We start from the raw sequence: 128,306 nt of genomic DNA, 5'->3' as shown, positions 1-128,306 counted from the left end.
GTCCTGCACTCTGGGAGGATCCAGAAGAGATCCTGGCCCTCCTCCATGTGACAACCTTTTAAGTCCCTCCTTACAATTTCCCCCCAGGAGTTCCCTGACTTTAAGGGTCATGAAGTTGTGGGCCTTCCGTTCACACAGGATGTTCATTACAGAATCCGGGCATTTCAGCACTTCTACCACAGAGTTGTTTGCACGTTCAGTCTCTTCAGTGTGTGCTTGGAACATGCTCATGAGTGAGTGCATATGCCACAGATAGATGTCACTGAAGTCATCCTCAAAGAACTTCTTGAGCATAGCAGGTGGTTTGCTTTGAGAGAGAAAGAAGGACTTCAAGGCCAGACACATCTGCAGTAACCTTGTTATTCCAGGGAATGAGGACAGCCACCATGTCTTGCTGTGGGAAAGCACCTTTCTGTATTCAATGTCCACAAACTCACAGTACTCCTTCAGACTCTTAGTTCTCACAGTGTAGATGCTGAAGTATTGGTATATTTTAAAAATAATAGTCTCCACATCCACATCAAGTGTGTCTGCCCCTGTGATGTACACACAATTGTTCAAAATGTGTGCTTGGCAATCCACACCAATCCAAGTAGTCTTCTTCAACAGCCTTTTCAAGCTGGCAAAGACATTGCTCCCTTCCTCATCATGCTGTGGTCCACCAAACATGATATTGCAGTTGTCACCTGTGAAGGCAATGCACTTCTCCAACAAGTCATTCTTCCCCAGAGTGTCCTCCACATAGTGGGCAATTGTATCCGCTGTCTCATTGCATGTGTTCCTCACTTTGATGAGCTTGGACTGCAAACCACCATTCTTCCAGTCAAAATATTGGACTACAAATGGAAATATTTTCACTGCACCACAGTTGCTTCCAACAGTTGAGACTCCGCAGTATGGTATGTTGTGTAGTTTTATTCTTTGCAGGGCACTTTCCACAGACTGCAGTGCAAACACAGAGTTCACAATTGCTTCTGTCTTGGTGCGAGCACTTGAGAACTTCCGCACTACTTCCAAGTCAGGGAATAGCGTCTTGAACAAGACAGAGGTACAATCCATTGTTCTAAAGGCACTGTGATGCATCACAGTGTGGAAGGCCAGCATACCCTGTGGCACAGAGACCGCATCCTCAGTTTGCTTCATGGTCTCACAAAGAAATCAGTCACTTTGGCGGAAGAGCTCTTACCTCGAACAGCCTTCTTGTGGTTCTCTGGCTGAACATGGTTCTGCAAACCCAAAGCACCTTTATGTGCAACAGACAAAATGTTCCAGGCTTGCATATGGTGCACTCAGCCTCTCTCTCATCTCGACCATTCTTGAAGCAGGGAAATTTGGTCTTTAACTCAGGCGTAAATTTACACTTTCTTTTTGGTATTCTGAATGTACATCTGCAACGTTTTTATTGAATTATAGAACAGAACAGAATCTATAAAAATGTAATAAATAAATAAATAAAAGACAACTAAGTAATATATCATTGAGCGTCTGTAAACCAACTTACTGTTGAGAAATGCAGTCAGAGTTTGGAAAAGGGGGAAAAGAAACGGCAGGACTATGACATCACCACTTTCCATGTTTATTTTAAAAGCACATCTCTTAAAAATAAAAGTGGGTTACATCACCATCAAAGAAATCTAATACTGAGATTTCAGCAGGCATTCTGACACACTTCCAATTACATCTTTGCAGCCATAAAGGCTAGAATCCTTTTTTTAAAAGAAAAGCTCAGATACTCAGTTGGCTGAACTCTGGGTCCAGCAGTATCTTATTCTGCACTTCTGGCTATTATAGAAACAGGTCAGCTCACCAGTCCAATTGTAGTCCGCACCACAGCAGACACATGGAAGCAAATTCACAGGCAGGTTCCTTTCCTTATTTCAGATTTATTGTGATTTTAATCACCCAGTTCTTTACCATTAATCTAAGGGAAGAACAATTATATTGAAAAGGCGAACAACAAGACTGCCCGGACCATATTTATTTTTTTATTTATTTATTTATTACATTTTTATACCGCCCAATAGCCGAAGCTCTCTGGGCGGTTCACAAAAATTAAAACCACAGTAAAACATAGTACTGCATAGTACTGCATTAGTATAGGGATTTTAAGCATGATTGTTTCAGAAGCAGATTAGATTCAAGACACAAGACATCTTACGTGACAACTGTATCACATGCAATTAAAATGACACAACGTTATTCTCTTGTCTGAAAAGCTGAGTAGCTTTAAAGTAGGGTGATCATATGAAAAAGAGGACAGGGCTCTTGTATATTTAACAGTTGTATAGAAAAAGGAATTTCAGCAGGTATCATTTGTATACATGCGGCACCTGTTGAAATTCCCTCATTATTATTATTATTATTATTATTATTATTATTATTATTAATATAGCACCATCAGTGTACATGGTGCTGTACAGAGTAAAACAATAAAATAGCAAAACCCTGCCGCATAGGCTTACATTCTAATAAATGTATCACAACAGTTAAAGCTGCAGGAGCCCTGCCCTTTTTTGTCAAGTGACCAGATATCCCTGCGTATAAACAAATGGCAAATGGGGAATTCTGTAGGGATTATTCAAGAGAAAGAACCTTAGTTGTTCTGTACAGTTCATGGACTCTTTATGTGCAGCCTATTCCATGCCCTTCTAAGGAACAGAGTTGCCTACCTATGTATATTCCCCTTACATTCAATTAAGCCATATTATGACACGCCAGTTTTCTCATTAAGCTGTGACTGCTTTACAGTGAAAGGACAACTAGTTTAGTCAAGATATATTCCTTTTGCCCATGCCATTCATTCTCTGAAAGTCAAAGTTGCCTGTGCTTCAACATGAAATTTTAACTGTTAAAATATTTTAACATTTCTAGTGAAGGGAACTAAGGAGATAAAGTTAATCTACATGCAGACACATGTAATAAACTTCCTGACTGTTAGAGCAGTATGACAATGGAATCAGTTACCTAGGGCTCTCTCACACTAGAGACCTTCAAGAGGCAGCTGGACAACCATCTGTCAGGGATGCTTTAGGGTGGATTCCTGCATTGAGCAGGGGGTTGGACTCGATGGCCTTGTAGGCCCCTTCCAACTCTGCTATTCTATGATTCTATGATCATGCCTCCAGGAAATGTCTATGGCTTTTAATAATTTTACTTTGGGCTTTTTGCAGTCTCAATTATTTATTTATTTATTTATTTATTACATTTATATACCACCCCATGGCCAAAGCTTATGGGCAGTTCACAAAGGTTTAAAACAGTGAACTTTAAAAACAAATATGCAAAGTTTTAAACCATAAAAAAAATAAAATACAAAACAAAAACAAAAAACAGACAATATCCATTTAAAACAACTATTCTGGGGTCAGTTAAAAAAACTCAGCATATGCTGTTAAATACCTGGGAGAAGAATTTTTTTTTTGACCTGGTGCCAAAATACTAACAATGTTGGTGCCAGGTGAGCCTCATCGGGGAGATCATTCCATAATTGGGGGGCCACCCAATTCTCAAGTCTTCAGAAGTTTCAAGTCTTCAGAAACTGCAGGCGGACAATATGAAATAACTACCAATTGTAGGAGAAGTGAACAACCTTTCTCTTCCCTCACCCCACCATGCCCATCAGCATAAGAGCTAGTAGCTAGATCCAAAAGATCTGTGAATTTATCAGAAAACCTTAGGAGAATTGAAAGCAGTTCTGTGATTTGGATCACAGCTTCAGTATGCTGAACTATCCTTGTCATTTTATGAGGAAGGAAGGAAGGAAGGAAGCTCTCGTGCAAGCACTTGAGTCATTGCTGACTCTTAGAGGGACGCCTGCTTTTGTTGATGTTTTCTTGGCAGACTTTGTAGCGGGGTGGTTTGCCATTGCCTTCCCCAGTCACGGTTACCTTTCCCCCAGCTAGCTGGGTACTCATTTTACCGACCTCGGAAGGATGGAAGGCTGAGTCGACCTGAGCCAGCTGCCTGAGAACCAGCTTCTGCTGGGATCGAACTCAGGCCGTGGGGAGAGTTTCGGCTGCAGTAACTGTCGCTTACCACTCTGCACCACACGAGGCTACATTTTATGAGAGAGATATGAATTAATGCTATAGATCCTTCAAGATTCCATAAGGTGTGCCATTCTATGCTTTACAGCTGCTTAAACTAACTGACAACTGTGGCAAGCATCTTCAGCCCAGATCTGCCCCACCCCCTGCATTCTCCTGCCAGACACTTCCCCATTATCTGCTCCTTTCTGTGGGCCCCTGAACTTTGCTACAAGATCCTGCTGTACTCCACAACTGGTAATGTAGCCAAGGGGTCCCCTCATCCCCCACTTCTTTAACAGTTTAAAGCTCCTTGAAGCAGCTAGAAAGAGTGGGACCTGCTGCACAAGATGAAAAACCTCTCTCATTGTTTTCTAGGTAATTGTATTGTAGTGGGGGAAGCCATTTCCCCTCCCATGTACATATGGAGGCAGCAAGGCCGGTGCTTCCATAGAGGCCACTCAGGCGGCCGCCTAGAGCACCAAGGTAAGGGCGGAGCTGAACGCCGCACCCAGAAACCGCTCTCCCACAGTGGCTCTGAGAGGGTGGCTTCCGGGGGCGCCGTTCCGAAGCCGTCCACCCACCCCAGCGTCCTAGCTTCACTTCGGCTGGGCACCCACCCTGCCGAAGCGAAGCCCCCCCCCGCCCCCCACTCCAGCATCCTGGCTTCGCTTCGGCTGGATGGGCGCCAAAGCGAAGCCAGAATGCTGGGGTAGGGGGGCGGGCAGGCAGCTTTGGAATGGCTCGCCCGGAAGTCGCTCTCCCAGAGCAGATTCCGGCTGGGCGCACCATTCCGAAGCCGCCCGCCTGCTGCCCCCCCCCCCCCCAGCATCCTGGCTTCGCTTTGGCTGGGCGGGCAAGATGGCGCCCCATGCCCAGGTATGCTGGGTTGGGGGTGGGTGGGTGAAAGCAGCTCACCTGCTTAGGGTGCAAAATAGTCTGGCACCGGCCCTGGGAGGCAGCCATACATTATTATTATTATTATTTATTTATATAACACCATCAATGTACATGGTGCTGTACAGAGTAAAACAGTAAATAGCAAGGCCCTGCCGCATAGGCTTACAATCTAATAAAATCATAGTAAAACAATAAGGAGGGGAAGAGAATGCCAACAGGCACAGGGTAGGGTAAGCAGGCACAGGGTAGGGTAAAACTAACAGTATAAAGTCCGCACAACATCAAGTTTTAAAAGCTTTAGGAAAAAGAAAAGTTTTTAGTTGAGATTTAAAAGCTTGTAGTTCTCAAATCTTCTGGAAGAGCGTTCCAGGCGTAAGGGGCAGCAGAAGAAAATGGACGAAGCCGAGCAAGGGAAGTAGAGGCCCTTGGGCAGGCGAGAAACATGGCATCAGAGGAGCGAAGAGCACGAGCGGGGCAATAGTGTGAGATGAGAGAGGAGAGATAGGAAGGAGCTAGACCGTGAAAAGCTTTGAAGGTTAACAGGAGAAGTTTATATTGGATTCTGAAGTGAATTGGAAGCCAATGAAGAGATTTCAAAAGCAGAGTAACATGGTCAGAGCGGCGAGCCAAGAAGATGATCTTTGCGGCAGAGTGGTGAACAGAAACCAACGGACTGATGTGAGAAGAAGGAAGGCCAGAGAGAAGAAGGTTGCAGTAGTCCAACCGTGAAATAACCAGCGCATGAACAATCGTCTTGGCAGAAGAGACAGACAAAAATGATCGAATCCTGGCAATATTATACAGGAAAAAACGACAAGATTTAGCTACTGCCTCAATATGAGGAATAAAGGAGAGCGAGGAGTCAAATATAAAGCCAAGGCTACGAGCTTCCTTGACCGGAGTAAGCGTAACATCATTGACAGTAAGAGAGAATGAGAGATGAGGAGAAGGTTTAGGAGGAAAAACAAGCAATTCAGTCTTTGCCATATTAAGTTTCAAACGACGATGAAGCAGCCAAGCTGAGATATCTGAAAGACATGCCGAGATACGATCGTGAACATCAGGAGAAAGTTCCGGAGATGACAGATATAGTTGTGTATCATCGGCGTACAGATGATATTGGAGGCCATGAGATTGAATAAGCTTGCCTAAGGGCAACATGTATAAGGAAAACAACAACGGGCCAAGCACTGAGCCTTGCGGAACCCCTACTGAAAGGGGAAAGGAGGAAGACGAGCTGCCATTAGCCAACACGCTGAAAGAGCGACCCGCTAGATAGGAGGCAAACCAGTTATAGACAGAGCCACAAAATCCAATGTCATGAAGGGAATCTAAGAGAAGATCATGATCAACCGTGTCAAAGGCTGCAGTTAGATCAAGGAGAATAAGAACGGAATAATGGCCTTTAGACTTGGCAGTAAGGAGATCATTGGTGATCTTAGTAAGGGCTGTTTCGGTGGAATGCAGAGGACGGAATCCAGATTGAAAAGGATCCAAAGCAGAGTTACTAGAAAGAAAGTCAAGACAGCGAGAGTAGACCGCACGCTCCAGGATCTTTGAAACAAACGGCAACAAAGAGACAGGTCGGTAGTTAGACAGAGATAGCCTATCAAGAGTAGGTTTCTTGAGAATGGGAGAGACTGTAGCATGTTTAAAAGCAGAAGGAAATGAACCAGAGGACAGAGAAAGATTAATAATATGAAGCAAGGAAGGGAGGATAGCAGGAATAAGATTAATAAAGACGCAAGAAGGAATCGGATCACGAGAACAAGTGGAAGGCTTCGAAGAGCGCAGTATTGTAGACAGTTCATCCGCTGAGACCGAAGGAAACGCAGAGAAATTTGCAGGAGGAACTGACAGATGAGGAACAGGAACTGGAAGAGGAGCAGAGCTGGCCAGATCAGAGCGGATAGTTTGGATTTTAGCATTGAAAAAAGAGGCAAAGTTATTAGCAGACAGAGAGGCGGGGAGAGATGGCGGATTAGGCTTCAGAAGAGAATTGAAGGACACAAAGAGCCGCTGAGGATGCGTAGCATTTGACTGGATCAGCGTTGAGTAGTACTGCTGTTTAGCCAATGAAATGGCAGAAGAGAAAGAGGAGAGTACAAATTTGTAATGGACAAAGTCCGCCCAGTCCCTGGTCTTACGCCAAAGGCGTTCAGCTGCCCGGGAACAAGAGCGAAGGTAGCGGAGGGAAGAGGTGAGCCACGGTTGGGGTTGAGAAGGGCGAACTATCCGAGTTGTAGATGGAGCAAGATTATCAAGAGTTGAAGATAAGGAGGAATTAAAGAAGGAGACAGCTGAGTCCAAGGAGACAGCCGAAAAGACAGAAGGAAGGGAGGAGGCTAGAGACTGAGAAAAAGCCTCATAATTGATAGATTGCAAGTCACGACAAGAGCGAGAAGCGGACGTGAAGGAGGAGGATTATGAGTAATATTGAAAGAAACTAGGTGATGATCTGACAACGGAAAGTGAGCAGTAGAAAAGTCCAAAACAGAGCAATTCCGAGTGAGAACACGATCCAGACAGTGTCCAAGGGAATGTGTGGGTGCATCAGACCAAAGCTTAAGATCATAAGAGGAAGATAATGAGCGAAATCGTAGAGCTCATTATCTTCCATTATACAGCTCATTATACAGTGAGGGAGAGAGCTTTATAGCAGCATACAGTGCAATCCTATACATGCCTAGTATCAAGTAAAACCCAGTGAATTCAATGGGACTTACTCTCAGGAAAGCGTATACAGGATTGTAGCCTCAGTAACTATGCATGCACTGTATCAATTTACCCTGCAAAGTAACAAAGAAAAGGGAGCTTAAACAGGAGATTGATCCCTCATCCCCCATTTCCTTTTGATCAGCTGGCAACCTTCCCATGTCCCATGCCCAGCACATAATTACAGGTGACAAAGGCTGTGAGCTTCTCCAAGCAGCCCCTGCCAGTTATGTGGACTGGTAAACACAGTTGTAGCTTCAAGGCCCCAAGGCACTATGGTGAACTCAATGGACGCACTCTCAGACCCCAAAAAGTGGATTCCAGAGTTACTGGTACCTTCTATAGGTTTTCCATGCCTGACAAGTTAATTTAGTGCTCTGCTCCCCCACATCCACCTGCCCTTCCTCTCCTTTTTAAAATTTATTTTTATTTTAAATTATTTTTAGACTGCTTTTAAGGATAGAACCCTTTGGAATTGTTGAGCAATTAAATTTATGCGTGCATAGGGCCCAAATAGAATTAAACATAAGCAGTGCCCTGATGCTGGATCAGACCAAGGGTCCATCTAATCCAGCACTCTGTTCTCACAGTGGCCAACCACCCAGCGGCCAGGGAGGAACAAGCAGGACATGGTGCAACAGCACCCTCCCCACCCACGTTCCCCAGAAACTGGTGCACCCAGGCTTACTGCCTCAAATACTGGAGATAGCACACAACCATCAGGGCTATTAGCCATTGATAGCCACACAACTTCAGAGGCTCAGGAGCCTTGCTGGAACAACAAGGTTAGCCCCCACCACACCCCCAGAAGCATGCTTTGCCCATCTCTGATGCTGTTCAGTAAAAGCTTTCATCTTGTTTGTTAGTGGGATTTAGCAGATTAGGGACCCCTTTCTTCTACCCCTGAGATTCGTGCTCTCATCCACTGTCCTCAGGTGTGGGGGACGTTGGCAGGGGCAAGAGACTCAGGTTTTCCTTACTGCCAGGATATGGACTTTCTCTACAATCTAGCCCCTTGAGCTCCAGAAAGGTTAAAGGGACAGAATTCTTAGACTACACGATCCCCTTGCTTACTGCTAATGTAGGGTGACCATATGACCGGATTTGTCCAGGTTTTTGATGACAAATTCAGGAGGGGGAGGGGAAATCCGGACTTTTTTCCCCAGAGAGCAGCTCTGATGGGAATTAACAAAAGTGCTTATAACTGTCATTTTTTAAGATAAAGACATGAAACTTGGCACAATGGTAGCTCTTAGGAAGGGCTTTAGTCATACCAAATTCGAAACAGATCCATTCATCCATTGATTTTTTAAGAATTTTTTAAAAATTGAGGTTTTAAAATTATTTTTAAAATCATCATTTTTAAAGATAAAGAGATGAAACATCGCCCCATGATAGGATTTAGGTAGAGCTTTAGCCACACAAAATTTGAAACAGCTCCGTTCATCCATTGATTTTTTAGGAATTTTTTTAAAATTTAGGTTTTAAAATTATTATTTTTAAAACCATCATTTTTAAAGATAAAGAACTGAAAGTTGGCACCATGATAGCTTTTAGTTAGACCTTTAGCCATACCAAATTTGAAACAGATACGTTCATCCATTGATTTTTGGGAATTTCTTAAAATTTGAGGATTTAATTTTTTAAAAAAATATGTTATTTTTAAAGATAAAGAGATGAAACTTGGCACCATGATTGCTCTTAACAAGGACTTTAGCTATGCCAAGTTTGAAACAGATCTATCCATCCATTGAGTTTTAGGGTTTTTTTTTTAAGTTTGAGGTTTTAAAATTATTATTTTTAAATGACATTTTTAAAGATAAAGGGCTGAAAGTTGGCACCATGATAGCTCTTAAGGAGGGATTTATCCATGCCAAGTTTGAATCAGATCTGTTCATCCATTGTTTTTTTAGGATTTTTTTAAAAGTTCAAAGTTTTTAAATTATTGTGTTTTAAAACTACTGGAGTCATATCCTTCAAACTCAGGTTGTCAAACCTCCTCTTTTGGTGAAGACAGAGGCAGCTGATGGTGGAGTTTTTTTTAAAAAAACAAGAGTCACCAGATGCAACCAAGTCATAAGCTATTGTCCTACCCCCAGCCACAGGGTACAAGTGCACAGCCTGGCTGGACTACATCTCCTTCGGCAACCATTTCAGTTCTTAGCGGTTGGGCCTGTGGGCTGGCACTTACAAAGTGACTCAGGCAAGTCATCTTTCCAATGGCTTGGGCCTTTCAGATTCATTTGTCATACAGTAATATCCATTCTTTTCTTTTGTGAACAATGACCCTTCTGTTCAGTACTGTCAAGCCAGTCTCAGTTGATGTAATTATGTATAATTGCAAATTTTCCTGAAAATGTATCCCTTGTTTTTTTAACCACACTATTACTATCCTTTAGAACAGTGGTTCCCAATTAGCTATGTACTGCGGACCCCTTGTTTTTCAAATGCCAAGCCATGGACCCCCTACTTTTGAAAAATTTGTTATCTCTATGGTAGTTACTTGTGCGAAGCAAATTTTTGGAGAAAATAAGGGGTAGCCCCTAATAAGCAAAGGATTTTAGGTATACTAAAAAACAGACCATAAAATTTGTGATATTACCACACAAAAATGACAATGATTTAGTTAGGAATATAAAGATGAATTCAATTTTACTAATGTCTAGTTTACAATTGAACAAATTATGACATGTCTAGCAGCTACTAAACCTAAATGTGATGGGAGAAATCATGCCTCTTTTTGTCCCGAACAATCCCTTCAACATCCGGTTCCATATTTCCTACTTTTAATCTCAAATCTGGATCAACATTGAGCCGATTTCTATGCTTGTTCTTCACATAACAAAATGTCGAAAACATTTGTTCACAAAGATATGTGGAACAAAAGGGAACTAGATGTTTCAAAGCTTTTTCACCTAACTTCTTCATCCAGAATTGGTCCAGTCTATATTCTTTGAAAAATGATTTCAATGAACCATCACAAGTCACGTCAACAAGTGCATCTTGCTCTTCTACAGAGAGAGTTGTTAGTTGTACATCACCACAATCAAAAGGGTTCCTTCTCCATGAGTTTTCAGGATTAGGTGCAGGGAAGTAATCTCTGAAGCTAGTCGCTAAATCACGCAGGTGCTCAGTGATGGTATATTTTACTTCTGGTAGGAATTCATCGTCAGTTGACCCCAGAACTGAATGGTGAATATGTGAATGGTGCCACGGACCCCCTGGGTGGCTTACATGGAACCCCCTGGGGTCCACGGAACACCAATTGGTAACCACTGCTTTAGAATACTGTGACGTCTCTATTTTGATGCATGTTTAAGTCAGCAATGTTGGAAAATATCTAAAAAATAATAATTTAAAATATAATATTTTGTGCTATTAGCATGAATAAATTTTCTTTCACATGCACCATTTTTTATTTCCCCCCTTTGTTATGAGGCCTCTTTTATGGTTGCTTTCGCAATTAATATTTATATACATATAGCTTTTTCTTGCAGATTATCAACAGCAGGGCTGGACAGTGAAGTGTGGACAGCAGGGGTGGGTAACAACAGCAGAGCCAGTGCGCTGTAGTGATTAGAGTGTTAGAATGGGAGTCGAGAGATCCGGGTTCTAGTCCCCACTCGGCCATGGAAACCCACTGGGTGACTTTGAGCAAGTCAGACTCTCAGCCCAATCTACCTCACAGGGTTGTTGTTGTGAGGATAAAAGGGAGAGGAGAAGGATTACATATGTCGCCTTGAGTTCCTTAAGGAGGAAAAAAGTAGGGATATATACATAATAGATCCTAGGCTCAAAAGGAACATAGGTGGAATAATCCACATGATGTTCAACCAATCCCAACCCATAGGTGGCATAACCTAGTGTTTGTTTCACATGTGGGTTTTAGATTAGAACTACATTCATTGACTGCTATAGCATCCAACCAGAACAAGCCCAGAAACACAGAACTCTATAGAACGAATTCCTCAAGAATGCACATTTTCATCCATATTATATTACTTGGAGCATCTCTAAACATCTATCAGTAAAAGATACATTAAGGGCGCAATCCTATCAATTGTACCCTCACTGCTCCAAAGTCTCCGAACTTCAGAGTTTCCTATGCCCTGCTGGACTGAAGGCGGAAGAAGCAGTGGAGGTGATATTTGCCTCCTTGCCCTGTCGTTGGTAATTTTCTAGACAGGCTGAAAAGCCTGTCTAGCAAGGGCATTTGGAGGGGGAGGGTAGGAGGCTGGGGGAGGCTCAGGATATCTCATATCCTGGCTTCTCCACTGTCCTCCCCTCCTACGACCTCAGAAGGCAGGTAAGGGGGTGGGATCTCTGACTCCCCCTTCCGAGGTTGAATTGCTGCCTCCAACTTTGGAAGAATTTTTCCAAGCAATCCTATAGCCCCAGGGATCATAGAATTGCTCTGTAGATCAATAATTTTAATAAGGAATGGGAGAAATAACTAAGTTGGGAATCTTACAGAGAAGATGGAAAAAATACCCCCCCCCTTCAACATGGCTTCATCAATTCCAGAAATTTTACATCTTTAGTCTATCCAAGGCTGGAGTTAAAAGCGCGGGAAGAAACATTAACAATCACAGATATGCAGATGGCTGAAAGCAAGGAGCTGAGGAGCCTTATGACGAAGGTGAAAGAAGAAAGTGCAAAAGCTGGGTAGCAGTTAAACCTCAAAAAAACCAAGATTATGGCAACCAGCCTGATTGATAACTGGCAAATAGAGGGAGAAAATGTGGAGGCAGTGACAGACTTTGTATTTCTGGGCGCAAAGATTACTGCAGATGCTGACTGCAGCCAGGAAATCAGAAGACGTTTACTTCTTGGGAGGAGAGCAATGACAAATCTTGATAAAATAGTTAAGAGCAGAGACACCACACTGACAACAAAGGTCCGCATAGTTAAAGCAATGCTATTCCCCGTAGTAACCTACGGCTGCGAGAGCTGGACCATAAGGAAGGCTGAGCGAAGGAACAAAGATGCTTTTGAACTGTGGTGTTGGAGGAAAATTCTGAGAGTGCCTTGGACTGCAAGAAGAGCAAACCAGTCCACACTCCAGGAAATAAAGCCAGACTGCTCACTTGAGGGAATGGTATTAAAGGCAAAACTGAAGTACTTTGGCCACATAATGAGAAGACAGGACACCCTGGAAAAGAGGCTGATGCTAGGGAAAGTGGAAGGCAAAAGGAAGAGGGGCCGACCAAGGGCAAGATGGATGGATGATATTCTGGAGGTTACGGACTTGACCTTGGGGGAGCTGGGGGTGGCGACGGCTGACAGAAAACTCTGGCGTGGGCTGGTCCATGAAGTCACGAAGTGTCAGAAGCGACTGAACGAATAAACAACAAAAAAAGGCTGGATATCAATATATAAACACCTTGTCTGAAACATTTTGTTCATCTTCCTAAAACACTCCATAATCCAAAGCAGCCCAATTTTTCTGGGACTTCACGTCTCTAATCCAAACTATACCTTGTGGATAATATCATTTTGGATAACTTGTAATTGATATGTGTGTTCAATCCAGATACTTGAAACAAATACCAACTCACCAGGGACTATACGAAAGTGGTAAAAGCTGTTTATTAAAATCCAGTTAGTGTTTCAGAAATGTACGTTATGCTAGCACAGTAGGTTCAACCTACAAAAACATTTTTGAGAAGATACTCCATGAAGTATAGAGTTTCGAAGATTTTATTTTGTTTGAGAATACATATGCCATCTCCCTTCTATTCCACCAGAGCTGTTTAGAGCTCACATAGGTCGACAGAAAAAAGTTAAAAATAATATCTCTGAAGGCAAACCCACAAAAAATATATATAGGAATATATACAGGAAACACTTTCGCGTGAAATTTTACATTGTAAAGGCATGTCAGAACAGCCTTTGGCAAAATGAATCAAACTGTACAGCTGTTCTATGGTTAGCTACGAAGAGTAGCTAACCGTGACTGCATAGCTTCAATATCTTCCTCTTCATCATCATCAACAGCTGCTGCCGTAGCCCCTTCGGGCTCATGTTCTGGAAGGGCATCTGTGACTTTACTAGGTGCTTTACCCAAGGCTCCTGCAAAAGGAAGCAGAGCGACAATTGAAAAGAAGCAGTGAACTTGACAAAAATTAACCTAGAGCTCGTCCAGTATTGTGCAAACTTTTAACTTAGTAGAGTACTGTCAAAATTCTATGGAGGAAAAGATCAGCAGCATCCTGTTCTTACGGGCCATTTTAACCTGTTCAATATGGAAACCACCCCCCCCCCCATTTTTATGAACCAGGAGTACCGCCCTCCACTACAGAAGGTACACTGGGAGAGATACCAACAACCAGAAGAGAGTATGTCCCCTTGCCTGTTTATGCAAAGAAAGCCACCTGAGAAACCTTGGGGGCAGTACTAGCTGAAGTCACATAGACAAAGTATATAAAAATCAGCCTGAGCCTGGTGTAATAGGCCCCTTCCAACTCTACTATTCTATGTAAGATTCTAATAGCTGATGAAACAAGCAGTTATAGTTACCTCTCCACCGTGCCTGGGTCCAGCTCCAGCTGAGAGCCCCCTCCCTCCTGCTACCAACTGTCTCTGCAGAGGCCACCAGTGAGGGAGGAAGCAGCAGCCAGGCACCTCTCCACCGTGCCTGGGTCCAGCTCCAGCTGAGAGCCCCCTCCCTCCTGCTACCAACTGTCCCTGCAGAGGCCACCAGTGAGGGAGGAAGCAGCAGCCAGGCACCTCTCCACCGTGCCTGGGTCCAGCTCCAGCTGAGAGCCCCCTCCCTCCTGCTACCAACTGTCCCTGCAGAGGCCACCAGTGAGGGAGGAAGCAGCAGCCAGGCACCTCTCCACCGTGCCTGGGTCCAGCTCCAGCTGAGAGCCCCCTCCCTCCTGCTACCAACTGTCTCTGCAGAGGCCACCAGTGAGGGAGGAAGCAGCAGCCAGGCACCTCTCCACCGTGCCTGGGTCCAGCTCCAGCTGAGAGCCCCCTCCCTCCTGCTACCAACTGTCTCTGCAGAGGCCACCAGTGAGGGAGGAAGCAGCAGCCAGGCACCTCTCCACCGTGCCTGGGTCCAGCTCCAGCTGAGAGCCCCCTCCCTCCTGCTACCAACTGTCTCTGCAGAGGCCACCAATGAGGGAGGAAGCAGCAGCCAGGCACCTCTCCACCGTGCCTGGGTCCAGCTCCAGCTGAGAGCCCCCTCCCTCCTGCTACCAACTGTCCCTGCAGAGGCCACCAGTGAGGGAGGAAGCAGCAGCCAGGCACCTCTCCACCGTGCCTGGGTCCAGCTCCAGCTGAGAGCCCCCTCCCTCCTGCTACCAACTGTCCCTGCAGAGGCCACCAGTGAGGGAGGAAGCAGCAGCCAGGCACCTCTCCACCGTGCCTGGGTCCAGTTCCAGCTGAGAGCCCCCTCCCTCCTGCTACCAACTGTCCCTGCAGAGGCCACCAGTGAGGGAGGAAGCAGCAGCCAGGCACCTCTCCACCGTGCCTGGGTCCAGCTCCAGCTGAGAGCCCCCTCCCTCCTGCTACCAACTGTCTCTGCAGAGGCCACCAGTGAGGGAGGAAGCAGCAGCCAGGCACCTCTCCACCGTGCCTGGGTCCAGCTCCAGCTGAGAGCCCCCTCCCTCCTGCTACCAACTGTCCCTGCAGAGGCCACCAGTGAGGGAGGAAGCAGCAGCCAGGCACCTCTCCACCGTGCCTGGGTCCAGCTCCAGCTGAGAGCCCCCTCCCTCCTGCTACCAACTGTCTCTGCAGAGGCCACCAATGAGGGAGGAAGCAGCAGCCAGGCACCTCTCCACCGTGCCTGGGTCCAGCTCCAGCTGAGAGCCCCCTCCCTCCTGCTACCAACTGTCCCTGCAGAGGCCACCAGTGAGGGAGGAAGCAGCAGCCAGGCACCTCTCCACCGTGCCTGGGTCCAGCTCCAGCTGAGAGCCCCCTCCCTCCTGCTACCAACTGTCCCTGCAGAGGCCACCAATGAGGGAGGAAGCAGCAGCCAGGCACCTCTCCACCGTGCCTGGGTCCAGTTCCAGCTGAGAGCCCCCTCCCTCCTGCTACCAACTGTCCCTGCAGAGGCCACCAGTGAGGGAGGAAGCAGCAGCCAGGCACCTCTCCACCGTGCCTGGGTCCAGCTCCAGCTGAGAGCCCCCTCCCTCCTGCTACCAACTGTCCCTGCAGAGGCCACCAGTGAGGGAGGAAGCAGCAGCCAGGCACCTCTCCACCGTGCCTGGGTCCAGTTCCAGCTGAGAGCCCCCTCCCTCCTGCTACCAACTGTCCCTGCAGAGGCCACCAGTGAGGGAGGAAGCAGCAGCCAGGCACCTCTCCACCGTGCCTGGGTCCAGCTCCAGCTGAGAGCCCCCTCCCTCCTGCTACCAACTGTCTCTGCAGAGGCCACCAGTGAGGGAGGAAGCAGCAGCCAGGCACCTCTCCACCGTGCCTGGGTCCAGCTCCAGCTGAGAGCCCCCTCCCTCCTGCTACCAACTGTCTCTGCAGAGGCCACCAGTGAGGGAGGAAGCAGCAGCCAGGCACCTCTCCACCGTGCCTGGGTCCAGCTCCAGCTGAGAGCCCCCTCCCTCCTGCTACCAACTGTCTCTGCAGAGGCCACCAATGAGGGAGGAAGCAGCAGCCAGGCACCTCTCCACCGTGCCTGGGTCCAGCTCCAGCTGAGAGCCCCCTCCCTCCTGCTACCAACTGTCCCTGCAGAGGCCACCAGTGAGGGAGGAAGCAGCAGCCAGGCACCTCTCCACCGTGCCTGGGTCCAGCTCCAGCTGAGAGGCCCCTCCCTCCTGCTACCAACTGTCTCTGCAGAGGCCACCAATGAGGGAGGAAGCAGCAGCCAGGCGCCTCTCCACCGTGCCTGGGTCCGGCTCCAGCTGAGAGCCCCCTCCCTCCTGCTACCAACTGTCCCTGCAGAGGCCACCAGTGAGGGAGGAAGCAGCAGCCAGGCACATCTCCACCGTGCCTGGGTCCGGCTCCAGCTGAGAGGCCCCTCCCTCCTGCTACCAACTGTCTCTGCAGAGGCCACCAGTGAGGGAGGAAGCAGCAGCCAGGCACCTCTCCACCGTGCCTGGGTCCAGCTCCAGCTGAGAGCCCCCTCCCTCCTGCTACCAACTGTCTCTGCAGAGGCCACCAGTGAGGGAGGAAGCAGCAGCCAGGCACCTCTCCACCGTGCCTGGGTCCAGCTCCAGCTGAGAGCCCCCTCCCTCCTGCTACCAACTGTCTCTGCAGAGGCCACCAATGAGGGAGGAAGCAGCAGCCAGGCACCTCTCCACCGTGCCTGGGTCCAGCTCCAGCTGAGAGCCCCCTCCCTCCTGCTACCAACTGTCTCTGCAGAGGCCACCAATGAGGGAGGAAGCAGCAGCCAGGCACCTCTCCACCGTGCCTGGGTCCAGCTCCAGCTGAGAGCCCCCTCCCTCCTGCTACCAACTGTCCCTGCAGAGGCCACCAGTGAGGGAGGAAGCAGCAGCCAGGCACCTCTCCACCGTGCCTGGGTCCAGCTCCAGCTGAGAGCCCCCTCCCTCCTGCTACCAACTGTCCCTGCAGAGGCCACCAGTGAGGGAGGAAGCAGCAGCCAGGCACCTCTCCACCGTGCCTGGGTCCAGCTCCAGCTGAGAGCCCCCTCCCTCCTGCTACCAACTGTCCCTGCAGAGGCCACCAGTGAGGGAGGAAGCAGCAGCCAGGCACCTCTCCACCGTGCCTGGGTCCAGCTCCAGCTGAGAGCCCCCTCCCTCCTGCTACCAACTGTCTCTGCAGAGGCCACCAATGAGGGAGGAAGCAGCAGCCAGGCACCTCTCCACCGTGCCTGGGTCCAGCTCCAGCTGAGAGCCCCCTCCCTCCTGCTTCCAACTGTCCCTGCAGAGGCCACCAGTGAGGGAGGAAGCAGCAGCCAGGCACCTCTCCACCGTGCCTGGGTCCAGCTCCAGCTGAGAGCCCCCTCCCTCCTGCTACCAACTGTCCCTGCAGAGGCCACCAGTGAGGGAGGAAGCAGCAGCCAGGCACCTCTCCACCGTGCCTGGGTCCAGTTCCAGCTGAGAGGCCCCTCCCTCCTGCTACCAACTGTCCCTGCAGAGGCCACCAGTGAGGGAGGAAGCAGCAGCCAGGCACCTCTCCACCGTGCCTGGGTCCAGCTCCAGCTGAGAGGCCCCTCCCTCCTGCTACCAACTGTCTCTGCAGAGGCCACCAATGAGGGAGGAAGCAGCAGCCAGGCACCTCTCCACCGTGCCTGGGTCCGGCTCCAGCTGAGAGCCCCCTCCCTCCTGCTACCAACTGTCCCTGCAGAGGCCACCAGTGAGGGAGGAAGCAGCAGCCAGGCACCTCTCCACCGTGCCTGGGTCCAGCTCCAGCTGAGAGCCCCCTCCCTCCTGCTACCAACTGTCTCTGCAGAGGCCACCAATGAGGGAGGAAGCAGCAGCCAGGCACCTCTCCACCATGCCTGGGTCCAGCTCCAGCTGAGAGGCCCCTCCCTCCTGCTACCAACTGTCTCTGCAGAGGCCACCAGTGAGGGAGGAAGCAGCAGCCAGGCACCTCTCCACCGTGCCTGGGTCCAGCTCCAGCTGAGAGCCCCCTCCCTCCTGCTACCAACTGTCCCTGCAGAGGCCACCAGTGAGGGAGGAAGCAGCAGCCAGGCACATCTCCACCATGCCTGGGTCCAGTTCCAGCTGAGAGCCCCCTCCCTCCTGCTACCAACTGTCTCTGCAGAGGCCACCAGTGAGGGAGGAAGCAGCAGCCAGGCACCTCTCCACCATGCCTGGGTCCAGCTCCAGCTGAGAGCCCCCTCCCTCCTGCTACCAACTGTCTCTGCAGAGGCCACCAGTGAGGGAGGAAGCAGCAGCCAGGCACCTCTCCACCGTGCCTAGGTCCAGCTCCAGCTGAGAGCCCCCTCCCTCCTGCTACCAACTGTCCCTGCAGAGGCCACCAGTGAGGGAGGAAGCAGCAGCCAGGCACATCTCCACCGTGCCTGGGTCCAGCTCCAGCTGAGAGCCCCCTCCCTCCTGCTACCAACTGTCTCTGCAGAGGCCACCAGTGAGGGAGGAAGCAGCAGCCAGGCACCTCTCCACCGTGCCTGGGTCCAGCTCCAGCTGAGAGCCCCCTCCCTCCTGCTACCAACTGTCCCTGCAGAGGCCACCAGTGAGGGAGGAAGCAGCAGCCAGGCACCTCTCCACCGTGCCTGGGTCCAGCTCCAGCTGAGAGCCCCCTCCCTCCTGCTGTCAACTGTCCCTGCTGAACTTTGCAACTAAGATTGTAGTGCCTGAATTTGCTTTCCTTTCCCCCCCTCCTCCTCCTCCCTCCCAATCCCCTTTCCTTTTGTGTCATGTCTTTTAGATTGTAAGCCTGTGGGCAGGGACTGTCAAGAAATACTTTTGTAAGCTGCCGTGAGAGCCTTTTTTGGTTGAATGGCAGCATAAAAATCCTTAAATAAAATAAAATAAATAAATAGTGAAAAACTTCAATTCTTCCTTTTATTATACTAAAAGGGTTAGTGTCTAATATTAACTGAATTAGCTTTTGGGAGCAATCCAAGGTGCTGTTTATCTCTACCTATAAAGCAGAAGGGGTGTGTGTGCAATATATGTCTGAAATATGCCTGCAACTCCCAGCATGCCTTGGGCGGGAGGCCAGACTTACTGGCCTTTGGCAGCCATTGTGAGCGCATAGGCAGGTTGCTGCTGCTGTGTGTCTTTCACAACCCAGACTCCTAAGGTTGGTCTCCAGCAATCAACCCAATTCCACATAAGAAGAAACAACCCACATAAATGGGCTTCATCCATTGGCGGTGCCTCTTCCCGCCTGCTGTGTGGTTTTAAAATCATAACTAGATGCAACAGTGTGACTGAGGAGCTGAACATGCTCAAAGGCACTCCGTCCTGATAGCGCTGTTTTCTCAGAATCTGGGGGAAGCAAATGCACAGCCTTTGCCTGAGGGAGGCACTCTGCGCATGCCCAGAAACAGACCCGACAAAGGTGGGGGGAGTGCCTGGCCCATCCCTGGCCCTTCAGTACAGGCTTCTGATGAAGCACTTGGCGGGTGAGAAGTGCAGGCCGAGGCAGTCACGGCAGGATTGCCTGTAGCTGGGCGCGTCCACTGACACCCGTTTATCTCCCCTCCTTGGCGATGCTACTCCTCGACGCTCTATCAAGGAGCAGCAACGGCAACAAGATGTCTCAGAGGACGCAGGCATCTGCGGGCTGCCAAAGGCATGCTGGGAGGTGTAGTACTGGCATGTAGAGTGGTTGGTTTTTAATAAAGTGTGGGTTAGTGAACCAGGTCACTATCGCTCAATCCTAACTCAGTTCCCACTTTCCTGGCCTCTCGCTAACTGTCTTTGTTTTCCTTCTCCCTGACTTTCTCCAACTGCCACTAACCCCGCCCACCATTCCATTCTAGCCTCATCTGTCAGTCATTCCTCCATTCACTCTTCTGTTTCGATGGTATAGTCAAGCTTTTAATAAAAACCATAAACTTTATCCAGTAATTCCTGCATCTGTTCTTGGAATGTTGTGGTTTAGTTATGACCGGGGGGGGGGGGGGGGGAGCGCAGCATAAAAAAATCTCATCAAGTTAAAAGGCCAACACTTGGCACTGGAAAGCCATTAATGCAGTCACTAGGCCAGCCTGCCTGGGAAAAAGGAATCCATAAGCAGGGTGCCATAACTAAGAAGGCCGGCTCCCTTGTTATCTATAAAGCTGAAGCCTATCTTAGTGAGCATCTCTCTCCCTGAGACACACCATACTTGTCACTGAGATCAGCTAGTGAGTCTTGAATGGTGTCACCTGAGGTGGGCCTTTCTTGTACTAAGTCCAGTGTTATGGAATTCCCTCCCCAGGGCATCCCATAGATACCCACCATTCTGAATACCAGTGCCTGGGTCCCTCACTGTCCCCAAACCCCACATTGTTCAGTATCAGCAGAATCCCCACACACACGTGAGAAATAAAAGGGTGCAAGCAAACATAAAAAGCACAGCACAACACATCCACTACGATGGGACAAGGGAGAGGGCTTCCTCTGTGGTGGCACCCCGACTGTGGAATGCCCTCCCCTGGGAGGCCCGACTAGCGCCAACGCTGATTTTATTCCGGTGCCAAGTGAAAACATGGCTTTCTAACAAAGCTTTTAATGGCTGAATTTACTAAGCTGGCACATTGTTTTAACTGTTTTAATAGTTTCACTGCTTTTAAATTATATATTAGAACCATCTCACCCCCAGCTGCAACATCTTTTTGGGACCGGGAGCTTAAGAGGCCGGCTCCTGCTACCTGGGATTGTGTCCATCTGATCCAGCCAGAAGAGGAAGCCTACAAAGCAAGGGGCCAGGCAGCGGCTGCTGTTGTCCTGCCTTGGGGGTTTGTCTAGTCTGCGGAACCTCCTAGCAGACTCTGCCTCCTAGCAGACTCAGGGTACCAGCACAGAACCATCTCACACACACCCAGCTGCAACAACTTTTTGGGACTGGGAGCTTAAGAGGCAGGCTCCTTTGGGGGTGTTGTGTATTTAAAACCTTTTTTTTTTTTTTTACATTTCTTTTCCTATGTTTTAAAATGTGTGTTTTAAACTTTGTAATACCGCCTTGAGGCCCAGTATTGGGCAAAAGGCGGAATACAAATAAATATAATAATAACAACAACAATAATAATAATATTGTTTTAACTTGGTTTATGGTTTAATTTGTTTTTAGCTGTGTATATTTACTGTTTTATACTGTATGCTTTTATCTGCACGCCGCCCTGAGATCTTATTGATATAGGGCGGGATATAAATGTTTTAAATAAATAAATAAAATAAATAAAAGACTAAGAGAATAATGTGATATAAACTGTGTAGAATCTAGCGTTTTATTTGCTCAGCAACACCTGTAAGACTGAAACTTGAACTTCTAAATTAACAGGAGAACTGGCATTGTAAAGAAAGAAGATCCAGGTAACCATTAATTAAAAATAGTAGAAAGCACAAGCAGACACACACACTTCCACTTACCAGCTGTAATTTCAAACAAAATTTTATCAATTTCCAGCTCTGCTTCCTCTTCCATCTCCTCTTGGTCTTCCATACTTTCAAAAGTGTCCTCCAGCATATCTTCTATGATACCTGCCTATAAAATATGTAGAAGATCATGTTATTCATACATACAGAATAAGATAATACAGCTGCATTCCTAGAAATAAGGCTTCATAGCTCAAACTGCTCCAACAAGCAACAGCATGAAGCTAATTTTACAAACTTTCAAGATGGGAAAGTAGTTTGTTTCTTTGTTCATACTATTTGTATACCGCTCCACATTTAGACAGATTCCAGAGAGGTGAACAACAAGAGATAAAAGGAACAGAAGGTAAAAAGAATAAAACATGATATTGAAATTATTCCTTAGAAAAACAGAGTGTGAGGCTGATCAATCAAGACAGGCTTTCTGGAAAAGAGCTGTTTTCAGGAGGCGCCAAAAACACCACAGTGTCACCTGCCTGACCTCCAGAGGCAAGGAGTTCCATAAGAAGGGAGCCACCACACTGAAGGCTCTTCTCCTGGTTGACTCCAATCAGACCATAGGTCCGTGTGGAACCACCAGGAGCGTACCCTCTGATGACCGCAGAGATTGGGCAGGTAGGTAACGGACAAGGCACTCTCTCAGATATCCTGGTCCCAGGTTGTTTAGGGCTTTGTATCAAAACCTTAAACCTGGGCCAGTAGCAAATAAGCAACTGGCGCAGTTCCCTCAGCAAAACAGTTGAATGCTGAAAAGGGGCGGCTCCCAATATCAGCTGAGCTGCTGCATTCTGCACTAACTCCAGCTTCCAGAGCAGTCTAAAGGGCAGCCCCACATAGAGTGCATTGCAGTAATCCAGCCTTGAGGTTACTAGCACTTGTATTACTGCAACCAAGCTATCCCTGCCCAGGAGAGGCCGTAGCTGGCGACTCAGTCAAAGCTGGTGAAAGGCACTTGGGCCTCCAGCAACAGTGATGCATCTAGGAGTATCCCAAGACTACAGACCTGATCTTCCAGAGTGCAACCCTGTCCGGAACGAGGCAATGAGCCTATCCTCCTGGACTCAGGAACCACTCGCCCACAGGGCTTCCAGGATTTAGCTTCAGTTTATTGGCCCTCATACTCTCCTTTACTGAGTTTAGATAGTGATCCAGAACTTGCACAGCCTCACCTGATTCAGATGTCACAGGGAGATAGAGCTGTTTGACATCAGCATACTGATGTATGGCAATCAGTTTGATTTTAACAGATTTTAAAGTGGCCTTATCTGGCAAAGAGAAGGACCGATGGAGCCAGGAGATCAGCAGGCATAAGAACAGCCCTGCTGGATCAGAACAAGGGTATATCTAGTCCAGCACTGTGTCCACACAGTGGCCAACCAGCTGTCGACCAGGGACCAACAAAGCAGGACACAGTGCAACAGCACCCTCCCACCCATGTTCCCAGAAACTGGTGCACACAGGCTTACTGCCTCGTATACTGGAAGTTGCACGTAGCCATCTGGACTAGTAGCCATTGAGAGCCTTCTCCTCCAGGAATTTATCCAACTCCCTTTTAAAGATATCCAAATTGGTGGCCATCATCGTGTCTTGTGGTAGTGAATTCCATAGTTTAACTATGCACGGTGTGAAGAAGTACTTTCTTTTATCTGTCCTGAATCTCCCACCAATCAGCTTCATGGGATGACCCTGGGTTCTAGTGTTTTGAGAGCGAGAGAAAATTGTCTCCCTATCTACATTCTCCACACCATGCATAATTCTGTACACCTCTATCATGTCTCCCCTTAGCCTCCTTTTTTCAAAACTAGTTCCCCTTTTATGTACCTTTTCCAGCTTTACAACAGCATTTTTAATTATGGCTACCAGAACTGTACACTAGGGATGTGCTCCGCTTCTAACCGGACCGGCGAATTAGAAGCGGAGCGGGGTGCTTCGCCTCCCCTTAAGGCGGAGGCGAAGAGGATTGGGGGGCCGGCGGAGCGTGGCGAAGAGGATCGAGGTGAAGGCGGATCCTTCGCCTCGATCCGGAGCTCCGCCGGAAAGGTAAGTGGGGTTTACCGGGCCCTGCCACTGTCACTGTCGCCCATGCGGCGACAGCGGCAGGGCCCGGTAACCCCCCCTCCTCTCCCTTACCTGCCTCCATCCGCGGTCCCTCGGCTTCTTCAATTGAGCCCGCGGTTCAACCAGGAAGTCTAGGCCGCACTTGCGGCCCAGACTTCCTGGCTGAACCGCGGGCTCAACTGAAGAAGCCGACGGACCACGGACGGAGGCAGGTAAGGCCCCCCTCCCCCTTGGTCCCTTACCGGGCTCTGACGCCATCGCCGCACGGGCGGCGACGGTGGCAGGGCCCAGTAACCCCCCGCTCTCCTCTCCCTTACTTGCCTCTGTCCGCTGCGGCCCAGACTTCCTGGTTGAACCACGGGCTCAATTGAAGAAGCCGACAGACTGCGGACGGAGGCAGGTAAGGCCCCCCTCCCCCTTGGTCCCTTACCGGGCTCTACCGCCGTCGCCGCACGGGCGGCAACAGAGCCCAGTAACCCCCCCCGCCCTCCTCTCCCAGCCTTACCTGGCACAACTCCCCTCCACTGCGGAGCTCCGATTTGGAGTCGGAGCTCCACCGCGAAGAGGAGCGGAGTATGGGCGGAGCGGCACGGAGCGGGCCGATCTGAAATTTTCGGATCAGCCCGCGGGGCGGAGCGGGTGGTCCGTGCACACCCCTACTGTACACAATATTCTAAGTATGATCACACCATAGATTTGTATAAAGGCAGTTAGCCAGTTTTAGTCTCAATTCCTTTCTAATTATGCCTAACATGGAGTTTGCCTTTTTTTACAGCAGTCACGCACTGGGCTGGCATATTCATCGAGCTGTCTACCACAACCCCAAGATCTCTTTCTTGGTTAGTCACTGCTATCTCAGATCCCATTAGGTTATATTTGAAGTTAGGATTATTTGCCAAAATGTGGATCTCTTTACACTTGCTTACATTGAACTGCATCTGCCATTTGGATGCCCACTCTCCCAGCTTGGAGAGATCCTTCTGGAATGCCTCACAATCCCCTTTTGTTTTAACCACCCTAAATTATTTGGTGTCATCTGCAAACTTGGCCACTTCACTGCTCACTCATAATTCCAGATCATTTATGAAGACGTTGAAAAGAACTGGTCCCAATACCGATCCCTGTGGGACCCCACTATTTACTTCCCTCCATTGGGAGAATTGACCATTAATTCCTACTCTCTGCTTTCTGTTCTCTAACCAGTTACTAATCCATAAGAGGACCTCTCCTCTTATTCCATGACTAGTAAGTTTGTACAGGAGTCTTTGGTGGGGGCCTTTATCAAAAGCCTTTTGGAAGTCAAAGTAAACAATGTTCACTGGATCACCCCTGTCTACATGTTTGTTGACACTCTCAAACAATTCTAGTGTATTAGTGAGACAGGACTTGCCTTTGCAGAAGCCATGTTGATTCTTCTTCAGCAGGACCTGCCCTTCTATATGCTTACTCGTTTTGTCTTTAATAATGCTTTCAATCAATTTTCCTGGAACCAATGTCAAACTAACTGGCCTGTAATTTCCTGGATCCACCCCCCGGGATCCCTTTTTGAAAGTTGGTGTTACATTGGCCATCTTCCAGTCCACTGGTACAGAGGCTGAGCTTAGGGACATGCTGTATATTTTGGTTAGAAGATCAGCAATTTCATATTTGAATTCTTTGAGAATTCTAGGATGGATACCATCTGGGTCCATTGATTTATTTGCTTTGAATTTACCGATAACGTTAAGACTTCATCTTTTGCCACCACTATTTGCTTCAGTTCCTCAGGTTCCCTTCCTAAAAACATTGCAGTTCAGGCACAGGTAATTTGTCCTATATCTTCTACTGTGAAGACCAACAAGAAGAATTTATTCAGTTTCTCCTTGTCCTCCTTTAAACTCCATTGTTATCCAATGGTCCAAATGCCTCCCTAGCTGGTTTTCTGCTTCTGATATATTTAAAGAATTCTTTATTGCTGACCTTGATATTGTTAGCAATATGCTCTTCAAAATACATTTTTGCTTCATTATGATTATTATTATTAATTTAATTTTAGAATGTTTTTAGGATGTTTTAATCATGTATACTATGTTTTTAATCAGTTTTTATGTGTTTTATATTCACTGTTGTTCCCCGCCTCAATCCAATAAATAAATAAATAATAATCTGCTTGCATCACCTTTGTGCAAGCTTGTGCTCCCTTTTGTTTTCCTCACTTGGGTAAGACATCCATTTTCTGAAGGCGGCACTTGTTTCTCAAATAGCTGCCTTGACACTACTTGTGAACCATGCCAGTGACCTCTTGGATTTGGTGCTATCTTTCCTAACCTGGGTTACATATTTTAGCTGAGCTTCTATTACTGTGGTTTTGAGTAACCTCCAAGCATTTTGAAGGAATCTAACCCTCTTAGACTCCCGCTTGGAGACCCCACAACCTCCATAAGTAACTGGTTCCATTGTTGTACTGCTCTAACAGTCAGGAAGTTTTTCCTGATGTCCAGCTGGAATCTGGCTTCCTTTAACTTGAGCCCGTTACTCCGTGTCCTGCACTCTGGAAGGATCGAGAAGAGATCCTGGTCCTCCTCTGTGTGACTACCTTTTAAGTGTTTGAAGAGTGCTCTCATGTCTCCCCTCAATCTTCTCTTCTCCAGGCTAAACATGCCCAGTTCTTTCAGTCTCTCTTCATAGGGCTTTGTTTCCAGACCCCTGATCATCCTGGTCGCCCTCCTCTGAACACGCTCCAGCTTGTCTGCATCCTTCTTGAATTGTGGAGCCCAGAACTGGATGCAATACTCTAGATGAGGCCTAACCAGGGCCGAATAGAGAGGAACCAGGACCTCACGTGATTTGGAAGCTATACTATTAATGCAGCCCAAAATAGCATTGGCCTTTCTTGCAGCCATATCACACTGTTGGCTCATATTCAGCTTGCGATCTACAACAATTCCAAGATCCTTCTTGTTTGTAGTATTGCTGAGCCAAGTATCCCCCATCTTGTAACTGTGCATTTGGTTTCTATTTCCTAAATGTAGAACTTGGCATTTATCCCTATTAAACTTCATCCTGTTGTTTTCAGCCCAGCACTCCAGCCTATCAAGATCACCTTGAAGTTTGTTTCTGTCTTCCAGGGTATTAGCTATCCCACCCAATTTTGTGTCATCTGCAAATTTGATAAGCATTCCCTGCACCTCCTTGTCCAAATCATTAATAAAAATGTTGAAGAGCACTGGGCCCAGGACTGAGTCCTGCGATACCCCACTCGTTGCCTCTCCCCAGTTTGAGAAGGTTCCATTGAAAAAATCCAACATGCATCCTACTTAGAGTAGAGCCATTGATGGGAAATTAGTCATAAATAATTTAAGTTCATTCATTCCAATGGATATACCTGAAGTAGGACTTGTGTTGCATTTTACCCAAGATCTGTTACAATTTATATGTCTAGATAACACCCCCTTCAAACACACAAAACAAGGCTTTGTTAATCTTACCTTCATCATTTCTTTAGACAGCTCTCTCATGGTAGCTTGAATTTCAGGGATTTTAACTAAGTTCTGCATGGCTTTCATGACTTCTGTGCTCTTCTGCAATGAGCCAGCTACCCTCAGGACAGCTGCCAAAAGAAAGCACAGAAGGCTTTTAGATCAAGTTCAGACCCGTAGAACATAATCTTTAGCAGTGAGAGTCCACCAGTTCACGCTTCCTATTCAATTCATAGTAATCAGGGTAATAAAGCATTCATTTTGTTCCTCGTTTGTAAGCTTATAAAGCCAACAGGAAAGGGTAAATAAAGAACACGGATACCAAGTGTTATCTAGTCTGCAATCCTGTTCCCAACAATATTTATTATAATTTTTTGTATCCCACTTTTAAATGTAGAAATCATTGCAAGGTGGCTTAAATAAACACAATAATTAAATCAACAAGATGACAATATCAAAATGTAACAATTCATCAGGATCCTTCCCATATGGTAGTTGATCTGAGGTCTTCTTTGCCTGCCTGCTTCTCTTTCCAATTCCTTCTTATTGGGCACCTGACTGTACATGGCTGTGTGTGAATGTGTGCGCAGAGCCCAGCTGAAGCAGGATTTGCTCTTCTTTGCATGGCTCCCTTGTTCTCCAGTTCCCTCCCCAGTGGTCATCTAGATATAGAGCCAGCCCACCCATGAGGCAGGGTGGATTGGAAGGGGCAGCAGATCTCATACTCTCTCACCGTGAGGCCTTTGCCGCCATCTCACAAGGCACCAGGGGGTGTGAGTGTTCTGGAGAGCCACGCCATCCAATCACCTGCAGCGGCAAATGTTTCAGCAGAAGAAGCAGCCAGTGCATTGGGCAGGTGGGCACTGGACACAATACTTCAGTTAATGCCGCCAAGGTTGTATTAGCTTTCTTAGCTGCTGCATCACCCTGTTGGCTCATGCTCAGCTTGTGATCCACTAAGACATCTAGGTCCTTTTCACATATACTGGACTCAAGCCACATCTACCCATCCTATACTTCTTCACACAGTGCATAGTTAAACTATGGGCACGGTAATGGACTGGATGAGGGCTAACAAACTGAGACTCAATCCAGACAAGACAGAGGTACTGTTAGCGGGTGGTTCATCTGTCCGGCGAGGTGATGTTTGCCCTGTCCTAGACGGGGTTGCACTCTCCCTAAAGGATCGGGTCCTAGTTTGGGGGTGCTCTTGGATCCAGAACTGTCACTTGAGGCACAGGTGAACTCAGTGGCAAAGAGCACCTTTTATCAGCTTAGGTTGATATACCAACTACGCCCTTATCTGGACAGAGATAGCCTAGCTACACTTATCCATGCTCTGATAACCTCTCGCTTGGATTACTGCAATGCGTTATACGTGGGGCTGCCTTTGAAAACGGTCCGGAAGCTTCAGCTGGTACAAAATAGGGCAGCAAGGTTATTAACAGGGACTGGCTGGCGAGATCACATCACGCCAGTCCTTTTCCAGCTTCATTGGCTGCCAGTCCAGGTCCGGGCCCGATTCAAAGTGCTGGTATTGACATTTAAAGCCCTAAACGGTTTGGGGCCAGGTTATCTGAAGGAACGCCTCCTCCCATATGTACCTACCCGGACCTTAAGATCATCTACAGGGGCCCTTCTCCGTGAGCCCCTGCCAAAGGAAGTGAGGCAGGTGGCTACTAGGAGGAGGGCTTTCTCCGCTGTGGCACCCCGGTTGTGGAACGAGCTCCCCAGAGAGGTCCGCCTGGCGCCTACACTGTACTGCTTTCGTCGCCAGCTGAAGACCTTTTTATTCACTCAGTATTTTAACACTTAATTTTAACTTAAATTACATTTTACTGTTTTAACTCTGTATTTTAATCTTATATCAACTTTGCTGTGTGGTTTTATCCTGGTTGCGCTTTTCATACTGTATTTCGTAATTGTGTTTTAACCTGTTGGGTGTTTTACTGTGGTTTTAATTTTTGTGAACCGCCCAGAGAGCTTTGGCTATTGGGCGGTATAAAAATGAAATAAATAAATAAATAAATAAAATAAATAAACTATGGAATTCACTACCGCAAGTTGTAGTGAAGGTCACCGATTTGGATGGCTTTAGAAGGGGGTTAGATAAATTCCTGGAGAAGGCTATCAATGGCTACTAGTCCTGATGACTACCTCCAGTATCAGAGGCAGTAAGCCTAGATACACCAGTTGCTGGGGAACATGGGTAGGAGGGTACTGTTGCACCGTGTCCTGTTTATGGGTCCTGGTTTCCAGCTGGTTGGCTACTGTGTGAACAGAGTGCTCAACCAGATGACCCTTGGTCTTATCCAACCTGGCTCTTCTTATATTCTTTGTTTTTTGTACCCAAATGCAAAACTTTACATTTCATAGAATCATAGAATAGCAGAGTTGGAAGGGACCCACAAGGCCATCGAGTCCAACCCCCTGCTCAATGCAGGAATCCACCCTAAAGCATCCCTGACAGATGGTTGTCCAGCTGCCTCTTGAATGACTCTAGTGTGGGAGAGCCCACAACCTCCCTAGGTAACTGGTTCCCTTGTCGTACTGCTCTAACAGTCAGGAAGTTTTTCCTGATGTCCAGCTGGAATCTGGCTTCCTTTATTCCGTGTCCTGCACTCTTCCTTTATTCCGTGTCCTGCACTCTGGGAGGATCGAGAAGAGATCCCTCTTCTGTGTGACAACCTTTTAAGTATTTGAAGAGTGCTCTGTTGAATCTCATCTTGCTAGATTCGGCCCAGTATTCCAGCCTGTCTAGATCCTTTTTTATCTTGATTCTGTTTTCTGTGGTGTCAACTCTCTCTCCCAGCTTCACGTCATCTGCAAATTTGATAAGCAACCCCTCTACACCTTCATCCAAGTCATTTATAAAAATGTTGATACACAGAGAGCCAAGGGCAGAGCCCTGCGGCACTCCACGCAAGGCCTCCCTCCAGGAGGGTGCAAAGCCTTTTACCAGCATCCTCTGAGTACAACCAGCTGTGGAACCACCTAACTGTAGTACCGCCCAATCTTCTCAATGAGGGTATCACGGGAAACCTCGTCAAATGCATGGCTGAAATGAAGAGAAACTACGTTCACATGGATGTGGGCAGGGCCTGTTGCATGGATGTGTCCCAAGGTCCCATGCAACTGCTGCCCTCCTTTGTGGTAGCATTATTTATCGGGAGTGGAGTGAGAACATTCATGAATAATTCTGTTAAGTCCCAGCATGAAAGGCCTGTTGCTGATTCTCATCCTTACCCAGTTGATTCTTCATGCCCATCAGCACTGAATTCATGTGGGCTTTGGAGGCATACAGTTTGCTCACAGCCTTCCGCGAACGGATCATCTCCTTTGCCAGGATGACACAGACATCTTTTTGGCCTTTTTTGGCAGCATCTTTGATTGATCTTTTTACTTTTTCTTCTTCTCGCTGAATATCTAAGTTTGGGAGAAAATGCAAGCAGTGGATGCAAGCAATGCAAGCAATGGTTTCAGTTCAGGGTTTTTAAGATACATGTGAATGGCGGTGCCCTTACAAGCAGTGATTTTCCTTGGGGCATCATATTACACAGGGAGGAATGAGAGGAACTCTACTCTGATTTGCCTGTCACCAACGAAACATCTACAGTCCAGTAGCAAGATCTGTAGCATGACCAATGAGCACCCTTTCTCTTATGGGCACTCTTTCCACTCCCTTATCCTCAGTCCTTCATAGAATCATAGAATAGCAGAGTTGGAAGAGGCCTACAAGGCCATCGAATCCAACCCCCTGCTCAATGCAGGAATCCACCCTAAAGCATCCCTGACAGGTAGTTGTCCAGCTGCCTCTTGAAGGCCTCTAGTCTGGGAGAGCCCACAACCTCACCAGGCAACTGATTCCATTGTCGTACTGCTCTAACAGTCAGGAAGTTTTTCCTGATGTCCAGCTGGAATCTGGTTTCCTTTAACTTGAGCCCGTTATTCCGTGTCCTGCACTCTGGGAGGATCAAGAAGAGATCCTGGCCCTCCTCTGTGTGACAACCTTTTAAGTATCTGAAGAGTGCTCTCATGTCTCCCCTCAATCTTCTCTTCTCCAGGCTAAACAGGCCCAGTTCTTTCAATCTCTCTTCGTAGGGCTTTGTTTCCAGACCCCTGATCATCCTGGTTGCCCTCCTCTGAACTAAGCATCTAATTGAAGGAGGAGCCAGAATAAGAAGGCAGCTGAAGGATGACTGTAAGACTGAAGGAAGAATTATCATCTCCAAAACTTGGCATGATTTGTCTCTGAGTTTGGCAGCCAATCAGCTATGAGATCCAATCCTAATGTAGCATTTTCTGGGGGCTGGAGGGGTTGCCATGAGGAAGAGGTGGTGGGGAAGTCCACTTCTGTCAGCACAGTTGATCCAGCATAAATCAGGATCCAACCCATAGTTCAGACAATTCAACGGTTCCCCTGTGGTAAATGCCATTCAGCAACGTTGTGACTTTCTGTAGTGTATATATATTTTAAATACTTATATCCTGCTCTCTTTTTGGATCTGCTTACAATAGCTCAAAGCAGGAGTGGGGAACCTGTGGTTCTCAGATGTTGTTGGACTACAAATTCCATCATCCCTGACCACTAGCCATGCTGACTGGGTTGATGGACCACAGTTCCCCCATCCCAGTTTAAGGAACTATAAAAGTCCAACAGAAGTTAGTCAAATTAGAACTTCGGCTATTGGGTGGTATAGAAATGCAATAAATAAATAAACAGCAAAAATAAATAGTAATAAAACAGAAATGGGTGCAGCAGACGAAACAAATCTAAAAAGCAGGACAGCCACCAAACAATTCTCAATAAAGTAGGTCAAATGTCAGAAAAGCCTTAGCCAGGCAGTGAAAAATAAGGAGAGGGGGCCAGAAGGGCCTCCTTAGATAGGGAGTTCTAAACAATAGGCACAGAGAAGGCCCTTTCCCAAGTCCCAACCAACTGTGCCTCAGACCTCGGCTGTTGAGCTACAAAGAAGAGCATCCCCAGTAGATCTTAGGAGTGGTTGTGCTGGTATGACAGGTGGTGGTCTCTTAGGTATCCTGGTCCCAAGTCATTTTGGGCTTTAAAGGCAATTACCATGACTTGAATTATGACTGGAAACAAATTGACAACCAGCACATCTGTTGTACAATTGATGCAATATGCTCCAAATTGACTTCATTAATCTCAATCCATAAAGCTATTAGGTTACGACATTTTCCCACCACCCCCAGCTTCCCTCTTATTGAATTTAGTTTAAGGAGTATTCTGAGCAGCCTGATCCTATGTATGTTCACTGGTAAGTATGCCCTATAGAGTTGAATGGTGCTTGTTCCCCAATTTCAGAGGGGTAGCTGTGGTAGTCTGTTACAGCAAAAACAGCAGCCTTGAGAACTAGCTAAACAGAAATGAGATACTTTGCTGCAGAAAGCCCAGTTTCTCATATAGTAACCTAGAGAGGTTCAGACGGTCCCTCTTTCCAGTATCATGACTGGACTGATATGTTAGCATATATTTTAACCTCTTTCAGAAGAACTTAATTTTCAATGGTCACTGCTATCTACGTGCTTTGCACAAGCCATCATGGGGTAGAGTCATGGCTGGCTGATAACAGTTTGGATGTTGCTCTTGCGCAGTTGGGTCCCAGGATGCATTGGAATTCGGGAACCATGTGAGAAAAGCAATGCTGGTGTGAGAAATAATCGTGCCCAGCAGAGTTCCCAAATTGAAATCTTATCAGTTTGCTGTGGGACCCAATGTTGTGGAAGCAGCACAAGTAACCTGTGAGTTGTCAACTAGAGCAACCTTCCCAACCTGGCACCGCTCAGATGTTTTGGACTACAACTCCCAGCATTTCTGACCATTAGCCATGCTGGCTGGGGCTGATGGGAGTTGAAGTCCAAAATGCCTGGAGGGCACCAGGTTGGAGAAGGTTGTACCAGATTATGCCAAAGCAGTATCTGGGCATGAGGCTATCCATACTTTAATCGCATTCTGTACATTAAAGTTTTAAATTAAAATCTTATTATTGTTTAAGTATCTGAAAGAGAAACTTGGGAGAATACAGACCTCTGATTTGTCTATCGATCACCCTCATTTCTTTTCGTATCTTCAATGACCACTCATTGACCTGAAAAAGAAGATACATTCAGGCTTGGTTCTGATATTTAACAGCATATGCTGATTTTATAACTGACCTGAGAATGGTTGTTTTAAATGGATATTGTTGTTTTTATACTTTTAGTGGTTTTAAATTTAGTTTAGTTTCCGGGCGAAGTGTTGGTTATCACCTTTAAAGCCCTACATGGTTTGGGTCCAGGCTACCTGCAGGATCGCCTTCTCCTCTACAATCCACCCCACACACTCAGGTTCTCTGGGAAGAACTTTCTTCAGCGATCCAAAACTAGGCTGACAGGTATTACTCAGAGGACCATTTCTTCTGCTGCTCCCAGACTGTGGAATGACCTGCTGGAGGAGACTCGCCAACTTAACAGTCTATTAGCATTCAAGAAAGCTATAAAGACTGATCTCTTCCGGCAGGCCTATCCAGTGGAATTTTAGGATGCTTTTAGGATGTTTTAACAATGTATATTATGTTTTAATTCAGTTTTATGTATTTTATATTTACTGTTGTTCCCCGCCTCGATCAAAATGGAGAGGCGGGTAAGAAATATGATGATGATGATGATTGGCAAATCCAACTTCTCCTCACTTGGTACTTCAGTGGTCCAATGTTTATATTCTGGGCAATGTTCATATTCTGGTTTCTGAGATTAAGAACATAAGAACAGCCCTGCTGGATCATACAAAAGATCCATCTAATCCAGCACCTTATTTCTCAGAATAGGCTCTGGAAAGCAATAGTCCTCTGCCACCGTTTCTCCCTAGCGAGTGGTACGGAGAAGCATACTGCCTCTGTAACCTAGAGGTTGCATATAGCCTCCACAAGTAGTAGCCATTGCTTAATGTTTCCTACACAAATTTGTCTAACCACTTTTAAAGCCATCTGAGCTGGTAGCCATCTTATATTGTGAAAGTGATCTCCATAGTGGATTCCTGCACTGAGCAGGGGGTTGGACTCGATGGCCTTGTAGGCCTCTTCCAACTCTACTATTCTATGATTCTACGATGATTAGGGTCTCACTTCTGAGTTTTGCTGCTAGGAAGGATTTGCCTCATTAAAAAGACCCCCCTACACACACACACATGTTCCTTGCAATTAGTAATGTGAAAGCTCCAGTACCTGGCTTGCACAAGGTTGGCATGGAAATAAGTAGAGCTACTTGCTCCAAAACAATCAGATAATTACATGGCTTATTTCTGAGCCATTTTATCCTCAAAACTCTGTTGGGTAGGTTAGACTGAGAGACAGCGCCTCACTTGAGGTCATACTTCAAGTCAGCTTCATGGTTGAGTGGTAAATTGAATCTGGGCCCCTGCAGTCCTAGTCCAACATTCTAGCTGCTACAACACACTGTGGCATGTTGGCTAATGTACCACAATTGGACCACTCATCGTGTGTATAAACACTTTTAATCTGCAAAGTACTGTATTATCCTTCACAATTGTTCCCATTTCCCAGAGTGGGAGTGGAGGGCTGTCATTTCACATAATACTAACCTATATTATAGGTGTTTTCTGAGATTTGAAGTACTTTGAACACTTAAAATGGACTATATAAATTGTAAGCAGCACTATTTTTGTCACATGATAACTGCAACATCCAACTATGACTGGCACAAAAAACCCATCACAGATTGAATACTGCAAGCAGAACCTCTGCATCATCTGATGTCACCTCAAGTGCAACATGGAGTTGGTTCGTACCCTGAAGTGCCACTCAGTAATGCACGAATGAACAGTTCTGATTTAAAGCTCATACAAATAACCAAAGTGCTCTGGAGCTGAGCTCTCTCTCACTCAGGGTAGCTTAGTCATCTGTATTATCTTGTCAAGTGGGAAGGGGAGTTTACTTCACATCAAGTGCAGATGTTGGCTGAAATAGTCATTTCTGAGTCCGTGTAGAAGCTGAGCTCAGGTACCCATGTCTAGCACCTAGTGCAGAGCTTTCCAAACTGTGTGTCGTGACACATTAGTGTGTCAGCTGCAGTGTGGTGTGTCACAGGAACGTAACGAGAAACCTCTGAGTCTCTGTGAAATAAGCAATACCAACTTGCATGCATTTTTATGCAGCAAAGGTGCTGATTAGTATGGTGCACTAGTATATTCCCCTTCCATCATATCTGTGTATGCACACCACGGTCAAGGGATCATACAGGTACTGCGCATGCGCAGTGTGCATAATCGGGTTGAAACAGCTGATTCCGCATCACTTCCGGTGACGCGGCTGCACCTGAAGTGACGCATTCAAGAAATTCCATGGGTCCAGTTTTTTATAGAACACTGTCTCAACCGCCGCTCAATCGCAGCTCGACAAAATTGGTTCAATGTGAAAAGTCTTGGAAATGTATGTTATCTTGCAAATATATTTTTATATTTAAAAAAATATAAATGAAAGGTTTTCATGAGATATGTTGTCTCCTCAGACGTTTCATTACTACAATTTATGTATGTGTCCGTATCTCTTATAAGGGGCTACTTTAACCTCCGGTTTGCTAGTAAAACTGAATTACTGTGTCGCGAAATGATGCAGGTCTAAAAAGTGTGTCATCAACATGAAAAGTTTGGAAAGCTCTGAAAATACAGCAACTATTTTTTTTACATGTTAAATTGTGCATGTAAACACTTGGCAGGGTGTCAGACAAGCGCTTTGGCGAACTGGATCACATATCATCTACATCTGTAGTGCCCAGCTCTACAAAGTTGGCATTCCTGTGTGCAGAAGCAGGAATTATGCCAATTAGAGCGGAAGCTCTTAGATTAGCCCTGCTCTTTTGGTTAAAATCCATCTTCCAACAATTGTCAGAGATTCTTCTGATGACATTGGCCGAGGAGGGCTCAGACTCATGGATGCATAGAATGCAAGTGGCTGTAATGAATCTGGGATTTTCAGTACCTTTTCTCTTATCCCAGGCCATGATAAAGCTAAAACCCTGCTATTGCAAAGATTAAAGCATACAGAGATGCAGTCTCAGTCGGAGGAGCTTAAGTCCTGTAAAACTAACCCTTTCTATAATCCTTTCATGCCATTTTATTTATCTCTACCAAGTTATCTGGTGGATATACCCAACATTAAATTGAGGATAATCTTTACACAGGCAAGACTAAATGTTCTCCCTTTAGCAGTTCAGCTAGGACGATATAAGAGATTACCAATTAAAGATAGACCATGTGGATGTAACGCAGTCTCTATCGAAGACTTCATTCACGTTTTGCTTGAACGTCCTATGTATAATGATATTAGAAATACATACATTTCTCCTTTGCTAAAATCGCTGACGGGCTCCTCATCACATGCTAGAGTTTGTTATCAGATGCAAAAAAAATATGTTTCTTTTAGAGTGTTGAAATGTTTAGTTAAGTTTATGCAGATACGTTCTACACAATGCATGAAGGGTTTGGGTAGTGACCCCTTTTATGATGCTCAATTATTATTTTATTGTAAACTGTTCTCTTTTATAACTTGTGTATAATGGCTAACTGCTGGTAACACAATAAATTATTGTGTTATTATGGTTTTAATTTTTGTGAACCGCCCAGAAAGCTTCGGCTATTGGGCAGTATAAAAATGTAATAAATAAATAAATAAAATTGACTGACTGGCATCTGATCAGGGGAAGTCGTCAGCTGTGTGGCAGGAGGGGGGTGGGGCAGAGCCTCCGTTTTAGGAAACGGTGCAGGCGACTGCTTTGACAAGTACTCCGGTGCCTCGGATGCACGAAATCCGCCCTGGGGAAGGACAGGTAAGCCAAACACTAACCCCCCACCCAGCCACCCCTCTTTGCCGGATTGCCTAACCCACCACGAGGGCGCCAATGCCTCTCTGCCCAGCAAAGCGGGCGGCGGGTTTGCTAACCGAACCGCAAGTAGAAGCAACGCCCGGCCCGGCCTTCCCCCGTATCCGACCACCACCCGCCGGGGTTTCCAGGCTGCTCCTCCAGGCCCCTCCGCTCCTGCCTCCACCCTCACTCCAACCGGGCATTACCAGCTCCTTGGGCGGCTTCTCTTGGGTCTTCCCGAACAACCCCATTTCCGAGCAACTGCACTAACCAGGCTCGGCTTCCGGCTTCCGGCTTCCGGGTTACGCCCGTCTCTTTCTCCCAGGGAAACCAGGAAGTCGCGCAAAACCATAGAGAGGGGGGAGAGTAGAACGGCCGCCTATTTGGTGCTTCAGAAAGAGCAAAACGTTTGAGCCACGATCTGATTACCGTATTTCTTCGATTGTAAGACGCACACTAATTTCAGTACCACCGAGAGAAAAACACCACCACCTAAGATAGGGTGACCATATGGAAAGGAGGACAGGGCTCCTGTATCTTTAACAGTTGAATTGAAAAGGGGATTTCAGCAGGTGTCATTAGTATATATGGAGAACCTGGGGAAATTCCCTCTTCATCTCCACAGTTAAACCTGCAGGTGCCCTGCCCCCTTTTAAATCTGGTCACAGTACAGCTGCACTATAGCTCCTGCAGCTTTAACTGTGGTGATGAAGAGGAAATTTCACCAGGTGCGACATGCAAATAACCCCTGCTGAAATTCCCTTTTCTATGCAACTGTTAAAGATACAGGAGCCCTGTCCTCCTTTTCATAGGATCACCCTACCTAAGACACACCCACGATTCTAAGACACACCCCATTTTTAGAGATGTTTATATGGGGGAAAAGTGAGTCTTAGAATCGAAGAAATAGGGTAATTAATTCAGCCTTCTCCAGGCTCTGTGCTCCTCTCAGCTAGGGTGACCCTATGAAAAGGAGGACAGGGCTCCTGTATCTTTAACAGTTGCACTGAAAAGGGAATTTCAGCAGGTGTCGTTTGTATATATGGGGAAGCTGGGGAAATCCCCTCTTCATCACAACAGTTAAAGCTGCAGTGACCAAATACAAAAGAGGGCAGGGCTCCTGCAGCTTTAACTGTTGAGATGAAGAGCGAATTTCACCAGGTTCCCCATATATACAAAGGACACCTGCTGAAATTCCCTTTTCAATACAACAGTTAAAGCTGCAGGAGCCCTGCCCGCTTTTAAATCTAGTCAAGGTATAGCTGCAGTATAGCTCCTGCAGCTTTAACTGTGGTGATGAAGTTGGAATTTCACCTGGTGCAACATGCATACAAATGACACCTGCTGAAATTCCCTTTTCTATGCAACTGTTAAAGATACAGGAGCCCTGTCCTCTTTTTCATAGGGGCACCCTATCTCAGAGCTTCATCACACCAGTGTTATACTGTGCAAGCACTGCGAATTGCATGCAAAGGGTTCAGAGGTGTCAGGCAGGGGTGCCTATTAGTCCCCTTTCTGTTTAACTTCTATGTGAACAGCCTACTGTCTGATTTAACAGCTAGTGACTGTTTCCCCCCTTCCATGGGTTCCAGAAAAGTGCAGATGCTGCTGTATGCGAATAACATGGCTCTCCTATCTATTACACAGGTGGGCGTGAGGTAGGGTGACCATATTAAAAGAAGGACAGGGCTCCTGTATCTTTAACGGTTGGATTGAAAAGGGAATTTCAGCAGGTGTCATTTGTATATATGGAGAATCTGGTGAAATTCCCTCTTCATCACCACAGTTAAAGGTGCAGATCCCCTGCCCTCTTTTGAATCTGGTCACTCTAGTATAGCTCCTGCAGCTTTAACTGTGGTGATGAAGAGGGAATTTCACCAGGTTCTCCATATATACAAATGACACCTGCTGAAATTCCCTTTTCTATGCAACTGTTAAAGATACAGGAGCCCTGTCCTCCTTTTCATAGGGTCACCCTACCTGAGGAGACTCCTAAGTAGACTAGGTAGGTTATGCAGAGTGGAAAAAATAGTAATAAACCATTAAAAAACGAAGGTAGTGGTGTTCTTGACTTGAGGAGAAAATGTTTACACAAGTGGAGGATGGTGCAAAAGACGGAACAGGCCGGAACGACCCCATTATATTAAAAAAAAAAATACCAAAAACAGTGGCATGAGTTAACAACACTTGGGAACAATATTTTAGGACTAAAACCATTGCAATATTATATCACTATTAACCTCAGAACTCCCAAAACGACATCCAGAACAGAATGGGATGGCTGGAAAGGCCACTTCTGAATGTGCGATATCAACCAAACCCACCAGTCGTACATAACTCCATGACAGGGATGCAATAAGCCACAAAACATCCAAAGAATCTGCATTCCGATACCTGTTCTGCGCATAGTGCATATTGCGCAAAATGGGCTAGGAAAGCAGCTTCCAAGTGAGGTATGTTAACCAAACTCACCAGACACACATTACTAGGTGATCCTGAAATAATAAGCTCCAAAAATTGCCCCCAAACCACGTTCAGATACCTGTTCCGGGCAAAAGTCCGTATTGCACAAAACGGGCCGTAATGGCAGCTTCCCAATGAGGTAAGTCAACCAAACTCACCAGACGCACATTACTAGGTGGGACAGATACAAAAAGCTCCAAATGTTGCCCCGAAACCACATTCCGATACCTGTTCTGGGCAAAAGTCCATATTACGCAAAACGGGCCGTAACAGCAGCTTCCCAATGAGGTTGCCTGGAATGGGTATCGGAACATGGTTTCGGGGCAACATTTGGAGCTTTTTATATCTGTCCCACCTAGTAATGTGCGTATGGTGAGTTTGGTTGACTTGCCTCATTGGGAAGCTGCCGTTACGGCCCGTTTTGCGCAATACAGACTTTTCATGCCAGTCCTTTTCCAACTTCACTGGCTGCCAGTCCAAGTCCAGGCCCGATTCAAAGTGCTGGTATTATCATTTAAAGTCCTAAACGGCTTGGGGCCAGGCTATCTGAAGGAACGCTTCCTCCCATATGTACCTACCCAGACCCTAAGGTCCTTCTCAGGGGTCCTTCTCCGTGAGTCCCTGCCAAGGGAAGTGGGGCAGGTGGCTACTAGGAGGAGGGCCTGTTCTGCTGTGGCACCCCAGCTGTGGAATGAGCCCCCTAAGGAGGTTCGCCTGGCACCTACACTACATTCTTTCAGACACCAGGTGTAGACCTTTTTATTCTCTCAGCATTTTAAGTCTGTCAGGTTCATTTTAACTTTGCTGTTTTAAATTTTTATTTCTGCACTGCTGCTGCTTTTATTCTAGTTGTGCTTTTATACTGTTTGTTTTATACTTTTAATGGTTTTAATTTTTGTGAACTGTCCAGAGCTTCGGCGATTGGGCGGTATAAAAATGCAATCAACCAACCAATCAATCAATAAGTGTATTTGTAAAATAGGGAAGATGTAACATGAGTAATGGAATAGAAGTTAAGGATAATAGGCTCCCTGGGGGAAACTATTCAAAGCAACACGTCTAAGCCTCATGTGCGGGGTGTACTGGCAGTATGAATAAAGCTTTGGTTGTAGGACTGGCTGTTGTCTTTAACTTCACTTCCACTACTCATATTACAATGTCCTAACACAGCTTAGATTAGAGCCTGTGTTGTGAGGGGGGAGGAGGGTGGCATTAGATCTAAGCCCTCCAGAAAAGGACCCTTTCCTTAAGCCCAGCTCTAGGAAAAAGTAAAAAGGAGCTTTGGTTTTATTCTTCCAAAGCCAAATCTTACAGAATCTTATGGACAATCTTGTATAATAAAATAAACTCAATATAACTTAGCTATGCTTTACCTGGGTTTCAGAGAATGTGCAGAGTTCGTTATACAAAAGTTATTTGGAGAGAGCATAAGTTTTATAGAGCATATTCAATCACCTAATTTGGATGGGTCCAAGACACAAGGGAACTGAAAGGATGCCTCACATAGTTATGGAAATTTGAGACCAGCAAAAGTAGGCTTCCTTCCTTATAGTGTAGTATGAACCAATAATGAAAGAAAGTTAATCTCTGATATAAGTGGTCCACGTAGTCAGTCAGAAACTTAAGAACTAGATCTACCTTCATAATGATTCTGAACTTCCATTTCAAAAAATCCCTTTTGAATACTCCAGAAATTTGACCACTGCTTTATGACCTTACTATAAGCACTTCCTGGCTCATAAAAGCAGCCAGTTAAAGCCAGTTAAAGCCAGCTTTGCCCATTTCTAGAGATGTCTGACCTGGCCACAGTGACACATGCCTTTGTTACATCCTGTTTGTATTATTGTAACATGCTCTATGTCAGTGGTTCCCAATGAGCTAAGTACCGCGGAACCCTTGTTTTTCAAATGCCAAGCCATGGACCCCCTACTTTTGAAAAAATTGTTATCTCTATGGTAGTTACCTGTGCGAAGCAATTTTTTTGGAGAAAATAAGGGGTAGCCCTTAGTAAGCAAAGGATTTTAGGTATTCTAAAAAACAGACCATACAATTTGTGATATTACCACGCAAAAATGACAATGATTGAGTTACGAATATAAAGACAAATTTAATTTTACAAACATCTAGTTTACAATTGAACAAATTATGACTTGTCTAGCAGCTACTAAACCTAAATGTGATGGGAGAAATCATGCCTCTTTTTGTCCTAAACAATCCCTTCCACATCTGGTTCAATATTTCCTACTTTTAATCTCAAATCTGGATCAACATCGAGCCAATTTCTATGCTTGTTCTTCGTATAACAAAGTGTAAAAAATGTTTGTTCACAAAGATATGTGGAACAAAAGGGAACTAGATGTTTCAAAGCTTTTTCACCTAACTTCTTATAATCAGGAAAAACCTTCACCCGGAATTGGTCCAGCCTGTATTCTTTGAAAAATGATTTCAATGAACCATCACAAGTCACGTCAACAAGTGCATCTTGCTCTTCCGCAGATAGAGTTGTTAGTTGTACATCACCACATTCAAAAGGATTCCTTATCCATGACTTTTCAGGATTAGGTGCAGGGAAGTAATCTCTGAAGCTAGTCGCTAAATCACGCAGGTGCTCAGTGATGGTATATTTTACTTCTGGTAAGAATTTGTCGTCAGTTGACTCCAGAAATGAATGGTGAATATGTGAATGGTGCCACGGACCTCCTGGGTGGGTTATATGGATCCCCAATTGGGAACCACTGCTCTATGTGGAGTTGCCATTGATGAGTGTTCAGAACACCTGGTTCAAAGAGCTGCAGCCAGATTGTTGACTGGGGCTTGTAAGGGAACATACAAATCCCCTGTTAAAACAGCTCCACTGGCTTCTAGGCACAATTCAAAGTGCTGGTTATGACCTATACAGTTTGGGTCCAGTTTATCTGAAAGACTGTATTCTCCCTTATGAGCTTGCCTGTCTTCTGAGAACTTCAGGGGAGGCCCTTCTCCTGGTCCCACCACCATCACAGACACGCCTGGTGGGAATGCAGAAGAGGGCCTTCTTGGTGGATGCCCCAGGACTTTGGAACTCCCTTTTCAGGGAAGCTAGACTGGATCCCTCCTTGCTATACTCCTGGAGGCAGGCAAAAACTTTTTTGTTCCAGTAGGCCTTTGGGAAATAGTCTGGACCTCTGCCTTGGATTTTTTTTTAAAAAATTGTATTTTATATGTTTTTAAATGTTTTAACATTGCAGCATGTTTATATATTTTTTAAACTTTTTTATATCTCTGTTTTAACTGTACATGTTTTAATTTGTAAAGCTGCCTTGAGTCCCAGTATTGGCAAAAAGGTGGGATATAAATATAATACTTTGGGATTTTTGTAAACTGCTCAGAAAGCTTCAACTATTGGATGGTATAGAAATACAATAAATATCTAACTGGACCCATTTGGCAATCTGCAATTCTAGAAGATTAAGACTCATTTAACTCATGTATGTATATGTACATGTGCCTTTAAGTTCTTCAAGAAGAGGCCCTGCTGTACCTTCTCACTGAGATACATATAGCAGCTGCTGGATTTAGGGTCTTTTTGGTGGTCGTATCTGGAAATCTCTCCTACAAAAGGCCTGCTTAGTTGACTCATTTTCAGGACGTTAGTGAAGGTCTTTTTTCCTCCTTTTTTTTGAGGGCCTTTAATATGGAATACTTCAGATTTGATTGCCTTTTGCTCTGTTTGATTTGGTTATCCGGATGTTTTTACAAGTCGATGTTTTAAAAAACTGTTTTTAAAAAATCTTTTATTGTATTGATGTTCTTTGTAAGTCACCCTAAGAGCCCAACTGACTAGTTAGGCAGGATAGAAATTTTTAAACAAAGTGGCTGATGAAGCTTCATATTTATTTTGTATGAATAAAGCACCATCAATAAAACATGTTTTAAGAGTGACATATGCAAAGGTCAGGGAGATGCTAGTAAATGGATTGATTCTGCCTGAGAAATTTTAAGATGTTACAAATTTCTTGTAGCAAAGACAGGACATAAACACAGTAAATAGAAATATTTTTGAGTGGGAGACAAGACAGAAGCACACACACACAAATATTATTAGAATGATTAATATGACAAATTGTTCATTTTCTTTTAAAATAATTTATTTTCATGGATTTGTTTTTAAACGTATTCTCACAGACCATACATTATTCAACAAAGGTGTGCTGAGCAAACTCTAAAAGAAGAAACATTTAAATAAAACAATTATTTCTGTTAAAATTTCCACGTTCACCCATATCCTATCCTGTTAAACATTTGTCGAAATATGCTTTCGTTGACAAATGTTTGACTTCTGGGCTTGCAAAAAAGCAAACCAAAAACAAATGTTAAGTTTTGACCTTCCAAATGTTGTAAAGGAAAGATGAAATTGTACGATATGTATTCATTATTTCAACATACAAGGCAACCAAATGATTCTGTCATCAACGTTAGCATCATGTTTATTTTACTTCACTGCACTAACATTTAAACTAAAACTTCAAACCACAGGGTCTGTTTGTGACTAACATTTACATGGCAAGCAGTAAATATGTAGGAAGATTACAAAGGACATTATTAGTACAGAGTTACAATGGACTGTTTGACAAAAGCTGATGATGTGTACATGGCTTCTTTTTCTTGTAAGAGGCCCACCTACAAACTGGGCAGCAATGCCGCCCTTCGACTAGCCACATCACAATGCAATTCTGGTGAAAGACATGGCCACACGGTAAGCCCATTAAGAGGCATCCATTTTGGAAATTCTCTAGACACACAACACATTCTGTACAGTGCAACATACCAGAAGGCCAAGCTGACCAAGCAGGCTCCATATCTTCCATAGCACTGTATGATCCATATGACCTGGCTTTGGCACATGAACAGGTCTCAGGGTTGCACCAAGGTTCTCCTTCACAGGGATTCTGCTCATCCTCAGATACCTCTTTGCCACTATTTAGGATATCTTTGCATTCACTATCTGAGTCACTTTCACTTTGAGAGATTTCCATCATTTCCTCTTCAGAATGCTCACCAAGACATTTAAATCGCCACATAGGTAAGTTTTTTATGTAATCAGTTGGTATCAGAGGGTGAAGCCACAAATCAGGGAAAGCTAAGCGCTCAAGGAACAGATCTGGATCTTCATCCCAATCAGATTCAAAGGGAAAGTGCTGAAATGAAGTGATTGGGTGGAATAGATAGCTAGTGTACCAGTCCCAAAGGCTTGATAGCCACTCTAGGTTATTGGCATTTACCTCATCACTGTTGTTATTGTGCCGCCTTTTTTTCTCAAAATAATCTATTAATAAGCCGTGACCCAGATATGTGCTGAGAAACAAGGCAGGGTGCGAAGAGTAGAACATCCAGTCAGCTCTTACCCATGAAGCCAGGGTAGTTGTATTAGAATATCGGAACAGTTTGAGACTATATTCATAGAAACTGTCTAAATAAGGTAACTGCAAAAAACCCAATACTGGTAGCCAAGAAATAATTAAGAGAGAATTGTACGTCCCTAAAGTACTTATAAGTACAACAAAGCGTTTTATAGTAGCACCCTGGGTGATAAATAGGTCCATCCAAGCCATTAAGTTAACTAAGACTAGACTTAAAACAAATAAATCGTTAACTTCAGGTTGCAAGGAACGCAAGAAGGAGTCCATGGCACGTAAGGAAATAAATTCACCGGTCTTATTCCCATACCTGTAAATTCCTTCAGGAGTTCTAAGTATGTAGGATGGCATCTTATATACGCCCATCTCTGCTATATGACTTTCGTTGTCCCAGTTTTCTACATTCACAAAAATAAACTCAACTCTGCCAGTAAACTTTACACTTAGTGCAGAGAAAAAAGCAGGAGGCTGGTCTAATTTAGCAAACAGGTATATTTTCACCCTATACTGATAACTTTTATTCCATTCTTCTTTCAAGTGTTCTGACTTGAAGATCGTTTTGATCCGAGAAGCTGCGTGGGCTGTTATCCATTTGAAAATATGCTCCGTCTCAATTTTTCGTCCACCATATTCTTTAAGCATCACTTTCCCTTTGGACGTAGTAGTCTGTGGAACTGACATAATTAATGTCGACCTTACCCAACCTCTTCTCCTGCAGTATCTAAAAAGAAAACATTAAGTTAAATCAATATTTTAAATAGTCTTCAGATACCATTTGTCTCACTGAACTTAAATATTCCAGAATCCATAGAAATTTATATATTCAATTATTTACCCATCTCAGCTTAAACTCAGAACCATTTTATACTTGTATACTTTTAATGTTTACTATTTTTAAATGTTGTAAACCGCCCAGAGAGCTTCGGCTGTGGGGCGGTATATAAATGTAATTAAATAAATAAATAAATAAATAAATTTGTGTGCAGTATCTGTAGAAGTAGCAAAAATCCTGTCTTCCTCTCTACTGTTATTAGGAAAGCACTCAGCCTGCCCCCCAAATATAATTGTTCCTGAGTTTTGGAGAACACCTACAGGTCCAGTTTTTCTAATATATATTGAACTGTTGGTTATAACTTTACAGTTTTTTTAAATAATTTTTATTGATTTTTCTATAGCTACAAGTAATAAATCATATACATACATAAAAAATAAACATATTCATCTTCAATTCTAACTATACATTATACTTCTTAAACTAACTCACATTAATAACAAGTGCACCCAACCACCGGGATCTCATTCTGCTTTCCAAAATTGCATTGAATCCTCTGGAGGTGTTCTTCCTCCCCCTTTTAATAATACATATTCTAAGAACAATTTTCAAAATCGTTATTTTTTATTATTCCCCTTCTAACTCTAATATTACATGTTAATTTATCATTTATAGCAATATCCCATATTTCTTTATACCAATTTTCTATATCATAATCCACTTGAATCTTCCAATTTCTGGATATCATTAACCTTGCAGCTGTTAACAAATTTGTTAGAAGAAACACCAAGTGTAGCATTGTTATCAATGTATGAAAAACTTAAATGTAATCAAATGAGAATAGAATTAATAACCTTGCAGTTCTAAATAAACTACTAGTAATTTCAATGTGATTTGGAAATTTCCATTGTGCTTCTCACAATTGCCTAGCTGGTTTGGAGAGAAGGGAATCTGCACATACAGAACTGGAAGGAGTTATTGTTAGGATTATCAGTCCTGTAAATACTTACAGGTGCTCTCTAGCTCTAACAAACCATGAACACCATCACTGGTGCCTCAGCAGCTTGGCAAATGACTAATCTCTAGAACGTTATATTCTTAGAGGCAGTATTCTTTTTTACTATGTTACATGTTGAGACCACAGCTTGGGGCTACAATACCTGATGGAATGTCTTTCCCGACATGAACACTATGTTCAACGTCTAAGGTCCGGGTGCCTACTCTGAGGGAAGCTTGGAGGGTGGCAAAAAGAGAGAGGGCCTTCTCTGTGGTGGCCCCCCAACTTTGGAACAATCTCCCTGATGAGACCCGCCTGGTGCTGACATTGTCATCTTTTCGGCGCCAGGTCACGACTTTTCTCTTCTCCCAGGCATTTAGCAATATGTAATGAGCCTGGTTCTGTTTTTTGGCTCATCGTTTGTCAAATTGTTCTTGTGGTTTTAAATGTATGTGCATTTTTCATGTTCTTGTGGTTTTTAATTTCTGTATATTGTTTTTAAGTGTTTTTATCTTATGTGAACCGCCCAGAGAGCTTTGGCTATGGGGTGGTATACAAATGCAATAAATAAATGTTCGAAAGCAAAGCCCTGCAACTGAAAACAAGATTCCTTTTGGGCTCAACCCTATTTCAAAATTAACACACCCTGAGGGAAACTACTGTGGAACTTTCTGCCCATTCTAGCAAGGAGAGCTAGACTAGGGCCTGGTCCACACTGCCGTTGACTAACACGCGGAACAGAGTTTCTATCAAAGTGGCAGAGAGGAAGGACCATTTTTTGAAATGTTGTAAAAGGAGCAAAGGAGAGAAATCCAAGGCTCCATGCCCTGTTCAACAGGGTGGCAATGTCTGTTGTATGGAAGCAATGAATGTAAAAAAAAGAGAAAAGTTTGGTCTTGTTCATATTGAGCTTGAGACAAGCATCAAATCAGAGAGGCACTTGGGAGATGCAAGATTGGGTGGAAGGAAAACATTTTGGGATAAAAAGGGAGAACTGGGTGTCATCGGTGTATAATTCAGAGATGGGCAACATGCAACACATGGATTGCATGTATACACACCCTGGGGTTTTGTGGGCCCCACTGCTGAAATTTGATGTTGCAGCAGCCCAAAATCGTTGATTTTCCTGATGTTTCTTTTAACTGTTAAAGGAAACAAGCTGCTTTTGCCATTGGAATTCAGTGGTGTGGCAGCAGAAAGGACTAACTAAGGACAGAATCAGAGACCTAGAACAAAAGGGAATCAAGAGAGAGAGAGATCAACTGTATTCAAGACAGTAGAGATCAAGGAGGATGAGGACTGAGTAGAGACCTTTGGGTATCTCAGTGTAGAGGTTATTGACGATTTTGGTAAGAGCAGTTTAGTGGAGTGGTGAAGGAATCAAGAGTACAATTGAAGCAAAGTTGAGACAGCAGGAGTAGGCAGTATGTTTCTGGAATTTGGGGATAAAGTATAGAAAGGAAGTTGGGAGGCAATCGGTGAGTGAAGAGGAAAAGTGACACGTTTGAATGTAGTATGGAATGAGAAAGAGAGGGAGAGGTTGATAATGTGGTAAAGAGGAAATATAATCACAGATGAGTCAGGATAGGATAGGATGATAGGCAGGGCAGGTGCTACCATAGAGGCCACTCAGGCGGACGCCTAGAGCGCCAAGCTAAGAGGGGCACCATGCAGCGCAGCACTCACGTGCATTGTTGGCTGTGAGCTGGGCCAGGCCAGCCAGAGGATTCACCTGGGCCTGGGCGGGTGAGATGGTGCTCTGCTCCCGCTCAGCCGAAGCGAAGCCAGGGACGCTGGGGTGGGGCGGCAGCTCCACATTCAGACTTCCGCCCAGAAGCCGCCCTCCCAGAGCCGCTCTAGCCACCCGGAAGCCGCCCTCCCAGAGCCGGGAGGTTGCCACCAGAAGAAGAAAAAGCATGTGGCGAGCTCGACCCTGGCTCAAGCCAGCCTCTGCCTTACTCCCGAGGAAAGGGCACCAGGTCGCCTTGCCTCTCTCCTCAAACAGGCCGCGATGTCCAGGCAGGCGGGCAAGCGGGATTCCCTCTCCCTTTCCCCAGGAAAGCTAGGGACTTGTGGACTCCTCGCAAGGCAAACTCTCCTGCTTCCCGATCCTGCGCGCGTGGATCAACGGGACTTGCATCTGAGAAAGCGTTGCACTGGGAGGCACCAGTGCGGCCCGATCCGCCTATGCCTCCTTACTCGGAAGCCTTATTCCCCCGAGTAGACATGTGGAGGGGATCGGGACGCCAGGATGCATAGCGGGTTGTGTTTGCACGGAAGTAAGTCCCGGTGAATTCCAGATGGCTCGGTCCCAGCTCTTCACTTGGCACACATGTTCAGACTTCTGCACAATTTGGGGTGGGTGGGTTTGCAAGTAGCTCACCTTGCCTAGGGCGCAAAATAGTCTGGCACTGGCCCTGATGATGGGGACACGAGCAAGCTAGAGATACTGTTGGGGAGGATTGCGGGAGGTGTAGAAAGAGGAAGAGCTGGAAAGAAGCTGGGAGGGGGGAGAGCAAGAGACAAAGGAAGAAAGATTGGAACCATTTAAAATTTTAGCACTTAAGAATGCAGGTGAGTGAGGAGGGGGAGGCAGTGGAGGAAATCAAAACATAAAGGCGGCAGCACTGAGGATTTCTGGTGTGGATCAGAGAGATGTGGTAGGGTCATTTGGCCAGGTAGGTGAAAGAAGTGAGAAGGAGAAGATGAAAGCATAGTGGACAAAAACTGCCAGCTATTTTGACCCCCTTCAGAGGTGTTCAGTTCTCCCCCTGCCCTGCCAGTCTGTGATTTTTACCCTGCTGCCACCTAGGCTCCATCTCACAATTACCTAGCAACAGCAGTGACTTGGAGACCTATCTACACCTATGAAAAGAGAGTTCTAATAGATGGAGTGAAATAGGGCAGGGGATGAAAGCAATATATAGTTCATTCAGAGAGTGGGGCAAATGTGTCAAGTGTAGGGAACAGGGATAAACTGAAGGTGGAAACTGTTGCAGAGACTAAGGAACAGGCAGAGACTACAAAAGAGAGAGGAGGGCATAATGCTTCAGAGAAAGTGGAACAATGGAGCGGAGGAGCAGGCAGAATATGGGAAGCAAAGGCTGTGAGCAATGCTGAAGTAGTATTTACTTTCTAGTTAGAGTTATTTAAGATTGCATCCTAAGTTCCACTGAAATTAGCAACAGGTGAACTCCATTCAGATTTATTCAGAATAGGATTGGATAGTACCAGCTATTTTACACACACATGGAAAATCCCCTCCTCTTCTTTCTCAAGTCCATACCAAAATTTGGAAATACTGCCACACTCCCATCAGGAGCACAACAGCCTGCATTCCTCCCCCTGCCCTGCCCGTCTGCCATCCTTACCCTGCTGGCCACTAGGCACAATTACCTAGCAACAGCAATGACTAGGAGACCTATTTTGCACCTTTTCCTGGGGATTGGGATCCTGAAATAACAGTATCCTAGGGCCATGTTTTCCAAGGCACCAACATCTCTAGAGTAGTCCAGTGCGTTGGAAAACACCAAGATATGAGAACATGTGAGTTCTTCATTTATTATTTATTGCCATTTCTGCATAATGAGCAAAACTCATGTTGGTGAAGACAGACATGTGCAGTAATCTTTTATGATAGCAGTGATTTATCTCTTTATTTACAGTATTTCTATATTGCTAATAAACAGAAATTTCACAAAATGGTTAAAATTACAGATGGTACCATGTTATAAAGTTTATTTAAACCTCTCTATGACATCTTTAAAACATACCTGGGATCACTGGAGCAGTTAAAAGTGCCTGTACGGATGCCAAACCTTGATACTTTCTTCACCATTTTCTCCCAATGGACTTTTCCCATTAGAGGACTCCTATCGTTTGCTATGACCTGTTGTTCAAAATCAAATTTTAAAAAAATTGTTTGAGCAGCTACATATTTAAAGACTTTGCACACATTGTGGTTGATTTTTATTTTTAGACTTTTCTCCAACTTCTCAACAAAAAAGTTACTAAAGTGGCATAAGATTAAGATCCCATTTGTGAAAAACCAAACCAATTTATCCCCACTGTAATAAAATTTATCACCAATGCCACCAGAGCGTAATTATGAAAGTTATAAGTTGATCTCTCTCTCTCTCTGTGTATTTTCCTTGAAGTACAATTACTGTGGAATTAAGGATTGTGACCAGGGTTCATATAGCTGCATGATTAGTTCTTTTTGATTGTGTTTCCAAATTGCTGCTTCATTCACCTTAAAACAACAACAAACCCTCACCGGCACATGAAAACCTTGGGACCCTGATCACTGGCAACCTCCAGGCTACTGTGGCCTCTCTGGCCCAGCACTGCCTGCCTTGACTCCCAAGCAAACAGCCAGAGCAGGGAGAGATCGCTCTGTCCTTGCTCAGGAAAACTGCTTGGCTTCCACACCGGGTGGAAAAAAAGAGGCTTTGCTTTCTCCCTGTCCAGTAGAGAGGCCAAGGAAGCTGCTGGTGGAAGAACAGACTCTGGCAGCTTGAACAAGGGATGGGTATGGATAGGCATGTGTGCATGAGTGTGAGAGAGACAGAAAGCATGATGTGTGTATACATATGAGAAAGAAGGAGGAGTGATTCAGGCTGTGTGTGTGTATAAAAGAGAGAGAGAGAGAGAGAGAGAGAGAGAGAGAAGGATGGTAATGATCTTAAGTTTAAAACTCTCTTTCTCTTATGATCATCACTACGAGCGTGTCAGGTGGCTCTGGCCCTGCATGCTACTAGAATGCGGTCCCCAAAACATTATCCCAGTGGTCCTCAGAGGAAAAATGGTTCCCCACCAGAAGTGGCTGCTTCTGAACTCCTCGTTTGGTTTGTGCCAGGGATGTAGTAGAGTTGGAAGCAGGCCCCTTCCAACTCTACTATTCTATGTTTCTATGATGAGGGGGGAGTGTGTAAACTAGGGTGACCCTATGAAACCCTGCATTGAGCAGGGGGTTGGACTCGATGGCCTTGTAGGCCCCTTCCAACTCTGCTATTCTATGATTCTATGATTCTATGAAAAGGAGGACAGGGCTCCTGTATCTTTAACAGTTGTATTGAAAAGGGAATTTCAGCAGGTGTCATTTGTACATATGGGGAACCTGGTGAAATTCCCTCTTCATCACCACAGTTAAAGCTGCAGGTGCCCTGCCCTCTTTTAAATCTGGTCACTCTAGTATAGCTCCTGCAGCTTTAACTGCTGTGATCAAGAGGGAATTTCACCAGGTTCTCCATATGTACAAATGACACCTGCTGAAATTCCCTTTTCTATGCAACTGTTAAAGATACAGGAGCCCTGTCCTCCTTTTCATAGGGTCACCCTATGTAAACCCAACACTTGTTGCAGTTTTTGGATATAACCCCAAAGCACACCTTGTGCCCCAACTGTTCTTTAGTATAATCTTAATGTTTGTAAGGATGATGAGCTACTTTTGAATGAGGACTGATAAAAGAAAGAACGGGGAGGAGGAGAGGCAGGAGCCTGCTTTGCCTGACAGGCAATTTTAAATGCATGATTGATCATGCATGACTCACTGTGCCCTGCAGTTTCCATATACTCTGATTATTTTAGGAATGTTTCGCATGACTAAAAGCTAACTGGTTGACTAATGATTTTGAGCCTACATTTTAAATCTCCCATTTGATGCAGAGTGAAACCTGTTCCAACCTTGCACAGTGTTCCTGGATGATTTATCACTTTTGCTACATGAAGATGCCCAAACAGAAATGGAAAATATGAACTAGAATAGAAAGAAACGAAGACGATCTCCAGAAATGGCAACATTCAAGAAGCCACAGACATAGCTGTGAAGAGGATAACAGACAAACTGCTTTTCAGCTCTGATTATTTGTTATGCATCGTTTAAACAGCTTTCATATTTGATACGGAGTTCAGGGGGGGGGGGGAGATCAGAATAGGGGCCCTAATAAATAGAATGCCCCAATGAGAATGTGGAAGTTAAGTGCAGAGTCTCTGCTGTGAATTTGGTGTCCCCCACTTCTTGCCTTCTGCTTTTTCAGTCATGTGAAAAGGGCTCCTGTCTGTAATTTTAAAATAAATAAAACAATAAAATAAACACATTATTTTGGGCAAGACTGAGCAATCGCTGCTGTCCAATATGAGTTCAAGAAGGGTAGGCACATGTATCTCTTCCTTTACAAAGAGGTCCTAATCCAATTGTGAACAGGAGCAGCAGCCAATGTTCCATGTGAAGAACTAACTTTAGAAAGCAGTAATCTAGAGCATTGTGTCCAGTTCTGGGCTCCACAATTCAAGAAGGACGCAGACAAGCTGGAGCGTGTTCAGAGGAGGGCAACCAGGATGATCAGGGGTCTGGAAACAAAGCCCTATGAAGAGAGACTGAAAGAACTGGGCATGTTTAGCCTGGAGAAGAGAAGATTGAGGGGAGACATGAGAGCACTCTTCAAATACTTAAAAGGTTGTCACACAGAGGAGGGCCAGGATCTCTTCTCGATCCTCCCAGAGTGCAGGACATGGAATAACGGGCTCAAGTTAAAGGAAGCCAGATTCCAGCTGGACATCAGGAAAAACTTCCTGACTGTTAGAGAAGTACGACAATGGAACCAGTTACCTAGGGAGGTTGTGGGCTCTCCCACACTAGAGGCATTCAGGAGGCAGCTGGACAACCATCTGTCAGGGATGCTTTAAGGTGGATTCCTGCATTGAGCAGGGGGTTGGACTCGATGGCCTTGTAGGCCCCTTCCAACTCTGCTATTCTATGATTCTATGATAATCCGATCAGTCGTTGGGGGAGGGTGGACCAAATCCACTCCACACCCATTCCATTCCTGAATAGCTGATAGGTATGACGGCATCTCTCTTCAAGGAGAAGAACCACATCATGCCAGTCCTTTTACAACTTCATTGGCTGCCAGTCCAGGTCCGGGCCCCATTCAAAGTGTGGTACTAACATTCAATGCTAACATTCAGCTGACAACGAAAAGAATACAGTGTAGGTGCCAGGCGGACCTCTCTGGGGAGCTTGTTTCACAGCTGGGGTGCCACAACAGAGAAAGTCCTCCTCTTAGTAGCCACCTGCTTCACTTCCTTTGGCAGGGGCTCGCGGAGAGGACCCCTGAGGATGACCTTAGGGTCCAGGCGGGGCCAGGCTATCTGAAGGAATGCTTCCTCCCATCTGTACCTGCCCGGACCCTAAGGTCATCCTTAGGGGTCCTCTCCGCGAGCCCCTGCCAAAGGAATTGAAGCAGGTGGCTACTAAGAGGAGGGCTTTCTCTGTTGTGGCACCCCAGCTGTGAAACAAGCTCCCCAGAGAGGTCCGCCTGGCACCTACACTGTATTCTTTTCGTTGTCAGCTGAAGACCTTTTTATTTTCTCAGTATTTTAACACCTAATTTAACTTAAATTTAAATTTTGCTGTTTTAATTCTGTATTTTAATCTTATATCAATTTCTGCTGCGTGGTTTTATCCTGGTTGTGCTTTTTATACTGTATTTTGTATTTGTGTTTTTAGACTGTTTGTTGTTTTATTATGGTTTTAATTTTTGTGAACTGCCCAGAGAGCTTTGGCTATTGGGCGGTATAAAAATGTAATAAATAAACAAACAAATCAATAAACAAACAAACCAGATGTGTGGCTGCTGTTTGTGGTTCCTCACCAAGCAAGGGATACATGCACAAAAGCTTGCTTCTAATACATATAGCCCTTATTGGATTAGTTACTCAAGATTAATGATCACATAGTAAAAGCCTGTGTTTTTGTGCACCTAGCGTTAGTAATTGGGTTGTTAAGACATACATATAGCTTAGTCAGAAAATGAGCAAGTACTTGTATTGCATTTGCAAGCTAAAGTTAGAAAATTCTTCCTTTTATATAGTATTCGCTAGCACATCTTTAACTGAGAATTACCATTGACATTTAATGTAAATAGGCTTATATTTCCTATATAAAATCAAAGACGTATATAGAAAAAGAAATGTATTGTTATTTGCACATTCCTAAAGGAGTATTATTGTACAATTCAAGAGCAAGTTTAGAGATAGTTTGAAAAAGCCGTTTCTAAGGGCATTTTAATAGCAAATAACCTTCACATATCAGGGAAAGTACAACATACCAAATTCAGTTCATTTACTTTTTTTACATTTGGGAATGCTTTGCTGATCTTTTCCACATTAATGAGGCACAGAAGGGAACATAGTAGGAAAAACGGGCTTGTAAAACAATGAACAAACACACCCCGCAAAACAGGGCAAATCAAAACTATTTCAAAGTAAAGTACATTCAAAAACAAAACAAACCTTTACAAAACAGAATCTCACCAGCATGTAAATTGCTGAAAGAGTGCATGCAAGGAAAAGGGGAAATCTTAACCTGAATGGCTCTCCTTTTCTTCCACTTTCATCAATCCCAAAGTAGAAACGTAGCTAGAAAAGACATGCCTTCCTCCTCTCCCATTTTGAGAATTTAAGGCGCATCTGCATCTCCTGCTTCTATAACACCCCTTACATAGCAAATCAGGAGAAGGCAAAGAGCCAGAAGCCATTTCATTAATAGAAGGAATGACAGGATACAGCAGAATGCTGCAGCAACATTGTTTCTGCCGCGGGGCAGACGGTGGTGGCTGTGCTAGTTCCTTTAGACTCCATCTGAAGTAGAGAAGGGTGAACATCCAGTGCAGGTGAAAGGCTGATACAGTATGGATGGCAGGGGATTGGATCTGCAATCCAGACTCCACAGATGCACTTTGAAGGCATGTTCGCATTTCTACTATCCAAGTTCATCTCATTTCATCTCATGTGTGCATATTTGATTTCAGTAAACATTTGCATTAAGTCTTTGTTCAGAATTACCCTGTGGCCTTCAGTCGCACGTCACAGTGTTCATGCCTTAAGTTCTTTTTAAAGGCCCTCTTTTAAAGTATGTACAAAAACATCTTTTCAAAGTGTCTGAGTGAAATGTTCTGTCTGGATGCTCTTGGATACGGCTACTTTTGTGCAACCCATCTGCCACCCTATCAAAGGGCAAATGGAAATCAATACATAATGCCATACACGCTAATATGTATTCGCCTTCACTCTCACACCAGCAAGCTTGGAGGTCAACAAGATCACTCATTCACAACAGCTATCCCCCCACTGATGAGGGAGGAGCAGATGCTCACAGCAGTAGGAACTGCACCAGCTAAAATTGAACCTCTTCAAAGATGAAAGAGATTGTGAAAAATAATAAAGAAGAAACGGTGTAATTGAGACAAGATGCACAATGAGGTGCAAGCAGCAGAAGCAAATTGTGGTAGAAAACACAACTAATGGCTTAAACCCTGGTGGGCAATGCCAGGGGATCGGAGGGGGGTGCAATTTCTGCCCCTGGATCCTCCGGGGGGCTTCACCCTTGTTACTGCACTGCCTGCACTGGCAGAAATACTGGTGGTTAGAGATTAAAAAGGCAAAATGAACGAGGCTATCCACCCTCCAACCACAATAAAAATTCAAAACACACTAGTCTTATGATAATATGCATATATTCTATTTCGTATATTGATTTCTTTAGCCCAATAATTCCATATGTATGCTTCTAGTAATATTGTATATGTAAATATAAACTATAATGACAGTTTTCAATACCCACAGTATGTACACTTTCCAAACATGAAATTATTGGTTTCAATATTACAGAGTAATAATTTCATGTTTGGAAAGTGTACATACTGTAGGTATTGAAACCAATAATTTTTGTTTAAAAACTTTGTATACTGTGAAAACTGTCATTATAGTTTATATTTACATATACAATATTACTAGAAGCATACATATGGAATTATTGGGCTAAAGAAATCAATATACGAAATAGAATATATGCATATTATCATAAGACTAGTGTGTTTTGAATTTTTATTGTGGTTGGAGGGTGGATAGCCTCGTTTATTTTGCTATTTATCCAACCGTTGCCTCGTTCTAGTTTAGAGATTAAAAATGGCCACATTGAACTTGAAAACAAGCTCAATTTGGTACTTTTGAGTCTCATTGGGTGTTGGCCACCAAATTTTGGTGACAAACCAGTTGTTTTGCTGCTGCTCCATCAAATATCAGCCGTGCTTTGAGTGGCAGCAGGTGTCACACTCAAGGGGGGGGTTTTAAATGAATTGCTGGCATGACTGCATGCAAAGGCTGTAATCTTATACACATTTACTTGAGAGTAAAACTCAATGAAGTCATTGGGACATACTACCAAGTATATGTGTTTTTAGATCATGTTGTCTCTGTGTGTACTGTCCATCGTGTGTTTTTAAATTTTGCGTGTTATTTTAATCTTTGTAAACCGCTGAGAGAGCTTTGGCTATGGGGCAGCATAGAAATGCAATAAATAAATAAATAAAGTGTACAAGGTCAGGGTGTTAGTCTCACTATGTAATAGCTTAAATGGTATCCCACTGATACTGGAGTACAGATTTCACTTTTCCAGACTGAAGTCATGACACTTGCGGCTCAAACTTAAGTATATCTATTTAGAAGCAAGTCTCATTCTGCCAAACAGATAGACTTCCTAATAAATGTCTTTAGGTGTATTGGCATCGCGGAAGATTTTTTGTTATTACGAGGAGGTATAGGTGGGGTGAACATGTGTTTTCATGGCACAGGCCAAGGTCAGATGATTTCACCTCTTATAGATATCACTTTGTTGTATAAGTAGATAACAAACCTCTATATATCACTGTGACATTTAAGTATAAACAGGGGAGCAGCCCCCGAGCTTCAAAGTATCCTCCCAAGCTAAAGGCACCTGTGCAACAAGACCCTCGCTGATAAAGCAGTGTCGACACAGATAAGGATGTTCGAGGAGGAGTAGGGGAGGTGACAGGTGCCTGTTGCTATGGGTCAGCAGCTGACGATCAAAGACAAGAAGGCAGACCAGATGATGTATAAAAACCAACACTACAGTCTGAGAGAAAGGGCTTCTGCGTAGACCGTCCGGAAGGTGCTGCGCCAGTGACTCTTGGGGTCTTGCTCGCTGCCAACCGGAGTCCTTGGCAGCGGAATGAGCAAGAGGCTGACGAACCTGTCTCGGTGCACTCTCCGTATATGCTTCTGGTAATGTATGCTAGTTGTTAAAGAACTAATAAATCACTCAAGACCTTTCTCCTTGGTCTGGTTATTGTCTCCGGGATCTAAAAAGAACCTTGTTTTGACTTCCTAGCTGGCCACTAGCAGTCAAAACAATACATTAGGACTGCAGCTTTAGTTGTGCAACATAATTATGTTTCAAGTTCATGCTGGATTTTGAGGTGGTGTTGCAAAGTGCTTGAAGTATTTCACACACTGCTCCTCTGAGTGAGCAAACTATTTGAAATGCGAACAGATTCAGAGGCCATTTCTACTTTCAAAAAGAAAATAATTAATACCTGTACTAGCCAGATCCCATCCTTCGTATCTTCTACCAGTTCATAAAAGTGCATTTCACCACTGAAGTTTGTGCTAGAAACAGATTCAGATGCTTCCTCTTCCTTGAGAGCAGAGTAAAGTTCACCCTCCATGAGGTCTCCTGCATAAACAGATAAAGAAACACCAATTTACACTAAACTCTAAAGGCCACACTAATCAAAATAACGCTGGTAAAAAAGCAGACGGTGTTGGCAGAGAATGTAAACTTCTTTTTAAAGAGCTAAGCAAAACTACATACAAATGTCTATGTATCTATCTTGTTGGTATGAAAAACTCAACAGTAAATGAGATGGTTAGTACTTTTTCACAGATTTAACATACCATTTAGTTCCATAGTGGAAACAAAGGTAATCGAAAAGATAATTAGTTGAAACATCCACCCCAAAAAGTGCATTTTAACTGGTTTGATAAAAAAAACTGGTTTTCTGTAATTAGATCTTTGCATAAATAAAGTAATTCAAAGCTTTACATGAATGGGATTAAAATTACTCTTCTATAAAATATTATTTTCTATCTGCGAAAGACTAAACATTTCTTAGAAATACCAGATACAGCAACACAGGATGCTCTCTTCAGAAAGTTGTCCTCCACGAGTAGGTGGCAACAGAAACACCCAAGGGGGCAGAGTTCATACACTCCCTCCTCACATATTTATTCAGAGAGAAGGAACTTGCTTTCCTCTTTCCTTTCGTTTCCTTTTGTATTGTGTCTATTATACTGTGAGCTTACAGGCAGGGACTCTTTATCTTTCAAAATCTCTACAGCGCTTAGAAAGTTTTAGGGACTTTACAAGTACTTAATCATTACTATAATTTGAAAAACTGATATTTTCCATAGAAAGAATGCAGCCTTTTCTGCTCATCCGTGCATCTTCTTACAGACCAAACCTAGGTTTACTTGGAAGTAAATCCCACCAATTTCAATGGGGCATATTTACATGTAAGGAAGCATGATACTGCAAGTGCTCAATCATTTGTAAAAGTCATATGCACTAAAAGATAGGATTCTAAATTCAGCTTAATTCAGTCAGCAAATATTAATGTTTATTTTCTCTCTCCAGGAGCCTTTTTCCTATCTAGGATTTCCTCTTTCATTTATCTATCACTGCTCCTCTGACTCTCCTAACCCACTTCATATCTTAACAATTCTCACAAAAGAAACTCTTTTGCATTTGATCCTTCAACTGACCAAATTAGTTCAATTTTTCAGAATTCTTCTACTGGCTCTCCTATAACTGAGCTTATTAATGAGGGCGAACAAATTGAGGCTTAATCCAGATAAGACAGAGGTGCTCCTGGTCAGTCGAAAGGCAGATCAGGGAATAGGGATTCAACTTGTGCTGGATGGGGTTACACTCCCCCTGAAGACACAGGTCCGCAGCTTGGGTGTACTTCTGGATTCAGCCCTGAGCCTGGATGCTCAGGTTTCAGCGGTGGCCAGGAGTGCATTTGCACAGTTAAAGCTAGTGTGCCCGTTCCTAGAGATGTCGGACCTGGCCACGGTGACACATGCCTTAATTACATCCCGATTGGATTACTGTAACACACTCTACGTGGGGCTGCCTTTGAAGAGTGTTTGGAAACTCCAGCTGGTTCAAAGAGCTGCAGCCAGATTGTTGACCGGGGCTGGTTACAGGGAGCAGACAACTCCCCTGTTAAAACAGCTCCACTGGCTTCCAGTCTGTTTCTGGGCACAATTCAAAGTGCTGGTTATTACCTATAAAGCCCTATATGGCTCAGGTCCAGGTTATCTGAAAGACCGTATTCTCCCTTATGAGCCTGCCCATGCTTTGAGATCTTCTGGAGAAGCCCTTCTTTTAGACCCACCATCTTCACAGACGCGCTTGGTGGGAACATGGGAGAGGGCCTTCTCAGTGGCTGCTCCAATGCTTTGGAACTCTCTACCCAGGGAAGCTAGAGTGGCTCCCTCCTTGATGGGCTTTCGGAAGCAGGCAAAAACTTTTTTGTTCCAGCAGGCCTTTGGAGAATAATCTGGCCCTCCATCTATGTTAAGGACTTGTAAAATTGTTTATGTTTTAATATTGTAATTTTTTTTTGTACATTTCTTTTCCTAGGTTTAAAATGTATATTTTTAAACTTTGTAAAGCTGCCTTGAGGCCCAGTATTGGGCAAAAGGCGGGATATAATAATAATAATAATAATAATAATAATAATAATAATAGCCTTTCAAAGCCCTTTAGCACGGCTCACGAAGCTGTTCTTGCTCCTCACGAGTAGTGGGGCTCAGTGAACAGGCACCATTGGTATTGGGGGTGAAGGGGAAAGCATTGTCAACACATTCTGGATGGGTCTCGGTGTCGACTGTGTGTTTGTGTGTTTTAGAAAACTCATCTTCGCACAGGATCACAAGTCTGCTCTTGCGCAAGAGTCAGGAGTCGTAAAAATAAAATAAGAATTTCGCCCTGGAACAGCTCTCCTTAAATTGTGGGCAAACTCACTGGCATGTGCCCCATGAGGGATGATTGATGAAGCAGAAAGCTTCACAATTATCCCTCCCCGCCCCTCTCGGAAGGGCTCTAAATGTAGATGAGCCCAGAGATACTCCTGGTAAGTGATTTCAGCCTGTTCCAGGTTTGCTATCTGGGGCTGCTGTTATATCCAGCACTGCCCTTGGAGATAGGTTCCAGATGTTGGCGGACTGCTGCTGTGACGTTGGCGGATTTCTGCTTTACCCTGTGAGGTTCCACAGAACTCAGACTGACCTCACATGCTATTTAACATCTATATGAAACCACTAAAGCAGATTATTCAAAGATTTTGCATACAGTGCCTTCAATATGCTTATGATAGCTCTTTCTTTTTGGGAAGAGGATGTGGACAGAAATACTGACACTTAACCCAGAAAAGTTGGAGATGCTGTTGGAGAGACAGCTAACCTACATATACAACCTGTTTTGCACTCCTAAAAGAGCAGGTTTGCAGCAGCAGCTTGAAGGCAATCTTGGATCCAGCACTGCAGCTGCTGATGGTGGGACGCTCAGGTAGCAGACATGGCCAGGAAAGTCTTTTTCAGCTGAGCTTTATACATAAGAACATAAGAGCCATGCTGGATCAGAGCAAGGGTCAATCTAGTCCAGCACTCTGTTCACACAGTGGCCAACAAGTTGTTGACCAGGGACTCACAAAGAAGACATAATGCAACAGCACCCTCCCACCCATGTTCCCCAGCAACTGGTGTACATAGGCATACTGCTTCTGATACCAGAGGTAGCACATAGCCATTATGACTAGAAGCCATTGATAGCTTTCTCCTCCAGGAATTTTTCCAACCCACATATTATGTATACCCACATAATATTCCAGATTGGATTACTGTAACACAGCTATGAGTGACTGCCTTTGAAGAAAACTTGGAAGCACCGATTTGTACAAAATTCTGCAGCAATATCCGAACAGGAACTTGACAGATGAAGCATATAAATCTAATATTACATCATCTTCTCTGGTTACCAATTTGTTTCTTGACTAGTTCAAAGTCTTGGTATTGATCTTAACTGGGCTAGAATCAGGATTTCTTAAGTACTGGTCCTTGCCTTATGAACCTACCATTCTCTCAGGTCTTCAATGGGCCCTCCACCGTATCTTCACACTATCAGAGCCGAGGCTGATTAGTGCCTGGGATAGGATTTTTTTGGCCATTGCACCTAGGCTCTGGAATTTTCTTCTTCAAGAAGCCTATTTAGCTTCTTCACTCCTTGCCTTGAAGCACTGTAGAAAGACCTTTTCTTCCAGGTGGTGTTTGGGAGTGGGGCAAATTGATGGAACCCTATGTACCCTATGTACTCAGCTATTTCTTTTCTTTGCGCTGGATCACTTCAAAGTCTCTTTTGCTGTTTTTAATCTGTATTTTGGGAGCTGTCTTGAATTTTTGTAAAACGGGATATAAATACATTTATAATTTATTTATTTATTTATTTTATTACATTTCTATACCGCCCAATAGCCAGAGCTATTTAAAACTTTGTAATACCTGCTATCTTCAAATACGCCAACTTCACCTGCCAGTTTCTTAATTTTTCTTGCGTACACCTACACAATCACTAGAACTGTCTTTTGTACATGGACTCTTGCCACTATTTTAGCTTACAAATCCACTGACATCTAAGACCCATTTCTGGAACAGGTAGATTGACCACTGAACTGATTCTCTCTTATCTGGATTGTGTGTATCTGAATTGGGAGTCAACCCTGACTAACAAAGTAGAAACATAATAAATAAATGCAATTCACACATACACAGTTACATAACCACAATTAACTTCTATCACTCAGACATTCATGGTGATACAGTACATCTGTTTAGATGTGTGGACCTGTATATTTGTGAGCATGAAAAGGATATGAGACTACGATAAAGCAAGGGGTATGATATGTGAATTTAGAACTACCAGCAAGGCATGCACCAGAAGCTGTAGCCCAGTGGTATAGCACATGCTATGCATTCAAAAGGAGGAGGGCCTTCTCCGCTGTGGCACCCCAGCTGTGGAACGAGCTCCCCAGAGAGGTCTGCCTGGTGCCTACACTGTACTCCTTTCGTCGCCAGCTGAAGACCTTTTTATTCTCTCAGTATTTTAACACTTAATTTTAACTTAAATTTAAATTTTACTGTTCTAACTCTGTATTTTAATCTTATATCAATTTTGCTGCGTGGTTTTTATCCTGGTTATGCTTTTTATACTGTATTTTGTATTTGTGTTTTTAACCTGTTGGTTGTTTTATTATGGTTTTAATTTTTGTGAACTGCCCAGAGAGCTTTGGCTATTGGACGGTATAAAAATGTAATACATAAATAAATAAATAAATAAATAAAAGGTTCAAGGTTCAGCTGCTTATACCTCCAAGAAGGGCTTGGAAAGACCCTCGTCTGAAACACTTAAGACCCACTGCCAGGTAGTATACGTAGACAATACTGAGGTAGATGGACCAATGGTCTGATGTAGTAGAAGGTCGTTTCCTATGTTCCTAAGCCAAGGACTAAACTCCAGTAAGGATGGTCTATAATATAATGCAGAATCCCTTTGGAGGCCCCACCAAACCTTCCTGCTCTGGAGGAAGAATGGAGGGGGACCAGTACTATCATAGATCAAAGATAGTTCCGCTGAGATGATAATCTGCGAAACCAGCGGATCTCTATATTTTATTTGCACACTGGTTAACATTGAGTTCTGCATCCAGGGACACAAAGCAATGCCAAGGTATTACTGAATGCACTTATTACTGTTGGTGGACATGTATAGGTGCATGACAATCCTAAAGTGCTACTAGCTAGTCCTGAAGTATATTTCAAAGGAGAAGTTTTTTAAAGGTGTTTGTTTTGAAACATCTAGACCTTCAGCACACCTCATTCTGCAAACAAAAGGTAACACTCAGGCAAATTATCTCGTGCAAACAATCTGAAATTATTTTTACTTCCTTAAAATACGTAACAAGGCCTTGTGCCATGATAGAAGCATCACAATAATTTAATTAAGGGAATATCTTTCCATTCTTTGTCTTCTGAACAGTGTGCCGTATCAAAGCTACAATCACAAACACACTTAGGGAATATAAGCCTCATTATGCTCAATAGAACTTACTTTTGAGCAACCTTGCTTAGGATCACACTGTAAAACTGCGATCTTGTGTACAGTTGCTTGCACTGAAGTCAGTAAACATGCGTAGAATCAGGCTATTAGCATTCTAATAATCTTGCTACTGAGCCTAACAAAAAGGCAGGATGGTTACACTTTCTTGACAACAAAGGTAGCAAAGTTTTGTCACAGTAGCTGTCAATGCAACCAAGCAGCACATGTCACATTTCAACTTATGATTTTTAATGGTGCGTTTCAGATCATGTTAGGTCATGTTTCCTGATAACTGTCACCTGTACTTAAACAAAAATTATATTTTTTCCTCTATGCTGCTGTGCAGTATGTGTTCCTTGCCAGCCTGCTGCTGCCCTACACCCAAGGTGGTCACATTTCAGCCATTTCCCATAAACAGTCTGGATGCATTTTGAGCTTGAGGTCGCTCTCAATACTGAGAACTTTATTCACCATTACTCCCCATTCACCTTTCTCCATATACTTGATATTTTATCATTAAATAATTGTAGATATTTACTGATAGAACTAGGTAATTTTAGATTCTGGACTTAATGAACTTCTGGGGAACTCTTTAGATGGTAAAATATATTACTTCACTTTTTCAAAATGTGGTAAACTGACATTGCTGCATTTGGTGACCCTCCTGCTCCCCTGGATTTCTGTCCCAAAGTCCTGCCCTGATGGCACCACTGTAGATATTTAACAAAAGGGAAAACCTATGGGGGAGGGAAGAGGCCGCAATGCCGAATGGTACAACACCTGTACGTGGATACTTTTCTTACCTGATTTCTCAACCAGCTCACGGACATCCTTCTTTTCTAGAAGCCCTGAATAACCAAGTCCCCTGCACTCCAAAATGGTCTTCAGCTTTTTGAAACTCAGTGCCACAGGATCCACCAACTGAGTGGCAAAGAAGCCAGTTTCATACCACACCATGGCTTCAAAAAACCTGGCCAGAATAAACAGGACCAAAAAATAAAGCAGCAAGAAAAACAGCTTCAGCCACATCTTTCCTCTGCGGGTGTTTCTGACTCTGCAAGAGAGTCAATCCTATAAAAGAGATAGAGAGAAATGTCCCAGTGGAGGAGATAAAGGGAGGTGGGTATTCATAACAACACCTGGGTATGTTGCTACAGCCAGGGTCTCTCTTCTTCGTTTCTGTCTTTTATAGAGAATTATTTCAGGTACTGGGGGGGGGGGGATAGGAGATCACTCCCTGTCAAGAGGACACGACGGGGGGTGCTAGTTTGAGGCCCAAGGAAGCACCCCTCGGCTCAAACCAGGTGATGATGTGGCAGAAAGAAAATGTGGGGGGAGCAAATTAGGGGAAAAAATAGACACTTGAGAGGCGGCTGATGTGCGGCCTGCAAAGGAGAGGGATTGGAGCGGATGTGGGGTGAGTGCTAGGTGGGGTGCGGGGGTGGGGTGCCAGTGATGTGTGGGTGGGTGGGTGGGGGTTGTGTGTCTGGTGGGGGGGATAAGTTTGTGTTGGGAAGCCCAGGCGCTGCTTCAGGGGCCCGGGAGGGGGGCGGCGCCAAGGGCAGGCTGAGGCGCCTGGCTTTTCACCCCCCGCTCGGGCTGGCGGCGGCCCTACTCCTACGGGGACCCCCGGGGGCGATGCTGCGGCTGGGCTTCTGCCAGCCCCGCCGCCGCCGCCTTCCCGCGGCGGAGCAGAGCCCGAACCAGCGGAGACATAACAAGTGACGTCTGCAGCCGCGGACAGCAGCGAAAGGAGGGGGAAGCGGGTGGACGGTCCAGGGGCTCAGGAAGCGGGTCGAGGAGCCCCGCCTGCCCGCTTCCACCGTGGGCGCCGCTCCCCGGGGGGGGGGGGGTTACCTTCCAAAAGCGCCGGCCCGACAGTTTAGGAGGACTCATCCCGGCGCGGCCGCCCCAGATCCAGAAGCTGCCTGGTTGGCTCTTCAAGTGCCCCCGGATTGCGAGGAGTCAGGGCCGCCTCTCCGCCCGCCCTTTCCGCTGACAGGCAGTAACCCCAGGGGCGAAGACAGGCGAGGAGGAAGCAGCAGCCTGCGCTGCACTTGCTCGCAGTTTTGCAGCCCCGACCCGGATCCTGGTTTCCTCGGAAGTAAGGCCCACTAACGCCACAGCGAGACCTAAGGTTTCTCCTGGGATCATCCCGGGTTCGCCCCTGCATGAGCGCTGGATCCCCTGTGTGCCACCTAGATGAACAGGTTTGACCCCTGGACGATCCAGGGATAAACCTCAGGTCTAGCTATGGCCTAAGATCAAAGAGGAGTAAATGTGTGTAGGATACGAACTCCAAGGCCGTAGCTAGCCCTAAGGTTTATCCCAGGATCGTCCTGGGGTCAAACCTGTTCATCTAAGTGCCACACAGGGCATCCAGCGCTCAGGCAGGGACTAACTCAGGATGATCCTGGGTCAAACCTTAGGTCTAGCTACGGCCCAAGTCGCTCTCAAAGGGCAAGCCCAAGAGGAGCGATCGGAGGCATTTTCCTGAAGATAATGGTCGTGAAGAAGACATGCTAACAACACACAGTGTGTATTCCCGCCATAATTTGATTATTATTATTATTAATATTTATTTATATAGCGCCATCAATTGTCATGGTGTTGTACAGAAGAAAATAAAACAAAATACAAAACACCCTGCCATATGGCTTACATTCTAAAATCACAGTAACATATTACAATTTTGTAGCGTAACAGAGTAATAAACGTCACTGTGAATCAACGAAAAACTTCAGAATTCAAGTTCCTGCTCTTCTGTGAACTCATAGGGTTGCTTAAGCAAAGCATGGTTCTCTCAGTCCTCAGTCTCACCATGGAGGTAACAATATTGGCTGACCTTATTCATATGCAGTATTCTGAACACTAAAGCACCATATACATGCTAAGTATTATTATAAATATTTTTACAGATGCATACACTTGAAATTATCTGCTCAATATCTAAAATGCTACAATTTCCCAACATATTGAGATGTCGTGGTGTGTGAAAGAATCATGGGCTTAAAATCATTGAGTGCCACAATAGTTTGCAAGAATAGGCCTTAAATTCAAAAACTCAGTAGTTGGCTACTAGGGTACTTCTATGTATGTTTAGAGAGAAAAAGTCCTACAATTTCCAGCATCCCTCCAGCCACCCTGGCTGAGTCATGCTGGGAGTTGTAGGGCATTTAAGGATTGCACTTTAATTTTCTTTTTTCTTTCTTTTATTAATTAGAATTACATACAATAAAATAAAATAGACAAACTTTCACAAAACAAACCACAAACAAAACAAAAAAAGAAAAGAAAAGGAATAGACAAGAAAAAAAGCATATTTTAAATAATTTGCTGTATATAATTAGTCTTCCCTTAAATATATAATATAAAAAGAAAAGGAATAAAATCCAACATGTAACTTCGCACTTTAATTTGCGACAATGAAAGATCAGCTGAAAACACAGTTGCTCGACTCAATAGGACTTCGTGACATCACCTTTTTGCTGGGTATTTCTGAAAAAGTAAATATTACAGGCTTTTCCTTCAGAAAGGGTCTAGCACAAGAGATGCAAATTTCAAGCAGCATTGGCAGCCCAAACCAAGAAGGGAGCACAGAATGGGTGCTAGCATGAAACAGGGATTTAGATAACAAGGATATTTGAGTTGTGAGGAAGCTGCTATAGCAGGCATGTAGTGATTAACCGGGTTAGACAGTGAGGAAGATAGGAACGTGGATTGAATTGTTAGGGGTGTTTAAGCTGGCTAGAAGATTTTGATTTGGTTTACTGTGACACTTGCAAAGCATATTTCAGAAGCATTAATTATTCCAAATGAGGTGCAAGATCAAATTGCAGTTTTCTAATTCACGGAAAACCAATTCTAATAATTAAATACAAGAACTACAGAAATAAAATGGATAATTAACAATTTCGTATTCCGAACCAGTTTTTTCAAGCAGCTATCTTCAGTTTTTTTACTTACTCCAATATTCTAGGTGAGCTGGGTTAGGGTTAGGTTAGTGTACAGTTAACACCAATATCCTGCCATTGCTTCATTGCCAATTATTCCCGGGAGGCTTGCCTGGGAGCTCTATGTCTCCTTGCAAAATGATTGCTTTTTTCTTTTTCTTTTTGCCACCACTGCTGCAGCTACTTCAGTGGCAGCAGAAGGGATAGAGGCCCACAGATATATTCATTTAAAGAAAATATATTCATTTAAACAGTCTGCTTCAGAATGTTCAGCTGCCCAAGAGAAGGTGCACCAGTTTCATTAACCAAGAATATGTGTCTGAGAGGGGGAAGAGGCTATTTTCTTGTGCCACTTTGGAACCTCTGAAAAGCAGCAGTTCAGGCAAAGTACCATTTTCTTCAATCTCTGCCTTCTTACTAAAAAAAATATTATTTTGTTTTGATTGGAAGCTGTCTTGGAGATCTGTTGTCAAGCAGAAAGCTACACTTTAATCCAGATGACTAGGATAACCTCATAGTATGATCAGGCTATACGTTTAACTGTTAGTTGCAGATATTACTGTAACACCACTTTGAAGAAGGCTAACCGGGGGCGGGGGGAATCTACACTACTGCTTTAAAGCGCTTTATAACAGTTTTGACAACTGTTGGGGCCCAGGACACACTGCATATACAGTTTTCAAAACATTTTCAGAGTGCTTTAAAGTGCTTTAAAAGCAATAGTGTAGATCCCCCTAAGTTCCACTGAGTTCAGCGGGACTTATTTCTGAATACGCAGTCCTAGGACTCCACTACACCTTATCTGAGCAATGTAACATCAGTCCATATGTCATAGGAGGCAATTCATGGGAGTTCCTCTTTCTCTTCCATGGTTAGAAATGCAGTTTGCATTCTTTCAACCTTTTTTATTTTTGCTTCTGCATTGTCACTCTCCTGCACTGGCACTCTCCTGCACTGGTGAGACGCAGATTGTAAAATTTTGGTATAATAATCATAATAATCATAATAATCATAATAATATATTTATTTCTTACCCGCCTCTCCCTTTGGATCGAGGCAGGGAACAACATTAGAACAGGAATCAATACATCTTAAAAATTCTTGATTTTACATTGATCTGGATAGGCCTGCCGGAAAAGGCTAGTCTTTAAAGCTGCCTTAAAATCACACAAAGAGTTAATTTTATGAATCTCCTCTGGCAGGCCATTCCACAATCTGGGGGCAACAGAAAAAAAGGTCCTCTGGGAAAGTGATGTCAGCCTAGTTTTAGCTGACTGAAGTAAGTTCACCCCAGAGGACCTGAGTGTGCGGGGCGGACTGTATGGGAAAAGGCGATTGTGGCGTTACACCCCACAAGTCAATTCCCAATGTATGTCTGCAGTTTGTAAGTCTGTGGTTTTTAGAATGTTGGTCTGAGTGGGCGGAGTTAGAATGTCTTGGGAGGGGGGAGGAGTGATATATAAGGGAATGACTGAGGGGATTGAGGGAGCTTTTCAGAGGGACTTGTTAGGTACTCTTAGAGTCTGTAGTGCTCTCTGTGTTTATGGTACTTAAGTTCTGGAGAGTTTGAGGGTCAGCGTAGTGAGTGGTGTGCACGTAGTGGATGTATATTAATACTGATAATAAAGAAAGTTCAAGAGTGATTGTGTGAGAAAAAGGAAAGCGCGTATGTGAATGGGTGACAGGATTGTATGAAAGGTTTCAAAAAGGTTTTTAATTGTTTTATTTGAAACAAAGCTTGTGAACTTTTAAAAATAAATTTTGATTGCTTTGTCTTTAAACTACCACAAAAATCCCACGTGTCTGTTTGGCATTTATCATCTTAAGTTTACACATTTAACACCCACTCTGACAATCATTCACCTAAGCAGATATAACTCACAGCGCATTATTATATATATTAAAATCCTTCTCCATTTTAAACCCCTTTCTCCACATAGTTTGGAGGAAGGTGGGCTTTATCCCTTGCCTCAGGCGTATCAAGCGGTGGTACTTGGCTTGAGCAGGGAGTAGCCTCGGCCGGGTCTGGTGTTCAGAGCCTGTGTCGTGGCAGCAATCCCGCAGGTAACCTGGACCCAAACCACTTTAGGGTTTGGGTCCAGGGTTGGGATAATGACCAACACTTTGTACTTTGCCCGGAAACTAATTGGTAGCCAGTGGAGTGATTTTAATGTTGGGGTAATATGCTCACCCCTAGTTGTACCAGTGACCAACCTGGCTGCCATATTTTGAACTAGTTGAAGTTTCCAAACTAGGAACAATGGTAGCCCTGTGTAGAGCGCATTGCAGAAGTCAAGCCTTGAGGTTACCAGTGCGTGCACTACTGTCTTTAGGTCTTTTGTCTTTAGGTATGGGTGCCTGCCTTCTTTTGCTTATTCTGTAAAAAGCACCATGACACCATTCACAAAGTGTGTCCTGAAAAAAGAATGGAGCTAACAAAATTATGACAAAAGAGAGATTTACCATTGGTTAAATTGGAGGGGGGGGGGGAGTTTAACAAGGAAGAAGACAGAAATATATTCTAAAGTGACACATACTTAAAAAAAAAATCCAAACAACAACGAAGTTGGAAATCAAAACTTAGGGCAATTTAGTGCTGCGACTTGTGATGTACCTCAACAGTAGGGTGACCATATGAAAAGGAGGACAGGGCTCCTGTATCTTTAACGGTTGGATTGAAAAGGAAATTTCAGCAGGTGTCATTTGTATGTATGGAGAACCTAGTGAAATTCCCTCTTCATCACCACAGTTAAAGGTGCAGATGCCCTGCCCTCTTTTGTATCTGGTCCCTCTAGTATACCTCCTGCAGCTTTAACTGTTGTGATGAAGAGGGATTTTCACCAGGTTCCCCATATATACAAAGGACACCTGCTGAAATTCCCTTTTCTATGCGACTGTTAAAGATACAGGCGCCCTGTCCTCCTTTTCATATGGTCACCCTACTCAACAGTGTTAACACCCAGCAACCAAATAATAGAAACAAATAAAAACATTCGCTTGGTGAGCTCACCAACAGGCGACGGAAGTTGATGCCATGGTAGGAAGACCCCGAGAAGTCGCTTCCGCTTTTCCCATCTGTTTGCTAATGACCTAATAAACCCGCTCCTCCCGCCACCCCCATCAAAATAGAGACTTCGCACTGGGCATCTCACCTTCTCCATGCCTATTAAATAACTCGATTCAAACTGTATTTAATCAGAACAGAGAAACTTTAATAAGCCACCTTCTTAGAAGAGATCAATCTTAGGTGTCTAAACTGTTGCCTGGCTTAAATGCACCTTGGTGCCTACAATGCGTAAAACTATAGATTTATAGACTTTAAAATGAAACAGACATTTCTACTTCCGGGTTCTTTATGTCACCTTTTCTGATTTTCCCAGGACAAAAGTGACAGCAGACAATAGAAAATAATGAAGAAAAACAATAACAAGTTTGATGAGTTTTAAAACTCACCGCATCAAATACCACTTCAGTTACAGAGAGCAGGAATTACCTACATTGTTTTCTTTCCGTCGCCGGCTGAAGACCTTTTTATTTTCTCAGTATTTTAACACCTAATTTAACTTAAATTTAAACTTTGCTGTTTTAATCTCATATTTTAACCTATATTGTGGTTTTATTCTGGTTGTGCTTTTTATATTGTATTTTGTACTTGTGTTTTAAATTTGTTGGTTGTTTCTTCATGGTTTTAATTTTTGGGAACTGCCCAGAGAGCGTCAGCTATTGGGCGGTATAAAAATGTAATAAATTTAGGGTGACCATATGAAAAGGAGGACAGGGCTCCTGTATCTTTAATGGTTGTATTGAAAAGGGAATTTCAGCAGTTAAAGCTGCAGGAGCCCTGCCCTCTTTTAAATCTGGTCACTCTAGTATAGCTCCTGCAGCTTTAAATGTTGTGATGAAGAGGGAATTTCACCAGGTTCCCCATGTATACAAACGATACCTGCTGGAATTCCCTTTTCTATGCAACTGTTAAAGATACAGGAGCCCTGTCCTTCTTTTCATAGGGTCACCCTGTTTAACAGTTGCATAGAAAAGGGCATTTCAGCAGGTGTCATGATTTGTATATATAGAGAACCTGTTGAAATCTCCTCTTCATCCCAACAGTTAAAGCTGCAGGAGCTATACCAGAGTGACCAGATTTAAAAGAGGGCAGGGCTCCTGCAGCTTTAACTGTTGGGATGAAGAGGAAATTTCACTAGGTTCCCCATGTATACAAACGATACCTGCTGAAATTCCCTTTTCAATACAACCGTTAAAGATACAGGAGCCCTGTCCTCCTTTTCATAGGGTCACCCTAAATAAAAATAAAATAAAATAAAATTACTCTGTGTGTGCATGTGTGTTTGCGGGGAGGCACGCTGGATACTCAAACACGGTTATACTAACAGCCTGAATTTCTCTATATCCGTGAGCACTCGTCACTTCCGCATTGGGGAGGGGAAAAGGGGGTTGTTAAGGAACCAGGAAGCTTCACATCCAGGCAATGGGGTGCGTTATTCTACTCATTTCCTATTTCTACGCACACGACCCATCCGCCCTTGCGGCCCTCTAAGCTGTTTCCAGCGCTGCCTGTGACGCATCTCCAGCCTTCCGGTGAGAAGGACCCCGCTTGTCTAACACGCTGCCTGCAAAAACAACAACCAGCCAACCTCCCCTCCTCCTCCTCCACACAGGTCCTCCGCTGAGTATTGTGAGGTCTGCCCGTAGGGTCTCGGCGGCCGTCGGGCGGGGGTCGGGCGGACGCCGGGGGAAGGCGCGATGGACCAATGCGTGACGGTGGAGCGCGAGCTGGAGAAGGTGCTGCAGAAGTTCTCCGGCTACGGGCAGCTGTGCGAGCGGAGTCTCGAGGAGCTGATCCAGTACGTGGCGGGGCTGCGCCGCGAGATCCTCCAGAGCGAGAGTATGTGCCCCCCCCCCGCTTGTCCCCCGTAAAGAGCGTTGCTACCCGGGCTTCTTTCACGGGGCCCGCTCCGGAGCCATTAGCCGGACCCTGACAGGCAGAAATCCAGCAGGTGAAGCTTTCCCCACCGGCACGGGCTGTTTCCCACATGGCGTAGCGGCATGTACGGTTTTACTCTGGCGCCTGTGCTCCCGGCTCTCCGCCTGTAGCACCTCTGAGTTTCCCGACACCTGCTTGTTGCCATTTATACAGATACACTTTGAAAAATCTTGTCTGTAACGTGCGAAAAGACCCTTTTATCTCTGTCTCAAGGAAAGCTTCACCTCCTAAAACTCTGTCTCAGACTGCTTTTAAAAGCAGGGCCCAGCCCCATGGAAATGATGGCAATGGTGTATATGAACCCCACTCTTTGCCTGTCTTTGCTTCTGCCCTGTAATATCTTTGGATGCACTCTTGTACACTCCCCCCATCTTCTCAGCCCCTGTGAGTGCTTCCCCTTGCCCTGAATTTTTCTTGTTGTTGTTGTTATTTATATAGCACCAACAGTGTACTTGGTGCTGTACAAAATATACAAATAAAACAGCGATACCCTGCCTAAAGGCTTACAATCTAAAATCACATTAAAACATGAAGGGGGGGGGAAGGGTTCACAAAACAGAAATAAGAGAATAATCATAGTAATAAGAACAGTAAATCGAGCTAAAATACCAAAAGCTATTGAAAACAAATGAGTTTTGTTTTTAGTTATATTATAAGTACTATGAGAATTCAGAATACTATTAGAATTCAGTACTCCAGCATCTGGTGTGACCAGGTTCTTTCCCTGATGTTTTTTTTTTTCTTTTTTTCCTGCAAGTGAAGACACAGCCTATCACTCTCTCTCTTTATATATTAACTAGTGTGATACCCATTGAAAAATCAACGGCTTTATTTATGGCCGTTTAATGTGCCCCATTGGCATTTGTAGGATGATGATAGAAAAGGCGATCATTTTCATGGCTCTTTTGCAATTTCAGATTCTTTTGGAAAGCCTCCTTTATTGGGACCCCGGTGGGAATTTTCAGTCACCAAGTATTCCTGCACCCGTGCGGGTCAGGGGCTATCTGCATGCAAACTTTCAGCCTCCTAGGCCTTCTAATCTTTGAGATATTTTTGTCTGGACAGAGGAACTGGCTATTATATATAGGATACTTTTTTCTTTAGCAACCTCTTTGTCTTGCTCCTTTCAGAGTGGCATATTGTTCAGTATGGCTCAAGTTTCCCTTAGGATTCCTTGCTGAACCATGCCTCCTTCACAGGCCCATGGCTGGTTATCAAAGGTGTTCAGGGTGCTGTACTTCACTCCACCCCCTTGCCTTCCTTCCTCTTGGCACTATAGAAAGGACTGGTTTTCTGGAACATTTTGTTTGTCATGTTTAGTAGCAAGAGAAGGCTATATTCCCTCCCTGCTTCTTCCCTGCCACAAACAGAAGAAAGAAAGCCTAAGATATAGATATGACAAATCATGTAATATTAATTTGCCAGGATATGATTCACAAGTCTTGGTCTCTTCTGACAAATTCTACACTTCGGACAGCAAGTAGTTTTCCTGGAGTGACACTTTGAGAAGTGAGTAAGGGTGGTGGACCGGCCTCTCAATCTCTAATTGCTAAAGTTACTGGTTAGCAATTATGTCTTGTTGTCACAGATGTCCCTTTCTTCGTGTGTCTTTTGACTTTAGGTTATCAATAATATTTCTTGGGGACTGGTCCACACACTCATGATTAGGATGAATTTAAAATGGGCAGTGAGACAGGCTTCCATTCTTTGGCCAAAGTTGGTCAGATTTAAAGAGATGATGTAGACAGAGCTTCTACTTCTGTATTTTAGAAGTTGGTTTAAGCAACTATTGACATAGTTTTGGGGGAGCTATTCTCTCTTTATCCCCACATATGGGGTTTTGACTTTGTTGTTGACTGGGTGAAAAGAGCTAGATATTAAGTTAACTTGATGTTCACCATAAACTTTAGTTTGAAGAAGAAGGCAGAGCCTTAGTTCTGAAAGGAAAAGGGCTTTAAATTTGATTTGCAGAAAACACTGTTTCGTTTTGACATCACAAGTTGGGGCAGTGATGAATCTACCTAGTCATCCTTGGCCTCTACTAATCACATGCTCATGAATAAAAGAAGGAAGCATTAATTTATTTCTACACCAGGAAATATGTTTACTCTTTCACACTGGATAATAATGGGATTAGTCATTGGTGGCTCCTGAAAAGTGGAGCCCACAATAACAGGTTTGCTAACTTTCCTATAACTGCAGTCTGACATACAGTTGGGGCAGATGCACACATGAATTCTGCTGCTATAACTGAGACATGTACAATTCTGTGCACGATTTCAGTGAGGCATTGAAGGATTATGCATCTTATTTGGAAGTATTGATTATTTTATTGGCACTTAGTCCCAAGTAAATTTGTTGAGATTGGCATGTGCTTTTCATGTGGCTTTTAAAGTAACTTTTAAAGATTATTATTAAAGACTGATAAGAGGAGCCTGAACAATTTGGAGTGGAAGGCAAACGAAATTCCCATAATATGACCATTTCAGATGATGTTTAGAGAGCAGAGCTCCCATGTGGGTCACTGAGGGAGTGTTCAGGGCTGCTGACATGCTCACAGCCTGGCCGGAATCTTATGTGGCGGCTGTTCACATGGCCCATACTATTTTCATTCCTGCTTGAAAGCTGGAGGCTATGCCAACAGGCCCCAAATGGAGATGCTAATTCATGCAAAGAGAATTGTTAGTGGTTGCATTTTAAACATCTGAACTGAGGCTCAGTCCCCATGAGGCATGTAGAATTTTGTAGCTGGAATAAGAGGACGTAGGGAGATATTCATCTAATATGTCAATAAATTTAGATGCAGTTACCTCTTCTTCTTGATTAGGCTATAAAATGTAGGTAGCAGTGGTTGGTGTGAGAGATGGGAGGGGGGCTATAGGAATGGCTTGCAGCAGCACAAAACTGAAGTATTGCATGAGGAATAGGACACAGTGGAGACAAGGTCTGTTTCTCCTTCTCCATTCTTTTCAAATTCTGATCTGGGTATGAGCACTTGATTCCTTTAGCTTCTGCAGTGCTTTGATTTGCTTAGCTCTCTTTTGTTTTCCATATTTGCTTTTCTTTTGTACTTTTGTTATTAGCTTAAGTTACTATTCGCCAGAAATTCATTGTCCTTATGGTGTCCAAACAGTGGGTGGCATCCAAGGAATAAATGCATCCCTTTATTTTGGGGAGGAGGCAACACAATCTGTGCTTGCCTTGTCCTAGGGTGCAATATAAGATGGTGGACTGCTCTGCCTGATGCAACTTCTCTGGAAGCAAGACAAATAAGACAAGTCCTTTCACCATGACCTTCAGACCCAGGGCCTTTCTGGCATGGACTTCACCTCTTTAGAATTGCTTCTGTGTACTCCATCTTCCCTTTCTCCATCCCACCCCTTGCCAGTATGAAAGTGTACCTCTAGAGCAGGGGTAGGCAACCTGTGGTTGGACACCACCTCCCATCAGCCCTGCCTGCAAGGCCAATGGTCAGGGATGATGGAAGTTGGAGTCCAACAACATCTGGAGGTTCACAGGTTGCCCTAGAGTATCTGCAAATTAAGCTAGGAAAACAATATCAACCAACAGTCTCACTAGGATGTATTAGTGGTGCTATGGTACATCAGGTTTTTCTTTTTCTTTTTCTTTCATTCTTTGGGGACAAACACCCTCATGTCCAAGAAATAAAGCAGAGGTATTACTCTGCAAACAAGGCCTCGAGTACCCAGTCAGAACCGCCATATACGGCCCTCTAATGCTGCAGCCTTCTAATACAGTGAGTGGGACATGGCCGCAGGTTCTTTTCCATCTTGGAATTCTATTTCTTACCTTGTCAATTGCCTATGAATTTTTCTATTCATGTGCTTATACTGACATATTTACTTCCTGCCTGAAGTCTCTTTTGAGGAAGAGAGAACACTTTAATCTGTAATGCCTCTTTAGTAGTGAAGAGGGTTGTGTAAAGGCTTGGTAAATTACTTGTCCCCTATCACAGATGGTGCAATAACCACTTTATGAGCCAGTTCTATAGAAAGGCACAATAGCATCGATGGTCATTTGATCTAGAAACAACAGTAAGTTTAAATTAATCAATTAATGCTGGACAGTTACTTCATGACTGAATGGAACATCTAAAATTAAGAAAGGGACCTGTTTGTATTATTGGCAGATAGAGTTCTAGAACAAATATTAAAAGAAACAAAAAAATAAATATATGGTGGGGAAAACTGAAGAGTCTCATGCTGTTTTGAAGTTTAGTAACTTTTGAGACTTACTGATAGTTTGTAATGTTTTGTTAAGCTGGGGGCAAAAACTACGGTCTCACCCCACCCCCACCTGCCTTGAACAGGAAGTATTTTAAAGGAAGAATCATTGCTTGTTGTGTGTACTGTCATCTCTGGTAAACAGGTGTTGTAGGTCTTGTACTCTTGACATAGAGAAGGGTATAGAGAGGAGACATTTCAAAGTACAGTTAACAAAATGGTTAATAACACTGTTTCTATTTTCAACTATTGTTTGCTGTTTCCTCAACTACTAAGCATTAAGATATATTTGGGTACTTTTGAGTACAACAGCTGCCTGATCTCTTAACCCTAGGGACATTTGTCGTAATTGTTTGAATAAAATAAGATAATTGTGCTTTTCATAAAACTATCAAACAGTACAATTGTATGTGCAAATCAAATTATACATATTGGGTAGGATCCAGACTAAGCTAGTTGAACTTCGGTTCCACTGAATCTATAGGACAACTTACATGGCTTACTTAATTATTATTATTATTATTATTTATTTATATAGCACCATCGATGTACATGGTGCTGTACAGATAACACAGTAAATAGCAAGACCCTGCCGCATAGGCTTACAATCTAATAAAGTTGTAGTAAACAATAAGAAGGGAAAGAGAATGCAAACAGGCACAGGGAAGTGTAAACAGGCACCGGGAAGGGTGAAGCTAACAGTATAGAGTCAGAACAAACTCAAAGTTTAAAAGCTATAGGGAAAAGAAAAGTTTTTAGCTTAAATATCACTGATTTTTATGGGAATAAACTTCAACTTATAGAGCTCTGCTAGGTAGAGCTTGGGAGGAGCAGCAGCCAGGACAGACAGGGGGGTGGGGGGGGGGTGGATGTGTGACTTCACTGGGCTTTTCAACCTGATGGATCTTTGCATTCACAATCCCCTCTTACCCCTCCCCCACCCTATACTAGCTGAATCAGCCCTTTCTGGGGGAATGGGGAAGCTGCGGATCCAAAGCCAGTTCCTCCTCATTTCTGGAATCCCCCATTTTGGGGCCTTTCACCAGCTATCACCAACCTAACCCTCTCCAGTATGCCAGTGGCCATCCTAACCCTCTCCAGCCATCAGCATTGTTGGGGATAGGATTGCATTCTTAGTCAAGATACAGCCCATTGTGGTTATTGGGTTGTATCTCAGCCTAGAAACAACCTAATGCAGAAGGGATTGAGACTCCAGCCCTTTCCTTCTGTGAACGTCTGTTGAGCCTTTATAGTAGGTTTGCATTCCCAGGAGTGCAAGGGGTGTGTGTGTGATGCCCTGGATGAAGCTGGCATGTTGTTCTTGGACATCCCCAAGGATAAGCTCTTGCTTGGCTGTAGGTACGGGACGGGCAGCCACACTGGGCAGTTGGTAGAGCAGATGGGGCAAGGATGGGGCATGCAGGTATTGATCATGCTGATTAAAAAAAGGAGGAATTAGCTCAGAATCTGAGCACAGAAGTAAACCACAGAACAGGACTGGTTAAAAAAAACCTTTAAAGGTATTTAAATTCTGACTTGAGTTTATCCCCCTTAATATAACTTCCCATGCATATTACAAATGCTAGCCAATACTGTGGAAATACCTTTCCATGAAACCTTGTCATCCGTTTCCAACAGTGCAACTGTTTGAAGAGGCTTGGTCATTTTATTGAGAATCAGCATTATTTTTTTCATAATGCATTTAGTTCCCTATTTTCCTCTCTTCTGTCTAGATCAAGATGGAGATCTGTCAGGGACGGTATCACTTGTTATGACCCAGTGTTGTAAACGAATAAAGGACACTGTTCAGAAATTGGCGTCGGATCATAAGGACATCCACAGTAGCGTTTCCCGGGTTGGGAAAGCTATTGACAAGGTATTTGTAGCCTTACTCTTTTGAGTCTATGGGTTGGTTCCATACTTAGTCATACTTCAAGTAGACCTGTTGAAATCAATAGGGCTTAAATTACTAATGGCTAAAGTCCATTAATTTGAATTGGTTTACTCTAAGTATGGTCAAGTCTGGATCCAGGTCTTAATGTTAATCGATGTGAGTAAAAAATACTATTCAGTGGAAGTCAGGGGCATAGTTGATGTTGTATTTTTGTCTTGCATTGCTCCCCATTAATTTCAGTGGGGCTTACATGAAGACTTCCCTGTAGTTTGTGACCTTGTTGCTTAAGCTTTTCAGACTACATTTTATGATGGCACAGTGTTTTCACCTGCAAAATGGAATGGAATGGTTAGAACACAAGCTGCTAATATGATACAGTCCTTTACTAACATTATTATTATTATTATTATTATTATTATTATATTTATTTGTATCCCACCTTTTGCCCAATGCTGGGCCTCAAGGCGGCCTTACAAAGTTTAAAACATACATGGGGGGGGGAACATAAACGTTTAAAATACACAACAAAATTATAAGACATTAACATAGATGGAGGGCCAGATTATTCTCCAAAGGCCTGCTGGAACAAAAAGGTTTTTGCCTGCTTCCGAAAGCCCATCACGGAGGGAGCAAGCCTAGCTTACCCTGGAAGAGAGTTCCAAAGCACTGGAGCAGCCACCGAGAAGGCCCTCTCCCATTCCTCACCAAGCGCGCCTGTGAAGATGGCGGGACTGAAAGAAGGGCTTCTCCAGAAGATCTCAAAGCACGGGCAGGCTCATAAGGGAGAATACGGTCTTTCAAATAACTATAAGAGAAGAGCATCCCATACCTACTGTCTCTTTACTAGCAACAAATATATCTTCAGTGTTTCTATATTAGCAGGCCTGCTAGTTATTAAAATATTTGGGTTTTTTGTAATCATTTTGCCATATCAACTTTATTTGTATTCATTTAGTCCTTGTTCTTTGAAATACTGAATGACCTCAAATGCTTCTCAATACTTTTTCACTGCTAGGCTTCCAACCAGCTAAATTTTTCACCTGTTGAATTCTCACTCTCCCAGTATTTACTTAATATTTGTTTCCTGCCACTTCATTCAGTTATTGTCATTGTAATTTTGTATTTTTATTTCTGTCTTATTGTGTGAGCCACCAGGATTGTTCTTATGGGAATGGAGGATAAATGAAATGGTTCCCATTTTGAATCCCCCTCTTTCACACTTACCATAGAGGATGCTTTGGAGGGAGTTCGACAAACCAATGAACTCTTAGAAGCCAGAGACAGGATTCCTGCCTTTAATTATGGGGAGCCAATGGGAAAGAATTTTCCCGCAGTCAGGCAGGATCAAACTCTGGGAGGAGTATTTATGTAAACAGAGCAATGCAAGCAAGGTACTGGTGCACATTGTGCACGTATTTGCCGCCTTACTTTTAGTCAGTACACAACAGAGCAGTTGAAAAATCTGGAAGGTCAAATTGGGGATAGGAACAGAGAAGATAAGAATCTTTCCTATGTTAGACAAACGTTTTCTCTGGGGTCTGTCTTGGCAATGCAAAGATCACAGCTTCTGATTACATGAGAGCAGGCTGTTCTTTGCATGTTTAGAATTGCAATTTAATTGTATAGCCTCAATGAGTCAAAATAGGATGATCATATAACAAATTCTTAAATCTAAAATGGGACTTTTCTTTGCAGCAACACAGTCCGTTATTCAATGTATTTGTACAGGTTTTGTACCTTGTCATTTCTTGGCCTTACATCCAACATGTCAAAATGCATTATCCTGGTGGCTGTGTCTAACGGAGCAATCTTATGGTCCTGCTGAGCCAACAGCTGCTCCTTTGGTTCTGTCAGCATAACGTAATCAAGACCTTCTGCACTTCAAGCAGCAAAGTAGGCAGCAAAATAATACCTCTTTCTACATGAGATAATGTAGCAATGCCAACTGACACCCCGCCCCCCCAGCATCCATGGCAACTCCACCAACCCAACAATAATGTCATTGCATGGCAGTGGCGTCCCCCCCATTATCTATGAGCACACAGCAGCGCAATAATGGCATCATATAACTGTACCCAGTGCATCTATAATGCCCAACTCGCTAGTCATAACCCTCCCTAGGCCATCTGACAGTGGTGCAGTGAGCAGAAGCCCAGCCACGGTCACCAACAGCTGTACTCTCCAGAGTTCCTTCCGGACAGAATTAGGAGTCCCCTTGCGGCACAAATATAGACAGCCTGCAAGCACTCAGCCTTTGGATGCTGGGCTGCACAGTGGGTGAACATTAGACATTCCCAGCTCATTTGAGAGAAAGCATGCATGGAGACCCACGGGCTGCCCACGAGGAGGATGGAAGTCCTGCTGGAGGAACAGTGCTCCCACACAGGCACTGCTCAAGAACACTCCCAACAACGTGGTTGTATTGCTGCCTACAGGAGCAGAAGGAAGAGCAAGGAGCCATAAGCGGCAGTTCATAGAGACCAGCAGCTAAGGGACGTTGGATATTGTCATTCAAACCATGTAATGGGAAACCTTTGAATGACCACCACATTGTGACTGCATGATCAGCAAACTTCACCTCGTGACTGCATGATCAGCAACAATGATGTCAGATGTAAAAGTAGAACGAGAATCCTTCCCTCTTAGTTTGCTTGGGCAGCTCCCTAACAACAGTCACAGAAGCAAATGGGAGAAATGCACCTGATGCAAACCCCCGTGGACCTTGTCATATAGATTAGGACTCTGGGGTCTTTATATGAAACTATAGCCCAGTTGAACAGTGCACGCGCGCGCGCACACACACACTGTAGCTTAGAGGAGCTCTGCACACCCACAGGCACAACCAAGACAATGCAGTGCCACAGTCAGTCAGTGGGAGTGGTATATGGATCAATAGTCCCATCCAGCTAGTTTCCTTGAATTTGCCCAGCCCGTTCCCCACTTTTATTGTGAATTTAACAGAACAGAAAACAAATTGTGAATTAATAATAAAAGAACAAAAGAAATTGCATGCACAGGAATGTCAATTTTTCATCAAATACACCATTCTTAAAAAAAAAAAGGGGGGAGTAATGCCTAGGTTTCAAGAAAATCAGACCAAATATCGCAAGTGGCACCTATATACCCCCTGTTCAAATGTTGATAGCGTTGTTAAGTCCTCAGTCCATTGCATTCTGGGTGGTGGATATTTATCCTTCCAACGTAATAACAGTCTTTTAGCTGTCATAAGGGCTCAGAAAATCCATTTGCGCTGACCATGCATTAACTTCCAAGAAACTGGTACTTAGTTTAGGAGGACTTGTGAATCTTTCCATATTAAAGACTGCTTCAATACAAAGTTTATCCTTATTATGACTTCCTCTGAAAAGGAGCAACTATTGGGCATTGCCAAAACATATGAATAAAATAAGAATTAGATGTGTTACAACTCCAACAGTTATGAAAATTAGACAAACATCAACTCACTTTGTGTGCCATGTGGGCCTGCCTCTGAAGACTTCTTGGAAGCTTCAGTTAATACAAAATACAGCAACTAAACAGCTTGGGACTTGGGTATGTAAAGAACTGCCTCTACCACACAGGCCTGCCTTTATCATCAGAGGATCTCTTTTGACTTCCCATATGACTTGAAGTTAGGTGATGGTGTATTCAGTTGTGGCACGCTGTTTATGGAGTTTCCTCCCCAGGGATTATTGCTTTGTGCCAACTTTGATGTCATTGGGCCTGTTCAGACAGCATGGTAAGCCATGGTTGGGCTTCTAACCCTTTTGCAGCAAATGGGCACGTTTCAATTGTGGTTATGTAGCCACTGTGGGTGGGAATGATTCACACAACATCCTAAGCCATAATGTTTAGCTCAAAATGCTTAACCACCGTGACTTAGTGAGTCATATCAATGGGCCATTTTGGTGCCAGGCAGGCATGTTTTATTTTCCCAGGCTTTTAACTGGTATTAATTTACTGTACTACGCTTTTATCTGATTTACTGAAATTTTATGCTGATTTTTACACTGTTGGTCTGTTCTGTCTAAATTGATAGGTGTTTTTGTTTCATACTGGTGTTTCATAATGCTTATTATAGAATCATAGAATAGCAGAGTTAGAAGGGGCCTACAAGGCCATTGAGTCCAACCCCCTGCTCAATGCAGGAATCCACCCTAAAGCATCTCTGACAGAGGGTTGTCCAGCTGCCTCTTGAAGGCCTCTAGTGTGGGAGAGCCCACAACCTCCCTAGGTAACTGGTTCCATTGTCGTACTGCTCTAATACTCAGGAAGTTTTTCCTGATGTCCAGCTGGAATCTGGCTTCCTGTAACTTGAGCCCGTTATTCCGTGTCCTGCACTCTGGGAGGATCGAGAAGAGATCCTTGCCCTCCTCTGTGTGACAAACCTTTAAGTGTTTGAAGAGTGCTATCATGTCTCCCCTCAATCTTCTCTTCTCCAGGCTAAACAAGTCCAGTTCTTTCAGTCTCTCTTCATAGGGCTTTGTTTCTAGACCCCTGATCATCCTGGTTGCCCTCTTCTGAACACGCTCCAGCTTGTCTGCGTCCTTCTTGAATTGTGGAGCCCAGAACTGGACACAATACTCTAGATGAGGCCTAACCAGGGCCGAATAGAGAGGAACCAGTACCTCGTGTGATTTGGAAGCTATACTTCTATTAATGCAGCCCAAAATAGCATTTGCCTTTCTTGCAGCCATATCGCACTGTTGGCTCATATTCAGCTTGCAATCTACAACAATTCCAAGATCCTTCTCGTTTGTAGTATTGCTGAGCCAAGTATCCCCCATCTTGTAACTGTGCCTTTGGTTTCTATTTCCTAAATGTAGAACTTGGCATTTATCCCTATTAAATTTCATTCTGTTGTTTTCAGCCCAGCACTCCAGCCTATCAAGATCACAAATATTTTAAACAAACCAGCTACTATAGCCTGGAGTGACTGATAAAATATTACATAAGAGTTAAAACCAGATATTTTGACTGAAGAACTCTAAGCACCCAAAGCTAGTAACAAAATATCTTTTGTTGTCTGTAACTTCTTGACAGCTTCTTAAATTCTCTAGACATCTCAAACTCCTTCATTTCTCAAACTCCTCCTGTTAAGAAACAAACAAGAAAAATGGTGTCAGCTTGTTGTAAAAAGGAGATAACGAAGGACCTGAAAGGCATATTTTGTATAGAACAAGAGGGAATGGAGGGCAATTCAGTAATTGGCAAAAGGACTTCAGAGTGGAGTTGTTGATGCTTTGCATAAGTGATAATAAAAAATAAAAATAGATGGGCTTTTTACTTCCAGAATTAACTGTCAGTTTTTGCTTTACAGAATTTTGACTCTGACATCAGCAGTGTGGGAATTGATGGATGCTGGCAGGCTGATAGCCAACGAACTCTGAACGAAGTGATGGTAGAACACTTTTTCCGGCAAGGAATGCTAGATGTAGCTGAGGAGCTTTGTCAGGTAACGGCAGCTAGAATTCCTCACTCCTGGGAAGCAAAATAAACCCTTCACAATGTTCTAATGGAATTCTGATGTGGAAAAATTAATTCTTTGGCTAAAATAAATATTACAATGACTAATAGATGTGTGGATTGTTTTTCAGGAGTCTGGACTTTCTATAGACCAAAGTCAAAAGCAACCATTTGTGGAGCTCAACCGAATACTGGAAGCGCTTAAAGTTAGAGTTTTGAGACCTGCATTAGAGTGAGTTACTCAGCTGTTTTGGGAATCTTCAGATAAAAATCTAAAGAATATTGGAAGTCTCTCCTTTAACAAATTCTCTTTTGTTGAGGCTGGCAGGTGAATAAAGATTAATTAAATTTGTTACCTGTTCCAGCTGGGCTGAGATCCCATGCCTCAAATGGGCTAAGCTGCTTGAGGAGTTGTCCGGTATCAAGACAATTCATGTTTCACAGGAAGTGGCAGCTCTGAAGTGAGGCAGACATTGCTGTCCCTTGGAATGTCCAGTCCTTGAGGCAGCCCTGCTGTATAGACCCCAGGCTTTGCCTCGGAATTGCTGTCTACACGGTTTGAGACGTAGCAATGTAATGGGAGTTTTTTTCTTGGTTTAGTATGTAGTTGGGACATTTTAAGCCGTATTGCTGTTGATTATCAAACAATTTGTGCTTTTCTTTCAATAAAGAAATGTTAATAAAGTTGATGTAACTGATATTGCACACTAACTCAGAGTGACAGCACAGTTTATAACATTTTAATGAGGCCTGTCCTTAGGATGCCATAGTCGAGGCCATCCTATCTTTTCTTAGGATACATTTCTAAATCTGCTCTTGCTCCCTCATCACTACTGCTCTCTACTGGTTCAGTTCTTCTCAAATTATTTTATATCATCAAAGACCTCCTTCTCTAGGTTATCTACTATGCCACTGCCACCCTAAACAATGGAGAATGTTATTATTAATTTAAAAATTCTGGCAGCTGCCTATAAGGCAGATGCAGTTTTAAAGCAGATTGTTCTGTTTGTAAGTATGGCAGGATTAAAATGTGCAGGAAAGTGACTACAGCTTGAATGTATAAACAGATAAATGCTTGCATTCTAGAGAATTAGGGGATTCTTCCCTCCAGTCATATGACAAATCCTATGGCCACCCCAGCCTCCTTCTCTGCCCCTCCCTGAAGCCTCTGCTAGATGGGCAAAACACCCATCTAGCTTAAATGCAGAGTGGGAAGTGCGATGATTTTGGCATGCACTGTTATGAATATTCAGGCATCTGAAATGAATTCATTTTAGTCAATTGCATCTAGAAGCTTTAATTGCATGTTTTCCAGGGTTTTTGTGTGTGTGCGTTACTGTATTTTGATATTGTAGAAAATCTTTCTTTTACTTAGTTACCTAGAACATTTGGGTATAACAATTTTGTGTGTTCAAATATATTGTGGACTGGACTGCAAACTCCTAGTATCCCTTAATTTAAGTTAAGTTTGATTACATTAAGTCTGTCTATTTGCCTTTAAGCAAAATGCAGCTTCACTTGAACATTAGGCTGCCTTGACATTAGTCCAGTCACATTAAGGAACCTACTGGAACTGCAGACCTAATAAGTAGTCTCTGCATGCGCGCGCGCACACACAAACACACCTCCCTTTACCTTTCCCCTGTTTCAGGAATTGAGCTTTGGGGTAAAAAAATGCTGGGAAGATTTGAATTTGGGCACTGGGTATGTGGATTCACCCTTGCATTTCCTGCCTCCATCAAGTTTAACCCCTTTTCCAATTCTCAGCTTAAATTGTGACCTGCTTTTTCATTTGTGTGTGATTTTGTTTCTCCTTGTAGTTTTTATTACCTTGGTTGTTTATCAGTTCCTGGAGTTTTCTGTTTTCATTTCTCCAAAGTTTCTAAGTGAAAGACATGTCTGGATATACATAATTGAGTTTAGTAGACTGCCCAAATCCAATCATATGCCACTATTATACTGGAATTATTTTTTTTACATTGTGTTCATTTATGTATAACTAATAGGCCCCGTTCAGACAACACGCTAAACCATGCCACTTAACCACAACATTGTTAATAGAATGCATAATACATTCTGTTAACCATTTTGTGGTTATGCAGCATGGTTTAGCGTGTTGTCTGAACAGGGCCATATAGTGGAAACATAAGCAATTAAAAACCTTCTACTGAGTCTTAAATATTAGGAAAAGAATAGGAATAGTTGTTCAGGAGCAAATGTTAACTGTAATTATCTTTTCTGTTATTGATCAGCACCTTTCTTCACTTTTTGGAGTTGTTTTGGAATTAAAACCTAGGCTATGGTCCATATATGTAGAAATAAGTTCCACTGAAATTGGTACAACTTGCACTTCCATCTTGATCATAATATTAGGAAGTAACATCAGTCCAATGGCATCCTGGCATTTAACCACTGCTCCAAATAAACAGAGCACAGGAAATGGCTTCCCAGAAGTGGGATTAACAGCATTAGTACTTACTCATTGAATAATATAAGATGAATGGAATGTTTGGGTAATTGCAGGCTATTTGTAACCATAATTTTCCATTACTAAATGAAATGTGTGTGGATTTTTTTTTCTATAACAGCCTTGCAAATAAGTCTACAAAAGCTACTAGCCCAGAAAATGTTAGACTAATTCCTTCTGCCCTCATGCAAGTCATCTTGGCACATAAGTAGCCAAGTGGGGGAAACCAACGTTTCCCAATTTTTAGAAACTCTTCTGCCTGGTTGCCTAGACAACCCTTACTTGGCACAGGAGTTGTTACAAGCCAAAGGTGTTTCTCTGAAACACTGACTTGTCAGCTGCTATCAGTGTTAGAGATGTAAAATTTCCGGAAATTTTGAAGCCATGGAAAAAAACCGGGTTTTCCCGTTTTTTTCAGAAAAAATGGAAATTTTAGGAAAAATTGAAATAATGCAGTATAAGCACTTTTTACAGATTGAAAGTCACTTTGTTACTTTAGGAACATAAAATGTAATTATGTCCAAGTTGGTTTGGCATAAAATTATTACATTTGGTATATTAAAACTACTGTATTCAAACAATTATTACAAATTTAATTTACTTTTTAAACTTTTTTTTGGTAACAAATGGAGCTACAAGCTCTTGAACTGTTAGGAACACCTGAACTGTAAGGAACCTCTTTGGTTCTGCCAGTTCATGAGGAGCAGGCATTTTTTAAAAAACAACAACTACTGAAGAAACCACCAACATTAGTAACAAAGAACATTATTTATGTCTCCGCTAGTCCTCCAGTGTCAAGACATAAAGCCCCCATTCCCATAAAAAGAACTTGGGGGGGGGGGGAAACCAAGATTCAATGAATATGCATGAAATTTAATCAGACTCATTTTCTGACCTATAGCTATCAGTATTAGTTTCAGTCTCTGCTTCCATGGAAGTGCCGTCCCCTAGAGGCAGAAATGCATCTTGCTCTTGCATTTGAGAGTTGTAGTCTCGGTTTGCAACCTAGGACTAGCTTGTCCTTGGTGCACAGACATTGTAATAATCTGATACTGTACAGTTTTTAGAAATCATTTGGAGAAGTAAATATCTGAACACCTTGTCTTAAACATTTTATTCATAATGCTAAAATAAAACATCCCATAATCCATTTTTTCTTCATTTTTTCCAATTTTCTGGGGGGAAAAACAAAAAAGGCTTTGGGAAAAAACGGGGGGGGGGGAAATGTTTTTTTCCCAATTTTTTCCAGTTTTTTTTCCAGGCCATCACATCTCTAATCAGTGTTAGTCCCTCCCAGGACTTGTTAGGCAACAATTTCTAGGAAATAATATGTAATTGTTAAAATTTCAAACTTCAAAATTAACATTTGTTGTCTTGCATAGAACTTCTACTGATAGAGACAAAATAATATGATTGGTTCATTTTAATTTCCAAATGGTGTAGGAGCTGACAGTATTTAAAAACAGCAGTATTATTCTACCTCGAAGGTGACTCCATTGATAGTATGTTGAAGGACTTATGCTAAGTGTGACAAATTGTATGAGCTTACATGAAAACAAATCTTGAATTGTTTAGCCACTATCCTTGTTAAGGTGAACCTGATTTTTATTTCTTTTCCCCCCCATGGTCTCTTAGGTGGGCTGTATCAAACAGAGAAATGCTTATGGCACAGAATAGCTCCTTAGAATTTAAGCTTCACAGATTATATTTTATTAGTTTATTAATGGGTGGAACTGCAAACCAGAGAGAAGCATTGCAGTATGCTAAAAACTTTCAACCATTTGCTCTCAACCACCAGAAAGGTAAGCAACATTAAATGTGTTACACACAAGAGTCCAAGTTTGTATTTGTGGGTTAAAAATGGTGGTGTGTATTGAATTCACTACATGCATTTCCCTCCCCCATGTAATTTTGTTACATATTTCAGAGTTTGAATTCATTCATATTCATTTATTTTACAAATACAGGGGCACCTGGGTATCTCTTAAAAAAACAGACAAAAAGCCCTCCCTTGACAAATTGTAAGTCCCCCCACTCCCAGGTATTTTCTCTAGGACCTGGATCAAAACAACTATTTTAGGCAGGCCAAGGGCTTAACTAGTGGGATTCCCCCCCCAACTTTATTTTGAACAATAGGCCACCTCCGTTCTGTTTTAGAAGTGTTCTGCCATGCAGCATGGTGAACTGGTGCTGTTCAAAAAACACAAGTACAACGGAGCCTTGGGTGCACAGAACTAGTTAAGAGGTTCTTTGACTCCTGAGCCAGAGGTTCACATTCCTGTGGACTGTTTAGTGTGAACTTGACCCCTGCCACCAAGATGTTTATGCTTAAAAATATGAAAAGAATCTTGAAAAGTTCGTTTAATTTAATGGCATAAACAGGACGGGCATTTTAAAGTTCCATTTATTTCAGTTAGAGAGTTAAACGTCTCTTAATCCATTTTATTAAATTTGAGTGCCTGGTCTTAAAGGTGGTTATGACCATTTCTAAATCCAGAAATCTCTATGGTCAGTGTCTTCTAACTGGCCAGATTGGTTCTGACCTGTTTGAAAAGCAACAGAATAAATCGATAGGGGAAGCAATGTGCATAAAAACAAAGCAAATGACCAATAAGAGTAGATCCAGTTTATATATATATATATATATTTAAAATATGAAATGTTTCAGCTGCTTATAAACTGAGCCAGAGCTAGTCAGAAACAGGCCAAGCCTCAATAAGGGAAACAAAGATTAACAATCAACACCAGTATTCAACAGTCAATCAATAAACATTGTGGCTCGTTTCATCACATCCTTCACATTGATATCAGGTTTCCACTAATCAATAAACATTGCCTCCTTCATCTTTCTCCGTTGGAGGCTATTTTAGAGTAACAGAATAGGAATCAGTAATTCTGCTGTGATTTAATCCAGCATTATCCCAATAGGTGGAGGTGCAGAAGAAAGAGAAATAAATAAATACCGTATTTCTTCAATTCTAAGACACACTTTTTCCCCACATATAAACATCTTTCAAAACAGGGTGCGTCTTAGAATCGCGGGTGCGTTTATTATTTCTTAGAATCAAAGCTTTTTTTCTGTTGGTGGTACTGAAATTAGTGTGCGTCTTACAATCGATGGCGTCTTACAATCGAAGAAATACGGTAATATGGTCATGAGGAGATCAGAAGTTTCCATTTCTATTTTTGATTAACTACAGTTAGTCAGGTTTAGGTCAGTGTTTACTATAGTTTGTTTGAAACAAGCCAATTTCGTAATCCATGTCTTGCTGCTTGCTGCAGCTCATTCCTGTCATAATAAACCATGGTTTATTGTGTCATCTGAACGCAACCATTTATTCATAATGGTTCTGGTTTTGTGACCTTAGTGTTACATTGTGTGATAAAATGTGTGAATTCTTTAGGTGATCATTTAGGGAACTCATTGAACAGTCTCTATAAAGTGCCATAATAGTCCTATCCAGTGGAATTTTAGGATGTTTTTAGGATATTTTAATAATGTATACAATGTTCTTAATTCAGTTTTATGTATTTTATACGTATTATTGTTCCCTGCCTCTATCCAAATGGAGAGGCGGGTAAGCAATAAAATAATAATAATAATAATAATAATAATAATAATAATAATTTATAGTACAGCATGTAATTTTTGTGAATAATGTGACTTTCTTACTGAATTGCCAGTTATTATCGACTCTTTGTATTTTCAGGTTTTGCTTGCATAAAAAAAACAAAGCTTTAATTTATCTTCCATATATATAATGAAATATGTACTACAGATCTCTTGTCTTTCACAGATATTCAAGTTTTAATGGGAAGCCTAGTATACCTGAGGCAGGGAATTGAAAATTCTCCATATGTCCATTTATTGGACGCAAACCAATGGGCAGACATCTGTGACATCTTTACGAGGGATGCTTGCGCTCTGCTGGGACTCTCAGTTGAATCGCCTCTTAGTGTTAGGTATGGCTGATGTCAGGTGCTTTGTATGGTTTGGCTACCTAAACCAGCACTTTAGGACTAAATAATTGAATTTCCTGTAGAAACTTCCTCTATGCCAATTCCTCTCTCCTTAATATAGAATAAACACGTAAATCCCTTTTTGCAGGACAATCTTAACTCTGTCAGAGGCCCATCAGGGGGGTATTAGGATAGGGCAGAGGTGCCTCTCTGTCAGTGGAGGGCAGGATGGGATATCCACTCCGACAGCTTTCTGTATGCCCACAGAAAGCTCTGTGGGTGTAGACTTACCACCAGTGGTAAGCCCCCAAACTGGGTGTTCTGGGAGTCACGTTGGATCTTCTGAATCCACAGCCCCTCCATTTCCCCATCAGACCTTGAAAGTGTTGAAGGCAGCAGACAATCCATAATGTCGCTCTCTATCTCCTCTTCTCCCCACCCCCAATTAAGATTGCTCTGCCCATCATAAATTTCTTAGGTGGCCTTAGGCAAGTGGATCTTTTTTTCAGCCTTATCTCCTATCGTGCAGTGTGGGAAGAGGATAATTACTGAAGTACCATATGGGATTATTGTCAGAATTGCTGATATGAAGCATTCTGAGCATTTGGGAAATTACTAATTTTAGTAATTACTAATAGGAGTTTTAAGTTAAGTGAGAGTGAGGCCTTTTGAACTTGGTAGAACATATTTCTGAGTAGACTTGTATAGGATTGCTCTGCAAAGCTAAATTGGGATCATGGAATCATAGAATAGTAGAGTTGGAAGGGCCCTATAAGGCCATCGAGTCCAACCCCCTGCTCAATGCAGGAATCCACCCTAAGGCATCCCTGACTGGTGGTTGTCCAGCTGCCTCTTGAAGGCCTCTAGCGTGGGAGAGCCCACAACCTCCCTAGGCCATGGGTTCCATTGTCGTATAGAATCATAGAATCATAGAATAGCAGAGTTGGAAGGGGCCTCCAAGGCCATCGAGTCCAACCCCTGCTCAATGCAGGAATCCACCCTAAAGCATCCCTGACAGATGGTTGTCCAGCTGCCTCTTGGAACTAGTTTTGTTGGTTCTTTGGATCTTATAGTAGTTCAGCTGCCCTGATAATTGGACTGAAGGGCAAGGTATGAAAATGAATTAAGCAATACTGAAAGTCACAATTCTTTGTCCTTGCAGTTTAAATGATTAAAGATACAATAGTCATATCCTGCAGCATTTCCCAACGTGGGTTCCCTCCATGGACTAGAATTCCCATCATCCCCAGCCAGCATCCTTTGTGGAGCTAGCCATGGTGTTTCCCCTCTTTTTCTCCCCTTCCTCCATTAGCTCCTGGTCCCTACTTTGTACAGAAATGGGGATCTAATATCATTTCCCTAAAGACCCTGACAGTTCTTGCCTGAAGCTCTGAATCCTTTCTTCCTCATTTTTATGTATTCTTTAGCTGTAAATAAAGTTATACACCCAGGCACTTGATAATGTAAAGGCACTTGAATTGTTTTAGAGTGCTGGTGCTACAGTTCTTGGGAATAAGTTTTATTAAGGGAGCCTTTGCACATTTGTATCCTAGGGGAAGTGCTTCTACTCTTTGACATGCTGCATAATTCATTTATAGAATTCAGTGCTACAAGATGAGTGCCAGTGTGGTGTAGTGGCTAAGGTGTTGGACTGGGAGTCGGGAGATCCGAGTTCTAGACCCCACTCGGCCATGGAAACCCACTGGGTGACTTTGGGCCAGTCACAGACTCTCAGCCCAACCTACCTCACAGGATTGTTGTTGTGAGGATAAAATGGAGAGGAGTATTATGTACGCCACCTTGGGTTCCTTGGAGGAAAAAAAGGTGGAATATAAATGAAATAAATAAAAATAAGATGTAGTGAGGCCACCAACTTAGACGGTTTTAAAAGGGGTTAGACAAATCCATGGAGGATCAGGCTACCCTTCTCTTCTAGTGGGCCGTGAGGTAGCGTGTCACTGAACACTGGCTGTTGCCTTCATGCCCTCCATGTGGTGGGCTTTCAAGAGACTTCTGGTTGCCCACTGTGAGAAACCGTATGCTGGACTAGATGGACTTTTGGTCAGATCCAGCAGGGGGTCTTCTCACATTCATAACTTTATCCAGAAAAAGTGTACTTTACTAATCCAGTATTGGGATCAAATATACCCCTAAATCATAAATACAAAAATATTGTGGGGTGGGGTGTGGGGTGACATTGCAATGAGTGTGGCACCAGCAACCACGACAAAAATCAACTGTTTGGTTATTTCCCTATGTCTGCAGGAAAAGAATAGCAAAAAACCCACTGGGGTCAGTAATAGCCCATGGTATTAACTACAACAAATAGTATTGATGTTCCTTAATAAGAAACATTATTGGGGTCTAATTGATTCCATCATTATAAATTAGTAAAATATATGGGATCCTGAGAGTTAATAGCTGGGCTTAACAAAAACAAGTTGTGATGTCCTTTCTGATCAATTCTAACCAGTGCTTCCTTTTAGCTGCCCTTTGTATCTCTCTGGGCTGCTTTGAAGATCTGGTGGTGGTGGTGGCAATCTGTTGATCTAGCCATGACAAGGCTGCTTCACCAGTACTCTTTGCCTAGATGTGTGAGTTTTTGTGAAGCCCAAATAATGGGAGAGTCACAACCAGTGTTAAACATTTTGTGAACCCTTCTCTCCCCATCGTGGGTGTGGTATATTGTGATCTATTTAAGTTTATTAGAGATAAGAGATGGCGGTTGTCCATATATCTGCAGTGACTTAGGTTGCTGCAGGATGCATTTTACTCTCCTAAAGTATATTGTGCAATTTTGGTTCTAGCTGTGTCTTCACTTTGGCAAGTGTTAACAAAAAATAAATTGTACTGTAATTTGTAGACTTGGGCCAGTTGTACATGTTCTTTTCTGGGCTTATTTTCTTTCTGTAGGTTGCAGTGAATTTGCAATAGTAGGCAGGGTTTTAACTTCACTTGGGATCCTCACTCTGCTGTAGGTGACACTAATATACAAAGAACAACAAGCCCGCCTTAACTGGATATTTTACAAATAACAAATATTCTATCAAGCTTCATGGTTATGCATTACTTGGCAAAATAGACCAATCAGAATTACACCAAGAAAAGAAAGTCTAAATGTCCCCCCCCCCCAATACTTTCTACTGAAATAGAAGTCTAAAAAAGTCATCTGTATTTGACTTTAATATATTGCTGTATTTCCCAGCTTTTCTGCAGGTTGTGTAGCATTGCCAGCTCTAATTAATATAAAAGCTGTGATTGAACAGAGACAGTGCACTGGTGTTTGGAATCAGAAAGATGAATTACCTGTGAGTAAAAATATATCCATTCAGATCAATATTGTAACAACTTTCAACATAGTGAAACAAGCTAAGCATTTCCTTTGTAGTGAAATCACTGCAAAGAATGAATTGAATTATCCGGTATAATGCAGTATGGTGCATTTCAGCTAGCTGCAGTGTCACATTGTCCAAAGGTTCACTGCTGCATATTCAGCTTGCAATCTACAACAATTCCAAGATCCTTCTCGTTTGTAGTATTGCTGAGCCAAGTGTCCAAGTATGTGTGTTCAAGCCCTCCTCTGCCCGGATTAGTCTATGGTGGTCAATACAGTCAGTGGCCTAGTTCGCGCGCCATGATAACCCAGGGTTTTGGGGAACTTGGGCTTATTGGGATCCAGCAGCATCCGTAGAACTTCTATCTGTGGTTTGTATATCATGATCAGAGCAAGGGGTTCAGGTTTTCCCCTCCCCAGACAAGCATGGCTTGTTGTTGGGTTACAGCTCTGGCTTGTTTGGGAAGAGACATTCCTAATTCAGACATCAAAATAAACAAACAGCAGACAGTGGGCTTGTGGTTGTTTAGGTGTTTGTGCTTGCAGTGGGAGTGATTGGGCACCGTGCACAAGCACGCTGCACATAAACAATAAGACAGGAATCTCCAGTATCCCGATTTATCAGCCAGTGCCTTCTTCCAGCGTCCACCCTCAGATCTCTTGCTCTGCCTTCCCAGGTAAATGACATCACAAGTAGCAAGGAGAGGTACGCAGTGCTGTTGCCATGCATCCGTCATCATCCATCCGACCCAATATCCCCATAGGTATCTCGTGTAAGTTGTTGATCTAAAATAGGTGGTGACAATGTTTTGCTTTTGTACAGATTGAAGTGGACCTTGGCAAAAAGTGCTGGTATCATTCAATATTCGCCTGCCCCATTCTTCGTCAGCAAACAACAGATAATAACCCACCTATGAAGTTGGTTTGTGGTCATATTATATCAAGAGATGCTCTAAATAAAATGTTTAATGGCAGCAAGTAAGTAAAAGCCCTACTTATTTATTTATTACTTCAATTTAACTTACTTTGGAAAATGTTATTATAAATCCCAATTGTCTTAATTGGAATGCTTCATAGTATATCGATAACGAAGGGAACCCTCAGCATCCTCCGGCTGTTTTTTATAACAATATTCCATTTCTAATTGAGGTGTTTTGCCTGTAAAAATGAGTGCATTTATTTGTTTCTGCCAATTTCTTAACATTTGAGGTTGGATGAGGATGGAGAGGACTTGGAATAGGAACAAGGATCTCAGAATCACTTTCATCTGAATTGCTGCTATTTTTCCTAAAATTTATCATTTTAATTTCAACTATGATCTCCTGTTTTGTTTCATTCTCCCTAATTAACGGTTTATCATTTAAATTAAATATTTTGACCATATTACGTGGTACTTGTATCCCTAAATATTTAAATGAAGTCCGACACATTGGGACCTGGAGGGTCGTAGACACATTTAATTGCTGCGGGGGTGGGGTGGGGGCATATTGGAAAACGTAATCACTGATTACGTTTAGGGTGGATTCCTGCATTGAGCAGGGGGTTGGACTTGATGGCCTTGTAGGCCCCTTCCAACTCTGCTATTCTATGATTCTATGATTTCTCAAAGTTTACACGTAGGCCCACTGCTTGTGGAAAGGGTATCCATGATTGTTTCTGTGATGGAATCGCTCTGTTTGATTCAGCGATTGCCCAGCCGGAGAAAGGGGCCTGATTCAGCCAGCCCAGGCACACGCCCCTACACTGCCACTTGTTAACCCTTTACAGTCTAGGTTCTCAAGGAAACCACGCCACACTCCAGAAGTAGGGACCAAACGCTTTTATTCTTGGCACTACACACTTTCATAAGGATCCACACATTAAGGTTAACACTTAAGAGGTTTGGGGGAAGAACACAGACAAAGGAATGACACACATAGGACAGCAGGGACTAATACCCCTCGCTTACCTTTCACACGCTCAAGCCTAACAGAATTCACACTCACTCCCCACTTAACCACCCCCACCAGCTGTAACTCCGGCAAGGTCCCTTGCCGAAAATTGTACCCAAACCTATTCTAAAACAAAACAAAACACTTAACTCTGCGACTCAACCTTTGTTGCTCACCCCGGCTTTACGCCACTCGGGCTAAACTCTTTCCCTCAGCGGCTGCATGGGGCCTCCACCATCCAGCCGGTCTGGCCTGGATGCTTTGACTCACCACACACACGCTGGACTCCTAACACCCACAGGAAAGAGACCGGACCCTCAGGGACCTAAGCCTTTTATCTCTTTCTGGAACCCCCTTGTCACCAGACCCACCCTGACCAATAGAAACCCCATAGCAACCCACACCTCTCCCGAAGGGAGGGGGAATGCTCCCAGACATTGCACAGCTGCAACTTATTACTCTCCAGTCCAGGGAGGCGTTATCAGATGCCGGGTGCTTCTCGCCCCGCGTGGCCTTGGCATTTCACTTGCTACTCCCTTTTCAGACACAAAGAAACCCCTCTCCCTCTCCCTGGGATGAAGCAAAAGATGTCCTCTTAAAGGGACCATGGGCTCAGCCCATGATTGTTTCCATATAGATACTGAATGTGTGGAATATGACAAATATTACTACAAAAGCAAGATGAATCTCTGGCAACTGTATATTAGAGCCATGTTTCAGAAAATCACATGGATGCCTGGTTTTGTAGAAACCCAGCATAGGGTTCCATATAGATCTAATATTTTAAATCGGCCTTCCCCAAGCTGGTGCCCTGTTGTCACTTGACACACGCAGAGGGCACTCGGTTGGGGAAGGCGGTTTTAAACAAATGTCTTTTCATAGTATGGTATTTAAAAGCCTCAGTGAATTATTGTAACTCCCCCCTTCCTTTTTCTTTTTCTTTTTGCTCCTCTGCCTGTCTTTTCCCCTCATCATTTTCTGTACTCATAATAGCTGGCAAAGAGAATTGCCTGGGGCCCAGACACACCCTTGAGAGTTCCTTGTTGGGGCATTCTGGAGGGGCCCCCACCCCCACCCCCTTGCCCTTCAGCATTCTTCCTCCCCTCCACCATCCTCCAAGGCAGCAAAGGGCATGACACACCCCAAGCCATCACTCCCAATGCTTCAGCCTAGCCCTTTGCCTGGGAAAGTGGGACCATCCTTCAGCAACTTAGAACCAACCCCCCCCACCACCACACTCCCACGTATTTTTTGGCCTGGGACAGGTATCTTCTCCCAGCCAAAGCAAGTTTGCTTGCAACAAACCCTCAGGTTGTAAGCAGGTGGTAAATGGGCTCCTCCTTCTCTCCCACCTTGGTTTCCAGGGGAGATGCACTTCATTTAGAGATCATTTTCTGGACATTTAGAGTGGCAAGGAGACTGCATTTACTCTCGCACAAGACCAAAGTAGGGACCAAAGCAATAATAAAAAAGGGAGGTACTCTTTTTGTTTAGACTCCAGTTTCTTTTCTGGCCTGCAAGGCCCTATATGTCTTGGGACCCAGGTACCTCCCATACAAGCCTTCCCAGTTTTAAAAACCTTTGGGAGAGGTTCTTCTTCCTATACTGGTGCATTTGGTGGCCACGCAAGAGAGGGCCTTCTCAGTGACTCCTCTCAGCCTAAAGAGCTCTCTGCTGAGGGAGTCTAGGTTGGCACCCTCCTTGCTGGCCTTCTGCTGGCAGGAAAACACATTTTTATTCAAGCGGGCCTTTGGTGTGTACTGGGACTGTTCGGTTGGGTGCTGTTTTTATTCTGTTGTTCTTGTATTTTTAAAATTAATGGTTTTAATTTTTGTGAACCGCCCAGAGAGCTTCGGCTTTTGGGCAGTATAAAAATGCAATCAATCAATCAATAAAATATATTTGCTTTATTATTATTTTCCGCAAGTTTTATGTAGCTATGATTGTAGGTCACCTTGAATGCTGTTTTCTTGGTAGAAAGGCAGGTTACAAATAACTTTTAAAAAACAAAACACCAACCCTGAATCGTGACAGTCAGTGCAGGGTATTAAGGTTTTGTGGGCAGCTCTGTGTGGAGTTCCTCGTCCTAATGTGATTCTGATAGCTAGCTCTGATCATCGTTCTAGTTGCTGCATTTCAGACTAAACTGACGTTTTTGAATGCTCTTCAAAGGCAGACCCGTGTAGAACACACTGTAGTAGTCTAAGCTTAAGGCAGGTGTCACCAGGAAGTGATGCCTTGCCCAAATGTGCTCCTGGCCACTGCCACTGCCAGGGCATCTAGGAACAAAACAGGGCCCAGAGTACTTCCAAGCGCCTCTGTCTTGTCTGGATTAAGTTTGCCATTTTCTGCAGCGACCCTCTGTTTATTTTCATGTTTAGTTCCAGGCTTGGGTGCAGGGGTTTCCAACCTTGGGGGGAGCAGAAGATCGCTTTTTCACTGGAGTTGCCTCCCTTCTGCCAACTGAGCTTGACTAAAAACTAGTTGGTGTTGAAGTGAGAAATACCAAATTGTTATTTCGACATGTTCGAAGGACTCAATTTTAAGGCCAACAACAAACTAACTTTTTCTTTGTTTTCAGATTAAAATGTCCCTATTGTCCCATGGAACAGAGTCCTGGAGATGCCAAACAGATATTCTTCTGAGGACACAGTTCACTATGTAGTTTATCCGTGTGTTTTGGAAGACTGAAGCAGGCAAATGTTCCATTTTATGCTGTACAGACCGAGGCGGACTCCTGTGTTTTGTATAAGCCTAATGCTCCAGATTTTTTTGCCAACATTTAGTGCAGACATACAGATTGGAAAAGCTGCAGAAGTAATATCTGTTATAGGGCTTTTACTCTAACCTTGGTCTCCATATCTGATCAAGATACTACACCAGCAGTTGTCATTCAGTGCAGGTTTTTATACTTAATTGTATGGTGACTTCACTTTTTAAAGCAGACACCAATCAACCACAATATAAGTAATATTTGTCCTGCTTTTATCACCCTAATTGATAAATATCACCATAAAGAATGTGTGGGGAAAGTTTTTATTTCCTTAGTATGTAAATAATTGAGAGAGAATTTCAGCAAAAAGTTTGATAAACTGAATAGTGGTTATAGACATACCTGTATTTCTGTTACTATTTCCCCCCCCTACCCAAAGCTGTGATATTCTGAGGTTTGTTTTTTTTCTGTTAAACATTTTCCAGCTTTTAAACAGAATTCCAATTGAATGTGCTTATATATATATATAAACTACATAAATATATAACAGAATTCAAAATCATTTCTAATTTAGAAAGATAGCAATTGAATAAGGACGCCTAAAATTGGGAATCTCGTTCAGTTGATTTCATGACTGAGAGCTCTTTGTGTAGCTGAGAGTATTCAATAAAGTGGAGCTCTGGATTGGGAAGAAGCTTTTGTCAATGAATACTTGCTCTCCAGCTTTTTTAGTCATAATCTAAGCTTTGTATTCAAGATCAATGTCATGTTGCTGTACAGTTTACTAGACATGATAGTTACATTATTTATAAAGTTATCAGAACCAAATAAACTGTTGATAATGTTCATTGTTGGGGGAAAGAACATGTTCCAGTAATCTAAAGTAATCTGGTAAGTCTGTTTATTTATCACAGGAATGGGTCTCCATTTTATTAGAAATGCATACGTATTCTGCAAACAAGAGCATTGTGCATGTGACCTTGTCACCATTGGTACCCCGACAGCTAATATCACTTACTTTTTAAATTTTTTATATTTGGTGACAAAGTGTATATCTAGACTAGAGGTTTAACTGGTTTTGACTGTCATTCTCTCTTCCCAGAAAAACCTAAAAATCACAGTCTAGAAAGGGAGTATCTCTAAATATCGCTAATATTTTGAGTGTCCTTATCAACTTACAGTGCCCTGAATTCTATGGAGAAAGCTATGATAGTATAGGTAGTAGTATAGATAATATATAGGTACTATATAGTTAATATCTGAAGTGAATATGTCCTTCTATGTACATGGCAAATTTCTTGTGTGTTTTCATTGCACTGTCCTGAAATAGGGCAAAGAAGCAAGTAGGTATGATACAGGAGTGGACAATTGTGGGGGGGCTGGGGGCAGTTTGTGAGGCACTCCACACTCTGCAGGGCACTCGGTAGAACTCCTTGGGAAGGCTAAAGTAGCCACTTCTCACTTCAAAGCAAGTGAGGTTTCCCACTTTAGGCAGTATTAGCACTTCACAGCAGATTTCAGCAGCAGTGTTTTTACTGCTGCCATGAATTTCACCTTCCCAGGGAGAGGCGAGGGCCGTATCTTACCCATCCCTGTTATAATACATGAAATAATAGATTGCTTTTACTGTGTTGCTTAAAAACCACGACAAAGAACTAAACTTTGTATGGTTGGATACTAAAATATGAGTTAAATGCACTACAGAGAAGAATGTTGATAAAGATTTTATGTGCTTTGGCCTTGGACTCTAGTGAATGAATGGTCAATACCATTAACCAACTACGTAGAGATTTTGTTATAGTAAGCGGTATATAAGTATTATTAATAAATAAGAATACACCAAGGCAGACTGATTCTGTTCGAGCAGAAAAACAGAAGATGTAGAACAATACTCTTGAATTATCTTTTTTGCAAAGTAAGTTATATCTGCAAAGTAAGTTATATGAAGAAAACTGATAAAACTAATGATAAACAAGTGAGCATGTTTTCCATGCAAATTTCTAGTCTCATTGTTTTTAACATGAAAGGGAACTGCATATTCAGCAAACCAAATGCATATTTATACTCAAAGTGATGTAAAAAAACTTTGAAAAAACATGGGTGTAACTTGCATCTCCATCTAAGGTGAACAATGCAGAAATATCTGCAGACCTAAACACAATTGCATGTAGATGGTCCTTTGATTTCACTGGTATATGGGTGTACTTACGTTAACTGCTTGGGTTTACAGCCAGTGGCCCAATAGCCCCTGCTTGTCCTGCGAATTTATATCAGCAAATATAAGGAGTAACACCAACACACCAATATATAAGGACTGACATGGTTTTAATGGATGCCAAGGGATTAAAAGGGTATGCTCTCTCTCAACCAGTGAGGGATAAACTCCTAGCCAAGTAATTCTGTGAGGGAAATTGGTGGATATTTGCATTGTTTCACAATCCACAGATTAGATTAATTCACCATCAGTTCTATGATGGGATGGCATGGAGAGGATGTGGGCTGCCGCTTGATCCATGTGGCTGCTGCCATGTGCTTGTACACTTCCCAGAATTCATGGACACTTGTGATCTTTTATGAATGATAAATTTCCCCTATGCTTGGACCTCTTCTGCTTATTCTGTTACGTCCAACGAGAAGAAGGCTTCGTGTTAGTAGCTTCATTTTTGGTTTTCGTGAAAATGGGACAGTATAATCAGATCTAATAAATGTAAGAAAACCAGCAATGTTTTTTCACAGTGACAAACCCAACTGGTTTGTAAGAGCTGTATTTTTAGTGTACCGGAGTATGTATTTAAATTCGAGATTTATATTGAGGTATAGAAGTATTAATAAAGAAATTAAGAAGGGCTGGATCCAGATTTATGCAGGATCAGTTGTGCTGTCGGTAGTGAGCTCCCCACCACCACCGCCCCTTTCCACCCCAGCCCCTCCAGTTCCTTGCAAATGCTACATAGAGAGTTAGGGGAGCCTGCTGAATGGGGTGCTGGTGGCGTGGGACCACCAAAAATTAAGCAGTGGGACCTTCTGCAAACAGCCCTTCCTCTTGCGGCAGGCAGACCTTGGATCCAGCCCCTAGTGTTTTTAAGCTGCAGCCCTAGTGACACATTTATTTGTGTAGGGATTTCCCCTTCCCCACAGATTCCCAAGAACGACAGCCCTCTACGTGTGTCTGATTTAGCAAATATTTACCCATTACTTTGAGAGAGAGCAACACCCATCATTAGAGCTGACAATGAATGGTAGAGATAGCAGTGTATCTTAGTGATGATGAAATGATACGTATGAACATGTTTGCTGTATGAAATATGTTCAGATGAGTTGTGCGCTTTGCTAGGCACTAGACCGCAAATTAAATTCATTCTTGCGTTCAGCATGGAGAACTGAGACTCCATTTTGGCAGCTCTCTGCTTATCCTGAGGAAGATGTGATTACAGACTTGAATGAATGCATGGGGATGGCCAACAGGTAGAGCTTTACTAGGCTGACTATACTTCCAGATAATGTATTATGTTACACTGTCACTGTAATGAGTAAAAATCTTTGCTAAATCTGTTTGCTTGAGTTCATTGTCTCCACATATTTTGTACAAAAATTACACAATTATTTAAGACGAAGGGCCAAAATATGATAGACTTCTTTTGTTGTATTAGATGTCTCCCCAAAGACTATTAGTGGATTTCATCATTATTTAAAGGTCTTTTATGTTAAAGGTATGTGTGATTGAGGGAAAGGATCCTAAAATCATGTCAGATGGTATATTTTATGTAGCATTAGTTTCAGCCATAAACCTAAACTGAAGGGGCTTTTGGAGGGGGAGATTGAGTTGGATAAAGCCCACTAAAATAATGTTAGTCCTTATATTTTAGGTATAAAATATTCCCATACAAAATGGCATAGGTTTCATTCATGCCCCTTTATGAGGGGAACAAAGGAGCTTTTTATGTGACAAGTGTACCCCAATGGGGGAAGCATCTCTAAAATAGTCAAATGTTATAGGTTGAGACACATTTCTATCCATTTCTGTGGGCACTGTGTCTACTGCAAATTCACAAAAAAGACCCTGTCATTTCCTGACACCAACAGTGACAAGACAATTCAGATCAAAGAATTTTTGAACTGTAACTCTACAGGAGTCTCTATGCCATCGCCTGTCCTTGTAACAAAGTATACATAGAAAAAACAAGACAATTAGAAACAAGGATAGGGGAACATCTCTACAATTGGAGACATCAAAAGGCTGGGGGCCCATTGGTTAAGCATTTTCAGGTTAAAGGACACCTTCCTGAATCTATCAATTTTTGGGCAATTGAAAAAGTCAGAGGCAATGAACCGGTACTCAGCAAAAGATAATTCTTTTGGATTTTGACTTTAAGCACTCTTGCACCAAAAGCGTTGAATGACTCTTTAGAATATAGCACTTACAATCAATTTAAGTAAAAGGATCTCCACATACAATGTCTATTCGATCTGACATTCCATTCTGAGCAGAATCTCCTTAAAAATGCTTCATTAGAGCTGTTGGATGCTATATAATTATCTCTAATAGATAACACTTGACCTAGACTTGTCATCCCAAATATGAACTCTGGCAAAACGCAGTTCGTCAATAGAACGCCTAGAAGAAAGAAAAGTTCAAGATTTTTCAACATATAAGAACAGGTTGTTTCTTTAGCACCCTGTATCAAGCGTCAGGTCAGTTCCTATTAACCTAATAATATGTTTGATATGTTGTGTGCTGTGCAACTTTCTAGTATGAGATCAGAGAATGATGTATAATATATATACAATTTTCAGGAGGGTGTGTAATTCATGTTTTTCTTTGTAGATTTCTATGTGACATTTCATGTATCTAAAGTCTGATATTTTAACAAGAACCTTTTGTTGTTGTTTTTTAAAAAATCCTGCCTACATAAGCAACAAAAAACAAAGTTTGTTTAGGTACGGGTGTTGTATGTCTGTTTGTATTTTTAACTGTTTAAAACTCATCTATTGTAGTTCCTGAGGAAGGATTTTGTTAAATCCGAAACGTCGAGCCTTTTACAAAAAAGAACCATTAAAGATTTTAACTGTTTTCTGCAGCACCAGAGCTTGCTTCCCATGCCTTTTCCCATTTAGAAGACACCTTAAACCACAGCTTTAACCATGGTGGTTAAGCCAGAAAGCCGGGCTGTGTTCAGAAGACACCTTAAACCATGGCTTTAACCCCGGTGAATTTGCCTAATTCACCATGGTTAAAGCCATGGTTTAAGGTATCTTCTGAACACGGCCTGTCTTTCTGGCTTAACCACCATGGTTAAAGCTGTGGTTTAAGGTGTCTTCTGAATGGGACCAATGTTTGGTTTCTTCTCTGAGATTTGGCCTGATGCTGGTTGGTTCTGGTTCAGTATATAAGTGGTATTGTAACATACTCTTGTTTGTGACAGAAGCTGATGTTTTATGCCAAAACGTTTCACACTTTAAAATCTGTTTATATATATTTTAAGTATATACATTTATAAACTGGATGCACTATGAATGGTCATTTATTTATTTTTTGGAGTAATATACATTTAATAAATAAAATGCATAAATGAATAGAATAGTCCATACAAATTCACCACATATCAATTTCCACAAAGGGTTTGCTCTGGTTGCTTCATTATGGTCCCCCCCCTCCCCATTGATAAACAGCAACTCTTGTCAATATAGCCTTCATTGCAACCCAGCTGGACAACCATCTGTCAGGGATGCTTTAGGGTGGATTCCTGCATTGAGCAGGGGGTTGGACTCAATGGCCTGGTAGGCACCTTCCAACTCTGCTATTCTATGATTCTATGATTTTGGGGACTGACGTCCCCCTGTAGACTTGGCTTACTTTGGAGCTCAAGAACAACACTACAACTCTAGATGTTGCTCCAATGAATAAATTAATATGTGCCCTTTTTATATACTTACCTGGCATGGGACACGCCATGATCACGATGGTGGTTTTCCCAGGGTGAGAATCATCCATTGCATTCTGGGTGTGCTGACCCCTGCAATTTCCTCAAATGCGGGAAACTCAACTGCATAATTTGTGGGGGACTGCATTCGCACTTTCTATTTTTTTAAATAGTTGTTTTAAACGGATATTGTCTGGTTTTGTATTTTATTTTATTTTTTACTTTTTATGGTTTTAAACTTTGTATATTTGTTTTTAATGTTCACTGTTTTTAACTTTTGTAAACCACCCAGAGAGCTTCGGCTATGGGGTGGTATATAAATGTAATTAATAATAATTAATAATCTGAAACAGACAAGTCAGACAGTGGGAGTGGGCAATTCATCTGTCCAAACAATTGGGGTTTCTCTTGTTATGGATGAGGCTGCACAGCTCTTGGATACATCTGTGCTATTAGAAGCACAGCAGGGCCCATGTAATAGTGCCTTTTATCAACATAGGTTGGTATGCCATGACAGAGGGCTTCTCCACATGAAGCTAAAAGCCCTCAACTTTACCAGGGCTTCTGTTTCCAGCTTCCTTGTGAGTTTTCAATCGGCTCTTTTCCAAATACTTCCACCCACTTTCTCCCCCATTCTTTCTGGGCAAATTATATATGTTCTATATACTTCAATATAAAGCCACTAGATGGCACCGTTGTATAAAGTACCATCTCATCAGTGTGCCATAGATTTATTGCGACTCATAGCGAGAGGAGGGTACATGTTTTCATGCAAAAAAGCCAATAAAGTTTGCAAAGAGCCCTGGAGGATGGCAGCATATTGTATAGGACCCATGAACTTCCATGAGTGACCAATCAAGAGTGTATGATAAATGCCTCATGTACAATGGCCAGAGATCGCTTACCTCCAGTTAGCCCTGCTCTGGAACTATCCAGATTGGTCTGTTGCATTGCATTATATGTAGGGCTACTTTGAAAACAGTCTGGAAATTTGAGTTCGTTAAGAATACATCTGCAAAATGACTAACTAGAACTATATGTTTATGAACCTATAACTCCAGTGCTTTACCAACTGCACTGGTTCCTGGCCCATTTCCAGATCCAATTCAACATGCTAATTTTGACTCTACAAGCCTTTTGCCATTTTGAACTGTGCTATTTTAAGGATTGCCTGTCCCACATACACTTATCTGGACTTGGAGACTTTCATCAGGCACCCTCCTCCCATGTTTCAAGTGAGGTGTGGTGGGTACCATACAGACTGGGGCCTTTTCAATGCTGGTGCTCAGAATTTGGAATGTTCTTCCTAGAGAAGCTTTTCTGGCACCTTCTTTGATGTCCTTCAGAACCAGGAGATTTTTCTTCTTCGCCTCAGGCCTTTTAATGTTATTGCTTATACGTTTGATTGTTCATTTTTAGAGCTTCTCTACATGAGCAATTTATTACACTCTCATGATTGGCCGCTCACAGAGGCTTACTGTCAATCTCTAGGACGTCTCCCATGCCTTCCCCCGGTAATCTCCTCTGGAAAAGATCAGAGATAATGCACTACTTAAAATTACCGTGGGAAATCACAGGCCACAAGATGGCACTGTTTCATGTAACATTATAGAGCATTGCCAAGAGAGGAAATCTTCAATAACAAATCACATGGTCACCCACGGTCGCCGTCTAAAGCAGCCGTAGTCAATGCAGAAAGTTCCCAGAAGAGGAAAAAATCGTAAGGGTTTCCCCTTAATGTCACTTTTATCACCTCCATGAAATTTTAGGTCACTCTCACTTTTGTATTTGTATTCTTGGATTTTGCATGTTGGTATTTTATAATTATGCAATTTAAATTTTGTATTTGATTATGTTAGCTGTCCTGCGAATTCTGTTGAAGGGCAGGGTATAAATAACGCAGACAAAGAAAACAAGTGATGGGTTTGTTTGTGTGTGTGTGATTAAACAGAGAGCACATTTGCATGGTCACAGAGAAAATATGCCACAGTGGTGTATTTTCTCTGCTTATGCATGTTGATCTTGAGCTGCCTAAATTAGCATAATTAGCATCTAAATCTGGCAAGGGTGGGTGGCTGGGGTGGTTTCCGGGCAGTTTGTAAATCATCTCAGCCACCCGTCCTTCCTGGGTTTGGATGTCATGACAACCTGTGCCCGGTGAGGGTAATTACGCTAATTAGGCAGTTCGCAACTGGCACGCAATCAGGCATTACCATTTGTGTGTGTGTGTGTTTAAAGATTTTGCTTTGGAAAATTATTTTCAACAAATATGGTGGCAGGAAACGCCATTATGATACATGGTAATAGCGGCAATTTTATTTTTCTATTCAATTAGTTACTCTACTTTTTTTTTTTTTTAATCTGTCCAACAACTGACATCCTGAGGGCAGATTGGCCAAGTAAAAGTGTACTGGATTCAGTTGCAGCCTAGTCAGGTATCTAAGTTAACAGAGGATGAATGTAGTAGAAATAAATATTCTCCTTATGTTATTTTTATTTTAAACTTGTCCGTACAAGTATTTGATCAAGTGTTACTGCAATGGCAAAATACGTTAACTCCTTCGAAACTCCATCAAAGAAGAAACCAAGGACTGACAGGAATGCTTATGACATGTGGGGAAATAGTGGTTTAAGAATCTGTAATTTCAAGTGGTGTTATGCTGCTTCTTGCTTGGTGTGGTTTATGCAGTGGTTGAAAGAATCAGAGTGAACTTAAGTTCAGGGAAGATGTTAGATCTAAGGTAATACTCAAAGATCTTGTATGGAAGTCTAAACATAGACAACAAATATGATAATGATATTAGGGCTGTGCTCCACTCTGTTTTGGATCCCCGAATCTGAAGCGGAGCGGGCCGATCTAGACCTCCTAAACCCGGTTCTGGAGCAGGTCGGGGGAGGTTGTGGCGTTATACCCCACAAGTCAATTCCAAATGAATGTCTGCAGTTTGTAAGTCTGTGGTTTGTAGAATGTTGGCCTGAGTGGGCGGAGTTAGAATGTCTTGGGAGTGGGGAGGAGGGATATTTAAGGGAATGACTGGGGGGATTGAGAGTTCTGTTCTTGTTCTTGTTCTTTTCAGGAAAGCTTTCCAGGGAGACTTGTTAGATACTCTTAGAGTCTGTAGTGCTCTCTGTGTTTATGGTACTTAAATTCTGGGAAATTTGAGGGTCAGTGTAGTGAGTGGTGTCTTTAGAGTGTGGTGTGCACGTAGTGGAAGTACATTAATCAATACTGATAATAAAGAAAGTTCAAGAGTGATTGTGTGAGAAAAAGGAAAGCGCGTATGTGAATGAGTGACCGGATTGTATGAAAGGTTTCAAAAAGGTGTTTAAATGTTGTTATTTGAAAAAAAGCTTATGAACTTTTAAAAATAAATTTTGATTGTTTGTTTTAAAACTGCCACAAAAATCCCACGTGTCTGTTTGGCATTTATCATCTTAAGTTTACACATTTAACACCCACTCTGACAATCATTCACCTAAGCAGATATAACTCACAGTGCATTATTATATATATTAAAATCCATTCTCCATTTTAAACCCCTTTCTCCACATAGTTTGGAGGAAGGTGGGCTTTATCCCTTGCCTCAGGCGTATCAAGTGGTGGTGCTTGGCTTGAGCAGGGAGTAGCCTCGGCCGGGTCTGGTGTTCAGAGCCTGTGTCGCCCCATAAGAAGTGGTGGCAGACGTGAGGTCTGGTGTTCAGAGCCTGTGTCTTGGCAGAGGTCCGACCTGAAGCGGTTCAGAATGGTCCGAATCGATTCGGACTGTTCTGAAGCTTTGGAACCAGGGAGGGGGCTTACCTGGCTCCGCTTTCTGCTGCCGCCACCACCACCATGCTTGTGTCTGGTGGCTTTAACTGCCGCCAGACACCTAAGACCGGAAGTAGGCCACGGCCTACTTCCGACCTTAGGTGTTGGCAGCAGTCAAAGCTGCCACACAGACCGCGGCAGCGACGGAGCCAGGTAAGTGGGATGGGGGGCTTACCTGGCTCCACCATCCACCGTGGTCTGTGCGCCGACAGCAGTGGAGGCAGGTAAGGGGGGAGGGGGATTACCTGGGGCCGCTGCAGTGGTCTGTGCGGTGACGGCAGCAGAACCAGGGGGAGGGGGGCTTATTGGGATGCCATTTTGTTCCCCCTTCCCTGCCTCCGCTGTCTGCCGCATTGGTAGGTAAGTGGGGAAGGGGGGGCAAAGTGGTGTCCGAATATCGATCTGGACCTTCAGATCTTGCTCCGGATCCAGTTCTGGAGCTGGTCGAGGGGTGTGTGTTCCGGATTGACCCGAACCGGTTTGGGCCTGATCCGGAAGGTCCAGATCGGGATACAAAGAGGTTCGGTGGGGTGTGTGCACAGCCCTAAATGATATAATCATGGCATACTATTCTGGATGTGTGGGATAGATCTAGAAAGCAACTGGCAACCGCTTAAGTCTTCAATAATCTTGATCCTTATATTTATTTATTTTATTATATTTATAGAACATCTTTCTTCCATCATGGAACTCAAGGTGACCTACATGTGGTTACTAGGTTGTCTAACCTTCAAGCATTAACCAGACCCAGACCTCCTTAGCTTCAGGAAAGTGGATGCCTAATGTGCCTTCATGCCATGTATGTAACAATATACATACCTGCAGATATCTGAAATTTATTTTTAATAATTTTTTAATGAAAGTTCTTTATTTTCTACAGCTTTAAGATGGCCACAGGGTCATATAACCTTTTGAAAGGTGCATCAAGTCTATAAAACAGGAAGAGAGAAATGCTGGCATCGCCAGGCAAACAAACATGATTTATTCCTCATGTAGTTGGGCTGAACCAAGGTACAAAGGTTTGAGAAAATGATAGTGCAATAAATTAATTATTTTTTAAAATCATCAGTCTGTGCCAGTGGAACTTGGAGTGTGTCTGCTTAATGACGTTAAGCCTCTTCATCCCAAACACTTTCATGTATTTGCCAGAATCCTGTAGCAAAACAGTGGGAAATAAATTTGAGCCCAATAAAAGCTGAGTGATAAATAAAGACCAGGAACAGTTAATTCTTGCCAAACCAACTTTATTTCAGTGTACTATGGTAAAAACAGAACAGAACAAAAAAACCAAAACCAAAAAAGCATAGGGAGCTGTTTTAGCAGACTTAATGAAAATCCAGTACCTAGTTTTTATTGTGTACCGATGAACTTGTCATGAAAGTTTCCTTGTGAATGTTAGTGTATGCCTCTTTTTAAAATGTCAAATATATTATATATAAGCATTATGTGATACACACACACACAAGCATATTTTATCTCTTTTTTTTGCAATGTATACCTTCATAGAAAAGTACGTAATAAAAAAGGAAAATAAAAAAGTTAAATGACCAAGAGCTTTTCTACACGAGCTTGTAAAATGCTGCATCTTTTTTCAATTTTGTTGAATAATTGAGATCTGAGCTCTACACAAAGAGTTTTTCCTTTCCTGCTTTTCTGCTACATAATCTCTAGATGGCACTGTTCTATAGCAGAATAGCGCAAATATATAAGTAGTGCTTTTGCTTTCAGAAATAATACCCTATTTCCCCGGCTCTAAGAAAACCCGGAAAAGTGCTCTTAAAAAGCAGAATCATAAGTGGAGGATTACAATGTCATCTAAAGAACAACTGTGAGTAAGGAATCATGAGTGCATATAAATGCCTCTTGTAGAAAAGCTCTAATTTACAATTAGAACCTTAAAACCTCATATATATATATATATATAACACAAATTGTCATCAAACCAGCTAAAGGTGTATCCTTAGAAACCTGTAGCATCTTCACATAATCTAAACTGAGAACCATTTCAGAAGCATTTTGGGTGGGCACAAGAATCTGCCCTTTATAGCAAAAACTTTTGAAACTGCTGTAACTCAGCCATTTTTCGTAAGGCAGATTCTCCATGACAAAAATAAGGTAATATGAAAATTGCTTTGATTTTATAATGGCTAGAATTCTCAGGATTTATATCAATAGAATGCTGAAAAAGCAACTCGACTTTACATCTTTATAATCATGGCTCGGTAATAAGTAAATAATATATGTCTTTTAGCTTTATAATACAAATGGTAGAAGAACTCTAAATGTGGGCAGCGTTTTTGGCCCTGAAAGTTTTATGAAGGGCTGGGTGGTGCATCAGGGGCTGTATACACACATGAGGATTGCATCACTGGAGGTGTGATGGGGAGCTAAAGTCTAGTATGCAAATGTACATAAATGCACAAATGCACATGGACACAAAATGCCAGTGCACTGATTCACTCTATAACTGCCTGTCCAGGTAGTAACTGACCCTGGATGTGTTTGAGTTACAGCATTATCTATTAAACATTCTTATATTGTTGTAAACTGTTAAGATTTGTTTCCTAACACACAAGTGCAGGCCAGGTGATTGCAGAAGAAATTAGTATGACATACAGCAGGTGGAGAAGAGCTTTGCACAATGGGTAATTTGGAGGGTTGAGGCTAAGGCATTCATCCTTGGTATGTGTGTACAACATTATTACATCCGTCTCCTTGTATGTAATGTTGGAGGGTAGGGTGCAGTGACGGTGCATTGGGAAATTCAGTTGCAAAGTTCCAGCTCTGGTACAGGCTCTAGCGTGGTAAAGGGAGTTTTCCATTGGTTCCATTCATAGGCCTAAAGAGAAAGAGAGAGAGAGAGAAGGAGGGAGGGGGGGAAAGGAGGGGAGTCTACGTTTATGCCATACTATTGATGTGAATTAGTAAATGAGTTTAGTGAAAGGATAGCATTTGTTTCCATAGAGTTGCTGATCAATATATTGTATTTTATATTATGGTTTTATACTGGGTTGTTTTATACTTTGAATGTTTTTACTTTTTGTGAACCGCCCAGAGGCTATTGGGTGGTATAGAAATGTAATAAATAAATAAATAAATAAATAAACCCTCATCCTGTTTTCAAGGAGGCATGACTTGGCGACATTGTCAGTCTCCAGTACTTGAAGATTCAGGGGGTCACAATCCCTGTCATTAGTAAAATGTCATGGTTTATCTCAAGAAAATACTCGTTCTCATTTTAAAATATCTAGCACTCAGGTGTAAGAAAAGTGATGCCTTTTCTGGCTCTTGCAATATTTCTAGTAGTTCTACTAGTAACATGTTTTAAACCCCTCTCTCAATGTCAGTTCCCCAATTTTTGTCATACTATAGGGTCGTGGATGCTAGGTTGGCGAGGCACCTTCTCTAGGCAGGGAGGGATTGGATGTGGGGGAACTGGGATCCCGTCAGTCTATGGGTAGGTATACAGCCTTCCACTGATGGAGCAGAAGTCCCCATTTTGGGGATGTTCCTTGATCCAGCATTGCTTTTGGATGCCAGACCAAAGGTGGTTTAAACAGAAAGGGAATGTGAGAAGCTCCAAAACCAACTTTCCAAACTGGGAGAACGGGCATGCAAATGACAAATGTGGTTTAGTCTAAGCAAATGTAAAGTGATGCACATTGGGGTATAAAACCCCAACTTCAAGTATAACCTGATGGGAACTAAGCTAGCACTGACCAACCAAGAAAGAGATCTTGGGGTTGTGGTGGACAGTTTGATGAAAATGTCCAGGGAAGCCCACCAGGCTCCATTGGTACATATGTTTACCATTTCATTCTAATGGGACACAGGATTGCTGGCTGAAAGTCTCACCTTTTACACCTGCATATTCTTCTTTTTCTTAGACCTTCAGTTAAAAGATTTGGAAACAAAATAGTAAGTTACTTTATTAGTACATGTGACATTGCAGTTTTCCCCCTCTTATTAACCCCTTCATCTTTATTTTGAGTTCATCATGGTCTTGTATTTATAATTAAGTTAACCATTTTTTTCCCTTTGGGTACCTGCAGTGAATGAAGGAGGCTGAGGAGGGAGTACTTTCCTACAGGTGACTTTGTTCACGCAAATATGTGTGGCAAATCCTTCACTGGATGACCATAGTCTCACTTTTCCTAACATTTAACACTCCTTTCTCATATCCATACTAACAGATTTAGCACACTGCTACCACTGAACAAACGAAGCAGTTGACAGGTGCAGAAAAATCTAGTAGAACTAGCATTCAGAAAGAGTATAAAATACTATTACACTGCAAACATTAGCTATGGAACAAAAATGGACTAATGGCTTGTTGCAGTCACTTCTCACTAGCATTGTTTAGTTTCTCTCAACTTCTGGTTTATCAATGAGAAACTAATCTAAAAAAATGGTCATCATACCTCTGGCTCATTAGCCATGCAAAGAAGACCATGGTCAGTAGCAAGACAAAGAAAGGCCAGAACAGATGCCCATTATCACAATGCTAAACAAGGATCTTTCCCTCCTTTTATCCAAATATCTCCTGAATTTACGCTGCCTCAGTGTGCAGAGGACAGAAATCCCAATCAGAGTGTGTAAAGCTCTGCCCAAAGAAAACTCAGAAATAAATTCCACTGATTTCAATAAAGCTTACTCCCAGATATATGAATATAGGATTGCAGCCATAAACTCTTAAGATCAGCTGGAAACACTACCTGACTATTTCTATTTGTATGCTGCACAATTCAGAAAGTTGATAGAGAATGAGCATCTTTCCGGAAGTTGAAAGACATCTTAAAAATATCTGATAGACTTTCAGCCTGCAGAACAGCTGTTAGCTGGGATTTTAATTGCTCAAGGCCCATTGGACATGTAATGCAGTGTACTTCCAACACACCCCCCCCACACAACCCAGTGCAATAATATCACATAACCCTCAAGACCATATTCCAGTGCTTAGTCTGAAAATGACTGACATGTAATATGTTTTGACTCATTAATCAAGACATACTATATTAAATTAAGTAGGTTCTTTATAATTAATCAAATAAACAAATAAAATAAATAAATCTACCTGTTCAGTGTAATAATATTTTTTCTTAATCCCACCTGGTCCTGACTGAAAAGCTGAATTACAAATCTTGCAGTACTCTATAAATAGCTCTTAAAACCAAGACATTTGTTTTTTCTTCCTGGGGATTTGCTTTGGCGTTCCTTTAGGCTACCCTGGGCGTAAGCCCCATTGAACACAGAGGGACTTACTTCTGAGCATACATTACACTGTTGATCACACGTATATCTTCAGTACCAGCTCCCTCTATCTGGTATCTCTTATTCATTTGTGGTCATCTCTAACAGAAATTATATTGTCCATATAAAAGCTGCTATTAACCAGTGGCTAAAAAAATTAGCACTCTTGACCAGACCATCATGTAGGTGCCTGGCTAGCACTTCAGATCTGTCTGATTTGGCCAACATTTACATAATTTATCCTTACATACCGGCAGCCATACATGTAGCCTGTGCACTGTACTATATGGTCTTCTTATCTGTATTTCACATCCAGCCTTTTTAAAGGCAAAAACTGGTATTGTGCAAAATAGGCCTAGAAATTAGGTTTTGGATGAATGTGTTGTAACTCCTTTCATCCAAGCTTCTACGCCCAAATCTTTACCAGGGCTTTAAAATATTCATCAGATATTTGTTTTCACTTAACCATTGTCTCTGTGTGCATGTCTGTACAAAGATTTGTTTTCTAGCCTCTTCCCCCTCTTTTTCGACATCCCTGCAGATACAGCAATGTAGGAAAAAGTACAGCTATTAAGGGAGAAGAAAACAAGCATGGTCTGTACGTAGGTGGGGCACCATTTCACTAGGGAACAAGAAGCGGAGGGTTATAAGAAGATGCCCTTGCGGACATGGTCCATAGTTTTATGCTAACCTCTCCCACATGGCCCACCTCCCAATCCAAACCATGAGACAGAGCGGAAAGGACATTCTCTTACCACAGCAAACCGACATGGTGATCACCACGATTACTAGCAGAACGAAGCAACCACCAGCTAAGGGAGCGAAGATGTACAGGTCACAGGGCAACTTCATACTACTTGACTCCGTCTCTGCAGAAATGATGCGTGCTAAAAATTACTCCTGATGCAATAGTCAATCATCAGTTTTTGACCCTCTCCCCCATTCCCTACCATGTTTCTAAGCTTCACTGTTGTCGTGAAACTTAACCTTGGCTTGCACCACTTAAAGCAGCAGGAGGAACCAATGCATCATGGCTTGTTGTCTGGAACAACCCACAGTGGATTAGCATGTTGGCCGAATCCCGATGGCTTACCACAGGGTGGGGTACTTTGGGGAAACCACCCATCCTGATACCCTATATGCTGCTATAGGGGTTGTTTTACCCCCAATGGGTTGACCTGTCATCCGAACCCACCATGGGTAAAAGGCATCGCACAGCAAGTCGCTCAGCAAGAGGGGCAGAAACTCCATGCGCTCTTGCCAAGCAATCGCAGCCAAGCTACATGCAGTGCCTATTTTTCCTTGCCAGTGACAGCTCTTCAACCTGTGCCCGAACGGCACTTTGGAGGGGCTGACACTGGTTCACTTTGTCCTGTTGCTCCTTCCATCCCTGCTCTCAGATCACAGTTAGAGCCCATTTCAAATTTGTTTTCTTTTTTGTGTGTGCAAAAATGGGAAGGGGATTTTTTTTTTGCATTTTCCTGGCCCCTTGGAATGCTTGGAATAATAAAATATTATTATTTTAATATTATAAATGGCTGTCCAGCTGCCTCTTGAAGGCCTCTAGTGTGGGAGAGGCCACGACCTCCCTAGGTAATTGGTTCCATTGTTGTACTGCTCTAACAGTCAGGAAGTTTTTCCTGATGTTCCTTCAAAATTATTTGAAGGAACGCCTCCTCCCATATGTACCTGCCTGGACCTTAAGATCATCCACAGGGGCCCTTCTCTGTGAGCCCCTGCTGAAGGAAGTGAGGCAGGTGGCTACTAGGAGGAGGGCTTTCTCTGCTGTGGCACCCTGGTTGTGGAATGAGCTCCCCAGAGAGGTCCGCCTGGTGCCTACACTGTACTCTTTTTGTCGCCAGCTGAAGACCTTTTTATTTTCTCAGTATTTTACATCTAAATTTAAACTTTGCTGTTTTAATTCTGTATTTTAATCCTATATCGATTTCTGCTGTGTGGTTTTATCCTGGTTGTGCTTTTTATATTGTATTTTGTATTTGGGTTTTTAGATTGTTGGATGTTTTATTATGTTCTTAATGGTTTTATTTTTTGTGAACCGCCCAGAGAGCTTTGGCTATTGAGCAGTATAAAAATGTAATAAATAAATAAATAAAATTATTATTATTATTAAATGTGAATTTTCAGAGTTGCTTAAGTGCACAGAAATATTCCGGATTGGCTTGCCTGTACCCTTGTATGTGAGTTGTCAAACATGCAAGGTTGGTCTGTATAGAGGTTGGTTTGGCAGCCTTTGACAGCTGGCAGGTGGGGAAAGAGGGTGCAGACCACTCCCTTAGCAGGGTGAACTCTGGGGTTCAAAAGCTTGCCCTGATCCTGGGGGTGCTCTGCTAAGAATCCCTGAGTCCCCAGCAACTGTTTTTCAGGGTGCCCGCTGAAGCACCCTGTTTTTTGCTCCCAAATTGCTTCTGATTCGACAGCTGTAGTGCTAGAGACAGTTTCTGTGTTTGGGAGCAAAACAATGGGGTGGCATGCACTCTTCTATAAAATGCTGTTGGTGCTGACTCAGGGAGGGCTGTATAGAAGGAGGGGACCCCCAAGGGTCGGGTCAACCCTCTAAATCCTGGGAGAAACACCTGGGTAAGCAGTTGATCTTGAGCACTTTGACACGTGGGGGAAAGTGCTCAAGATCACCCACTTATCTAAGTGATCCCTCAGGCCTGAAGTCTTGCCCCAGTCCTTGGGGGTGCCCCCCTCTTCTCCACCCCTCCCCAACTTGGCAGCAACTGTTTTTTAATAAAAAACAACAACATATGCCATCCCTTTTTCGTGCCTAGGTGTGACTTTTGCCGCAGTCAGTGCAAACAGGAGAGAAAAGGGGGTGGCATGAATATCTGTTTGAAAAGCACTCCCAGTCATCAAGAGAGAGACTTTTTCCAGCAGCTACATGCCAGCTACATTTGCACTGACTGACTGTGGCAACCTTTGACAGCTCCTTTAACAAGAAATTAAAGGGCAACCAGGATGATCAGGGGTCTGGAAACAAAGCCCTATGAAGAGAGCCTGAAAGAACTGGGCATGTTTAGCTTGGAGAAGAGGAGATCGAGGGGAGACATGATAGCACCCTTCAAATACTTAAAAGGTTGTCACACAGAGGAGGGCCAGGATCTCTTCTCGATCCTCCCAGAGTGCAGGACATGGAATAACGGGCTCAAGTTGAAGCCAGATTCCAGCTGGACATCAGGAAAAACTTCCTGACTATTAGAGCAGTACGACAATGGAACCTTACCTAGGAAGGTTGTGGGCTCTCCCACACTAGAGGCCTTCAAGAGGCAGCTGGACAACCGTCTGTCAGGGATGCTTTAGGGTGGATTCCTGCATTGAGCAGGATGTTGGACTCGATGGTCTTGTAGGCCCCTTCCAACTCTGCTATTCTATGATTCTATGAAATGCAAATTTATTTTATTTTATTTTTTAAAAGGGACACCTGCACACATTCCGTGTGCCTTCATGGCGCCAGGTTGGCGCTGCTCCATGGCAAAACCCCGCAGTATCGCTGCTGCGGTGTAGCAGAGAGAAACCTTGACAGACGTTAGGGTCTCCTCCTGTCTTCCGGCCACCAATCCAAGCTCACCTTCTGCCCTGGAATGCCCGTAGCACTGGAGCAAGGACAGACAGCGGAAGAGCTGTGCTGACCTGGCTCCCACAGGAACAGTCAGGGCAAGTCCTCAAATTTTCCTGCGCATCTTGACTTCTTTGCCCTGCAGTGGCTCCAAATTGGTGGCTGTGTCATATAACCTAGGCAGCACCAAGTCAGAGACACTGTGAGGCAAAGACCATATTTAGACAGCCTTTCTGTCAGCCAATTTATTCTCCTCCCCCTATCTCTTTTTACCTTTCACCTTTTCTTGGTGGCTGGGTATACTGCAGTCAAAAGTATTAGCCTACAGCCACCCAGAACCTGCAACCAAGTTGTGTGTGTGTGTGTGTGTGTATCATGGCAAATTCTAATAGAGGGAGCAAAGGAATCCCTTTCTTATCTGCACAGCATTCGTAGTATAATCTCAAATATGGCCCTAAGTAGCCAAGGATCCGGACATTTATTTAACACATTCATATCCTTCCTTTCCTCAATAGAGTTCATGCAACTAACAACAATACATTTTGAACTATAATGTTATAAGGAAAAAATAGAAAATACAAGCAGCTATTAAACATCAATTTCATTGGACAGCTCCCAAAGTTAAAAGCAATTCAGTTAAATTCACTCATGCCCCAAAAGCCTTCCTAAAGAGGTTTCCTGGGGGTTGTCTATACTGTTTAAAAGCCCTACGGTGGCTGCGGGGTGACGCTGTATGGGTTATATGATGCAACAGCCACCTCACAGCCAATGTGGGGCTTTCCCATGAAGCTGCACACTGGAAAAACTGGAGTGAAGTCACTAAGGCCCTTCTGCCCTCTATCCTTGCTCTAGCATTGCACTGGGGGCGTTTCTGGCCAGAAGGTAACCTTTAATTGGTTGCTGGAAGCTGTGCGTGGGCCCGGCGAGCCAAATGGCTGCCAAAATGCCCTCGCTGCCTCCTGCAGTATGGATTACTCGCTACCACTCCACGGGGCGCCGTGAAGGCAGGGCCTTTGAAGAAACCTTCAGAGAACCAGCAAAGAGGAGAAGAACATAGTGGGGGACACCCGGCCTGACAATTATACTACCATTTAGATACATTGTCTGGCCGTGGGAGCTCTCTCTCTTTCTTCCATACTACCTGGAACCCCACTGTCATTCAAATCTCTTCTCTTTCGCTTTAAGCCTCCTATATTTGGAAAAAGCCCTTTGGGTGCAATCCTATCCATGTTTAGACAGAAAAACTCCTACGCAGCCTTCCCCAGTCAGACTTTTTTCTGTCTAAACAAGCATAGGATTGCACACTTACCAATCTGGCACTGCAGTGAAACGGACTCCAGTTAAGTCACAGTTTAAGCCTCTCTCTCCCAACTTGTATTTAACATTGACTGTTAAAAATATGAAATATTACTATGGTATAGATCAGCCTTCCCCAACCTGGTACCTTCTAGCTGTTTTGGACTACAACGCCCAGCATCCCTGATCACTGGCCATGCTGGGTAGGACTGATGGGAGTCCAAAATGACTGGAGGGTGCCAGGCTGGAGAAGACTGGTTTAGATTAAAGGGATAAAGTTATACAGCAATGGTGTCTGAGATCTGTAATAACCCACCACATTAACTGCTACAGGGACCGGAAAACCTCTAATACTTTATTGGTATGTTTTTCCATCCAACTCAAAACTTCCTGGAACTATGAATTTTGAAAGTACTGAATGTTTAGTCCCTCTTTATCTTCAAAGTGCCATTAACATAACATGTTGTGGCAGTTCTATGTTTTGGGTGTCCTTGAGTACGATCCCTTGCGTCACTGAATACTCTCACCTCCTTCTTGCTTCTGTGCACAGCACGCATGGACTTGCCCTGTCCCTCTGGCCCCAATCCACACCACCTATCAGAGGGAGGGGGCAAGGTACGTGGAGGCTGCTGCTCCTGTCACTGCTCAAAACCAAAGAGCAGTAGCTGCAGGGTCAGGAGCAAGATGCTGGACCTCATGAAATAGTTATTGTGCTGCTAGATAAGAGATGCATCATTGGATCATAGAATAGCAGAGTTGGAAGGGGCCTACAAGGCCATCGAGTCCAACCCCCTGCTCATTGCAAGAATATACCTTAAAGCATCCCTGACAGATGGCTGTCCAGCTGCCTCTTGAAGGCCTCTAGTGTGGGAGAGGCCACGACCTCCCTAGGTAATTGGTTCCATTGTCGTACTGCTCTAACAGTCAAGAAGTTTCTCCTGATGTCCAGCTGTAATCTGGCTTTCCTTTAACTTGAGCCCATTATTCCGTGTCCTGCACTCTGGGAGGATCGAGAAGAGATCCTGGCCCTCATCTGTGTGACAACCTTTCAAATATTTGAAGAGTGTACACACAATAAGCCTGTGTGCACCAGTTGCTGGGGAACATGGGTGGTAGGGTGCTGTTGCACCATGTCCTGCTTGTTCATCTCTGGCCAATGGCTGGTTGGCCACTGTGTGAACAGAGTGCTGGACTAGATAGACCCTTGGTCTGATCCAGCGTGGCACTTCTTATGTTCTTATGCTGTCATGTCTCCCCTCAATCTTCTTTTCTCCAGACTAAACATGCCCAGTTCTTTCAGTCTCTCCTCATAGGGCTTTGTTTCCAGACCCCTGATCGTCCTCATTGCCCTCCTCTGAACCTCCTCCAGCTTGTCTGCGTCCTTCTTGAATTGTGGAGCCCAGAACTGGATGCAATACTCAAGATGAGGCCTATCCAGTGTTGAATGATCCCAGTACCCTGGAATGCACTGTTTTCTTTCCAGTCACTTGAATTGCAGGGGTCACTGACACCATTTAAAAATATATATGAAATCCATATATTAAAAACAAACAAAAAACCCCAGCAAAGAGGGGGATTTGAAACAATACAGAACAAGTGGCCCTTATTATAGTGCTAGATTATGTATGTATTTATCTATTCATTTATTTATTGTGTTTATTTACACCGTACTTCTTGGATGGAACTCAAAGGTTCCCAACTAGGCACTCATCCAGGGGCATTAATCCTGTAAATGCTGTTACTTTTAATAGCATTTAACAACGTTAAGTTTGTTTTTAATGGACCCCAGAATTGTTTTTTAAATGGATACTGTTGTTTTTATACTGTTTTTATGTTTTTGATGTTTTTAAAATTGTGTATACTTTTAATGTTTACTATTTTTAATTGTTGTAAACTGCCCAGAGAGCTTCGGCTGTGGAGCGGTATATAAATGTAATAAAATAAATAAATAAAATAATAAATAACCAGGCTTAGCATCAACAAACTTACTGCATCCCGGGTCTTCTTAGACCATATCTTGGGCTAGAAGTGGCACGGGTTATAAAAACGGTTTTACATATTTTTGTATGCCTTTGGGTCACTTATGACCTCAGAATTGTAGGAGAATTAAGGAAACATACCTGATACCTTGGGAGATAGACATCTAATGTTCTGTGTTACTGGTCTGGTTGAAACCTTGTGTGGGATGGTGGGAGGCATGGGAGAAGGCTCTGCAAACAAAATAAAGATGGAAGGCATTTTCTACCCGTTTACTGTAGCTAGCCTTAAGGCATGAGGGATAGGCTCTAATCGTCGTCTTCCTACTGGACTCCAAAGTTGTGGCCTGCTATGGAAAGGAAAGGAACTGACTCTTGGAGGGACACCAGCTTTCGCTGACATTTTCTTGGCAGGCTTTATAGCGGGGTGGTTTGCCGTTGCCTTCCCTGGCCATGATTCCCTTTCCCCCAGCTAACTGGGTACTCATTTTACCGACCTCTGGAGGATGGAAGGCTGAGTCGACCCGATCCGGCTGCCTGAAACCAGCTTCCACTGGGATCGAACTCAGGCCGTGGGGAGAGCTAGTTCGGCCTGCTAGCTCAGCCTGCTATGAGGAGGCCAAAAAAGGAGAACCCCAATAGGGATGCTAAAAAAATCCAAAGGCAAAGGCGTGGGAGGAACTGGAACAGGAAAGCAAGATGTTGGAGCACCTGTCCTTTCCTTTAAAACCTGAGACAAAAAAGGGTCAATAGCTGATAGAACTCTTCAACTCCCCTGCAGTGAGCACCAGCTCTTGAACCAGATGCAGAAAGAGAAGGAGACCTGTCCTTGTCACCCCCTTACCAAACCATTTCTTATTCGAAAGACAATAATAGTTTTGTTCTGTAGTATTGGGTAGAAAGGAGTCTGAGCAAATAGTGGTTGGGGGCAGAAGAAATGGGAACCCCCTCAAGATTATCCTGGCCAAGAGCAATAAACAGCTAAGGGCAGGAAAGTAAGAGAAGGGAGGCTCCCCACCTCACTCTGAAGAAGCGTCAAGAAGGAAAAGCAACCAGCCTGGCAGAGAAGGGTGTGCAAAGGCTCATCATTTGCAGTGGACATTAAAGACGTATGATGGAGCTTACTTGGCAGGTGGACTTCGAGGCCTGAACTGAAGAACAGGGCCTGGTTGCGATGGAGAATGCAGTAATAGATGCCCTGATTCTCCTCCTCGAAGCTGGCAATAGTTAGCTGGTAATTGTTTCCAGCTTTTTCTGCTTTATAGCCATTGATGATTTCTGGTGTCGTCTTTGACCTTACAGAGACATAGGTGATGAACTGGGTAGTGTGGTCACTTCTCTGAAGGACCCAGTACACCCCAATTTCCATGTAGCTGGACACACACTGCAGGCGCACTTCAGTTTTAAAGGCTTTGGGAGGGTTGCTGGTCATCTTGATTTCCACCCTGTTTGTTTCGGACCTGCCACAGCCTAAAGGGAGGAGAAAGGCTCATTAGTTTGTTCTCTAACTGCAGCCAAAGATTCTGAAGCATATTGTTGTTATTACAAGCACTTTTATGTGTCTCTCTGCTGGCTGACATTTTGCTGATATCCTAAAATGTAATATTGTATAAATGCAAAGGTCATTATCCCTCATGCATATGAGCAGCATAGATGGGTTAATGTTTTAGGTCATTCATTCCACTGAAATGGATGCCTCAGCCTTAAATTGGTTTTGTCCGTTTTGATCATTTGTGTGCCTTAATTTTTTAAATTGTATTTTACTGTTTCTTACTACTTTGTTAGCCAACCTAGGAACATAAATTTATATTGAAAATGTTGGCTATAAATGGCACAAGATTCCAGTCAGAACTCATAAATCCACTCTAGTAACTGTGACATAAACAGTACTTTGTAAGTTAGCAACAGAATACAAGACATCAAAATCTGCTGGTTTGATTGCTTATATATTTAATGTATAATGGTTTGGGGCCAGGTTATTTGAAGGAACGCCTCCTCCTATATGTGCCTGCCCGGACCTTAAGATCATCCACAGGGGCCCGTCTCCGTGAGCCCCTGCCAAAGGAAGTAAGGCAGGTGGCTACTAGGAGGGCTTTCTCTGCTGTGGCACCCCGGCTGTGGAACGAGCTCCCCAGAGAGGTTCGCTTGGCACCTACATTGTTTTCTTTCCATCGCCAGCTGAAGACCTTTTTATTTTCTCAGTATTTTAACACCTAATTTAACTTAAATTTAAACTTTGTTGTTTTAATCTCATATTTTAACCTATGTTAATTTTTGCTGTGTGGTTTTATCCTGGTTGTGCTTTTTATATTGTATTTCGTATGTGTGTTTTAAATTTGTTGGTTGTTTTTATGCTCTTCGTGGTTTTTAATTTTTGTGAACCGCCCAGAGAGCTTCGGCTGTTGGGCGGTATAGAAATGTAATAAATAAATAAATAAATAAAGAAAGAAAGAAAGAAAGAAAGAAAGCCTCTTTTTTAAACATAGCTGAGGTGATGAAGACCACCAAACAATATTATTAATACAATCCAAATAAAAGAAATTAATGTTGCGGCCAGACGCCATCTAGTTTTCACTTGTCACAAAAAATAAAACAAAATCCTGAATGTCTACAATGATCTTGGCACGTACTAAATGGCTTGCTTGTGCCTTCAAGGGCTGAAATCCTCTTTCTGGGAGAGCCGTGTTAGTCCCTTTAGCAAGCACGGTTGGGGAAAGCCCAGTTGCAGTGCCGCTGGCTGCCCTGAACATTTACCACCTCATAGCTAGGTCCCAACAGCAGCAGGAGGGCAGAAATCGTGTAATAATATTGATAGTGTGCACTGCATTCCAAAGGGCAGATGATTGCTTTGGAGGTCATTAGCTAGTCACATTTACAGTGCTTCAAAAAGCCCACCAAGGGGTGGGAAATTCCTCCCAGCAGCTGTCCAGGTCTTCAAGGCCAAAATCATCCCTCAGATTCTCTATGGGGCACCAATCTGGTTCCCGTGTTCTAAATGCTCCTATGAGGGCATTCAGTCATCTTTCCTTAGGGTGTTATTTGGTGTTCCCAAGTGTGTCTCTGGAGCTGTCCTTAAGTTAAGGGCTGTTCTGAATTCTGTTAACTGTCTGGCTTGGATCCATGCTACCCATTTCTGGCTTCGCTGCAAGTTGGCACTTCCAACAAATTCCCTGGTATCCAAGATCCTGTCAGACCATTTTGAATCTCCCTGGTCAAAGTCCATGACAAGCAAAATCAACTCAGTAGGGCTTTCTTCTTCTATGTTACTATCAAGGGATTTAGCTAGTGCCAAATCAATAGTGAAACCGAGGCTGCTTGATATAGACGTGCAAGTCCTCCAGAGTGCTGCTCGGGGTCCATGCTCCCCCCCCCCAGTCCCTAGGACTACCAGCCTCCTTTTGCAAAGATGGGATGCCTTACCTGCGCTGGTTAACAATTCCCAAATACAGGAGAGCATTCTCACTGGCCAGATTTAACGTCCTTCCCTCTAAACTTTTAGATGGCAGATACAACAAAATCCCTCTGCTCAACAGATGCTGTCCCTGTAACAATACTGAGGTGGAAACAGTATCACACGTGTTACTGTTCTGTAGATTTTACCAAGGGGCTAGGAATGATCTTCTGAACCCCATTTTACAATCTTTTCCTGGTCACCCAACTGAATTCTTAATGTCCCTTTTACTTCGGAACTCAGACAAATCAATCACCGAGCAAGTGGCCAAGTTTTTGAACCTGGCCATTTCTATTAGATCCTCTATGATTACTTGTCTTTTTAATAGCTAATTGTATGCTCAGTCCTTTTGTATGTAATTTTTGTTGGAATGGTCTATTGACTGCAATAAACTGTTTATTGTTGTGCCTGTCAAACAAATAAAGGTTTTTAATTTATTTATTTTAAGAACATAAGAACCAGACTGTTGGATCAGACCAAAGGCATATCTGGTCGAGCATCCTATTTCCCACACTGGACAACTAGATGTTTTTGGGAGGCCTACAAGCAGGACGGGGATGCAATAGCACCCTCTCGCTCAAATTCCCCAACAAATGGTGTTCAGGGGCATACTCCCTCAGGTCCTTGAGGTCGTATATTGTCATGAGGACTAGCAAACATTGATTATTGGTAGCTTCCCTGAATTTGTTTAGTCCCATTTTTAAGTCATCTGCGTTGATGGCCATCACCATATCTTGTGGATGAGATTTCCATAGTTTAATTATGTGCGTTGAAGTACTTCCTTTTATCTGTCCTGAACCTCATTTCATTCAGCTTAATTGCATGACCTGGGTTCTAGTATTATGAGATACAGTCTTGCTTTATATTCCTTAACTGATCAAACATATATATTCGAGTACTTCCAACCCATGCCATATTGCAACGATCTTTAATCATGACATTTTTGTTCTTCTATATTACACAGATTACCATTTATTATTTGGAACAATTATCTTAACATACTGGCCACAATCCAGCACAGAATTCAGTGTGTTGAAATCCACTGATTTTATTGAGCTTTGGCATGCCTAATTCTGCAGTGGATTCTGGCAATTGTTTAACATTTTACAAACTAGCCAGCCAACAAATCCTCACAAACAGAGCTGAGCATTATTTCTCAGGGGACAGTCTATTCCATTTAAGCAGAGCTTTTTGCTGATTCGGAAAACCTCTTGTGAGCCAATTTTATTATAGAATCATAGAATAGCAGAGTCAGAAGGGGCCTGCAAGGCCATCGAGTCCAACCCCCTGCTCAATGCAGGAATCCACCCTAAAGCATCCCTGACAGATGCTTGTCCAGCGGCCTCTTGAAGGCCTCTAGTATTGGTTGTTGATGTTCCTCCATCAAGTTTCATGATAATGCCATAATAGTCAACTCCCTTAAAAACTGTCTGACACCTTAATATACTGTTCATACTGCAAAAGGGCTGCTATTTATCATTAAGTTGGGACATTTGCTCCTGTTGGAAGTCAATTTTTCAATTATTATTTATTACGGTCACAGACCAGCAAAATCAGTATAAAACATACAAAGGATAGATAAAAAGTGACATAAAAACAAAATACAGCTTTGTGAAATTCCTTCTCTCAGGAGGATTGCAACATTATTTTTCTAATTTGCGTTGAGGTCATAAGAAACTTAGAGACCCTTTCAGTAATATGGGAGGACACATCCCTTAAACAAATGAATACCACGGTTGTGTGTTTACATCCAGAAAAGGCTATTAATAATGGAAAGATTAAATCCTTTTTGCATTCTTCATACATGTTACAATGCAAAACGACATGTTCGACAGATTCTATTACTCCAGAACCATAGGGACATATCCGTTCATTAGCTGGGATTTTACTAAATCGTCCTTCTAGTAGTGCTGATGGCAACACATTAAAGCGAGCAAGGGTAAATGCTCTTCTGTACTTTGGAATGGTTAACACATACAGATAAGAAGCTGCAGTGGGTCCGTAGTTATTGATGTTATTATAGAGCAATGGAGAGCAAGATTTCTAATATAGGGTTATTGGATTTGCAATTTCCAGAGGGGCAGCCGTGTTAGTCTGTTGCAACGAAAAATACAGCAAACTCTTCATTGCTTTTATTTTTTAACTTATTCAATCTATTTGGTTCTTTTGTTGTTGTTGTTAATTAATTTCCTCCTTTTTTGCTACTTGGTTGGTTTGAGCATCTGGCCAGATAGTTGGGGGTTACATACGCAGTTCAAAAAGCATCCAACAAGCTCTGCGTGACTTTGAATTTGTTTCTCAGCAATAGCCGCCCCATTTCATTCCACATGGCAAACAGCTTTTGAAACTTAGAGGAATTTCTAAAGATGTTGCGGTATAGCATGGAAATCAAATATTCCAAGAAAAGAAAGCCCAAAGTTTGTGCTGTATGAACTGGATTCCTAAATATTATTATTATTATTATTATTATTATTATTATTATTATTATTATTATTATTATTATTATTATTCAATTGTAACTTACTTAGATACCGAGAAAAGACCTAAAGTAGTAGTACCATACTCACCAAGCATCAGACCAAGGAGCCCTAGGAAAAAAGAAATTCTAGCCATATTCTGCTTTTTCAAGCTGCCTCCAGCAAAGGCACAGGTGAGCAAGTGTTAGTTTGATAGTTATTGAAGTAGGACTTGCTTAGTGGAAAGGATGTGATGTCAGCCACCCCCCCTTAACAGAAGGGGCTTTGCTCTTTCAAGCAGACATGAGTTGAACAAGAAGAAACTTAACAAATCCCATTCTTCTGCTGCTTCTGCTTCTCAAATACAGCAATAAAAAACAAAAATGTGTGTGTGTGGACACACCCACCCACCCACCCCAAAAGAGAGAAACAGGAAGAGAAGGAAAGAATATATCACAAAACGTTCATGTAAAATAAGCATTGACATCTACCTTAATATATAAAAAAAAGGAAAAAAGAAGGATGTAACATTTCCATTTCAAAGACATATGTTAATATAAGCAGTCCATAAATCTAACTAAGCATCCATATGAAATTGATGGCTATAGGAGATACGTTAAATACAGGAACAGCAGTAAGGTCTTCAGTCTATTGATTAAGTGGTGGGTGTTTATCCTTCCAAGGTTGAAGTATTAAATCTCTTTGCAACTTCAAAGTCTCTCAGTATCCACTTTTGCTGTCTAAAACTTAAAATGTAATTTGAAAGTGCAGGGACTTCCCTTATTATCAACGTTTTTCGAGAACAAAATTTCTAGAAGCAATGAGTGCTAACAAAAAAAGAAGTGACTCTAAGACATGCCCACAACAAATGCCTTAGTGAGGCATTGTCTTCATTACATTGCCAGCATCTGGCAAAGCTTCTTCTTAACAAGCCTCTGTGGTGTCCAATATAACCAAAAGATCATTTTGTTGTTGCTGCTGAATCAAACTCAATTTTAAACCTACAGAAATAGTACATATGGAAGTTAGGGCAACTTTCCATTAATTAAGGTGTACAGAGCATTCAAACTCCTTATTCCATTCCTCTCTGACATTCTGAACATATGAACTTTGCATGTGAAGTCTCTCTCACTGCTAAAGTTGTTAGTGGTGGAGGAATTCGTTTCTTTTTAATATATATCTAGACTGTGATGCCATACAGCCAGAAAGAAGTGCCAAAGAAGTTGACTCCAAAACAACATGTGGAACAGTATGAAAAGAAAAGGTTGTTTTCCAGCCATTGGTACGAGTTAAGAAATAAGGGACGTACTAAACCGAAGGACACCGAATGGCCATTGAAAAGCATTGTGTCATTCCGAATGGCCATAGGAAATCATTGAAAGAGTTTAGGGATCATCTACAAATTAAAATACTTAAAGGAGTTGAACAAGTTCAATGAAACATGTATCAAGCCCAGAGTCTTAGGATGCTTGGGTTGCTGATTTCAACCTCCTCAAGCATTTTCAGCTTCATCTGGTTCTTAAGGGGCTTGTGGTATCATTCCCATGTATACCTATGGCTACTTTGATGCAGGCCTGCATTGTTGTGAGGAGAGGGTGCTGGAGGGGGGGGCATATGTAAACATGGTAATAATCTGTGGCAGTTTTTGGCAACCTCTCCTCCACTCATTTTGGTCTTTTTGAACTGGTGCCTATGAAGCGTTGCATGAAACTGCAGTCACCTTCTCTTTACTGTATTCTGTTTTCTTTTTATGTTTGGAGATGATCCCTAGAAACCACTGTGTTGGGGGTCATAGGAATTGTTTCCCCAAACCACTTTGTTAGTTTGTATTTTGATTCTGTGTGGTTTTCTATGAAAACTAAATGTTTAACTCCTTTAAGTATTTTAATTTGTAGATGATCCCTAAACTCCTTCAATGATTTCCTATGGCCATTCGGAATGACACAATGCATTT

General features: G+C 43.1%; 3 protein-coding genes and 1 pseudogene across 6 annotated transcripts; 2 read left to right on the top strand and 2 right to left on the bottom strand.

The window, feature by feature from the left end:
* Window positions 1-13,213: 13,213 nt before the first annotated feature.
* Window positions 13,214-65,614, bottom strand: LOC134402374 (charged multivesicular body protein 3). Of its 3 annotated transcripts, XM_063131812.1 has the most exons (8): window positions 65,508-65,609; window positions 64,454-64,721; window positions 58,027-58,166; window positions 33,173-33,233; window positions 30,370-30,549; window positions 27,133-27,254; window positions 21,602-21,716; window positions 13,214-13,712 (listed from the first exon to the last, which is right to left on the bottom strand). In XM_063131812.1, exons 2-8 carry the CDS (start codon window positions 64,677-64,679, stop codon window positions 13,570-13,572), a joined length of 987 nt encoding a protein of 328 aa, XP_062987882.1. In that variant the 5' UTR covers window positions 64,680-64,721; window positions 65,508-65,609; the 3' UTR covers window positions 13,214-13,569. The 3 variants fall into 3 exon arrangements, with proteins under 3 accessions (XP_062987882.1, XP_062987873.1, XP_062987865.1); XM_063131803.1 differs by lacking the exons at window positions 58,027-58,166; window positions 64,454-64,721; window positions 65,508-65,609 and adding an exon at window positions 37,209-37,296; XM_063131795.1 differs by lacking the exons at window positions 13,214-13,712; window positions 21,602-21,716; window positions 27,133-27,254; window positions 30,370-30,549; window positions 33,173-33,233 and adding exons at window positions 43,568-45,582; window positions 50,404-50,519 and having other exon boundaries at window positions 65,508-65,614.
* A 6,674-nt stretch (window positions 65,615-72,288) lies between these two features.
* Window positions 72,289-102,162, top strand: RMND5A (required for meiotic nuclear division 5 homolog A). The gene is made up of 9 exons (XM_063131784.1): window positions 72,289-72,506; window positions 78,583-78,725; window positions 84,064-84,198; window positions 84,341-84,441; window positions 88,312-88,478; window positions 90,474-90,639; window positions 93,842-93,944; window positions 94,794-94,948; window positions 98,483-102,162. The coding sequence occupies exons 1-9, from the start codon at window positions 72,365-72,367 to the stop codon at window positions 98,544-98,546; spliced, it is 1,176 nt and encodes a 391-aa protein (XP_062987854.1). The 5' UTR covers window positions 72,289-72,364; the 3' UTR covers window positions 98,547-102,162.
* Window positions 102,163-104,540: 2,378 nt separating this feature from the next.
* On the top strand, window positions 104,541-104,693 carry LOC134413442 (U1 spliceosomal RNA; annotated as a pseudogene).
* Window positions 104,694-109,435: 4,742 nt separating this feature from the next.
* CD8A (CD8 subunit alpha) lies at window positions 109,436-126,722 on the bottom strand. Of its 2 annotated transcripts, none has more exons than XM_063116689.1 (6): window positions 126,464-126,722; window positions 121,571-121,915; window positions 120,590-120,679; window positions 114,349-114,462; window positions 112,199-112,232; window positions 109,436-109,496 (listed from the first exon to the last, which is right to left on the bottom strand). In XM_063116689.1, the coding sequence occupies exons 1-6, from the start codon at window positions 126,507-126,509 to the stop codon at window positions 109,478-109,480; spliced, it is 648 nt and encodes a 215-aa protein (XP_062972759.1). In that variant the 5' UTR covers window positions 126,510-126,722; the 3' UTR covers window positions 109,436-109,477. The 2 variants fall into 2 exon arrangements, with proteins under 2 accessions (XP_062972759.1, XP_062972751.1); XM_063116681.1 differs by lacking the exon at window positions 109,436-109,496 and adding an exon at window positions 109,577-111,182.
* Between the last annotated feature and the right edge of the window lie 1,584 nt (window positions 126,723-128,306).

The sequence above is a fragment of the Elgaria multicarinata genome, chromosome 1 (genome assembly GCF_023053635.1).
Source record: "Elgaria multicarinata webbii isolate HBS135686 ecotype San Diego chromosome 1, rElgMul1.1.pri, whole genome shotgun sequence".
Classification (NCBI taxonomy): Eukaryota; Metazoa; Chordata; class Lepidosauria; order Squamata; family Anguidae; genus Elgaria; species Elgaria multicarinata.
The sequence above is the reverse complement of the archived record's forward strand: the minus strand, read 5'-3'. Positions and strand labels throughout refer to the sequence as shown.

Bases quoted from the DNA above. Each gene is read 5' to 3' on its own strand.
- LOC134402374 (XM_063131795.1), bottom strand. From the start codon at position 64,679: ATGTGGCTGAAGCTGTTTTTCTTGCTGCTTTATTTTTTGGTCCTGTTT. The intron at 58,167-64,453 runs GTAAGAAAAGTA...CTGTTTATGCAG, and splicing joins TGAGCTGGTTGAGAAATCAG to GAGACCTCATGGAGGGTGAA. The intron at 45,583-50,403 runs GTATGTTTTAAA...TTTTCTTTTTAG, and splicing joins AACTGCTCCAGTGATCCCAG to ATACTGCAGGAGAAGAGGTT.
- CD8A (XM_063116681.1), bottom strand. From the start codon at position 126,509: ATGGCTAGAATTTCTTTTTTCCTAGGGCTCCTTGGTCTGATGCTTG. The intron at 121,916-126,463 runs GTGAGTATGGTA...TCCTCCCTTTAG, and splicing joins GCTCCTTGGTCTGATGCTTG to GCTGTGGCAGGTCCGAAACA. The intron at 112,233-114,348 runs GTAAGAGAATGT...TTTTAACTGAAG, and splicing joins CACCATGTCGGTTTGCTGTG to GTCTAAGAAAAAGAAGAATA.
- RMND5A (XM_063131784.1), top strand. From the start codon at position 72,365: ATGGACCAATGCGTGACGGTGGAGCGCGAGCTGGAGAAGGTGCTGCAG. The intron at 72,507-78,582 runs GTATGTGCCCCC...TCTTCTGTCTAG, and splicing joins CGAGATCCTCCAGAGCGAGA to ATCAAGATGGAGATCTGTCA. The intron at 84,442-88,311 runs GTGAGTTACTCA...ATGGTCTCTTAG, and splicing joins GTTTTGAGACCTGCATTAGA to GTGGGCTGTATCAAACAGAG.